This window comes from Aricia agestis, chromosome 17, assembly GCF_905147365.1.
Source record: "Aricia agestis chromosome 17, ilAriAges1.1, whole genome shotgun sequence".
In the NCBI taxonomy this organism is placed as follows: Eukaryota; Metazoa; Arthropoda; class Insecta; order Lepidoptera; family Lycaenidae; genus Aricia; species Aricia agestis.
The window spans coordinates 5,497,515-5,641,693 of NC_056422.1; the positions used below are offsets into that span (position 1 = coordinate 5,497,515).

A 144,179-nucleotide genomic window follows, 5' to 3' on the forward strand; every position below is an offset into this window, starting at 1 on the left:
TTGCCTCTCATTATCAGGGGTCCTTATTCTCGATCGAAATTATTGATGGCGATCAATTCGAGGAAGACGGGCATAAAAATTAAAATACCCTAACTCGCTTTATATTGGCGGATAATTATAAAGGTATAATTAATCAATTATGCCAATTAAGAACTTTGGAGCTGATGGCACTCAGAGGGCCTTTGCGTTAAATAAATGTCGAAAATCGCAGTGGGAATTTTATAATTATAATATTTATAATAATTACACATTATAACAAAAACAAAACTAATTTTTGATAGTCTTTATCGTAGCAACTTTTCACAAAAAAAACAGCAAAAAGTGGAACCGCGGAATAAAAATTAGACCAAGAGTCAAGAGCCAAAAGAGTTATAAATGAAAAATAATTTTTGACAACGCCCTCGCCAATTGCAACATTAGACAAAATCTTTAAACAAACACTTTTGATAGAAAGATGAATATTTAATGTGAATGCAATATATATACGCCTACGCGACTGTGTGCTATTTATTCGTAATAAATTCAAAATTTATGGACATATTTTATTAAAATTGTAAAGGAGTGGCCGAAGCTTGTCTATATATTGATTCTAGAGACAATAAAGAAAAATTGTAAATAATTAATAGTAGTTAAGGCAGCGCGTGGGCCGGAGTTTGGTTATATAATTAAAAGTTATCGTAAACTTGATTTTTTGGTAAATGTTTGATTTAGAATGACGTTAATTGTGTCAATGAACTTCGTTGACACATTTTAGACATTGATGATCAAGTTACGTGTTTAATAACTGTACACAAAAATCGTTATTTTTTATCAAAATATAAAATAAAATATTGCAATAATATTCATGTTGCGAAGTTATGATTTATATTAAAGGAAGGTTAATTTTTTTTTCAAGTTAATTTTAAATTCATTCAAAATAACTTAGATACTTTAAAATCACAATCGATAATAATCATTATTCATTATTAATATTTCAATAGACAATTATATTGTCTGATATTAATTTACTATTTAAAAGTAAATTTTTTTGCTGTTCCATTTTGCTATAATATTCAATTTGAACGGATTTTTTTACAAAAGCTTGTTTTACCATTAACCAAGCAAGACCGAGCAGTTAATATTTATAGCCTATCTCCAGTTACAAAACTAGCCTAACGACATGTGACTATCGGGTTGCTTGTGACAGTGCCACCTTGAAACACTCTGCAATGACTTCATCAAATATACATAGCAATCATTAATTATTTTAGATCAACGAGATAAGCAGGTAGCGGTGTTTTTTTTATTTTATAGATGATATGTTTTTTTTTTTTGTAATTACTTTTTTATTTAATTTTGTATTTACGAATACAAAATAAAAAAGTAATTATTTGGTTGGTAGTTAATACCTTACAAAAGTCGGCGTAGGCTCTTAGTTTATAAACAAAAATATTAGATAGTTTTTAACATTATAATTTTGTAAGCTCTATTTATCTAGTAAGATTAGAAACGTTAAAAAATCACATGGTTTCCTACTTTTTTACATTTTACGGTTACGGTTAAAAAGATTTTTTAATATCTGCATAAAGACGATAACAAAACCTTTACATTTCGCCATTTAATTACGTTATTTACGAACTATTTACGGTTTACTAGAGCCAAACATAAATTTCCATGTTATTAATTGCTCTATGATAGATTTTAAAAATAATTAATTGTTCTTTTTTCTATTATGGTCATTAACTAACGAGGAATATTGCTTTATAATAAAGCCTTGAGCAACATTATACTCACATTTTTCACGAGCAATATAATATGTCATCAAGTCATTAATACTACGAGGGCTGCTATTTATGTATCCGGAACTGGCCACTTACAAGAACAATATTTAAAAAGTAATTACAACATTTGAAAATAGAACTCTTTGGTTGAAGAATACATTTTGTTTCATGTGACTGTCAATTATTTTTCCATTGTGGCGTCATTTTGAAAATTGCGTGTCTTCATTTGCCATGGATTTAACGCGTGAACATTTTCGTGCAATGATTTACTACGATTTTCGGCGTGGGCTAAATCAACAACAGTGCTTTATTCAACTCACCGCAACTTTTGGAGATGAAGCACCATCAAAAACCACTGTTTATCACTGGTACAGTGAGTTTAATCGTGGGCGGTCTATGCTCACGGATGAAAATAAAGAAGGTCGCCCAAAAACAGCTGTTGTCCCACAAAATATAGATGCTGTGCGGGAACTAATAATGCGTGATCGTCATGTTACATATCGCGAGATAGAGGCGTCCTTAGGCATAAGTATGACGAGCATACATAAGATATTACACGAACATTTGGCTGTAAAAAAAATATGTTCGCGTTGGATTCCGCACAACTTGACAATCGATCAAAAACGGGCTCGTGTCGATTGGTGCAAAAAAATGATAAAAAAATACAACCGTGGTACGTCAAAAGCCGTTTATAATATCTACACAGGTGATGAATCTTGGATCTATGCATATGACCCCGAAACTAAACAACAGTCAACGGTGTGGGTGTTCCAAGATGAGCCGAAACCAACAAAAGTTACTCGTGCAAAAAGTACTTTGAAGCAAATGGTCGCCTGTTTTTTTGGAATTAATGGACATGTGGCTACAGTGCCATTAGAGAATCGTAAAACGGTTAATTCTGAATGGTATACGACCATTTGTTTACCAGAAGTCTTTGAAGAAATAAGAAAGGACAACCGACAACGCAGAATCATATTACATCACGACAATGCTAGCTGTCACACCTCAGCTGAAACAACTCAGTTTTTGGAGGGTCAAAAGATCGAATTGACTGGTCATCCGCTGTACAGCCCTGATTTGGCACCTAACGATTTCTTTTTATTTCCATACGCGAAGAACAAATTACGTGGTCAACGTTTTTCGAGCCGCGAAGAGGCTGTTGATGCGTTCAAAATGCACGTTTTGGAGATACCTCAATCAGAATGGAAAAAGTGCTATGAAAATTGGTTCCAGCGTATGCAAAAGTGTGTCGATCATCGCGGCGAATATTTTGAAAAGCAATAAAACCATATTAAATGATATATGTTTGTTTCTTTTTTTAATTCCGGATACATAAATAGCAGCCCTCGTATTATGCTTAGCTAGGCTTAACTTGATACATAGGCACTTTGTTAAATGACTATTTCGGCGGCCGGCGCCGTGCCGCAAAGTTTTTGGTTACACTTTATTCGTTCACAATGATTTTTTTTTCTATTTTCTTTCCCCGGACTCAAGTTGTAACGATTTGATCCAAATCGGTTCAGTGGCTTAGGCGTGAAGAGAATATTTAGGACACAAATTTATATAAGTAGAGGTACTTTTCTTGAAATAAAAAGATTTTCATTATGTTTTTAATGATTAAAATACGATATCATGCTGATCTCTTGTTAAGGTTTGATTTGACTAGCTATGTTGATGTTCAGGCAGATAATTAAAAGCCTTCCTCTTGCTCGTTAACTGAATTAATTTTAATCTGCGCCTATAATATATTCCATCTGTTGACAATCGCCTCAGGCTGCCATTTAATTAAATGACTGGACCGTTAGCTAACTAACCGTTAATGTTTTGTATGCACATTATAATATATTAAACATATATTATAATAAGCCACTCAAATAAAGAATTTATGAAGAATGAATATTTAATGGGACTTGGAAATCATCGTGAAGCAACTGAAAGCATTTTTTCTGGCAGGCTTTAAGTTGTATACGGCGGGGCTAAAAATGGTCGCTTTGGTGAATCATATTATGGATCATAATAATTGCATTTTTAAAAATCGCAAAATGCAAGTCTGCTAGCAATTCATGTAAACAGCTCGACAAGGCTTTAAATGAACGTGGCGAAAAAAGGAACTAACGCTGCCATCATACAAAAACGTCATTTTTGACAGTTCTCCTTCACCAGTAGCACCCCCGTCCACGTTCATATATAAAGCCTTGTCGCACTTTAGTAATTCGTACTAATTTGACATTTGTCAGTTTGACAGTTTTGACAATTCATTTGCTGAATTGATTGAGAGGAATTGCTAGCTGACCATTTTAGCCCTGCTGAAAGTAACATAGATTCTGTCTTCTGACACAAATGTAGATCGATATTCAATCTTGCAATAATACAGTTTTTTTAACGCCTCCGTGGTCTAGTGGTTTAGAGCGTGGCTCTTGACTCGGAAGTCGGAGGTCGTGGGTTCGATTCCCGCGTTGGAAACATGCTATTTCCAAGTTTGGTTAGGACAATGCAGGCTGATCACCTGATTGTCTGACAAGTAAGATGATCCATGCGTCGGATGGGCATGTAAAAAGTTGGTCCTGCGCTTGATCTCTCGCTAGTCGTGTCGGTCTTCCGTCCCACTGGGTTATGAGAGTAAAGGAATAGAGAGTGCTCTTGTGTACTGCGTACACACTTGGGCACTATAAAATTAACCTGCGTAACTGGCCTGGCTTCAATGAAACCGGCCACCGTCACCGAAACCAGTGTGGGAGTTATATATTATAATACAGTTTTGATATGCTTTCGATGCTGAGTTTTCTTACAGAAGCCATTCACTAGCGTTTTAATTAAACTTCAACAGTTAAATCAACCACCAACGCTATTGAAAACATAAACTCCGGTCAAAAAAACTGAAAAACGTAGCAAAATATCTTATACATATATAAAATTCTCGTGTCACAATGTTAGGCCGCGTACTCCTCCGAATCGGCTTTACTGATTTTAACCAAATTTTATATGCATATTCAGTGGGTCTGAGAATCGGCTACTGGGTACTTTTTATATTGATAAGTGCATTTGTTGAATAAATAATAGTAAATTATTACAACTCGAGACTGACGGCGACCATTGTTTGTGCGACGGGGTAGCGATGGACGTTGCCATGGTAACATACTTATTTAGTCACTTCAATAAAATAATACGGCCGAAATACTTTATATGGCAAATAAACGTTGGTCGGGATAGCTAGTTATGTTATATATTTATGCTCGGTGCCCTTATGTTAATTGCGCAGAAGATACACAGAAGATAAGAAGGGATTTTCCTAACTGAAACCTAAAGAGGACAGCGGAAGTGTAATATGTATTTACCAAGTTTTTCTAAGTATCATACCGGATGTAGCTTGGAAAACATGAGCAGAGGAAGTTTGCCGACAAAGCTTAGATGCGTCAGATATGTTTCTTGGAAACAGGTGGAAAACCTGTAATATGATACGCGATAATATTATGTAAATTGTAAGCAATAGAATGTATTTTTGCGTATCAATATTCGCAGAGACCACCGGCACGGTTTTGCGGGCGGTCTATACAAATAAATGTCATATAATAATTAAAAGTTGTATTTTTTATGTCACAACAGTTCATAATGCATGTCCTAACTTTGACTCGACCTCGTTAACGAGATGTAGATCAAAATTAATTAAAAGCTTATAAGATTGTCTTAAGGCCGACAGTGCATATGCAAGGGAAGTTTTATATTTTGTTTTTATCTATAGTTGGTACCTTAATTAATTTTCTCTTCCTATTTAAGAATCTCGAAACCTGTCTATGAAAGAAGAATGTAGAAGAAAGAAATTACAATAAGGCTGATATTCGTGTCACGCAGATCGCTGCTTAATATTCAAAAACGCTGCCTAAAATTATGTCTAGCGACCCGCCCCGGCGTCGCACGGGTATAAAATATATAGCCACTGAAAAAATGATTAAAATCGATAGCCTATGATCCTTCACGAGGTCTACTTCTTATCTGTAGCTCTACCATGAGTTTAAAGCTATAGTATTTTTCGATGCTCGATACCGACTACCGTAAATTTTTAGTATGGAAAATTTTACAGCGCCTCCAGCGGTTGTTTGCGGAACTAAAATCGCCATACTAAATATTCACGTAGTCGGTATCGAGTATCGATAAATACTATAGCTTTAAACTCATGGTAGAGCTACAGTAGTTCGCTTGCTGCGCTCGCTGCGCTCGCTGCGCTCGCTCGGCTCCCTCTGTGTTGTGGTCTAAGTTCTAACCTAACCTAACCAACTTTTGGACTTTCTGGATTATGTTGGTACGGAAAGTTTTTTTCTTTCTTTCCGAAAAACAACCACAAACACCTGCTAGTTGACGCCATATTGTAAATAAAACGCACCGAGCGCCGCAGCGGTGCGTGCTGAACTACTTCAATTAGACGGCGGTTTTTTAATCAGCTGTAATGTTGAACGTTTTGAGCGACTAAAATATTCAATCTAAAAGCTATACGTGTGATTGAATGGCGTTGTTCAGTCAAAGGGCTAGCTGTTTGATTGAACGGCTATTTAAACCAGTCGGCTGCGACATATACGTTACGAAAATCCATACTTCCATACTAATATTATAAATGCGAGCACATTGCGTCTGTCTGTCTATCTGTCGATCTATCTGTCTCTCTGTCTGTACGTCTGTCTGCCTGTCTGTCTGTCACCTCTTCACGCCCAAAACGGTTCAGCGGATTTTGCTGAAATTTGGTATGGAAACACTCCGAGTCCCGGGAACGCACACAGGACTCTCTTCACTCTCTCACTCTTCATCCCAGAAGAATGTAAATTTTCCGCACGATAAGCTAATTTTGGCGCATCAAAGTTGCGGGTGTCATCTATTCAGCCTATAAATTGTTCATATTATTATTGTAGTGTTTATCAAAAGCTACCAAAGTATGATAACAGTTAATTTTCCTGTAGAGTGTAGCCTTAACAATACCACAATAAAACCGCACCTAGCGTAAACTGTAACTTACAAGTACGACTCATAATAAATAGGGCTGTCAACTATATTTATCCACACTAACATAATTTAAGTAAAATGTGAAAGTGCGTCTGTCTGGGATACTCTATGATACTTTTTATCTCGGAAAAATGTACGGTCCCCGAACGATAAACGAATTTTGGGCGCAACAGAGTTCCGGGCGTCATTTTATTATTTTTTTATGAAATTGCAAACGAGCAAACGGGTCACCTGATGGAAAGTAACTTCCGTCGCCCATGGACACTCTCAGCATTAGAAGAGCTGCAGGTGCGTTGCCGACCTTTTAATAGGGAATAGGGTAATAGGGAGGGTAGGGAAGGGAAGGGAATAGGGTAGGGGATTGGGCATCCGGTAAACTCACTCACTCGGCGAAACACAGCGCAAGCGCTGTTTCAGGCCGGTTTTCTGTGAGAACGTGGTATTTCTCCGGTCGAACCGACCCATTCGTGCCGAAGCATGGCTCTCCCACGTACATATGAATGAATTGAATAATATGAATTGAATTATGTTGTAAATATATTAAAGTAGTAGACTACGATAAGCAAAAGAAAATGACAAAAATTATTCTAGCGGCTTATACTAAAATAGCCAAAATGTTAGTAGTAGATAAAGAATTGCCTTTAAAAATGCTTGCATTAAATAATTATTATAACAGTATTCGTATCTCCTTAATTCTCTTCGATCGTTTTAAAATGGAATTTGAATTAATGTAGAAAATTAGACATGTCGCAACCCTAAAACTTGAGGATGGTCTTTTCCTTTACATTGTTTGAACAAGATATACCTAATAGGGGAAGTACTTTTATCTGCCGCCAAATAATGTTAAGATAAGTGTATGTAAGTCAGTGCGCACCTTTTTATGACTGGTATAATAGCCTACATGATTATTATTTACTATTATACTTAATACTACAATCATGATTCACTTAACTTTTAAATTGCGTATTTTGGATTTGTTAGTAGATTTTTTGTTAGTATTAAAACTAGGCCTTTACATCCATTGTGGATGATTTATACAGTATTTTTCAGAGCGAAGTAACCGCTCCTCAAATATTGTAGTGCCTGGGACAAGATTTTTAAATGTCCGTATGGTTGCCCAAGCGCATACGGCATTCTCGCATCATAGTCGGCCTAGTCCAGAGGAAAGAACTAGTCAATACGTCTGGGACCAACTATGTGCGGGTTTTCCTCACGATGTTTTCCTTCGCCGTACGAGCGTCCGTATTATGTAGGTACTTGAGATCAGAAAATGTCTCATAGGTACACGCCTCCACCCGCGTTCGAACCTGCACTCTCTAGGAGTGCGAACCGAAGGTCTATCCATTAGGCCACGGACGCTCAATGTTAGTATTATAATTAGAATAATTAGATTAATTGTTAGTAGGCAGAAGAGAGAAGAAAACAAGAAATGGAACAGCAAGAAATGGAAAGGGCGTGAGCGACAAAATGGTTTTGTCACGTAATTTAAAAACCATAAATATATTTCATATAAGCTATGGGCAAATTATAGTGTATGCTTGAACTAATCTATGTACAAATTTTGGAAGCTTAAATCACTCTCCTCTGTTGGCAAAATTAGAATCCCTGTTTTTATAGAGGTATTTTTGATTAATTATTCTGTGTTATAAAAGTTGACCAATCGGGTTATGCTATGGGTAATTCAAAGATAAAGACATGATGAATACTGACAATGAACTTTAATTTCTTAGCTTTAGTCATTGTTGACAAAAATCAATATCGCTGCAGTCAAATTATCAAGGCGTCACCTTAATATAAGAGTATGTTTGTTTGTATGCGCTAATGCCACGAACTAGACTGATTTTTATGTTATTTGGCATAGATACAGAGTAGACCATGAGAAGGACATTGAAGCTATTTTTTTTTTTTGGGAAAAATGTAAAGTTCCCACTTTCTTACGCGGGCGGCTTGGAACGTCTAGTTCAAACTTAAAAGCAGAGTTATATGTATTGTGCGCATATCACTCTTATTTCCGGCATCTAGAAGGTACAACGCATAATAATATAATAAGTGCATACAAAGTCGTATTATACAGTCGGCGCGCTTTGCTCAGAGAATAATAATATGACGGCGCGCGTGTGAGATATTATCCGTTTTTGAACATATTTATGAATATAAATGGCTATTATTTCAATAATAGTCTTAAAAGAAATAATTATTTATGGTAACAATGGTCCTTATTTAATAAATTAATGATATTTGGACGACAAAATATATAATATTATAACATTTTATCTTTAAACAGACAATATTAATTAAGGGTTCCGGTTATGATACTTTTGTTACAAAAAGTAAATGATTTAATTAAAAATCTAATAATTGAATACTTGATTTATGATGATTTTCAGGATGATTGTAACTACAAATCATTGTGTTTATGATATTAGATGCAAATCCTGGGTAGTCAGACGCGGGGCGGAGTGACACGTCATTGGTATTGTATATAAGGCGGGTTGTCTGATGGAGGGGGCTCACTCTCTCTCTTGCCGTAAGCCTGGTCACTCTGCCTCCTGTCAATGTGAATTGGCTCTGAGTACTTCGAACAAAGATCGTTATAAGTTAAGTATTTAAAGTACTTTAAACGCTTCTAGGCCTTTTGAATAAAATCAAAGTGTTAATATCTGTTCTTTTCAGCTTGATAATTGGTTTTTCAGAAAAGTTGTTTCGATTGCTTATGAAAATGAGGAAAAGCTAAGTGAATTGTACTTGTAAAGTACTAAAGTATTTGTATTGTATTTACTATTGTAATAAATCATGTCTTATTACTGGTGTTTATGATTTATACAATACTTTTATTTTGAAGCCCTAAGCAATTTCTGACACGCGCGCAAGCAAGACATGGCAAGACTGTGTGACGGAAAAATACCGGGTCTTATTATAGTCAGGATGCCTTCGTTTAAACTTTAATTCAATGTGGAAGTTTAAAAATACACGGAGTTCAACATAAATGTGTGAAATGACACGTTACTAGCCAATGTCGAACTCGAATCCAGTACATTTTTGCTTCCCCAACTAAGAATGCAATACATAATTCAAAACAAACTGTTAAGAAATCAACAAAGAGATCTTGGCTAAGGCCTAAGCAAAAATTACAATTTCTGATCTAAATAAGTTAATTAATACGCTTTTTTTATATTGGATCTAAATTCTGTGCAATGACGAAACTCTACATATTTTGTGTTCGTGTTTAAATAATAAGTAGCTATTTGACCGAGCTTTGCTCGGTATTCGATAAAACACGAATAAAATGACATTTTCTAAAAATGATTCCTATCTAGATCGATTTATTGCCCCCGAAATCCCCTATATACTAAATTTCATGAAAATCGTTGGAGCCGATTCCGAGATTCGAAATAATATATAATTGGAATCTCGGAATCGGCTATATACATACAAGAATTGCTCATTTAAAGATATAATATTAACATTAAGGTATTATATTTTTGACGTTGCAAGTATTCGGACTGTATAATGCTTCTATATTATATAAAAATAAAGACCATAACATCGGTAACGTCCGCGTTTTCAGACTGTCTGTCTGTTCGTCCATCGCCCGAGGCGCGGCGTGGGAACTCAGCTCTACCTATAATCTCTTAAGCTCAGGTAATTGCGCATTGATAGTATATTTAAAATACCTATAATATCTACAGTATTGCAAACTGCGAACTTGCGGAAAATAGCTCTATATTTATTATAAATTGTGGCATTTTCTTTGATGGCTCTATTGTGAAACATTGCAACATGAATGGGAAGCAATCTTAATTTTTTTATTTGCTAATTTATGGACTATTTTTTTATGTGGAAACGAATACTGTATCATCAATGCAGTCTCGAATTTTCTTAGTGTGTGTGATAGGTCTTACGAATCGTAAAAAAATATTTTGCAATGTTTCATCATTTATGGTACGAGCATAACTTTTGGGTCTTTAAATCAAAATACGTACACACTATAGTTACATAAAGAAAAATTCAATAACATTAATATTATAACATTGCTACACTCTTTAATCTTCTAAAAGATTTCACAACCAAACCCAAGCACTATCAAAGGGCTCAAACTCAATTATATAGCCCTTTACTTAACTGAGATGGCATGAATCAGGACAATACCCTAATATCGGTGGGCCGGCCCTATCTACATATCTTAATTAGCCCTTAGCCCTCACAGGAAGGCCCTTTTTAGGGTTCCGTACCCAAAAGTTAAAATGGAACCATATTATTGAGACTTCGCTGTCTGTCTGTCCCCAGGCTGTATCTCAAGAACCGCTATACCTAGACTTTTGATTGAAGTGGTCTTTTTTGCTCTAAATCAATAATGGCAATGAAATATTCACAAAATCCTCAATTTGTACTTTAATAACTAACAATGAAATTAAAACAAAACAAATAAGGGTAAAATAGAAAACACGATTTTTGGTGACTTATAATATATTTTTGGTATTCAACGGTACGGAACCCTTCGTGCGCAAGTCCCACTCGCACTTGGCCGATTTTTTATACATCCTGTAACTTGTAAGCGTGACTTATTTGTATAGACGACTAAATACCTTTATATCGAAGTTATTTTTAACGCCATCAGTCAAGATGTTTTGAGGTAATGGTTGGAAATTCTTCGTTAAGTTTTTTTTTTTATTTTAGGTTTTAATGGTTTCGTCTTTATTGTTCCTAATAAATTTTCCGAAAATATAAAGATTCACGTGAACAGTTAATTCGTAATCACGCTAATATTACAAAAGCGAAACTATCTGACCGGCTAGGTCCGCTATCCCCAACCCGCGGCCCGCCGGGATTTTATTTGTGGCCCGCGTGATGTTAAACAATTTTGAAATTTACCCACCGGCAAAATAATGTAAAGTCTACGTGATAGTCGTTAAGTTGTTTCCACTTTTAAATCGTTAATTCTGAAGAATGTTATTTTTTCACCCTAAAAAATATTTGTTGCGGCCTGCGCCACCAAGACCAAAACATGTTTGTGGCCCGCATGAAAAAAAGGTTGGGGACCACTGGTCTAGGTTGACCTTAAAACGTGAGCAGACTACAGCCTGCCACCATTGCGACGACGAACGGAACACGGCACAGCACACCTTGCTGGCCTGTCCCGCATGGACCGAACAAAGAGCGGCTCTGGAAGCCGCCATTGGAGACGATATCTCGCTGCCAGCGGTCGCACGTGCGATCCTGAGCAGCGAAAATTTCTGGAGAGCAGTCGCGACATTTGCCGAGGAGGTGATATCAGCGAAAGAGGAGTCGGAGCGTAGACGCGAGGCGGAGTCACTCGATCCTCCGAGGAGGCCAAGGCTTAGGCAAAGGGTCAGACATGGCCCCGACGTTCCAACTTAGCTGAGGAGCTCGAGGTGCCCAACATCACCATTCACCGAGACCCCGAGTTGGCCGCGATGCGCTAAGTGTTCCGCGCATCGCGTCGTAGTGACAGTGTGGGCCTAGCAGCCATGCACTGAAGCCTTTAGGGGCATCCGCTGGCAGGGTCGCGGTTGTATAAATCCGTGTATCCCGTGGCTCTGCATTAAGCGGAAGAGCAGGAACACCGTTGGGGTTTTAGTGGGTATGACGCGGCCCCCCGCCCCCAGGGGGACTCCCTGGGCGGGGGGCACATACCCCGGTAGCCCTCCCCAGACTGCCGGGGGAAAAAGTTTACCATAAAAACATTAAGCTAAATACTATACTGGATCGATTTAGATGGTGTTTGGTTTTTGATATTGAAGTCTGAAGATCCCGTCAGTCTCGAAAAAATCCAAAACAATAACCGAATCTCAGCGCAAACGAAATTACGAGCAAAATCTAGATCCTAATCAATTTTCCGAAAATGGAAAGTGTCAAGTGACTACTTATTTTAACAATCCGATCTGCTTTTAATGGCGGACATAAAAAATAAAAAACTGATTAAAACTGATGCCTTAAAGGATTCGATGTTGTTTTTACACGTCGGAGTAAACTATAAAAATTCAAGTGGTCGCCAATTAAAAATGGAACCAGCAGCGGCTATAAAACAAGTCAATAAATAAAACACAGCGAGATTTATGTCGGGAATTACATAAACATAAAACTGTCTCAAAACTGACCCCCCACTGGACGCAGAGTTGTTGTCTGCGACTTCACTCGCTTCTGTACAACGTGAAAAAGATACTTTTTGGTGTTTAAACTCTTTGGTTGATTTTAAAAAATAGGGTAAGCCACGAGTCACGACGTATATTTGACCGGAAAAACTACATGCAAGGAAAACTGACGTCACCGCGACGACAATTCCAAATTAAAAATATCAAAATAGCACTACTTTTTTTACGTCCGTGAATAGCACCCGAAATAAACACAAAAACAGGCGTTTCAGACTCTTTGCCTACTACTCTTTACCTCGATATAGGCTTTTACTAACGGATGATAACGTTAAAGTTAGAGGATATCTCACTGTTTAGTTAATATAAAACTAGTAGACACTAAATGCGACACTAGAATAAAACCTAGGTAATGCAAATAAAGGAAAAACCCCAAACATCTAGAATAAAAACCCCTAAATCTTACACATTTGGTCAACTGTTTGATATTTATGTGAAAACAAAAAATATATATTCTATTTGTTATTGTATTTGACTTTATAAATCTCTATAAAACAGATGTTATAAGTAGCCACAGCTTAGGGTTGTCAGCTTTGAATTTATATTAATCTGATTTCGCTTTTATTGTTAAACCGATATTGTAATTTGTTGGTAAATATACTTTATTTTCGTGATAGTACTCAAAAATCCAATAAAATCTAGTATGCAATCACTAAAAAATAACATAGGTACTTGTCTACTTCAAAATTAAAAACTAGGTCTTTACTTAAATACAGACCGAGTTTTTAATTTTAAGAAGGCAAATCATTTCAGATGTGAAATGTTATCTAGTTCCTACACATGGGCGTACCCAGGTAGAAGATAAAATAAACGTCAATTTTCCTGGCAAGTGGGAATTAAATACGTGTTACCTACTCTGCGCAAAATAAAGTGTTGGAAACAAAATATATTTTCAGTCAGATTAATAAAAGCTCATGTTTTTTTGTTTCTGCACCATGTTCCTACACCATACTTGAATTATTATTTTCTGTTGAAGGCCTTAGTCACTGCGATATTAGAATCTAAATCACAAGACTTATTTAAAGTCATAAGCTAGCTTAGCCGTGAACGTTTTTAGTGAAAATTTCATCTCACATTACCAAATAAGAAAATAATCTGGAAAATTAATTCGCGCCAACCCTGCCTCACATCGACGTGTCGCCATATTTAATTGTAAACTTAATTTCATTATGTTAGAGTTTATATTAAAATGTAGATTAATTCAGATCTATCAGCCATAAACTGGCAAGCGTGCGGCGTCCAGCGGCGCTGGTGTAAACTTCTGTGCATATCTTTATCCGCGGCGGTACCCTGTTGTTTTATTGCGGTACACCTTGAATATTAAAGTGCAGAAGTGTGCTAAAACAATTTAGTCGTCGCCTACGGAGTGTTTTGATCGTCGGAATTAATCATCATAATCTCGAGAGAAATCCAATCGAAAATTATGTAACTTAATGAAAACAGAAATAATGATGCAAAATATGTAAAGAAAAAAATACTCAGTAAATAATACCTAAAAATAGTAATTGTAATAATGTTAATAAAGTAACTAATTGTCCCTTCTTCCTGAAGGGGGAACAAGAGGTCCCTGAAGTCTTCTGGAGGTCTTCCTGAAGGGGGAAGAGGAAGAAGTGAGGGGCCATTTAAAAAAAAAACGAAAATGATGAGAATTGGGTCCATTGGACCGTAGCAACGAGAATTTTATGAACATGTTTGGCGGAAAATCTAATTGAAGCTAACTATAGGTCTGCCAGAATATGGTGGCAAATTTAAATGGCAGATTTTCAAAAAATATCCTTGATCATGGATAAATTTTTATTTTTTATTCTTTTTATTTTGCATGTTTCACACACAGAATAAGCCGCTATGAGGAAAAAGGGTCAAAATGTTTTATTCCAATTACCCCGGTATTGCTAGTCAATTTATTTTCTCACTTTTTGCCATCTGATTCTGGTGGACCTATATTATATAAGTAAGGAAAATTCCAATTTCCTCTGCTCAAACTCTTGACGGGCTCCAAAAATAGTATCAAATATCGTATCTAACTTCTCTGCTCGAACTATGTGGGTCTCTAGTTTAAGCTACAGTACAATCCATACTAAGACTAACTAATATTACAAATTGCGAAAGTATGTCTGTCTGTCTGTTACCTCTTCACGTCTAAACCGCTAAACCGATTTGACTGAAATTTGGAAAAGGATACATTTTATCCCGGAAAAAAATACGATTCCCGTATGATAAACGGATTTTGACGCAACGGAGTCGCGGGGGCCATCTTGTTCATTATAGTTATTGAAGGATAGGTACCATCGAGGAAGTTGATTCCTATGCAATCGGCAGACCATAATGAAATAAGGGGGCAAACGAGCAAACGGGTCACCTGATGGAAAGCAACTTCCGTCGCCCATGGACACACGCAATTTCAGAAGAGCTGCAGGTACGTTGCCGGCCTTTTAAGTGGGAATATGATTACAGGGGAGGGGAGGTAAGGAGGGGAATAGGGAAGGGAAGCGCTGTTTCACGCCGGTTTTCTGTGAGCCCGTGGTATTTCTTCGGTCGAGCCGGCCCATTCGTGCCGAAGCATGCGGAACCGGAGGCCCAATCCCCTAACCTATTCCCTTCCTTACCCTCCCCTATTCCCTTCCCTTCCCATCCCTACCCTCCCCTATTACCCTGTTCCCTCTTAAAAGGCGGGCAACGCACCTGCAGCTCTTCTGATGCTGCGAGTGTCCATGGGCGACGGAAGTTGCTTTCCATCAGGTGAGTGGTGACCCGTTTGCTCGTTTGCCCCCTTATTTCATAAAAAAAAAACATGAGGTAACGGGCAACACATTGTAAGATATTAACTCAACTACCTTTAACAGGTCACAATTCACACCGAACAAATTGATTTATAAATGCACTTTATAAGTCACGGCGAAATCCTCGGCCACCCAGCGGTCACAATACACAATAATTCGTACCCACGCACTTCGACACATACAATTAAACTAAATCGCTTTTTTATTTCGACGATACTGCCGTTTTATTCCAAAAAAGTTCGTCAGCTCCGTCTCATGCTCATACAGCCTGATAGTGACAGGGATTAGGGAAGTCTCTTACAACAGGGTCCTATTTTAACTTGGGGTACAGACTCACAGAAGTTTATAAACGATCGACCATAATAATTGTAATAACTTAAAAGTCTACAGTCTACACTCTACACAATAATACGTACTTATTACATGGTAGAAAAATGTCCGTACTTATTACATACTAATAAGTAGGTACAGACATTTTTCTACTGAGATACGAAAGTCGCGGAACCTTAAAAGTGACAAGTAAAATCCATTCTACACGTAATTTAGTACATATTACCTAGATACTCTACAATACCGACAACATAAAAAATACAACTTCAAAGACAAGAAACAGGGATTCATCTTTAGTTATTTCATCGTCTCTACATTTTGGCTTCAAAAGAATTTACCTCCAAATTTTTAAAGAAACCAGAAATGGATCTTCAAAAACCTTTCGCAAGCCACCATGGTAGGTAAGTTAAAACAGATGTTATAAGCCAAACCGAACAGGTGCCTTTAGGATCATTAGAATGTATTCATAGCATTAAGTAGGAAACAAAACGGCTTTCGTGGCTTCTACGGATCATCTTTAACCTTATTTTGATTGCACCATTTGAAGCCCGCTCTTTAATCCTCAAATGCCTTTATTTTAAGGCTTAAGCGTTTAAAGCCAGCAGATGTGTGTAATCTCTAAGACTTGGACATCTGTTCATTGTATTTTGTCGTTTATGTAAGTACCTATGTCATTAAATCAACCGCTTACGTATCAAGTCTTAGGAAAGGGTGCTATTTTGTAGAAGGAATAAGAGTACGACAGGATCTTGATAGTAGAGACTGATCACTGAGGGTAGCAAGAAAGAGTAATTTACGTCTCAACTCTCAAAGATCAATAGGATCTAACCACGAATGTGTATATTCTATATAAGTACCTACTTACCATCAGAGAAATGCATGTATAGGTATTAGAGGGCGGACCTTTGTAATTTGGTTAATAATGGTAGGTAAATGCTAGACGTAGACCTTATGAATCAATTTCTCTGTACCTAATGCCTGGTAATAGAAAGGGTAAAACATTGCGTGTGCGCCTGTGCGGTCCCGAGCCGATAATATCATTCAGTGCACAGGAATGTATCAATAATGTGAACATTGTGATAACATTGGGGCGTCGCGCCATCAGACTACATCGCATTTGCATCCCAAACGACGCGTCGCCGCAGAAACCGACTCAATCGATCGCTAAAAAAATCTCGAAGTATTATGCTCGCCACGTACCAGAACTTTAGAAAAAGAACACGCTGTATATACATTTATCTGTCAAATAATAATAAACCTTGCGTCCTTGATATAAGGTATATTTTAGCTCAATCTAAAATTGAGATACGCCATCTTGGAATTATATAATCCGACAATAATACGTGCGCTGGGCCGGCGCGCGCGCCGCCTGATCTGACCACTACTGTGCATTTCCCACGGGTTGCGTATTCTCCCCTCTCTTTCTCTCCGTATAGCACCGTCCCGCTCGCACCTGACGAGCAGCCGCACTTTCGTTAAACGAAGCACACCCACACACGGTGGTATTTCAGATTGTTCCTAGGTAGACCGACATAGATTACCCATGCCGGACCATAGGTTACCTAGATCGGGTGGGTGGAAGAATAAATGGCGAATACACCTTCATTCTTTGCGATTAAACCCGGTGTAGGGACTAGATGGTGTCTAGATAAAGCGTGGATAGCGCACGCAGTTTGTACAATAATTATTGCCTTGCTGTATTTTAACTGGATATTATAACACTGCTGCTAGTCTGGTAAATCACAGCATACGGTCTTCACATGATCGCTTTCGATTTTTAGGTGGATGTTAGGCACTATTATAGCCACTAGTAGATAGACTATAGAGTAGAAATTAGAATACGTACTAATTACTATGTAGAGTGTTTCTTTAGATCCCTTGCAGTAAATGTACTTACTGATTACTAAACTTACTTAATCAATACTTTTGTAAATCTTAAAAATCAAAAGGCCAAACCGACTTTACTTTTACATTGCAGTGACTCGCATGTGAAATTTATGTTCGTTTGTTATTTTGTGCATCAGGCGTAACGAGGCCAGACTAATTCTTCTGAACCCAACAAAATGTACAATCCCGGTGGGATTGATTGTTGCTATTGCCAAGTTTTCTTAAGACAAATAAATATTGCAGCGCAAACTTAGGTACAGCCTAACAGCCGTATAAAATTGATTGCAAACCATAGCCAAGTTACAGCCATAATATTATTATGGGTTTCCACATTTTGGATGTGGCGGTGAATAGTGATGGCTAAGATATTCGTATGAGCACTTACGATTAGCTGGCGCCGCTCATTTTGTTGCATGTCGTGTAGGCGTTGATGACATCGGCTCATCTCATGTCAAGCGTGCCCGCGGGCTATTGCAGAGCTCGGCAGTTTTCACATCAAACGGCCGTTCCCAATATTTGATCTATATTTTTCCCTACTAGAGATAGGAAAAACTCACATTAGACATTAGAGCATATATTTTATGTCAATTGTGAGCTATTCCTATCTCTAGTAGGGCAAAACCAGAGATAGATCAAATATTGGGAACGGCCGTAAGAGAATTCAGTAGAATCTGAGATGTTAAGAGGATACACCAGGGGCGAGAGAAATTGAAAATAGGTATTTGAAAATGTATTGCTGTCTCACCAATCTCAAGTCTCCTGCCGCAGAGCGCGATACGCGAGACAACACGACAAAAGTTCTAATAAAAAAAAAGAAAATCTCCGATTCGTTGTCCGCTGATTCCTTCTCCAAAACTTAACCGATTTTAGTAATTTTTTCATTAAGAATTAAAGCAAGGCTTGAGCTGTGTTCCTATGTTTTATTTTTTTGTATATTCTAGCCAGTTTTTTTTTCTGGGTGTTTGAACACAGAGGAAAATCTGGCCATTTTTTTGGGTTTTTTGGACGTTCTTATCTTTTTTAATAATTAAATTATGAAAAAAAAGAAAACATAGGGACATGCTAATAGTGGCCATAGATATTCAGGAAAAAAATCATAACTCTACCGGCATTATCCAGGGAGGAAACAGGGGACAGCGTTTGTATGGAAAAACGGCGGTGTGGAATCCTCTTAAAGGCAACTTTAATAAAGCTTCGTTGCTTGTTTGATCCAGTCAGTTTCCTAAGTACTTATTAGTGGTTCTAATTTCTATGCTGTCTACAACAGGTAGGTATGCAAATGGAATTAACGGTAGGTAATATAGGTACTATTAGGTAGCTACTGATTAACGTACGGTCTACTTGTTGGTTAATGGGGTGAATAGATACTTTAGCTAGAATTTAGCCAGTGGCGGTGTTAGCCGTTAGGGAGGGCGACGCTAGGCGACCGCCCAGGGCGCCGGACGAGGGGCGCCGAAGGCAAATAAAAAAAGACGCCCGCGCCGAAGAAATTTCGCCCAAGGCTCTGGTAGTATTAAAACCGGCACTGATTTCAGCTTATGCGCTTAGACTTTTTGCATTTTGACGACAGTATGTTTGGTTAAAGTTGTTTTATGAGGTCTCTCTACGTCGGCCACGATAGACCATTACAAGTGATAACGAGCATGTAGAGATCATTCTTTGATAGTCCAAAATCGACGCTTGCTTTATATTATAGTTATCCATTAAGGCCCAATATAACCATCAAGTAACATATTTTTAAGAGAGAATTTTATCCAAAAGATTAATGTTTAATTTAATGAAACTACGTAGTAAGGCACTTATTGATTTATTTTTTTACTTACATTTTCTCGTAACAGAAGACTAAGTATATAATTATTTGAAAAAAATCAGTAATTTTTTATGATTGACAAATATTATTAAATCGTACTTTTATACACTAACATAGACAGCTAAACTAAAACAAACAAAAGAAACAGATATGTTATCGCAATTTCTTCTTAATTTTTCTAACATAGAAACAGTATTCATTTTTCTTAAGTCAATTCGAAACCAAAAATACTTACTAAATTCTAAACATAAGGGTTGGGTTATAAAAAATACTAGAAGGCAAGAAATGAATACGAAATAGTACCTAATACCTATTACTGGCCCTTGACTGTAAAGCTATGAAACTTTCTTTTTATATAAACTTAATGACTTCGGAAAATTATATTATTGGCATTCCTAGCTGGAACTAAACTCCAAGGTATCCAGGGCCCCCGCTACCATATGTGCAATGTGTGCAATGCACACGGGCGCCATCCTCTAGGGGCGCCATCCTATAGGGGCGCCAAATCGCCATCCTTTATGCGGCGCAAAATCCTTTTTTTGCACACGGGCGCCAGAAGACCTTACGGGTGCCCTGATTAAGGTATCAATACAATATTAGAGTCCTAACGATGCTGTGTGCCCTAAATGTTGAACATAGTGTAATAGTCTTTTAGCTAAGTGTTAACTTATGGTACTATAGTTTTCAGATCTCATTTTATGAGGTAGATTTCATTACAGCAGAAACTAAAGAAACTCGTACATAATATTTATTATTGGAGGTATCAAGTGTTACAATTTTTGGACATAGCTGGTTCACGAAGACGTAAGTGGTATCAGCCAAGCCTGGTGTGCTTGCTAGTCTGGGAAATTTTAGTACCTATATTTTTATTTCTAGCGATATCCCACAATTACCCTCAACAGTTAATTACCAAATACGCAAAATCATGTGTTAAAGCACCTTCTCCTGCTTTCCTACGCTGCCTAACTTTGTGCCAAAAATATACTATTTTATTGACCTCCACAAAGTGGCGCTAGATTCTTTTGACTAATAAAAGTCTGCGGATTCTTCAAAAAGGCAAAACGTTAGTAGGTTTGTAGTAGTTAAGGTGAAGCCAAACGAGCGTAATGCTGGCAGAAATTCTGCCCAGCAGAAATTCTGTTGGACTGCCACACGAGCGTAGTTTTGTGAGTTGTGAGTCGGGGAATTTCAGTCGCAGAAATTTGTTGGGCTGCCAAACGAGTGCATTTTGTTCAGTTGCTGTATAACGTTTATACCAGGTGTTTGTGTCGTGCAACGGAACCGTTGAATTTTGTGCATTTATACGAAGCATATTTAGAAGACACAGAAGATAATGCTAGAAAAAGAAGCTGGGTAAATCCACTTAATAAGGAAAGACTGAATTTATAATAATATGATTATCACAATATAATAATAAAATGGTAATGAAGTAAGAATAATTAGGTAAGTATAAAAGAATAAAAATGATAATAATAGTAATAAAACGAAATAAATATACATATTACATTTACGCTGCAAAAATTTTACCCCCAAAAATATCCCCAAATTACCCCTTAAAAGCCCGCTGCTTTTATTTTTTTCCACTAAATTTAGTAGGAAATCCCCATAGTACTTGGCAACACTGCCCGCGCTCCCCGCGAACTGAATTCGGTCGGTATAACGCCTGTGAGCCAGCAGTCAGCAGACAACTCATTTTGCGTCGCCGTGTGAATCAAACAGGACTTTTGTATGAAACTGAATGCAGCAGAATATCTGCCAGCAGAAATTCTGCGACTTACAACTTACAAATTACCCTCGTTTGACTTCACCCTTAGTAAAGTTCTTATGGACCACTACACAGTGGTGGTATACACCATAGTTTCGACGATCAAAAAGTGTACATTGATATCCGCTGGTATACACTATAGTTCTTTCTGTAGGAGAGTATTAAAAACAAAACGAAAATCAGAAAAATAATGGTAATATTTTACACAGCCTCATTACAAAACCTATTACATATCAGCAGACAACTACGTCTATAACAATCTTATACAAACTACATGAGGCTACATGAGGCCTACCACCGGTTCGGGAACTAACCCGGCGAGAAGAACCGACGTAAGACTCTCGCACCATTTAGCAAAAGTATGGGAAAACATTTGTTTTAAAAAATATGTGTTACTATCTAGCTACTATATTATAACTTAAAATATGTTACAATATATTAAAGTATCTATGTTATTAAAGTAACTCTGAGAACCCATGTACTTGTCTTACGTCATAGTGAAATAGTCAACGATCGACGTATGAGAATCGTAATAGTTTCCTTTGCTTTACTGCTATTAATTCTACAAACGGATTTCGTCATTTCTGATACTATCACCTAAAGAGATTTTGAGCATAGATTGGTGTGGTACCATCTTTATATCCATATAAGTAATGACCCTAAAAGTTTTTAAAAATAATTGCAAATAAAAGTAACAAAACTTAAAACATAAAACAAAATATTAGAGCTTCTTTAATGTCAAAAATATATGTCTATAGTATACAAAATAGTTTCCTTAAAACTATAATTGGCAGTTTAAGAAATATCTTACAATTAAGTACGCTATTAGTTATTACTAATTAAACTTCAACTAAGTGATTTTATTTGACAAGCATTCAAATAAAAATTAAAAAATTAACTGAAGAAACAATCACCAGATTCAAGACTCATCATAATTAAAAGCATCTAGACAAGGACAAAGAAAAAAGGAAAAAAAAATTTTCCATGTTCCGTGTCTTTTTCTGTAAGTAAGTATAAAACGAATTACTCAGCACAAGCTTATTTTAAAAAAATACGGAATACACAATAAATATCTCAAAGTTCTTATCCATAACATCAAAATATTATGTGAACTAATATGATTGTCTCTGTTGTTTTTTGAAATATCTATAGTTGTCTGTTGAAATATCACTGAACATAAGTTTTAGTTGATGGTTGAAGAATTTTGGATGCAAAGAGATTTATATATGCGTAACACATAAAGAGATTTCAAGTCACAAATTAAGTATAGAGAAAAAGAAAATAGTAAAAGAGTGAGAGAAGAATCTACGCTACTTTTTTCACATAACAGGAAAAATACATAATATAGGCTTTAATTTTAAATCGTTGGGACATTCAATAATCATTTACTAACTAACTCGATTAACCGGACTAATGGGCATTGTCCAAAAAAAATCACATGTACTTTTTATATTTTTTTTCGTTAAAATAGGGTATTTTAAGAATATAAATTCAATAATTTTGAAATTCATTGGCTAGTTTTTTCTCAATAATTTTTTAAAGTTTCGCTCTGACGTCATCACCGGCGGCCAATTGACCTCTGTAGTGTTTTAAATTTTCTTTCAATCTTATTTATAATGGCTGGTTCATCAAATGCCAGTTCTCATTATGTGAAAGCTGATACGAGAAGCTTACCAAAAGTTCGAAACGTAATGTTGGTCGAATTTATTGCTTATTTAACGCCATTGAAGGTCAAACTAAGGTTAAACATATTTGTTCAAAAATATAGGTAACCAATGGGTATTTTTTTCTTTTATATACAGAAAAACGATCACTGACCTTATTCCTCGAAATGTTTTTGTAATAAGCAAAATTTAAAAAAAATGGACAATCCCCATTGTCGTTAGGCATCCGAATATTCGAAAATCCGGATAATCAAATATGAAGAAGAGCGGGTGCATAATATTATTTTTTCACTTACTTTTTATCAGTCTTTGATGTAATGAGTAAGCAAACAAAACTATGGTAAAGCACTAAATAAACTAAAATCTAACTATACTAGAACGAAATAAAAACTATATTTAACACTACCATACTATACAATATGAATATAGTTAAGATTATTATACTATAAAGATATTTAATACACATCTATAACCCAGGAATGAAAAAATGTATAAGTCCCCTAGCGGGATTAGGCCCCTGACCTCCACAAATATTGTACACCATAACAGTAATAATTATATGTAGAAACAAACAAAATATATTCTAATATATTTTACAAAATGAATGCAGATAACCTACGAACCCCTTACTATTAAAAATATGCGCGGCTGGGAGGTCTGTCTTTGTAATGTAACTTTACAATTTGACAAAGAAAGCTTGTCTAGTCATTGGCTGTCATATTTTTTTAATGGGAGTGCCTCCGCTGCCGGCGCCGGCTCCCAAAAATATCTTATATCAGTAATGGGAACCGGCGGTAAGTATACTGCCGGCACCGGCAGTCGAGATTTAAAAAAACGGCTGCCGGCGCTGGCACTCAAAATGGGAACCGGTGAAAATGCGTAAAAAAACGCTAGCCGACTTCCAAAGGTGGAGGTTATGTGTTCGGCTGTGGATATTTTAGTTTTTTGTGATGCATTTTCATCTACCTTAGCTTTACTACATTTTTTTCAGCTACCAAAAAGTAAGATTTTGCACCACAGTACCTCGTGGTATACTTCCGAAGGTACTGAACAGAACCTCGGACTCATTATACATGTTAGAGAGTTTCAGAGTTGTTTAAAGAAGCGAAGGTACATATTATATTATGCTACTATGCAGATCACATTTATCATCATCATCATCACTACCATTAAAATATGCATCCTCACATTATGACCTTATTATTTGTATGTATATGTTTCATAGTCCTTTAGCTCAAGATGTTTTTGATCATTATTCTTTCATTTGACAAGCGATGTTTGCCGAATAGGCGCCGGCAGCCATTTCGGCAACCGGCGCCGGCAGCGGAGGCACTCTCTTTTTTAATACATTTTTTGCAGTAATATTTAGCATATTTAAGAATTTAATAAAATTGTAGTTTATATACCGATGCACTTGGAAAACTTCGATAGTGCGATGCAGAATTATGACGCTAGCTGCTCCATCACATAACATGCGCTAGTACACTAGTTACATTGGATAGTAATTATTACGCTACGGTATTATATATATTAAGTAGCATATATCGACGGGTGCAAAGTAAAAAAAGTCATCTGCAATTTTGAGTTTTTCGTTTTTTTGTAGAAACTAGCTTAAAATATCATGTTCTACAACATACCAAAAACAAAAATTCAAATATCACCTTATTTTTGGTACTTTTGTCACGTAAAAGAAGACATCTACTCTTGTTTTGTGAAATTGCACGATGTAGATGCGGATAACTACCGCTGGTCGTCTATACGCGGGACGCGCGGGGGTCATGTTATGCGGCATAAGCTGCTATCTGCCATATAGCTTTTTCTACGTTGCGATTGTGATTTAGATGTCTCAATTTACTTTTGCAAATTAGTATTGTTTATTATGTTTATGAGTACCTATTTATGTTAATTCTTATTGTTAGCTATATTAATTGACTTCTAATTTGTTACTGTTATTTTTTACTGTTTTTTCATGTTCAGAAAGTCCAAAACGACTTTTTAAAGAAGTTGAAAGTTTCCAGAACATAAGTGATAGATTTATAGAGCAAAATACTGTGTTGCCCGATGAAATTATTGAACATCTTATAGAAAACCTTGATGTGTCACCGATGAAGACAAATGAATATAAGTTAACTTTGTAAGATAAGTCCCCATGATCTGAATACTCTAGGCCAGTCACACCAGTTCACTCTCAGTCTGAAATATAAAATGATTTTGAAAATTTGTCGATCTCAGCAAATTAACAAATACGCCAACACCCTCAGAATACAGTTCATCACTTCAAGTCCGCCGCGTCCATTATCAGTATTAGATCAAAATATTATATATTCTTTTTTATTAAACAGATACTTTGATCTCATATAATCTATGACCTGCTTGAGTTTATTAACTCAAACAGGCCATCGAGTATATTGTCCCTCTCAAACTTTAAATCTTCTATAGACAACACCATTGATGCTTCTTCGGCAGTGGAGGCATCAAGTGAATGTTCTACGCCTTCCTCGTTAAACGGTAGAAAAAGACGTCAGTTAAATATTGATCTAAAGAAAAGGCGATTGAGAAATAAAGACACGTGTATTGATACGAGACGTAAATTACGACAAAATTTAGGTAAACAATTACATCAGTCCAGAAATGGTAAATTGCAACCTGCGTAACATCATATCATTTGCAAGTTCTCGCGAAGTTTTTCTATTAACTTATCTTTGACCGGTTTTGGGATCTCTGTGATCACGAGAAGCAATTGAGAAATCGTTGAAATAAAATTTCATTTTGTGTTCTGAAGAATCGTATGCACCCCTCCGATGGTGTAAAACGTCCGGCGATGCTTATGATGTTATAATGAACCCATCATGCTTACAAGTGCCAAGTACAAAGACTTAATAAGCCTCTGCCTAAATTATAATAATTTACAACATAGTTCCTGTACTGATAATGATACTGAATAATTTTTAAATTAGTTTAAAATAATTAAAGTATTGACACAGAATTTCATTTTTGTTGTGAGAAAATACGATTACGAAAGTAAATGAATGATTCCTAAGTATATCCATACTAATATTATAAATGGGAAAGTATGTTTATTTATTTACTTGTTTGTTTGTCCTTCCTTCACGCTTTAACGAAGAAACAAATCGTATTGTTTTTTGGCATAAACTTAATTGAAAGGATGAAAAGTAACATAGGCTACTTTTGGTCTTGGAAAAACATCATGTTTCTAAGGGAGCTTACGGGAATATTTGCAATTTACGCGATTTTCAAATTCCACGCGAGCGAAGCCGCGAGCAAAAGCTAGTATTTCATATTTTAACTTCCTTCTAAATCGTGTACCTTGCACCGAATCGACAACGTAGAAAAAGATATCTACGCAATTATGTTCTGAACTTGGGGTGTTTAAGATGTAAAACGTTTAACTACATATTTTAATAATATAACTTACTTTTAATAATAATTTTAATAATATAAAGTGTTACACTTTACGTAGTTACTGATAATCGTACTAGTAATCGGTAAAAATACTTCAATAAATATAATTTTTAATTCCCACGTAGAAACGACCAAGTGGTAGTTAACTCAGTTGTCATATTTTCAAGCGCAATGTAGATGCAGACAACTACAATATCTCGTAAATTAAACATAATTAGAAGAAATTAAATATACATGTGGATTCATTAATAAATAATGAAACAATGATGAAAATTTCAATAAATTTGATCGGAAATTGACAAAATGGGAGCATTTTTTCCTATTATGCGCTCTCCTGAAAAGTTGCTGTTTTGTAGATGACTCTTTTTACTTTGCACCCGTCGATATGTTCTTCCCCGTTGTTTACTTTATATCTGTGCCAAATAACATAAAAATCGGTCCAGTAGTGTGTGAGATTAGCACGTTCAAACAAACTCCTCAGCTTTATATAGTATATTATTAGGTGGGATAGCCCCCATAACATATTTAATTCCGTGGCGTTGACCAATGAGCGTGCGGCTTGTTTTCGAATACGAACGGAAATTGTGAATTAACCCGCTGGGAGAACTTTATACGTAGGTAAAAATGAATATTATATACCAACCATCTAAATATTATATCTAGTAATTTGCTGTGCACATGCTAACATTCTTGAGTTACTTTTTCGTAACAATTTGAGCACAAGTGACATTTAGATGGCTGGTTTGCTATTACAACATAATATAGTATTATAAACCATACTTATATTAACATAACATGTCAAAGATATTCGCATATATTGCTTTAATATATGCGTAAAAAGAAGAATACTCTTTGTACTCAATTTGACTTAACCTAAAAAATATCCTACAATAATTTCAACATGAAAAATATTTTTAAATTTTATCCTTTAATTTTGTCAAAAATCACCTAATTATTATCTAAGTCTAAAAATATCCAAATACAAAGTTAGCAATCTTACAGCTTATAATATTTTAATACTATGTTTGGGGTTCGTACACACCGAGACGAAACGCGACGCACGATACAAAATCTAATGAGAATATAACACAACGATGCATACTATTATAACAGTTATAATAAAGATGTTTTACTTACGAAAGTAGTTGCTACAATATACAACAGTAAAACATCTTAAGTAATAATGCGCATAGAAATTTTCGTAATTTTTCGGCAACGATCGTATTTCCCGAGCGTCGGAAGACGTCGCTGCAAGGGCTGTTTTAAACTTAACTTTAAGAAAAACAGCGCTTTGCAGCGACGTAGAGGCGTCTGACGTTGCTTGGACGTTACCATGGTAACGCCGTAATGGCTTCCCGGTGAGTTATGGCACTTAGCCCAGGCGCGCACTAGCGGGCAGGCAGCGGCGGCCATCGAAAGTATGGTGTGGCCGCTTGATAGCGTGCGGCCAGGTGCGCGTGGTCTATGGCGGTTTCATACTAAGGTATATATCTCGATGGCCGCCGCGGCTTGTCCACTAGTGCGCGCCCGGGCTTATTGACGGACCAGCCACAGCGGACAGCCACCGGCTATATGATATTTGCTTCTATTTCCTTTGAACAAGGTGCAAAATGCAAGTGCATTGTTTGGGGCTCTTACGTTTCATAGATTCGGGTATTTTCATGATTACGACAATTCATGATACGATTTGCATGCGCATTATTAATTTGGGAGTACTGTACAAACATACAAGTATCAGTTTGAATGTGTACATACCATAAAGTTAATATACCTAGCGGAATAGAGCAACAATCTCGAGCTGTCAGACAAAACCGAAATTGGTTTCATCTGTGTGTAAAAATATGTGTACGTATACACTTACACAAGCATGATTGAACGTGATTTCTATGAGAAATTGTCAACGTACGGCACGTGCCAACTGGACGTCAAAAAAAGAGTGCTGCTGTCATGTATCACACGTCTCTTTTTACCACGCAGTGTTACTGATAGTGACATCTCTCTTGCTCAGGCCTTTGTTTCTCTATTCCGCTAGGTATATTAACTTTATGGTGCATACTGGGGCACACATTTACACATCAATCACACGCATTACTATGAAGATGTTATACTGCTATTACAGCACCTTCAAACATTTATCTCGTCTCAGTATATACTAATCCTTACTAATAATAAAACTTACACAATTATTAAGCTATATAACATTATCTATCGAACAACTTTTCTAATGTATCATACACAAACAAAATATTGTCTAGCATTTCCATTGCTTCTTTTTATTAGAAAGGTAAATAAAATGCCGTCTAACATATTGATTGGCAGATGGCGGAACATTTAGTCGGGTTAAGTCATAAAACTAGTCGTCATCCGTATCCGCTGGGTTTAACGTAACACGACCGAATTACATAGGTCCACCATCTGCGAATGAATCAACTTCTCTGATAGTACTCATTATCCCCCCTACTAATAAAATATAAAATACTATAGTGTCCTTGTTATATAATATAAGACAAAGACAGTTTGAAACAAAATCTTAGACGGCATGTTATCACCCTTAGGGCCTGTTTCACCACTTCCTGATAAGTGCCGAATAGGCTATTCACCACTTAACTTGACAGATAAAGTATTAAGAATCTGTCAAAAAAGTTGTGAATAGCCTATTCGACACTTTATTAACTCCCGACAAAAAAGAGGGGTGTTATTAGAAAGTGGTGAAACAGGCACTTAGTATTAAAAGAAACAATGGATATGCTAGACAATTTTTATTCCTTGTCAGGGAAATTAATTCATAGGCAGATGAAACTTGGTCACGTTATGTCAAACCCAGCCGACAGACCTTACCCAACACTGTAGGCCTACTACGAAACCGTTTTGAGACTCAAACAATCGGACGAGAATGCCGCGTCCTGCTCTAACAACGTCATTTCACGTTTGTTAGAGTAGGACGCGGCATTCTCGTACGATTGTTTGAGTCTCAAAACGGTTTCGTGGTACGGCCTCTGAATTGAACCCGACCAAATTACGTAGGTTCATCATCTGCCTATGAATCAATTCCTTCAATGGTTCTATGTTAAATTGAAAAAGCCTTTTGAAAGACAGACATAATATTGTATAGCTTAGTCATTGTGTAACTTACTGCTCTAGTATTTACAGGAAGAACAGCTTATCCGACAGTATATCAGACGGCTGTTGGTGTATATTCTGTCCTACTAGGTATGCCAACTTATGCGCATATTGGCATGGCGCGGGCACTCGTATGGTACCGGGCCAGTTGTAGTAAAGGTAGCACATCTTGTACGTTAACCGCTGACACTGGTCCGGTGTCATACCGCTGTCGTCATGGACTACCACATAGTGGGTAGGTGTGACCGTACCCTGATTTACCTTCTGCGAGACTAGTAGGAAGTCGTACCTGGAATTTTAGAAAAGTCATATTTTATATTATTTATTATACTATTCTAAGCCTTAGTAATGATGAAAGCGTCTAGCTCTCACTACTTGAAACAATATAGCCTCTAATAAAGAGGAAAAGGATAAAATGACCGGAAAATATCAAGTAATAATTTAGCAAAATGCTTAAGATGAATAAAACATGTAAAATTGCTTTATAATTATAGTAAGTTGGAGTAGCCGCGCCGCACGGACGTTTACATGTTTATTGTGTAAAATAATCTAACCACAAAAGCATGGTAATCAAATAAAAGTTTTCGCATTACTAATAAAAATATTTAAAACGTATGTATTCAAGGTTCGCATCTCATCGTCTTTTTTGTCATAATATTATGTTTACATTTCCAAACATACAGACCTTGTACAGGTATAATAACGCTGGGTAAAGATTTTTATGAGTAAGATATAATATAATATTACTCTAACATTATGATTTGAACTCACCAATCTCGTCTAGTAATGGCATGATCCACTATGGTCCCAGGTGGTGGATTCTCATAGTTCCCTCTGCCCGCCTTCAAGAATATTCTAGAATTGATCCTCTTCTGTACAACCACGTATGTGAGTGTGGGCGAATACTGTTCGTTGACTATCGAGAAACAGACCCTCATTTGTGGGATCTCGTATTGCTGTATGGTCTTCAGCTGACCATCTCCTACGCCGTCCCTGAAAATAATTTAATACAACATAAGCATCAAATTGTGATAAAAGACAACAAGATACACACAATACAACTAAAGGTTCTCTCAATATAATTAAAGGTTATTGATATAGAGGATATTTAATTTTTTTTAATTTTACACATGTTTTACTTCTTGCCAAGTAAAGGTGGGCAAATGGGCTTTCAAGTTATTTTGACTAGAAAGGCTATAATTAAAGTCATAATTTTCATGTTTAACCTAATTTTTCAATACAATCCTAATTTTCGTCTGAAGTTGATTGTAGCTAGTTCATAACACAACTTTGTACCATCGAGGAAATTGATTCCTAAGCAGTTGACAGACCAACGTCATTAGGTCGGATCATGTCAATTTAATGATTGTGATATTATGTCGGCTGGGTTTGACGTAGCGCGCCTAAACTACGTAGGTCCCCCATCAGCCTAGGAATCAACTTCTTAGTACTTTTATTATATTCAAGCTGCATCGATATCTTGTCGAAACTATTACTATAAGATCAAGCTGACTCGATCTTCTGTTACAATCATAAAGTTAATATACCTAGCGGAATAGAGCAACAATCTCGAGCTGTCAAACGAAACCGAAATTGGTTTCATCTGTGTGTAAAAATGTGTACGTATGTACACTTACACAAGCATGATTGAACATGATTTCTATGAGATTAAATTGTCCACGTGCGGCACGTGTCGACTGGACGTCAAAAAAAGAGTGCTGCTGTCATGTATCACACATCTCTGTTTACCATTCACTGTTACTGATAGCTGATCTCTCTTGCTCAGGCCTTTGTTTCTCTATTCCGCTAGGTATATTAACTTTATGGTTACAATACACTCTATACTACTATATTTCCTACCTATACATAATAATTCTGTCCGGCAGTCGTCCGTTAACTCGTAGGTAGTGGTTGAGCGAGTCGACGAGGCAGGTCTTCAGTCCGTCGACGATTTCCTGCCCTTTCTCCTGGAACACAGCCTTCGAGTACCACTGAGTCATGGTATGGTTGTACGACGCTATGAAAGCTGAAAATGGAGGGTAAATTAATAACTTAATACTAATATTATACTCGTAATACTAATATTATATAAAACAGCATCCAAGGATTTCGTCTGACATGCATTCTCCCGCAAAAATGGACGATTACTTATCCTAAAATTAAAAATGTAATCTTGGGCATAAACGATAGACGAAAAGTCTGTCGTTTAAGCCCAATTTCATAAAATTTTGCCAATTAGCAACGTTTGATTTTAAGGTCCATAGATATAGGTATCAAGGTATATATTTTGGTGAGGCGAGGATTTCACCAACTGATATCGCGTGGTCGTGACCGTTTATACGCCTATATGCCAGTCACTTCACTTGAAGTTGCTGGCATATAGGCGAATATACGGTAATGTTTGTGACAAAAATTACCGTATCAAATGACAATGGGCAAATTTGGGCGGCTATCGGCGGCCACTGATGAAATTAGTGTCAAATGAAAGTACTGATATTTAGGAACAACTTTTGCTTTGGATGTGTTATTCCATTTAGTTTAGAAAATAAGTAAATGCGAAATAATGTGATCGCATAGAACAATATTGCTCATAAATTATTTATTATTTATGTTTACCTAAATGCTAATAATGCATCATTCTAAACTTTCAAATCAATCAATACAAGAAAACCAGTTTGTGCTGCTGCGCACACGTTATGTAGTATGTAGTCTGGTATCTCGGTTGGGTTAGGTTAGGTTTAGGTTAGGTTAGGTTACCAGCAGCGGAATTAAGTGATATGATTGAACACAAGTTCTAATAAACACTGGTCCACCTCATAAAAACCTTTCATCTTACCTTCCCGTTTTTGCTCTAAACATAAGCTAAGATACTTATTAAATTATGCATATTAAATCATCTTGAAAAATAAAAATGTATTTTATCCACTTTGGTCTTTGAAGTATAATTCGGCGATGAGATTTCTCCACTGCAATTGGAGGACTGCTAAATATGAATATATGTTAGAATTGTTCTTGGGCGCGGATAGCCCCCGCTCCATACAAAATTGTCCATACTCCTTTCATGCTAATTGATTGACAGACAGGCAAACCAGTAGCTCTACCATGAGTTTAAAGCTATATAGTATTTTTTGATACTCGATACCGACTATCGTAAATTTTTAGTATGTCAAATTTTACAGCACCTCTAGCGGTTAGTTGCTGAACTAAAATCGCCATACTAAATATTTACGTAGTCGGTATCGAGTATCGATAAATACTATAGCTTTAAACTTATGGTAGAGCTACAGAAGACTTGCTGTATAAACTTATGGTAGAGCTACAGGAGACTACTGGTATAAATGATGCCAATAAAATATATTTAACTCACAACAAACGCTTCTCTTCTTCCTGCTTGCGTCGTGGTATGAATCAATACCGATGACCATGGCCGTCTTGAATGGTATACTTATACTCCATAGTGTACCACCGAGCTTAACGTTTATTTGGAGCAGAATCTTCTGTGTAATCGCCCTAATCTTTTGGGGATTCATAATGGTTCGGGCGTTTATAACCTGGAAATGAAAGAGTAGCTTGTTAAAATGCAAAAAATATACAAAGTATTAATAAAAAAATAAAAGTAGGACTGCTTTAACATAGAAAGGACTTTGCAAAACTCAGCGCCACTTCGCACTTTTAAATGCGAGTTGACATAGATTAAGCCAATTAACATTGCAATCATGGTGCAAAACTACTAGACAGTACACAATCAACCGATCAATCACATTCGCCTCAAAGTTTCGTAATCGCCAATATTTGACCATAATGGGTCAATGTGTAGATTCTTGTTACACAGAATGTTAGAAAACAAAGCGATAATACTTTAAGCTGTATATTTTTTCTTTAAATGTATAGAATTCACTGTGAAATTAACAACGCTGAAAGAGTATTTTTTTGTGATCTGTAAGAGCAAACGCCTAAACGTCATGAATTTGCCAATACAAAATAAAAATAGAAGTTACTCTTCAGCACTGCTACATTCACAATGAACTCTATACATATAAAGAAAAAATATACAGCTTAAAGTATTATCGCTTTGTTTTCTAACATTCTGTGTAACAAGAATCTACACATTGACCCATTATGGTCAAATATTGGCGACATATACAACTTAAAGTATTATCATTTTTTTGTGACACACTTATGCAAGACATAAGAATAACTAGCTATTTGACCGAGCTTCGCTCGTTATTCAATGAAACACGAATAAAATGACATTTTCTAAAAATGATTCCAAGCTAGATCGATTTATCGCCTCCGAATCCCCCTATATACCAAATTTCATGAAAATCGTTGGAGCCGAATCCGAGATTCCAATTATATATATACATATATACAAGAATTGCTCGTTTAAAGATGTAAGATTAACAATCAATCAATCTTTCTTCAATAAACAAATAACATACCTGAGAAGGCACAGGATTTTCAGCACAGCATATCTTCTTAATCGCGGCGTATCTATCGTCGCGCGACGTCGAACATATGCACACTACCAATTGCAGTTCCGACACGATACATCGTTTCAATGACGTGACGTACGAGTCGGTTCGATCGTTGGGCAGTCGAATCATGTTCGGTTGGGCCACGTTTATACCCATCGGGCCGCAGCATCTTTTTAATGTATCGACGAAATTCTATAAAGTTAAACTTCAAAATTAACGTCTAAATTGAGGTGCCATTATGGATGAGTATAGGATTTCTTGTATTTTTGAAATTACCAATATCAACCTACAATAATTAAATTAATTATTGTAGGTTGATATTGTAAACTGTAATTTAAAATATACTTAATAGCTAACCACTATAGTGGTTCATTGAGGACCATTGAGGTATAATAGTGGTCCACACTTTTTATAATACACAAAATGTACTAAATTATAACATTCAAACAATACTAGCATACTTACATTTGTAACATTTTTATCTCTATCAGTGTACAGAATCACCCAACGCAAAATATCCACCGCTTGGAGTACAGCATTCCTCGTCACATCAGAGTTCCATTCTGCATTCGGTTTCCCGGGTACTTTGACATTGTTGCCAAAATGTATGGGTTCGGGGGGCAGAGTTCGACCAGTGATGTTTATTGTCTCCGGAGCAATGCTCAAGCCCCAGCCTTTGAGACGATTCCTTGCCGTCTCATTGTTCATAACACTCTCGATGTACTGCAAAAATAATTTATGACAGTAATTATATTACAATTTACAATATGTCAAAGCTGGATGGATGTTTTTACTTTTTTAAACAAAAACTACTGAATATATTTTAATGAAATTGTAAGTACAATGCAATTAAAGCCCTATGTCGCTCAGGATATCATTGAATATATTATTACCTGATGGACTATAAGCGCATCAATAGGTTTGGCGCTGTAAGCTGTTATAAAAAAACTTTATATGCTAAGTACTGAACTACGGTTTTGCTCTTTAGTTTTACTCCAAATCGAGCAATAACCACCGTGTGGACCACAAAACTGACAGTTTGAAGGCTTCGAGCCGGCTCCGATTGAATTAAATATGTCATTTCCTTCGATTCGGAGTAAAACTATCGAGCAAAACCATATGTGAGTACTTAGCATTAAGCACATTTATCAATAGCCAAAGTCGGTCATTTGTTAATTAAAAAGTCTCACCTTTTTAAACGCGTGGTGTCGTTGATTGGGCGTGATACGAGTGTAAGTGGCAACGTCTTTCATAAGATGGAAATTGCTACGCTGGTCATCCGTAAGACCGGTGAGCTGACACAACTCCGGCACGAGGCAGATCATAAAGTCTGTGGGTTTGTCTTCACCCGGCATGGTCTTGGTTTGTCTGGAAAATAATAAATGGCTCATCTTGGCGGGGGCACTCCCGTGCCCCCATATTAACAATAACTTCTGACATTGCCAAGCGGCTAATGAGCTTTATTGTCAAAGTAAGCATGGTCAAAATTAAAGATTGAAATGGGACGTTAAGAGGATTCCACACCGCCCATTTTTCCATACAAACGTTGTACCCCTGTTTCCTCCCTGGATAATGCTAGTAGAGTCATAATTTTTTTCCTGAATATCTACGGCCACTAATACAAAGTTCCTATGTTTTCCTTTTTTTCATAATTTAATTATTAAATTCTTATGTATCGGAAAATCTGGCCATTTTTTTGAGTTTTTGAACGTTCATATCTTTATGAACGTTCAAAAACCCAAAAAAATGACCAGATTTGCTCTGTGTTCAAACATCCAGAAAACAGATTATACAAAAAAAAAACATAGGAACACAGCTCAAGCCTTTCTTTAATCTTTAATAAAAAAAGCACTTAAATCGGTTAAGTTTTGGAGAAGGAATCAGGTTACAACGAATCGTTGATTTTCTGCAGTTGTCTCTATCGCGTTCTGCGGTATAGGCTTGAGGTAAGGGAGACAGCTATGGATATTACACGTACTTTTTTTTCATTTCTCTAACCCCTGGTGTATCCTCTTAAACAACGCGCTGCGCAATGCGCATACACTGTTTTGTGTCAACGCATGTCAACGCAACGAATGGAGCAACAATCTCGAGCTGTCAAACGAAACCGAAATTGGTTTCATCTGTGTGTAAAAACATGTGTACGTATACACTTACACAAGCATGATTGAACATGATTTCTATGAAATTAAATTGTAAACGTGCGGCACGTGCCGACTGGAGGTCAAAAAAAGAGTGCTGCTGTCATGTATCACACGTCTCTTTTTACCACGCAGTGTTACTGATATTGTCATCTCTCTTGCTCAGGCCTTTGTTTCTCTATTCCGCTAGGTATATTATCTTTATGACTCAAACTCATATTTTTATTCAGAATAAATTTTTGCAAATATTTTCTGAAAGTCTACATGATGCCTACCACCGGTTCGGGAACTAACCCGGCGAGAAGAACCGGCATAAGAAACTCGCACGGAGCCAACTTTTTACTTTAGACGACGCAATGAAGCAATGTTGAGTCGCTGTAAAAAATGCGACTTATAAAACCAAGGTTTTTTTTAAATAAGTATACTTATGGAAGAGATTAAAACTAACCTGGAAATTAACAGTGGTTGGTCTGGGTCCATAATATCAATACCATAGTTCTTCTTATAGTAATCAATATAGGTTGTCTTTATCAAGGTACCCTTTTCATTTTTTTCGAATGTAGATCTTGGTGTCAGCGAGTCATCAATACTGTCGACTCTGAAAATTGAAATAAGACATAAAACTTGAAAATGTTATTTAAAAAAGATGCATAGTACATGAGTTTTGTTTTACATAAAAAATCACATCAACGACACAGGTGTCACACTTCTCAACATAAAAAAAAATCCAGTTCAATTTGAAGACTGTGAAATAGTCCAAACTGGCTAGAGGAATTGGCCTTTATTTGTTTAAGCGGAAAACACGAAACGAAAGAAGTCGGAAAGACAATACAAGTTATTATGCTCTAAATCATATTCCTTCCCATCATCCTTTGTCACTTGTATATTCTAGGCTAGCGCTCTTGCCTGCAAGACAATACGAGACACTATTCTATGAATTTCGCTCCTTGTCCTGCCACATAACTTACCGAAACAGTTTCTTATTGTATGTCGTCATAACCGAAGAACCAACTAGTTTGTCATTGATCAGCCTCTTCCAGTTAGCTCCCTGGGCGTCCACTGCCTCCTTGATGAGTGACAGCACCGTCTGAGTCCGGAGTACCCGGTGAGCCGAGTCCAGGGTCAACATGAGTCCACCCTCATACTCGTCCACAGCCGTGACGTAGCTGGAATTGATGTTTGATAATGTTGCTCAAATGTTGACATTGAAAAATTTATAAAATATTGACATAGATTGACTTTCAATATAAATAGAAGGTATTGATTCTGAAACCTGTTATTTGGTTCTAAAAAGCTTATTTCTCATAGGCTTAAATGTTTTTCCTTATAATAAACTACGACATAGAATGGATAAAAAATTAAATTCTGCCCTAAATAATACTTCAATTAATGTTCCTGTGACATGGCTTACACAACATACACACACACGCACGCACGCACGCACACCCACAAGTGTTGAACTGTGAACTATCAGAGAAGTTGATTCATAGGCAAATGGCGGACCTACGTAATTTGATCACATCACATCAAATCCATCAGACAGATCACAACTAACATTTAATCAGTTTAATTCATACATAATCCGATAAAATAACGTAGGTAAAATTTCTTCGATGGTACATACCCGGGCCACACTTCCAACTTATGTTGTGGTATCTGAATAGCCGCGTGTTCGTTGAAATGTGACCGATTGAATCTCACGAGCTGTAGATCCTTCATTATGTGCTTGAAGAGGACGTTGTAAATGTGTATCATCTCACTCAGGCGCCGTGTTCTTCTGAAGACGATCTATAAAATCATTAAATATTTGAAATTCTACTATTTTTTATATAAGCTTTATTGTTTGCTGTTAGCATTATATACCTAAATGGTAAAAACTGGAATTAGTAACTAATACTTTGCAGTTTGTCTGCCTGTCTTATTTTAGTATCAACTTAAATGTACCACTGCACTGAAGTGCCGCGTCGCGTATTTTCGCTATTTTGTCAGAGCCATGCCACACAATGCGGTGCGGCTGCATTGCGGCGCCTGACCGGTGCCGCTCTGGTTTCCTACATATAAAAATGTATGAAAAGGCGCCATCCGGTGCGCTCCGGCGCTGCACCGCACGCGCACCGGAATCGAGACGATGCGGGGAGGGGTGTATGTATTGGTGGAACTCGAGTCCGTCGCTGCTACAGTACTGCAAAACGTTGCGGCGCCGCACTCACCGTGTGGCCGGTTGTCCGGCGAGATGGCTTCCGGTGCGGCGCCGCACCACGTCGTGTGGCATGGCTGTCACTCTGCTCTCGGATAGTGTAGTCACAATAGACATAACTACTTAGGTACCTACTTAGTTCTGTCTACTCTGGTGTAGTCGTACAAAACCTTTTGAACAATCACCGACGACGACCTCTGTGGCTCAGTGGTGAGCGCGTCGGTAGCTCAAGCCGGGGGTCGCGGGTTCGAATCCCGCTGACGGAACAAAATTTTCAATGTTCCCGGGTCTGGATGTGTATTAAATATGTGTATGATATAATAAAAATCTTAAATATATGTATAGTATAATAGTATTAAATATATTTCCGTTGTCTGGTACCTGTAACACAAGTCCTTTAGGTACTTAGCACGGGGCCAGACTGACGTGGTGTGAAGCGTCCATAGATATTATTATTAAGTAGCTTTATAACTCTCAAAAAGGTATTTCTTAATCGTTATTTTTTCTGACGCTCAAACATGAATAGATAAACTACGAAAATCCTGGCTATTGTGTTAACTGTTAAGTCACAACTCACAATAGACATGTTGGTTTTCTTCTTAGCTTTATGTGCACAACAATTCCAAAACTACTCACATTAATTTTCACTTGGGTGTTGTCATAAGGGTTGGTAGACACCAAATTCAGTGCCTCATCGGGAAGCATGTGCGGTACATACAAGGTGGTACCATCGAATGTCTTCTCTTTAAAGAATTTGCTGTGTTCTGAAAAATATTAAAATAATTAGGTCCTTTGAAATGTTCAAAAATGAAAAATGAATGATATTATAGCAATCCAACTTAAGAATACATTTATTTTGCACATCACACAACACAATATTAACAAAATATAAGCGAAAAAAAAACAAAAAGACAATACAATTAACTTAACATTATATTGTGTGATGCCAAAAATAATACGCCGGTTCTTCTCGCCGGGATAGTTCCCGAACCGGTGGTAGGCACCAGTAGTATCAACGTTCTGAAAGCATTTGTTACAAATCTATTCGGAAATAAAATTTTATTTTTATTTTAATAGACCAAAGCTCAGCATGAGCAGCAAGTCTGCTGCACTAATATTATGACTTGTTAGGTATAAATATTTTAACTTTCGCATGACCGCGCCCTAATATGAAGAGATAATCACAAAAAATATTCTCTATTCATTAATATACACGATATTTTTGTGGTCTCATTAGACAAAACGCCCCCATATAACAGGGAGGCCGATTAATTCAGTTAGCCCGAATACAGGCCAATCTGTTGTTTTGTGCATTCCTATGCACATGCGTGCGTGCGTGCGTGTTGGTGACTGATGTGTGAACGAGTCGGAAGACCGGCCTCTCCTATACATATAGGGGCCTTAAACAAGAATGCATCGAAACCGTATCAAAAATCTAAATACATATATATACTTGGCGTTCATTGAGAGAGGCCTATGTCCAGCAGTGGACAACTATAGGCTGATATGGGTCGTTCTATTTTTTCGGTCCCATTTGGCCATTATTGTAGAATCATTTTTTTTTAAGATATTACGACAAAATTTTGTATTTAGGCTTGTATACGTATACTTACTCTGATCCCTGAATTGCCTTAGTCTGCTATTTACATTTACGATATAAATAGATGGATGGTAATGATGCAACAGACGGAAATGAAAATCAATAAGATGGAAATTTAAAGGATTGGATGGAAATGAAAAATAGTTATATGGAAGCGAAAAAAATTAAGGAATTTCATGTTAGTTATAAACAGAATACTTATCATTGTTTTATTTTTATGAGTAATAAGATCAGTGTTTTTATTTAAGTCTCCTCTACTAAAAAAAATAACTAAAATTTAAGAATTTTGTTAAAAAGTAAGAAACAAGTCATACATTACTATTTTATTAACTTACTAGATTTTTTAAGAAAACAATGTTTTAAGAAATAGTTTCACAAATCGCAGTTATATGCAATTTTGCGCCCACTAGTTTAGCAAACTTTAGTAAACTCTTGAAAATAATATCTCAATTTGTTACATACCACTTTAAATACATTAACAAGCATTATATATAGTGATGCTTAGCAACAATAATATGTATTATGTTCCTGTAACGAATAAAATCTTAAATTCTTAAAAAAACAGTTTTAAATCTTAAATATTATGTTTAATCACTTAATTATGAAGTACTAGCTAGATTAGTACTACATGGATAGATACTTATTAAAAGGAAAATATACAGGGTTATCCGTATGTTACTAAAAATACTAGTTATTTCAAAATAATCACATATTTAGTTTCATTATGAGATTAACATGAATAATACTATTCGAAGATATATTTTCCATGAAAATGTGTGCTCGTCGGTTCATTGAAGGCTTCAGAAGCATATCTTTGACAGGGCATAAATCTACAATATCTATATAGAGTTCCACAATCCACAAGCTAGGTAAAAATCTTTGTTTTGAACGTCAGTGACTTCTCCTAAGTAAATATTGTCTCAGAGGTAATTAAGCACCCCTTTTCTATCTAATGGCAGATAACAGTGATGAGACAGACAACGAACCCCCAAAATAGAACCATTCAAGTGAACCAACTGATGATGAAGCAATGCATTCTCTGTTTTTGAGATTAGCGGTAATTTGGTACATAATGACTCGCAGCAAGAAATATTAAAATTGAATGTAATATATAGATAAGATTTGGACAAAATCTGTTATAAAATACTAAATAATAGCAAAAAAATCGGAATATTGGTTTAAAAATCGGAAGTAATGGATGGGAATGAAGTGGATGGAAATGAAGTTTTGGCATTTAATTAACATTTTTGTTGCATTCTTATATTTTTCAAAAGCCCTGCAACATATCTTTAGAAGGTATTTCAATAGCCTTTATCATAATGTATTATAAAAATCACTAGCAACAAAAGTCATTTAAATAGGCAATGGATGGTAATGAAGGCTTACCCGTGACAAGACGAGAATTTGCAACTAAAAAATTAATTTTCTCCGAGAAACATATACGTGGGAGAGCCATGCTTCGGCACGAATGGGCCGGCTCGACCGGAGAAATACCACGTTCTCACAGAAAACCGGCGTGAAACAGCGCTTGCGCTGTGTTTCGCCGAGTGAGTGAGTTTACCGGAGGCCCAATCCGCTACCCTATTCCCTTTCCTACCCTCCCCTATTCCCTTCCCTTCCCATCCCTATCCTCCCCTTTTACCCTATTCCCTCTTCAAAGGCCGGCAACGCACCTGCAGCTCTTCTGATGCTGCGAGTGTCCATGGGCGACGGAAGTTGCTTTCCATCAGGTGACCCGTTTGCTCGTTTGCCCCCTTATTTCATAAAAAAAAAAAAAAAAAACAATGCGCACATCTTATCTCGCCTATGATGTATGGCAGACATGGGTGTGGGCCGTGGGTGTCCCGAAACATGTTTGCACGTTGATCTACAGATGCAGATTTGGTCAAAAACATAAAAACCATTTGCTCAGAATGATATGAAAAATTTCACGTGACAAAATTAATACCTACGTTCTCTCAATGTTGCACATGCACGAGTTCATTCTTATGTTTAAAATGGTTAATATGAGTATTTAAACTAATGTTCCAGTACAAAACATGATAAGATTAATTAAGTAAACTCTAAGAAAATTGTGTCTAAGCTTAGCAATCTGGGAACGTATGAGCGTTAGAAATGAAATTTTGGCTATTTGATGTTAAATATATTTTTAATTAATTATCTTATGGTAATACACAATACGTGGCAAAGTAGAACACTATAGACTTAACATTTTAAAAGTATTTGATCGAAAAAATTCATTTCGTAAATATCAAATTATGACCCCGAAAGCAAATGGGACCGAAAAAATAGAACCACCCATATGATGATGATATAAACTTAACTCAAATGTGATTGACTGACTGACTGAAATAGTGATCTATCAACGCCGAGCCCAAACCACTGGACAGATCGGGCTGAAATTTGGCATGCAGGTAGATGTCATGATTCATGATGTAGGCATCCGCTAAGAAAGGATTTTGATCAATTCCACCTCCGAGGAGTTAAAATAGGGGATTTAAGTTTGTAGGAAACTTTTTCAATTTTAAACTGATTGGGCTGAGACTTGGCATGCATAAAGCTACTATGACATAGGCATTCTCTAAGGAAGGATTTTGATAAATTCCACCCCTAAGAGGATAAAATAGGATAACATTTTAAACTTTCGCGTTGCATTATAATGAAACTTTTTAATCGGGACTTTAATGTACTCGTAGTAGCATTACTACTTAAATAAGTCGCGTTAAGTCCCGATTAAAAAGTTTCATGATAAAATAGGAGATGAAATTTTTTATAATAAAATAATACTTCTTATTTTGTAAAATATAATAAAAGCCGCGGGAAAAAGCTAGTTGTTTAATAATAATTACTAATTTGTGGCAAGGTGTATAGTTTGTTCAACTCACCATTAAGCAGCTTGAAGCGCATCGACTTAAAATCTTGATCAGGTTCATATCTAACTTCATATTCAAACACATTGTTCTCTTCGAAGTTGAGGTATATGAAGTTTGCTGTTACCTCCACTGGTTGACCGGTCTCACCCTTCCTAACCACAGGCGGGGTTTCCTTTACCTCTCTCTAGAATGTGATTAAATTAAATTTGATTAGGAAAACTAACAATTAAATAATTATTAGAGCATACATATCTAAGACAGTGCGACGGTGTTCGAGAGAGAGAAATGTATTGTATACTTATAAGAAAACTTACAAAATACTTATTTTTCGCCACAGAAGTAGTAGTGGAGACTGTGCTTTGCGCCATCATCTGTGTGATTTCAGATGCACTGTCGTCTACGGGAGGTGCGGGTGTGGAGCCAGGCTGCTGCCCTGTTGTCATTTTTCTAAAAAAAATAATTTCCATTTAATTTTTTTTACTACTTCCTCAATAATGCAAATGCGAAAATAGCTCTAAGGCCGGCTATAGACGAACCGCATCTTGCAGTCGAAACCGACTGCAATATGCGGTGCCGCACGACTAGACTGCAACTTGCGGTCCGTCTATGGCCAGTCTCAGGGCGCTTTTCCTGTTATGCGTGTCATATAAAATGATAGGATGCGCCCATGAAAATTGCCCGCATCCTATCATTTCATAGATGTTTTTCCTATCATGCTGGCAACACACGCGCGCGGTAGCATGTTGTCACCCGCATGCGGACCAGATCCGAGCGCGGGTGAAAACACGCATGATAGGAAAAGCACCTTGACTATAATCTAATTATTACTATGAATAATAAAAACTAAGCAAGAGTAACTGTGTCAAAAAATTTGTTCCGATTCTACAAAATGTGACCTGAATACAACTTTCCGAATCTGGCATTGTGGCTGGTATAAATAGTACTTAAGATGCAACCCGGTCTCAAGACTCGGTTCGCTTCTGTGATTGGTCCAAATTTTGACAGTCAAAGAATCACAGAACCTGAACCATGTCTTGAGACCGAGATGCATCTTGAGTACTGACTATTTATACCAGCCTAAGCAACGAAAAGAAAAGCAACTTACAGACTTTGTAGCAACTTCATACCACGTCCTGCCCCCCGAGGTGGTGGCACGACCGGAGGCAGCACATCTGAAGCAGGACTCATAACCGGAACTGTTGATAAACATACAACACCTTACTTATTACGACATCTGTGGCTCAGTTTAAATCCCGCCGACGGAACAAAAAGTTTTCAATGTTCCTATGTCTTGGATGTAATGTTTAATATAATAAAAATCTTAAATAAAATGCAAATCTATATATATAAAAATGGATTTTCAAATGTGTTAGTAACGCTAAAACTCGAAAACGGCTGAACGGATTGGGCTGATTTTAAGCTTAAAATATTCATAGAAGTCCAGGGAAGGTTTTAAAGTGACACAATGTTCTCCGGGACAGCTAGTCAAAAATAAATTGCATTGTTTGTTCATAATAACAGTAAACATTTCATTTCATACCTCCAGGTTTCTGTTGCAATTTAGCAAGCAGCGTGGCTGCCATTTTCCCCCGACCTCCTGCAGCACCACTGCCGCTGCTGACCTATGAGTGAATGGGATAATTTAGTAGAAACTTTTTGCATCAATTTGCCATTACAGTATAACCTCACTAATCCGGAACTATTAAAAATTAGAGTGTGCCAAATTAACCCATCAAGCCCCAAGCAGCCACATGCGGTCGCGAAAAAATTGAATATCTATTGTGTCTCTTTTGCTACGATCGAGGAATTAAAGTTATTGGATGGTTAAACTACTGGACTATAGTGGAAATGTTATAGGTAGTTAACAAAGTATTTCATAGAGGTAATTATTGGAAAATCATAGAGGGACACATGGAGGGTGCCAGATTATTGGATGTGTCAATTTATCAAATGCCAGATTGATGATATTATACTTCACCTACTACCTAGCATTCTGTATTGTAATCCATACTAATATCATAAATGCGAAAGTATCTCTGTCTGTCTGTCTGTCTGTCTGTCTGTCTTGCTTTCACGCCAAAACTACTGAACCGATTGCAATGAAATTTTGTACACAGTTATTCTAGAGTCTGAGAAAGGACATAGGCTACATTTTGATGTGGGAAAATATCTTATTTCCATGAAAATATCGATGAAAATGAATTCGCATTGCGCGTGGCCAGCGCTCATCCCGGGGGTCCTGGGTTCGAGTCCCGCAGGCGGAACAAAAAGTTTTCAATGTTCCTGGGTCTTGGATGTGTATTAAAATAAAATTTCAAAAATCTTAAACATATTTTATGTATAATATTACTAGCTGTTGCCCGCGACTTCGTCCGCGTGGACTTCAGTTTATAGCGCGCGATGTCAACAAAATTGGTGTCAAAAGCTTTTATAAAAAAACCCTGGTACCCCTTAAATCAATAGAGCTGTGCAGTGTGCACACAATAAGTATTTCATTTTTTTATATTAAACTTTATATTTTATGCCAAATTTGAAAGCTTATTTAGCCCTCCAATTACACAACTTTACCCATAAACTATTTATCATTGATAGATTTAAGGTTACGTCACACACAGATAAAGTACTGAGTTATTTAATACCGTAGAATAGATATAACAATCGAAAAAAATCGAAACTTAAATGTAAGATGATACCACGTCTTATAGAAAGACTTTTGAGCAAGCGTCAGCGCGATGTAGAAGACTCACGGCGCCATCTATTATGAATTGTTGGAACTAACTTAATTTGAACAAATTTACGCATTTTCACCCCCTTACAACCCTTTTTTCCAGTAAAAAAAGTAGCCTATGTCCCTTCTCAGGCTTTAGACTATCTGTATACAAAATTTCATTACAATCGGTTCGGAAGTTTTGGCGTTTGGCGTGAAAGCGAGACTGACAGACAGACAGACAGACAGACAGACAGACAGAGATACTTTTGGCGTTTGGCGTGAAAGCGAGACTGACAGACAGACAGACAGACAGAGATACGTTCGCATTTATAATATTAGTATAGATTATGTGCACACTGCACAGCTGTTTTTGGGTATTTTGATTAATTAAGGGCCGCGCTACACCGGAATAGCAGCGGCGAGGCGAGCACTTTCAGCGCTGCCATTCCGGTGTAGCGCGGCCCTAAGAAGGGTACCACTTGCCAGGGTTTTAAAAAGTTTTTAAATTTGACAAATTTTGTTGACACCGCGCGCTATAAACTAAAGTCCACGCAGACGAAGTCGCGGGCAACAGCTAGTAAAAACTAAGGAAGAGTAACTGTGTCAAAAAATTTGTTCTCATTCTACAAAATATGACGCGAATACTTGCATACTTTATGCAAAAAGAGACCCGAATACATTACAATTATAATTTTGTGTAATTAGAAGTGGCAATCATTGTCAACGGCTTCATTTTATCAATTTGAATGTAGTGTTTCGTAGCTACTGTCATATTATTTTAGTGTACGAAAAGAACCTTGAGAACCAAATTCAAAACATTTGAAGTATGGGTGTTACGTTTCCGTAGTTTTTATTATTCATAGGGTTATATCCAAGTTTTAGATATTTTCAGGAGATTCTTTGGTGCCTCCTAGGTTAGGCTTATCGGCAGAAATAAATATAATAACCTTATCAAACAAACTGAATCAGTTTCTTGATGAAGATGCTCTTCAGCATCTATCCTTATTGTTAACCAACAAATGGTTTCTTTTCCAACCTTACAACCAAATATTCTTACAATCCAACTACACATAACATCAACAAATATTTTAATGTTTGGAAGAAACTGATTTAAAATCGAATTTTTCTTCTTTCTTTTCTTCATACTTTACTAATACTTAGAGCGACCGCAGACTTACAATTGTAAAGACTACAAAGTTGACAGACTAAATCATATAGTGTACTTAAACATTGCTAGTGGCGGCCGAAAAAGAAGATCTTCCGACCAAGAGAGATAGCATGCTCGGTCAGGCTGAAGCCCACTGACGTCATTTCAGACGTTGTATATATCTTGCCAGTCTCCGAAACTTCGATAGCGCGATGCAGGAATGTTAGGCGAATTATGGGTACCGCCACATCACTCCCCCTCGAAGACCTGTGGTATTCTTCGATGCGCTTGTGTTGTCAGATGTGGGCCGAAGCTACGCGTGCAATGACTAGGAGAGGGACCCCATGCTCTGCTTGCTAACCGGTCGTTGTAGCCTATGGCTGCCCCGTTCAAGCCAGACATGGGTTCGACCGGCACGGACCTCCAACGCGGCTTATGGTCAAGGCAACCCAGTTATGCTTAATGTCTGCTGACGTGGTGCGGAGGGGCGGGGAGTGTTGATGATGATTAATGTCCAGAAGGATACATGTTCTTGTCGGTGGTCACCAATTTAACGTTGCTAGTGGCGGCCGAAAAGGAAGATCTTCCGACCGAGAGAGATAGCATGCTCGGTTAGGCCGAAGCCCGCTGACGCAATCGTAAATACGTTTGAGGTGTCCAGGGAAATAACCACTTTTCGGACAAATGTCCATGACCAAGTATTTTTGTCGTGCTTAAGGTGATGGCAGCCCTACTAATACTCAACATTATTAAAAAATAATGAAATCATGGCTTACTGTAGAAGGGGCATTGGAAGGAACTTCACTTGGCGTTGGACTTGGTTTTGGTGATTCTGCCTGCGCCGCTTGTTTTTGCGCTTGCAGAGCCTGCAAAAGCGCTAACCCACGACCTCGACCCTTCCCAGGATCTGCCATTGCAATCTGAAACAATATTCTGCTGATGAAGGATTTTGTTATAACTTACCTACATAACTTCGAAAGTTTTTAAGTACCCTTTTACAATAAATGTTGATCCAAACTTCGTAGCATTCACGTTATTGAAAGATACTTACAGTCTTTTAGAAAATACCGAACGTATAAACTTTTAACACCGTAAAGACAAGTTTCGAAGAAACTAAAATCAAAGAGAATGTCATATACTACGTAAAACTAAAATTTTAACGACGCACACAGCCTTCACAGAGAAATCCTAGAGAAAAACACTACGAACAATGAACATGCTTGAAACAGTTTTATAATATGTCTATGCACCACAGACTACTTAGGGATCTATGCACAGATTACTAGTACCTTAGTCACAGATTACTAGTATATATATTTGTAGACTGTAGAGTCTATGCTTGAAACGTCTTGAACTGTGAACAACATTTTTCGGAGAAATCAGTGTTGCCAACTCTTTTTTAAGAAATAATACCAAATTTCAGCTTTTGCTACTAAAAATTAAAATAAGCTTGTGTGTGTAGCTTGTTTGTAGTCAAAATATATGAGAATTGTTGTTCTTTATGACGTATTATTTTTCGATGGATAGGACTTCAATCTTTATCATACCCAACCAACGTCCACTCTATACAATATTATATTATAGGGTCAATGAGGGTTTTGGATAACATTCTATCATTTGATATCAGAGGGACGATAGGGATTGATTTTTGTGTTAAATGTCGTGTCAGACAAACATTTCGTGACATAATATGTCAGCTGTTTGACACGGCAATTGACGTGTCGTAGCCAAGAAGCGTCGTAGCTGTACTACGGTTGTATAGCGCCATTTATCCCTCATTCAGCCCGCAACGCGACGTGTAGATGCATTTCTAAGGTATGAATATACAGACTTCTGTCAATTCAATACAAATTTAGAAATGCATCTACCCACCGCGTTGCGGTCTGAAATCTGAATTGACCCTATGGCTTTTTTTATACCTGCGCTTACACGTCTACCGTTTAGTTAAAAGCTGATGAAGCCGTGGTGGGAAGGACCTTCCCGTAAGTATGTGGGTGATGGCCTGATGGGTCTCTGCAGTGCCCGTAAGATCATACTGGAGTCTGGACACACCCTAGCTACTACAAACTCGGTGCGACGGTACGACCTAGCGGGGGCTGAAACGTGACACGTCTTGACAGCAACTGGCAACGCAACGGGCGTGGGGTGAAGAGTTGAAGTGACGACGTGTTAATAGGGAGTAAGTTCTTGGTTTGGTGAAGTGGCACCTTATAATTTATAAATGGCTGGAGAGTCGAGGCGATACGATTTAAATATGTTTCCAAGTTGATATGCGTGCTGAGATCTTAATAGAGTCTGGCTAACGAAAGATGAGACTGGAAAAAGGCGGCAAATTAAAAAAATCTATGTATGGCAACCTTGTTTATAGTCGGAATTATAGTTTTGATACTTGGTTATTTATGACAATAATATGTTTAGTTTGGATAACTCATTTCTAGAAAAATAAGTTTATTGTTATTATCTTAAATTTTATTTTATAATAAGTACATTTCATGATGTTTTGTTTTTGACGAAAAGTCTTGTATGTTTTTGTTGGAGTTTTAAAACTTCTTCTTTAATACTTATCGTACATCATGAAATATATTACAAAATATAATTTAATCAAACAATTATCTTCATTTTCTTAAACTAAATAATTATTGTCCCTACTGTTTGTAAGTTTAAATATAATTTAATTTAATTGTTAAATAATTTCCTATATTATATTATTATGCAATTAAAAGTGTATTAGCACAAATTCTCGCAAGCATCATAGATTGTATTGATTATACTCAAATATGTTTATTTAATACATACTTGTACACACGGACGTAAAAAAAATACGGACGGATCGCCATTAAGAAATGAGTGAAGCACCCTTAATAAGCCCAGGCGATCATATGTACACATCTTGCACAAACACTAGCACTGTAATAAGCCGATCGTACCGCCATTACGCAATTAGACTGCATCGCGGTGACACATCTTTGTCATTCATAAATAAAAATAAATATGCCATCTTGTGTTGTAAAATGGTGCAAGAACAATACAACTTTACACAAAAAACATCAAGGAATAATATTTCATAGGTAAGATAACATATTTTTAAAGTATTTTGATAAAATAATGTAAATATTAATTCAACTTCAACAGGTCAGTAATGTCCATAACAAAGTGGGGAAATTTTCCCCAAACCGGGGAAAATTTTAAATTATTTTTAAATAATCAAATAATTAATTTTATTGTCTTTTATTAGTGTCATGTAAGTATTTAGCATACTATTGACCAGTAATTAGGCAGGAATACAATAATAGGGGTGTAGACAGTAAACGAAATCTAATACAAATTATTGTTTTTTTGAGAGTTTGTATTATAGAATTACCGAAAATGGACATATTTTACTTAATAACTTTATAATATTTTTTATATTTAATAAGTGATTTTTTTTATTGAAGTAAGAGTGTATTTATTTTTATACATATTTTTAGGTGTAACAAAATACTTATGTACTATCAGAGAAGTTGATTCCTATGCAAATCGGGGACCTAAGTAGTTTGGTTGCGTTACGTTAAACCCAGCCGACAGATCACAATTAACATTGAATTGACATAAGTATTCGACCAAATAACGTTGGTCTGTCAGTTGCATAGGAATCAACTTCCTTGATGGTACATCTGTAAAATAAATATATTTCCTAAAAATAGTCTACACCCCTATTAATTTCTTAATTTACAAAAGTGGATATAACTGTTGTTTGACGACCTCTGTGGCTCAGTGGGTGGGCTGTCGGTGTTTCAAGCCGGGGGTCGCGGGTTCGAATCCTGCCGACGGAACAAAAAGTTTTCAAAGTTCCTGGGTCATGGGTGTGTATTAAATATGTGTATCATATAATAAAAATCTTAAATATATGTATAGTATAACAGTATTAAATATATTTCCGTTGTCTGGTACCCGTAACACAAGTCCTTCAGGTACTTAGCACGGGGTCAGACTGACGTGGTGTGAAGCGTCCATAGATAAAATTGTTGTCTTAGATTTCCTTCAGTAGTAGGGGAGGGAAGGTGCTATTGGTGTAGTCACTCGAGCGTCATTGAGACCTAGTAGGAATGAAAATATTGAATGGACCTCTAGACCAGGAATAAATTTAACACCATGTTATGTGATTTGATTTGACGTTAGCGCATGGTAGAACTCTCGATAGCTCTAACAGGCCGTTAACTGATTTAACAAGCCATTATTTATTTAAAATTACTTGATTGTTTGATGAAACGGGTTATGGGACTTAAGTATCTTATATCTTTTCGTATACAGGTTTCTTATATAGGTTTCGGGGGCGATAAATCTGTCTAGCTAGGAATTATTTTTAGAAAATGTCATTTTATTCGTGTTTTATCGAATACCGAGCAAAGCTCGGTCAAATAGCTAGTAATAATTTTATTATTGTAAATGTTTGTACATAATCATTACTACTAATAATGTTATGTAAATAATATACTTCTCTGTACGTAACATGTGTTTTTTTTCTATCTATAGTGTCATAAAAATAATATTTTCATTATGACATCTTTAACAACCGCTTACATTTCTGAAGCAAAAAAAACATAAAAATATGTTTAAGTATAAAAAATACATTTAACTTGTCTGAGTTTACAAAATTTAAAAGTAGGGAAATTTATGATTTATATGGCAACCCTCATATCACGCACACGTCCTACACGGGCGGCCATAACTAGGCTTCACTCGTGATTAGAGAAGGTTACGTCCGTACTTTTTTTACGTCTGTGCTTGTACAATATACATGCCTGAAACTAATAACCCCCCGTTGCAAGTTGATTAAAAATCAAATATTAAGGGGAGATGAAAAAACAACACAAAAAATCAAAGGTTGCGGATTTTTTTTTCGCAATTTATATATAAACATTCGAAAGGTTTTTTTTTATAAAGCAACTTTTTGCCATCTTGTTGGTAGTTAGGGACACGATGCCGTTGCTATAAAAATTTTGGGGCTTCTGATGAAAAAACTGCGACAAGTCGTTTTGGCAGTCCTCTTGTGATGTGAACCTGACACTGCCTAAGGAATCCTGCAGCAATCGAAACAGGTGGAAATCTGAAGGTTGCGGATGCATTAATAACACCTCCCAGCCAAACTCCCGTAACCACACGCCTTCATTTATTTGGCCTTCTTTTTTAATCCTTTTTAGGGTAGTTCATAAATAAAGTTAGGATTCAATAACAAGGTTGCTTTCAGGTATTTTTTTTTGTAACGTTAGGGTCTTACCGGGCAAAGAAGAAATCTCATCAAGGAATTGATTTTGTCTTTAAACACTCTTCTTGAAACATATCTCTTAATTTATTTTTGCTTGATATTATAACTTGCTGATATCACGTAAACCATAGAAATATTTTTCACTTTGACACATAAACAACAGATGCTATAGGTGACAATGACGTCAGTGACAATGTTACCATAATCATTTTTGGAATAAAAAGCCAGTCTCATCTTTCGCTAGCCAGACTCTAGTAATAAGGCTGTAAGACTTAGACATGCATCAAAATTCAAAAGTCTATAATTATCATGATTGTTACATTACTTACTTAAATTTTTGTTTTGCAGTTATAATTTAGTTCTTGTTTTAAAAAATAATGTGCCAAATTTACCCTCTGCATAAATCAAATGCGACCTTTGGAGAAAAAAACTTTTAAATAATATGTTTGTAATATGTTTGTAATAAAAAAATAAATATGTTTGTAATAATAAAATATTATCTAATAAGCTACGAATAATAAAAACTAAGGAAAAGTAACTCCGTCAAAAAACATGCTTCACAATACTTGTCAAAAAAGTGTACCTTAGGTACACATTTCAATACATTTGCAATATTTAGGTGATCTTGAGCGGTACTATGCTGACGTTACATCACATGACAGATCAAAAGGAACCAAATTTAAAACGGTAATAGTATGGGAGTTACGATTCCTTTGTTTTTATTATTTGTAGCTAATAAAGATAAAATAAAATCGGCCAAGTGCGTGTTGGACTCGCGCACGAAGGGTTCCGTACCATTATTGAGCAAAAGTGTTTTTTTGTATGGGATTATTACTAATTACTTATTTATTTTATTTAAATTTTATTATTATTTATTAAATAATAAATACAACTGAGTATTTTGTGAACATTTCAAGTGCCTACCAATTGCCATTATTAATATCGAGCAAAAAATAGCAAAAAAAAAACGTTTGTTGTATGGGAGCCCCCCTTAAATATGTAATTTTTTTTGTACTTGTTGTTATAGCGGCAACAGATACACATAATCTGTGAAAAATTCAGAAATCTTACTATAGCGGTTTTTGAGATACAGCCTGCTGACTGACAGACGGACGGACAGACAGACAGACAGACGGATGGACAGACAGACGGATAGACAGACAGACGGACAGACAGACAGACGGACAGACGGATGGACAGACAGACATCGGAGTCTTAGTAATAGGGTCCCGTTTTTTACCCTTTGGGTACGGAACCCTAAAAACTACTGTTTCTAGTTGTAAAATTACAAGGCTTGCAACACTGACACGTGAAACCGCCAATAGAGGTCGCCTGTCAAGAATTTTCCACCAACCAAAAAAAAAAACACAGACTATAAATTGTTTCCAAAGGCATCCAACCAACATCCAACTTCGAAGTTGGATGTTGGTGGGATGCCCTTGAAAAAAAAAGGGTTTTATTTTCACATGGAGAAATGCTTTACGCATCCCCGGCAAATTGGGGATGTTGGCCATCGGGTTTTAGTGCGTAGTCTACCCACTAAAACCCCATGGTGCTCCACTCCTCGCTATAGCACTTATTCCACCTTACTAAAAGACGTCTAAATGATTCAGTAACTAAATTTAGTCAAGTGGAATAGCATTTAAGTACTTAGTACTTTCTCAACTTTCTATAAATTTAGTTACTCAATCATTTAGACGTTTAAATTAAGTAAGGTGGAATAAGTGCTTTAAAGGCGGTAGAGTTGTGGGTACGATACGCGTCGCCAGGGCCGCCCGGCTTGGCGCCAACGACCGCCGCGCCTCCGGGATTCCTTTGCCAATTGCCTTAATCCAACTAGATTCTAGAAGGTGCATAACATCAACCCACATAAGCATCAACCTATACTTAATTAAGTACCTTTTATATTCCTTACAATAATTATTACTAGCTGCTAACCTACCGCAACAAGGCAGGGAACTCACGGAGCGCGGCAAGATCACAATATTAATAAGTAATTATTATTATTATAATGTAGGTACTAAACCGTAAATTTTTTCAAAACACCAGTCTAAAATACCACAGAAATAAATCTTGATTTATTTCTGTGTAAAACACGCTAAAGCGTGGAAGAGATATTATTATGATAGATGAAGATACTATTTATCTTTCCAACGCAGTAGTTGAACCCACAACCAACCAAGACTCAAGAGCTACTACTAGACTGGACTTTACCATGGAGTCGAAAGAAAATACTTTCCTAACTAAAATATAATAAAATTATAAAACAATGATCATAAATAAGAAATAAATCTACTTATATTTTATTTTAACAAACTATTAAGTATAATTATATTATTTTTATTCCGTCTTTTCATTTTTCTTAAGGTTTTCAAACTCCTTGAATACTTTCTCACTAAGTTTTTCGCCTTCATCATCAATTTGTTCGACTGCTAGCACCTCAGGGATGTAAAACTGCATCATATTCTGCACCTAAAATATAAAATCCATATTAAGGTCATAAAAATAAAAATAAAAAAATCTTTGAGAAAATAAATATTTGCTTTAGTTGTGTAGTTTATGTTCTTTAATTTAAACTTCAACTGTTTCTGTATCCTGTCGGTCTACCCTGCCCTGGGGCAGTTCAGATGCCGAAATCGATATAAACTACAGAATGTAGTGACAAAATGGCAGTCTGTTTTATCAGTCCGTTGCTTTCTTTGAAAGAATCCCATTTCTTTTTAGAGAAAATTGATGTGTTGACGATAAAAAAAAATTGTCAATTTTTTTTCTTACCCCGTTCTTAAGGGTGACTATTGAACTAGGACATGATGAGCAAGACCCTTGCATCTTGAGCCTCAGTACTCCATCCTTGAAGTCAACAAACAACACGTCTCCACCATCCTCTTGGACTGTTGGCCGTATGCGTGTGTCCAGAAGCTCTTTGATCATTTGAACTATCTCATCGTCATCCTCATTTATTTCTGTGGAATATGTATACTAAGTTTAGTGTCAAATTTAAATTCTATTTAGTTGACAAGCAGTGCTTCGCAACAGCTTTGTTACTGGTTTTTTACATTATAATATTATATCAGTCACTTGAAAAATTTCCTCCTGATATTAATTAAATCTGATAAAGTCATAAACTATTATTAAGGTCATACAACAGAAATAAATAATATTATAATCAAGTGGAGTAACTTGGAGTGGAGTGGCTAGAGACAGACAAGAATGGAAGAGGCTAGAGGAGGCCTTTCCCAAATGGCAATCAGAAATTGATAAACTTAGATAACTAACTTAGTATTTATAAACATTGCTGTAATTCTGAAATAAAGGCTATATATATTATTATTAGTGGAGATGGGCAGGGCACAAGTAAATGGAGCCAGAGAGTCATTATGTGGTATCTAAGAGATGGTAAAAGGATAAGAGGTCGACCCGCCATGAGATGGGAAGACAAAATTACACTAACTGCTGGACCCACTGGACAAGCGTAGCACAGAATAGAAAATACTGAAAAGAGCTGGAGGAGGCCTTTGCCAACAGGCACACCAAATTAAGAGACTATATACATCTATACTAATATTATAAAGCTGAAGAGTTTGTTGGAAGGCACTAATCTCAGGAACTACTGTTCCGATTTGAAAAATTATTTCAGTGTTAGATAGCCCATTTATCAAGAAAGGCCTTAGGTTATAAATTATCACTTTAAGACCAATTGGAGAGAAGAAATATAAGGAATATGGAAAAAACGGGGAAAAAATATATGAAATTGCTTATTATCTTAAGAACTACTTGAGCAATTTTTATGGTATTTGGTACACAATACACATGAAGAATAGATGATGTGAAGGGACATAATCTATTTTTTTTCGGAAAATGTATGGTTTCCATGTATGTTTCGACACCTTGTACAAATTTCTATACTCTTTTCTTATTTTTTATAATTTACAACTTACGGGTGTCACCAGATGGTTTAGCATCAGTCACTACAGGGAGTCCGCTGGCGAAGAAGTCCATTATTGTTGCAAATATTTCTGGTTTCAGTATTTTCCATTCAACATCATCATCTTGCTTAGTGACTGTTATAAATTCAGATCCAAAGAAAACTGCTTTAACACCCTCAATGCGGAATAACATTTTTGCTGAAATAAAATTTATTTGATGATCTTAAAAACTTTTTAGATATTGTAACTAATGTGTGATATACTTAATGACAATAATTTTTACAATATTTTATTATATATCTTTTTTATTACCTAGAGGACTGCATTGTGCTGCACCAATATTAGGAAAATCTAGAGTCTGTCCAGGTTCCAAAACTTTAGTGCCAGGCAGAAATTTTAAACTGTTTGGGTTTGGCGTTTCTTGTGTTTGTACAAACATAGTGCGGCAATCATTCTTGTTAAGCAGTGGTCTTGTTTTATCATTACATTTGTGCGTTACTGCACTGTTGCAAAGGACACTAAAGTTTTTTACATGAGGCCTGCTGAAAACAAAGGAAAATTAAATGAAAGTAACTTAGCAACAAAGTAGGTAATGTGTTTTTCAGAATGGAAGAATTCATATTATGGTATTGTTATTTAACCAGAAAGAGAGCAGCAATTAATTAAGTAAATATTATTTTTACATGCTTTACTTTTTAGTACAAATTACCTACGACGAAAACAAACCTCATTGTTGCTAAGCTATTTACAGCAGGCACACATCTTTTTCCTGATTTTATAAGACGTATAGAGCTTCGAAACATTGTTAATTATATTATCAGTCCTAAATATTACTTAAATATTTAAGATAAGGGACAATTTTAAAACAACGCAAAACGTTTGTACGATCATTCCTATTTTTCGGCTTTCAAAGGGAATTTGACATTGACATTTGACGTAAGTCAAAACATCAGCTGTTTTTTTTTCTTAATATGGCGCTCGGCTTTTTCACCATAGCCAGTGTCAAGTGAAATATGGCGGGAAAAACTTTTCGTGAAAAGTTTATAAAATTTAAAGTCTTTTTTCCAGATTATCGTCAAGTCGAAAGTCAAGTCAGTTGTTTTAGTTAAGTGGTAGACCTTTTACTAAAACTTTCAATGGAGTTTTGGAGGGAACACAAAATGGCACGTTTCTTGAAGTTGTAATCACTTGCCCACACTTGTGCACGACATCGAATATTTAATGGTTATTCTACCAATATTACACATTAAAATCGAAATAACACAATAATTTTAGGAAAATAATACAAAAACACAACGTCACTCTTTCGTATTCCCGGCAAAACTCAACATATTCAGCTGTGCAGGTGACAGTTTTTTTTCTTATAATGGCACTGGCCATGGTTATAATAATAATATTATAACCATGGCCAGCGGGGCTAAAATGGTCACATTTAGCAATTCCTCTCAATCAATTCAACAAATGAATTGTCAAAACTGTCAAACTGACAAATGTCAAATCAGTACAAAAATACAGAAATGAATTGCAAGCAGAGTTGTATTTTGCGATTTTAGAAAAATGTATCATATTATGATTCATATCATGATTCTTCAAAGCGACCATTTTAGCCCCGCAGTGTTGAGTACCTAATAATATTATGGTGGGAAAACAATATTCTTTATTACAATTTTTTCTTTATCGTCGGATCAGTCAGGTCTAAAGTCTAGTACTCTAGTCAATGTCGAAGTACCTATAAAGTCAATACAGTCAAGAAGTCAAGTCGGTCGACTGAAATGACCGACTTGACTTCTTGACTGTAATATGTGGTACTTGGTAGACGCTTTACTGAAACTTTCAATGGAGTTTTGGAGGGAACACAAAAGAGCACGTTTCTGAATATTACATCACTTTCCTACACTTGTGCATGATAACGAACATCTAATGGTTAATACCCTACCAATATTACATATTAAAAACCCAGTTAACACAATTTTAGGAAAATACGTCTTAGATAAATGATTGGTCTCGCGCCACCAATCATTTATCTAAGGGAAAATAATACAAAAAAGCAACATCACTCTTTCACATTCCCGGAAAAACTCCGACAGTTTTTTAATGACACATTTAAATACTTATTTTGTTTAGCAAAGATAACAATTCAGGAAAACTAGCTATTTGACCGAGCTTTGCTCGGTAGGTATTCGATAAAACACGAATAAAATGACATTTTCTAAAAAATATGATTCCTAGCTTGATCGATTTAACGCCCCCGAAACCCATAGTTTATATATGTTACGCTCAAAGACCGAAATCGCTCAATGAGCGGAAAAATGGCTCACAACGCGTTGTGGTCACAGTGAAACAGCCACGACGCGTTGGGGCAATCACAAAAAGACCATAACGCGAAATTCGTGTCATGGCTGATATGCTACTCGTTTTTCTTGATTAGTTCTTGATTGATTAATCGTCCATAGGTATGGAAGATTATATTTGAATTACCACGCGTACCTACTACAAAATATTTTTTCTTTTACTAAATCACTGCATTACGTGTTAATCATTATTATTTATAAAATATCCATAATTCCATACTATACGTACTAATATTATTACTGTATGTCTGGTGCAACTCAATTTAATGTTAATTAATGTGATCTATCAGCTGGGTTTGACGTAACGCGACAAAACTACGTAGGTCCCCGATTTGCATATGAATCAACTTCTCTGATAGTACAAAGTAATAGCTTCTAAGTTTTAATTTAATTTACTTAGATAAGTATTACTTATAGGATTGGAAAAATAAAAAAAGCCCACGGTCGTATTTCTATCATTTATTTCCTTTGTAAACAAGTTATAAAAATGGCAGTGTAATTATTATAAAAGCCATTAATTATTATTACGTTTGTCAATTATCGCTTAAAATGTACAGAAGTATTTGGAATCTTATGAAATATTTAAAAAATAATATTTACAACTTAAGCCTCGATACTGAACAGCCAAAATTAAACCAACTCTATGCTCTACTAGGAAAAATATTTTGCTTACGTACTTACAAAACATTGATTATAATTGGACGGTATTTATAGCTAATAGACATATTAATGATTAGCAATTAGCACTAATGCTTGCCACAAATTGAATTATGTTGACTCGATTCCTGACTTCGACGATTCCTTGCTCACTACGGGCTACATACAGCAGACAGCAGCTGCTCCACTCTATGATAGTTTTTGAACCTACAAAATTACACTAAGATAAAGCCAAATATAAAATAAGGCGACGTTTAAAAGTCGATATTTTAATAATATAACGTTACATAGTCTTTGTATTCGATAAACTAGTTTATTTTCATACTCACTACAGGCACAAAAAATTGTTCCATTTTATTGTTCTGGTATTTACATAAAGTACTTATCTTAAAATATGACTTATATTTAAATGTAGGTAATTTATTTTATATTAATATTATTTTAAACTACTTTATGATAAGTAGTAAACATAAAAATAAAGCAGGTATGAATAGTCAAAGAAATTTTGTCCACTTTTTTGTCCTTAGTTTTGCATAATAAATTGATAAAAAATAATAAACATGATTTATCTTCGATGTACCTGTTTTTATAAATCACCTTATTTCCTCGTTTAGTGTTTCCCTAAAAATATTTAGGTAACAACCAAATATTATTTAAGTTTAGGGTCAATAAGATTTTTTACAGTAGGTATCTAGTTTTTCCGCCCATATCGCAGATACTGCGATCGATATGGGATAGATAGCTACAGGATAAAAAACTGTACATTTTATTTAGTAAAGCTTACACCCAATATCATTACATATAATATTATAAGATTCAGAAACTAGTTCTTATAAAGATAATGGGTAAGAAGTTAGAGCAACATTTACGGCGAAACTCAATTTAATAGTTATATCTTTTTAGTTTTTAGCCTTCTAGCTAAAGATACTCTAGTTCAGCTCTAGCTTCTCAAGATTCCATTGCAAGAATGTAGCGGAGCGAGGTAGTAAACAATTATAATTTATATTATGTTGCGTCTCGTTTCTTGACTGTTCTTATATTAAGGTACTTCTACACGTCTTCAATATGTGTTCGTGGCATTTGACAAATGTTTGACACGAAAAAGCTCCGCCTGGTGGCAGGTGAAAGTTCGTAATAACAGTTTTAGAAACCACGAGGCCATTAGGCAGCGTTTTATATGACGGGTCTGCCCCCTGCAAATGAAATGCCAAATCTATCCTTATTAGCAATATTTATTGTTTACAAAAATCTTGCTTGTTGTTCCATTCTACTTGGCAATTGCCTCAATATTGCCTGTTCAAGCTAAGGTTTACATCGACAGACGCAGCATGAGGGGAAGAGGAACCAGTCCATGAAGATGCCGGCGCAGTCATCGTTGGGATCGTACGCCAGGAGTCTATGCCATTTGTACTTCTGCTCGCACCCGCAGTCCCCGGAGCACCGCGATGTTGACTCTTTGCTGGAAAGTCATGAAATGAAAATTATAATTTTTTGTTACGGTAGAAATGTGATGCTTTCTAAAAATTGTATTGTCTTGAAATCAAATACCTATTTATTTGTTGCTGTATAACTTTACTTGTTGCTGTATAACTTTATTTTTATGCTGCCTATCTACGTTGCCCATCTTGTTGGTCTATGATGAATGATCGCCTATTATTATTGACGTCGATTATGCTTATTGTAGATAGGACTGGAGATACTGACACAAAATTCTTGGTCATTTGTACCAGTATGGCGGTTTTACAGGGGTATAATTACGTAAAGGCAAAAAGGAAAATGATGGTCATAGCGCTCGCACTGGCAGCCCAAACGCGTGGGCGTTAATCGAACGTGTCGGATAAATAACGAGTGTCGAACGATTTGATCCACAAAAATGCTTGTATTTTCAGATACCGTAGTTGTTTTTTTTAGAATCTTATAAGTGAAAACATGTAAATGGTCTATTGTTATATTCCTAGAAGTTTTTTATATGTAATTATTGTACTGTTTGTTTTTCCTAAATAAATAAAGTAAAAATAAAATAAAATAAAATAAAATAGTCGAAAAAAATAAGTAGGCGAAAGCGTAATGCCATACTTGTCGGGTGCGGCTTACAGCCCGCCATACCGACGCGAATACGTTAATTTTAATAAAAAAATTGAACCATTTGTACCAGGCTAATTTTTGCATAGCTAATCATCGTCGAGTAGCCATTCACGAAAATCACCTTGCCATACTTTTCCGACAGGGCCCAATGGCCGCCATACCACTGCAAAGGTGTAATTTTTTTTAGTGACAGCCACAAAGGGCCCTTTGAATAGGTACTAATACTTCATAATATTTTGTATTTTTTTGTAAATTTTAATTGAAAGGTTGTGGAAACCTTTGAATTGTTTTTGAATTCGACTTTACCTGCAGACCTCTTGATGTATGGCTTGTTCAAAGTGCATGGTGTTGACGATGGCTCGCAACTTTCTCGCAGAGTTAAGGGCCCAGTACGGCGTCATTATTTCCGTCTTGCTCTCGCAGGAATCAATCCTGGAATAAAGGTTTGAATAATTAGATTTGAGAAGGAACCTATTTTAATTCATAAATTAGGAAGGTAACTGAGTATAGTGGCAAATTACTATGTTCTGATTCTGTTTTCAATTTTTTACCTTTGGTACCTACTTGGCTCGACTAAGGCGCAGGCCGCGCCTGCCGTGCTAGAATGAGTCGAGTCGAACCTCTAAAAAGCATGATAATTGATAATAGACCCCTGAATACTAACTGTCCAGTGTTATTAACGGACTGCGCGTCAGGTAGCGACTTGGAGGCCAGCCTCGCCTACCTAAGAAGGAGTCGCTGGTGTGCAGGTCCGGCACGCCTGGGGCCTGGGGCCTGGGGTGTCGCCAAAAGGATGATGCCGAGTAGAGCCTCAATAGGCATGTGGATATGGCATTCTGAAGGTCAGCAAAATCGGCCACTGACGCTGTTATGGAAGGTGAGGGGATCGGGATACTTACCGTCCTGTGTTATTAACGGACTCGGGACTGCGCATCAGGTAGCGACTTGGAGGCCTGTCGCGCCTGCCTCACTTGCAGGATGAAGTTGTGAAAAGGATGAAGTCGAGGAGAGCTTCAATAGGCATGAGGATATGACATTCTGATGTCAGCAATATTGGCTACTGATGCTGTTATGGGAGGTGAGGGGATCGGGGTACTTACCGTCCAGTGTTATTGACGGACTGCGCATCAGGCAATGACTTCGAAGCCTGTCGTGCCTGCCTCACGTGCCGGAAGAAGGAGTCGCCGGTGTGCAGGTCCGGCACTCCTGGAGCCCTGCGCACGCGACTGCCGCCCGGCGTCGTGAACGACCCGTACATCCGCTTGATCAGCGCCTTGTTCTCGTCTATAAAGTTCTCTATCTTGTCCCTGAAAAGAAACGGGTCTAATTAAAAATACATGTGGCACTCAGGGTCTGCCGCGGTAAAGTATTGCATAGCATTTTTATCAACTTATGCAACTATAATTAATATGATTATTATAGTGTCAAGTCACACGCACACAAACACCGTGCCAAAGTCTGGCAACGCCGCCGGTCGGAGTGGGGGGTGTTAGATTTTGTCTATGTTAGGTTAGGAATTTCTTGATTCGGTCGCCGCGCTCAAAACCCGCGATGAAACTATGCAATAGCTTAAAAAAAAGACGTATCGTTATTTTTTACACTTCACGGACGTTGTTCGTAGAGTCTATGGAGTGTAGATGGAGGAGAACTAACTCTGTATGTAAAAAGTGTCCGCTGAAATGCGTTAAATTAGGGTGGCGCTACAGTAGCAACAGGGTAAATTTTAAATCATTTAGCAGCTTTTATTTAAGCTATTTTAGGTTATATTTTTCAAAATATATTGGTATAATTAACCTAGTAATTCTGTGACTCGGCTATTCGGCTAACTTCAATTTATATTTTGTCACCAACGGCTACATTCATTCCATACCCTTTGCTGCAGCTAGCGCCACTCTTGGAGGATTTTTCAACTGTTAGTTACTGTGTACAGCTGGACACTTTTTCAAATATCTCCCATATAAGATAGTTCTCCTCCATCTACCCTCCATAGTTGAGTCAACATCCAGAGCAGGGGTCACCAAATGGCGGACCGCGGTCCGCATCCGGACCACCGACCCATTGTGTGCGGACCAAGCATGTTCGAAGATGATATTTCTTCGTTCATCTTAGGACTTCAACATCTCCAGGATTTAATGTCAATATCAGCTATAGCTTGCACCAATATTTCACTACAAACTTCAGAGAGATAATTAGCTATAAAAATGGTTACTTTTCTCATTGATATTTATAAATACCTTTGTTATTTCCGTAATTACCTACCTTTGTTTATTAATTTTTTCTTTTATAAAATGCGTGGACCGCGAATGTCATTTCATGTCTTAAAACGGACCCCGAGCGAAACTAATTGATGACCGGTAATCCAGAGGATGCTCCGGTGTTGGGGCGAAACGCGCGTCGAGGTTTTCAACCTGCATGGTGGTGAGGGGCCTTGCACGGATTTGCCAACATTAATGCTTGTGTGGTGGTGGTGTTTGCAGGTTCTAGCATGCGAGCGATGGTATCGAACTGTAAGTACTCCTTTAAGAGGATTCCACACCGCCGTTTTTCCATACAAACGCTGTCCCCTGTTTCCTCCCTGGATAATGCCGGTAGAGTTATGATTTTTTTTCTGAATATCTATGGCCACTATTAGCATGTCCCTATGTTTTCTTTTTTTTCATAATTTAATTATTAAAAAAGATAAGAACGTCCAAAAACCCAAAAAAAATGGCCAGATTTTCCTCTGTGTTCAAACACCCAGAAAACAAAACTGGCTAGAATATACAAAAAAAATAAAACATAGGAACACAGCTCAAGCCTTGCTTTAATTCTTAATGAAAAAATTACTTAAATCGGTTACGTTTTGGAGAAGGAATCAGCGGACAACGAATCGAAGATTTCCTGTTCTTTTATTAGAACTTTTGTCGTGTTGTCTTTATCGCGCTCTGCGGTGGGAGACTTGAGATTGGTGAGACAGCAATACATTTTCAAATACCTATTTTCAATTTCTCTCGCCCCTGGTGTATCCTCTTAAAGGGGCAGATCACAAGGGACTCACAAGCGAGCGGTGACGCGCGCGCAAGATTTTTTCGTCGCATAGGTATATCTACGTACTGATTTAATCGCTGTGACATAATCGTTATTAATCTGATAAATATGAACAATTGAAAAAAGTCAAAGAAATATTTCAATAAAGTAATTTAAAACTTTGAAATACAAAAAAGATTTAAAAAAAATACACAAACATAGCAAATAAATTAATTTGTTACAAACAAACCCCATACTAGATACACATAGATAAACACAAGTTACTATGTTTAAGTTGTAAAAAATTCCTGACCAGCTCCTACACTATAATCGAATATAAAACTATTATAAACTATACGTTGGGTTACTATTTGATTATTACTATAAAAAAGTTTGCTATTAGTAGCTATAGTAATTAAAAGAAGATTATTTTATTTTCTCAAAGGTGACAATCTTGATTTCGTCAGAAAGGGTGCCTCTTACGCGATAGAAAGAGAGCGCACATGTAGGCAAATATAATTGTAGGCACCTAGTACTGCGCGGTCGGAATTTGAACTTTATAGTATCGTAGCATGAGTTGTTATTTTTTTAAACGGGTTGCAAGAGTGGGATATCTGTTGGTACTACTAATATATATTCTGTGGCTATAGCCACAATATCCTTGTAGGTATGAAAGTGAAACAAGCCTACTTGTACTTACGACCTTAATTTGCGCACGGTATAAGCACAGATTAACGGTTTCAACATTGTTTAAGCTACAGACAATAATTTAACACATCTTACACAATAATAATATTGTCGATTACACTGTAAGGCTACGTTTACAGCGCTAGCCTAACCTAATTGATTATCAGCACATGATATCAGCTCGTACGTGAGAGCTAAGATCAATTTGACTAAAGGCACAGATTACTAAATAGTTTTGATAACGAAGATAATAATTATGTAATGTGAAAAAAGGACCAATATATTTTCGAAATTAGCTATCGAAAATTTAAAGCAATTTGAATTATTCTGTAAGTATTTCCATAAATGTTCACTTTTTCCTCTGTTAACAAGCTAGTTGAGTTTACGTTTAGTGTGATTCACTTTTTCGTTTACTCCTTTTACGGACAGTACCTCTGTACCTTATTACTTTGTTATTGAGTTATTAAGTTGAGTTGAGTTTGTTGTGAACGCATCCTAACTGGCAGGCAATTAACAACACATTAACTCGCCATTATGGCCAGAGGCTATAATTTACATTAGAAGTTCGAAGATGAAAGTCTGTGAGTAATAATTATTCTTTGCCGTATTGGCCTTAGAAGACGTTATAGAACTTAAGAAAGTCCGAATGACAATAAAAAATTAGCGGTTTTTTTTACTCTTCGTCAAGTAGGATTGCGTACATTTACCCACAAGTTGAGGTAAAAGTACGCAGAAGTAAAAAAAATGAAATACTAATATTATGGATTAATGGGAACCAAAATGGTCCCAAACTCTACATTTACATACGGTGAAATACGTGTGCTTTATCATGGAATTGAAGGCGTATGCAGTATTACACCTTTTTTTTTTTTACCTGGGGAAATGCTTTACGCATCCCCGGCAATTGGGGATATCGCGGCCGGGGTATGTGGGACTCCTGCTACCCACTAAAACCCCATGGTGCTCCACTCATCACTTAAGACAGAGCTGCGGGTACGATAGAACCTACCGCAACATGCAGTATTACACCTATATCAATTTTATAAGCTATGGAAAAAAAATGCGTGCGTTTAACCCGAATACAGAGACACTATAATATAAGTTAAGTTACAAGTATCACGCAAAAATGTACCATCGAGGAAGTTGATTTCTGTGCAATTGACAGACCAACGTTATTTGGTCGAATATGTCAATTCAATGTTAATTGTGATCTGTCAGCTGAGTTTGACGTAACGCGACCAAACTACTTAGGTCCCCGATTTGCATAGGCATTAACTTCTCTGATAGTACTATGCATTTTAATCTAAGGAACTATGAAAAGAGGAGGCGAGATGCAAAGTTAATTTTTGCGTGTTGTGTCGAAAAAGTATTTTTTTATTTTCCTAAGGGTGGGTTGCAACTTCCACCAGAGGCGTTGTTATATTTAAGGGACTAAGTTAACTTTAACCGGGGATTTAACAGTTAATTTGCCATTTTGTTATAGTCAAAGTTATAAGTAAGTTGGTGCAACTCACCCTAAAACATTGAAAGTTTGATGTGGAAATTGTAATAGAAAATAAATAATAATTATCAAAAGATAAGAAGTTGTACTAATACAAAAAAATATATATTCACAGCCGAACATATTATAACCTCCTCCTTTTTGGAAGTCGGTTAAAATATGATTTGGGGCCGCTTTTATGTAAAGTTTTGTGAATGTAATAAAAGTAGTTAATAAGAAGTTATCTTCGGTACTAAATGCATAATTAAACTAAAGGTAGAAATATATTTTACTCACAGCGGATAGGTATTCCCGGCAGTCGGACAGTAGAGCTGAAAATTTCTTTTCACACACGGTACACCTCTGATGATCTGTCCTTGGAGCTCGTAGCCTAGAGCCAGGGACAATGCAGTCCATAAAATCTGTAAAGAAATACAAAAAAAAATGTAAAAAAATCAGGAGTTTGCACCAACATTATTGACCAATGCCCGTTTGCACCAAACCAGCCGGCGGCACGGTCGGCGGCCCGGCCGCCGGCTAAGCACACATGCCGCCGGCTTCGGTGGCAAGGTAATCTGAAAGTAAGTTTTGACGTGGGAGAGCCATGCTTCGGCACGAATGGGCCGGCTCGACCGGAGAAATACCACGTCCTCACAGAAAACCGGCGTGAAACAGCGTTTCCACTGTGTTTCGCCGAGTAAGTGAGTTTACCGGAGGCCCAATCCCCTATCCTTTTCCTTTCCCTACCCTCCCCTATTTCCTTCCGTACCCTCCCCTATTCTCTTCCGTACCCTCCCCTATTCCCTTCCCTACCCTCCCCTATTACCCCTTAGAAGGCCGGCAACGCACCTGCAGCTCTTCTGATGCTGCGAGTGTCCATGGGCGACGAAAGTTGCTTTCCATCAGGTGACCCGTTTGCTCGTTTGCTCCCTTATTTCATAAAAAAAAAGCCGGCGGCAAACCCGGCGGTATAAGCCCGCGGCATTTGCGGATGCGCCATTAGGTGTAGTATCTGCCCCCATTTCACCAATGACTGTTAAAGTTAATGCTTGAATTAGTATCACGTTACCTCTTTCGTTTTTCTTATGAATAAAAGAGAAGACATTACATTTTAATAAGCTGTTAACACTAACACACGTTGGTGAAACATACTAATCCGCTGTTAAATTTTTACTGTGGGACATAAGTATTTTAACAGTCTGTTTAATTTTCTAAGCTCCGTTAAGTAGCCTCGTTAGGATTTAACAAACATAGGTTAGTGAAATTGGGTCTTAGATTTCTCCAATGTATAAATTCACTTGGCTCTTAAGGCATAATAACTTAGGTGAAATTTGGGCATTGGTGAAAACTGAAAACGCTCTTGTTTTGAAAGATGTTTGGGTTTTGGAGGCGGATGCCCTTTTTCACCAATCTCCAACCTAGCGACAGAGGTTGGTAAAAATGGGCATGGCCAAAACGGCAAAACGGCAACAATTGAAATATTATTAAGCTAGTCTTACATAATATTTAGCCATGTTGTCAGCACGTCTTCTTTCGCTACTGACTGTCAATTAATTGAGCTAATTCGAAACAAAATGGCCGAGCAAAAAACATCGGAACAATACAGACAATGTTCAAACTTCCGCTGAAGTTCACACCGTGACACTGATTAGATCTGTTTTTTCTCATGTTTATATTCATCATTGTAACGTAGGTACAGTAAATCTAATTTGATAATGGTTCTTGACAATCTTTTTTTAACCGACACGACGGCGGGGTTTCCCAAAAGAAAGGGATTGAAATGGCTGAACCGATTTTGATGAAACTTGTTATGGAAATATCCACTTTGAGAGATAGGATATAGATTTGTTTCGAAAGAATGTACAGTTCCAGCGCGATAACTAAATTTGGGTGCAACGGAGTTGCGGGCTCACCTAGGCTAGTATCTATCTGTATAAAATAATAATGAACCTATGTACTACTAGTGTTTTACATTAATTTTTATCTAAGAGTCCTAGCAAAGGACGTTTAACGATGATGATCATTCAACATAGCATTACAGCTGTTTATGAGTCATTATTTGATCATGCAATATTTATTTTCACGTGTTAGCCTGGGAATAGACGCTTAGCACGTAGAGTCGTGCTTAGAATACGAATCTTCATTTAAAAGCAGAATTCACTGGAATTCCCTTTTCCTTTATAATAAATAACTTCAGTTTAGTACAGGGAAAAGGTGGTAATGTGGCCCCTGCATATATAGCAGTTTAACAATGCTATCCAGTATAATTTTGGTGGAACGGGATGCTCGCGGCATACTACTAATTTAGCACCATACAAATCCAACAGAGGCTGTCAAGTTCGATTGTCATTTGATCGAGTTTAAACTTGCGACCGGTGAAACTTTTAATTGTGTGTGATTTTATTTCGATAGTTGTAGAGCCACGGGTACAGTCTCAAATTTTTGACTAATGGGCTATGTAGACTGTGGAGGCTCCAAAGGTGACTATTAAATTTGTGATATTGGCCGTTGAGTTTCACTTGTGCAATACATTTAATGTGACATCCCCGGGGGGTCACATTACCATCACTTGATCTCAAAATACCAAATGTGATTGATTAAGAATGATTAAAACTTTCGATTATCCTGCACGAGTTTTATTTATTCCCTAATAAGACATGTTTAAACAAATTAATAAGAAGTCATGTATTTTTAGGTTTCTGACTCCCATATTTTTTTAAACAATGCTTGATAAACAAAGTGGGGGGGCCACATTGCTACCTTCTCCTATACACATAACATTTATTTTGTGTACTGTAGTCATATAAATGTCTATGTTTTTAACAGTGAAAAAAGGACCCTCGCTCTTCGCTTGGGTTTTGACTTTAGAGACATAATTTTCATAATACTGATTACTGAATTATAATTCGAAATTTTTAATACGAAATATCTTGGGCTAACGCTAAGTGTCCTTAAGCATTTTTAGGGTCATATCTCCAAAGAATGAACATCTTTCACCACTTATAATATTATGTCACCTAAAGATTTAAGTAACATATTGTAACTTGAGCGTTAACAACGTTGGGGGTGTTTGGTGAAAACGGGCATTAGATTATTTTTCTGTTCATGGTAAGTATTTGCATTGCTCTTTTTTATAATATTATAATATTGTTATTATAATAGCTAAGTATAAGCTATTATTATCGGAAAAAGTTTATTCATATAACTTATATATTTCACTTTATTTTTATACAAACGAGTATAATATGTCATTGACCTTGTAAACTGTGTACGGACAAAAACTTTCGGGCTTGGCGCCATTGCGAATATAGATCAAGTTTAGTTATTTATAGATATAAGAAATACAAGGCATAACGAATAATATTGCTTCATTGGAAGTAATCAGTAATAACAAATATAATTAAACAAAATATACAAATATAAAATATTTGTATATTTTGTTTAATGTTTATTATGTTTATTACGTTAGTGCCTACGTTTAAAAAGTCTACGCATTAACGCAGTTGTAAGTCGTAACTAAATTATTAAAAACATTTTTTTTATTATTTTGAAATAAGGGGGCAAACGAGCAAACGGGTCACCTGATGGAAAGCAACTTCTGTCGCCCATGGACACTCACAGCATCAGAAGAGCTGCAAGTGCGTTGCCGGCCTTTTAAGAGGGAATAGGGTAATAGAGGAGGGTAGGGAAGGGAAGGGAAGGGAATAGTTGAGGGTAGGGACGGGAATAGGGTAGGGGTTAGGGGATTGGGCCTCCGGTAAACTCACTCACTCGGCGAAACACAGCGCAAGCGCTGTTTCACGCCGGTTTTCTGTGAGAACGTGGTATTTATCCGGTCGAGCCGGCCCATTCGTGCCGAAGCATGGCTCTCCCACGTATAAAAATTACCTCACTATTCTTAATTGTAAACGTAAAGTGTAGTCATTAATGATTATCAGTATTATGTTTATATTATATATTATGTATTTCGTACTCGATTAACTTTAGCAGAATTACTTTGCTGCTTTTACGCCACTATGCGAAAACGATGCGCGTCCTTACTCCTTAGTCCTTAGTGCGCAGAGTGAATGGGAATACCAACAGCATACTTGCTGCACTATGATAGCCAGTCAACTTGACTGTCCTTATGTGCGTCACTGCTGCGCCATATCTAACGGCATGGAGCAGAGACGATGCACAATGTAGCTATTATATTACATTACATAATTTTTAAGCCTCTACTAACAAGTGAGTCATTGTTACTTAACTAAATATAATATTTCATTTCATTTCATTCATAAATAACTAGGCTAGCCTACGGGGTACCCAAAGTGACTTTCTAAAATAAATAAAGACCAGATTTTAGAAAAAAAATCATCTGAAGCCTAGGAACATAAGGTAGATAATAAAAAACAAAACGGTTTTTAATCGTAAAATATACCATTTGTTTTAATAATGAGATAATTTAATGACAGTCTCTATTATTGTGATTTACGATGAAGCTGACTCATTTATAGTTTTTTTAGATACCTCCCACTCATAATGTTTGACAACGCCTTTGTTGCTAGCCATTTCTCAATGAAGAAAATATATAATATCTATCGCAGACACAATAGATTTTGAATTGTTATGCGGCAGCCGGCTGCCGCTTGGGGAATCGATCTAAGTCTGGTCGAAAATATCTAAGTCTGGCATAAAAGTGAAGAAATTAAGAAGTGGCAACATCGTATTGTCATCCCTTTCAAATCAATCTCTGAAAAAAGGGATGACACTACCATGTTGCCACTTTTTAACCAATTTCCAAAAAAACGAGGAGGTTATATGTTCGGCTGTGGATATATATATTTTTTTAATTTCTTTGGAACCTCTGTTTTTATGATAGTCGACACATCTCGACAGAGTGGAGAAAAAGTAGAAACTGTTCAACCCATCAATCCCCTAGCGGCAACCGGCTGCCGCATAACAATAGAAAATCTTGTGTGTTTGGATTTTTTTTACTTTAGATTTTCTGAAAGAATAATTTTAGAACGTGCGACATTACCATATTATGTAAATAACCGTCAAGTAATTTAAAATTGACTCTTAGTCAAGAGTCAATTTTAAATTGACTCTTGACTAAGATACCCTAAAATATTAAAATATATTTTTATTGCACGTTATAAATATTACAAGTTTATGATATAACGAAGAGCACTCTGAATTGCTATTTAATCCTTAAATGGCTTTAAAATATGAAATAAAAATATAATGGCTTTACAAAATAAAATAAAATGTATGGTTTTCCCACAAGAACCATCTCTATTTATAAACATTTGAGTCATCCAGATTGTGTACAATATACATGTCTTGCATATTATATACGATTAAGATATTTATGTATATATTTGAGCTATTTATTATGTCATTATCTCTGCTTTACATTTTTGTAAGATTGGTCATATAATCATACTAGCTGTTGCCCGCGACTTCGTCCGCGTTAGCATAGTATATCACATCCCAAGTATTATTTATTGTACAAAAATATTCAATATACAGAATTGACTTTCCTACGATTTTATTATATACAGATTTTTCGCGCGGCTTTGCTTGCGTAATTTAGGAATTTCACGAAACCGTACATTTTTCCGCAAAAAATAGCCTTTGTTCCTTAACGTGGTCTATTCTTCTTGTTTGCCAAATAACATAAAAATTGCTCCAGTAATAATTTTCCTCCGTTTTTTTCCACATTTTTCTCTATTTATTTGCTCCTATTAGTCTTAGCGAGATAAAATATAGCCTATAGCCTTTCTCAATAAATGAGCTATCTAACACTGAAAGAATTTTTCAAAACAACCAGTAGTTCCCGAGATTAGCGCGTTCAAATAAGCCATTTCAAATAATTTATCCCGTTTATTCGACATTTTCCTCTATTTCTTCGCTCCTATTAGTCTTAGCATGATAAAATGTAGCCTATAGCCTTCCTCAATCAATGGGCTATCTAACAGTAAAAGATTTTTTCAAATCGGACCAGTAGTTCCTAAGATTAGCGCGTTCAAATAAGCCCTTTCATATAATTTCCCCCGTTTTTTCCACATTTCCCTCTATTTATTCGCTACTATTAGTCTTAGCGTAATAAAATATAGCTTGTAGCCTTTCTCAATCAATGGGCTATCTAACACTGAAAGAATTTTTCAAATCGGACCAGTAGTTCCTGAGATTAGCGCGTTCAAATAAACCCTTTCATAAATTTCCCCCGTTTTTTCGACATTTTCCTCTATTTCTTCGCTCCTATTAGTCTTAGCGTGATAAAATGTAGCCTATAGCCTTTCTCAATTAATGAGCTATCCAACAGTAAAAGAATTTTTCAAATCGGACCAGTAGTTCCTGAGATTAGCGCGTTCAAATAAACCCTTTCATACAATTTCCCCCGTTTTTTCGACATTTTCCTCTATTTCTTCGCTCCTATTAGTCTTAGCGTGATAAAATGTAGCTTATAGCCTTCCTCAATCAATGGGCTATCCAACAATAAAATAATTTTTCAAATCCGACCAGTAGTTCCTGAGATTAGCGCGTTCAAACAAACAAACAAACATATCAACAAAAAAAAATTGTACATTACGACAACAAAATCTACTTCCTTACAAAAATTTCGAATCCAAAGACCAAGAAATACAAATCGCAGGACGTAGATTAAAGCAGGCCAAAAACTCTACATTTTTCACTGAGCTGTGCAGTAGTATACCTACGTAGTCGTCATAGTTAGAAACATAGTTATAACTCAAAGTTTAATCATATAGAACCTCAGAAAATCATAACTTTATTTACTGATTAAGAGATAAGCCATAACCATAAAACTATAACTTTAACCTGTTACCTTAACAAGAGGTCAAGAATCAAGATATTGTACAAGGTGAATGATCATACAAATATGGATATTGGGTTTAGACATGGGAATGTATCGTGTAAGGCGCTCACGTATGTCTTATCAGAGCTAAGCCTACGCCTGTGACTAATAAAGCTGTTTAGACGTTACGATACGACCGCGATATCTGCGCACGACATTGTCGCATCGTCGATCGTTGTTAACATATTGAAATGTTTGAATCTAGATATAGTAGACTGTTTCATAATGGTGTCATGTACATTAGGTTAGATTTTAGAAGATTAAGATCCAATTTTAGCAATACCAACATAAAAAAGTAAACCCATGACTTTCCTTGCATAAATCCTCCTCGTGGAGGATTAAGCGATAACTAGATATTTAATTGAGCATTTACTTCTTAGCTAATAAGTTCATGGTCCATTAAATATGTTTCCATCAGTTGCAGGCTTTAGTTTAATGAAACTTAACGTGGATCAATACTTTGAAATAAATTAGTTTGAACCGACTTAAGCTAAAGTATTGTTTTATAAACGAGTTACTCATATAATACTAGATGATAAATAGTGGTGGTTTGGCAGATCCGAAGAAAATTCAAACAGCTCAGGCTAACAACAATAATATCGTATCTTATCCACATAATTATATCGTATCTTACTTATACCTTAATTATATCGTATCTTATCCACATCGTATGGCTTAAATGTCTTAGCGTGGTCGTGGAATGGTCATTTCCTGCGGTCCTACGCTGTCGCAATTTTAATAAGTCTGGCTCTGTAGCTTGTTTCCCTTACCGCCCACCTGTTTGGTCAAGGTCTGCGTCCAAATATCAACTAGATCAATTAGATTAGCTTATATTTGTTTGTATTTACCATTCAGAGATAATTTACCTTTTAGCGGACTTTAAAACCTACGATATAAGGACTAATCTTATACTTAGTGGAAGTTTTAAACGGACTTGAAGCCTGCGCAGTTTTTGATAAGAGAATTATTAGAGCAGAGTGCAATATTTTCAAACTGTAAATAGCTGCTTTAAACGTGATTTTGTCCTTCTTTGATAAAGATTTCGGAAGTTAGATTATATTAGTAGGGGCTTATAATAATAAAACTATGCCCCATCAGATGAATTGATTTATATGGAGATAGCGGACTTACGTTGTTTGGTTGGGTTATGTTAAGACGATGTTGTGTACGTAACATCGAATGGGCTTGACATCACCCGACCAAATAACCAAGTCAACATTTGGCTCGGGGCAAAATAAATGCATCGTACCTCAAACATGTTGCTTAATGTGTACCAAATAATTAACATTTCTCAAGGGCAAACACTAAAATTATCATCATCATCACAATCATTACTATCATAGTAGGCCCTACAGCACTAGCTTACTGCTAGTAGGGACTGTCTCCAATGTGAAGAAGATTTGGCTAATAAAGAACTCGTTAATCATGAAATTGTACGTATGGTTTTCTCTTTTCTGTTAGCCAAATAGAGATCTTATAATGAAGGTATAAACCAAAACGATATTTGGCTTTTCTCAGAATATAAAATCTTACGTTCTTATTATATCTTATATCTTTAAACGAGCAATTCTTGAATATATATATAATTGGAATCTCGGAATCGGCTCCAACGATTTTCATGAAATTTCGTATGTAGGGAGGGGGTTTCGGGGACGATAAATCGATCTAGCTAGGAATCATTTTTAGAAAATGTCATTTTATTCGTGTTTTATCGAATACCGAGCAAAGGTCGGTCAAATAGCTAGTGTATTTTAAACGAGACAGTTTTGTATATACCTACAATTGGTTTCTCGACAAGAACATTTTCACGATGAAAACTATCTACCTTATTATTGTCACTGAGAAGTCGTAAATGGGAACGCTTATTTTTTTAATAACAAGAATTTTATGTTGTTTTTTTATTATTTAATTGACAAAGATACAAATTATTTTAATCTTAAGGTGCGGTTGGTGAAAACGGGCATTCAAAGATCTTTACAATCAATGCGACCTATTAGTCCTTTGGCCATACGGATTTAGGTGACACGTAAATTGGTGAAATCCTAAAGAGGAGGAGCGAGGTACCCTTTAATGACCGCCCGAGGACACGTAGCATAAGGTTTCCACTATGTTTTTCAACTTACAGGTATTTGGTAAAATGATCCATTGTTGACTGTAGGGTAGGATGTTAACGGCACCACAGGCACCGAACCGTTCCTCACGAATATTGGGCCTTGTAGTGGAGTAACTGCTGGCCCTCCGGAATCTGGAATGTTACAATTGGTCTTTAAGTTGAGCATAAGGTTGCTGTTGTTTTTAGTTAAAATGTCAGGCCTTCTTTTACATTTATAAGTAAAACGAAAGATATATTATTGTTAACTTTAACATGCGTTGGTGAAATTGGCACTAATGTTGATTTTAACAAAATATCATGAAAACTGCGAAAATAATGCATAATTTATCAAATGGGAGACAGTCAAAATAAGAACGTATCTTCGAATAGGAATTACCGAAATTCTTGGATAGTTTTCTAGGTAGAGTCATAAAGATTAAAATTATTACAACTTTTTTATTATTATTGTTACTAATCTAAAAATTATATTTTAGATTAGTAACAATAATAATATAAAATCATATCTAATCTTGCACATTTTTAACAATGTTTAATAACCACATAGATTAAATAGGGCAATAATATTGAGTTTTTTTGCTACTATTACTAAATTTCTACTCAGTAAAGAAAGTTATTATCTAAGATACTTAAAAAATTACTACACACAGTCTAAAAGCCTTTTCTGACCTTACCTTAAATTATGTAATGGAATTCATTTAAGACTGAAGGCATTTATTTAAATGTCCACATCTGGCGTCATCTATTTCACTAAATGTCAGCTGATTTTTAATGCGTCGACCTACATACTTACTTAGGACCCACTCTGACCTTACTTTGTTACTGATTTTGTTAAACTTGTACTACCTTTTGTTTAGTTACCTTTTTCCTTTTATCGTTAAACTTGTTATACCTTTTTGCTCCTAAGTCCTAAGTACTTCATAATACATATTCTATACTGTCACGGCGTCAAAATCGTGGCAATCATGTTAATTCGTGGGCCATTCGCCCATTAAAAAAACTTAAATACTTGAAAGTGAGCTATCATCACAATGAACAATCTGAGGTCTCGTATAGAACCAAAATAGTGCTAGCAATGTGAGGTGGATTTTAGAGTTAAAGAGGTTTAAAGAACTTTACTCTAAGTGAACACTTTAACGAAGTGATTAACTAGATTGCTGAAGTGATGAAATAAATATAAAGTTTTAACTATTAGCTCTCCATTTATTTTGTACCGACTAACAAGTCGGTGTAATTGCAAAAAATCTTATAACATTACTTTAAGAATGTTAACATCTCAATTAATGCCTGATTATGGTGTCGATTAAAATATCAATCTAGGTTTCATTATCCTAGGTGTGGTAATCAGCAAGCATATCAATGATGCCATACATGGGGTTTGCCATGGGTTTGCCGTACAATGTACTATCAGAGAAGTTGACAGATGGCGGACTTACGTGTTTTTTTAAAGATATTATGTCAATCCCAGCCGACAGATCACGAATTACATTGAATTGACATAATTCAAACAAATTACGAAGGCCGTCAACTGTCTATGAGTCAATTACTTCGATGGTTACATACAAAATTAGCAATAGAACATTGTTAAAAGTAGGTACATTGAAAACAAACAATCACAACTAGAGAAAAAAAGAGGGAAACAGAAAGTGAGAGAAGTAGAGAGATAAGAAGAGAGTAAGAACTAAAAAGAGTTAAAGGAGCATGGAGATTTCGACAGAATATATTATTAATAATGAAATGCAGATGCAGATACCCATATTAGTACTACACTATAACCAAGCTAGAATTTCCAAAAAATAATAAACTAGTGACATCTCAACTTTATAAAGCACGGAGTGGGCGTACAGTTCTTGTAGACCAAGATATGATAAAGATCAAGGTTATGCAAACTGTTAATAAAAATACTTGCATTTTCAACAAAAATGTGAGTATGTGCCTATGTGGTCACTATACGTGTGTTACATTTGATATACAAACTACCAAATAATAATAAGTAAGAAGCTACTAAATAATAATTATAAGTAATTAGCTGAAGCCAAAACTCAGTCGAGCTAAAGAGGAAATAGAAGACGGAACTTTTATAAACATGAAGCAGACACGATTTTCTGTCACAAAAGACAATCACAAAGATTAAAGACTGACAGAAAGCAAATAATGTAGATAGATTCTGGCATACACGCTAACACAGAATCCTCAAATTGTTATTTTTAAAGGTGCCCGTTGCAGGTAGAGAGGAGGAAGAAGAAGCCCGCCGCCCGTAACCATCGCGGCACCGCGCCCTATGTACTATCAGAGAAGTTGATTCCTAGCCAGATGGGGGACCTACGTAGTTTGGTCGCGTTACGTCAAACCCAGCCGACAGATCAGTCGGTCGGATCATGTCAATTCAATTAATATTGAATGATCATGATCCGACCAAATGACGTTGGTCCGTCAACTGCCTAGGAATCAATTTCCTCGATGGTACCTGAGCTGCGTCTGCGGAGCGAGGTCCCCGCGACGCCCCTGTACATATCTCGCCTGCACTGGTCCATGGAGGTCGAGGACGTCGTAGACTACATCAGTAAGAAGACATCCCTCCACTTGAGGGTCGAACGTCTGCAGTCTCGCCACAAGGTCAACTTCAGTTCCTTTGTGGTGAGAGTACCGACGCATCTTCTGTCGACCTTTGAGGCGGAGGAATTCTGGCTGACTGATGTGGTCTACCGAAGGTTCCGGGGGAGACTCCGGAATGAAGCGCGCGTCCGATAACTCGTGATAAAGTGTAGTTATTGTGTATACATATAATTTATATGTATGTTAGTCATTAAGGTATATTATATATTGTAGGGGCCTACGTAGCCTGATATAAATAATTATAAATAAATAAAAAAGTTTACTTCAGAATCCATACTAATATTATTATAAATGCGTAAGTGTGTCTGTCTGTCTATCTGTGGCCTCTTCCGCTGATTTTGCTAAAATTTGGTACCCGGAAAAGGACATAGGATACTTTTATCCCGGAAAAATGTACGGTTCTCGTGCGATAAACGAATTTTGGCGCAAGCGAGCCCTAGGATATTCCACAACTTGTACATTTTGTGGTACACTTTACGAAAAACTATCACGCCTATTGATTTGTGCTTTAACATAGTAATTTTTATTTATATTATGTAGATGTGCTATCATCGGTCAGTCAAGGTGTGACGACGCGAGCGCTCAGAAAGCTCGGCTTTTGGCTAGTAATATATTCCCAATTTTTTATTTACTTTCACCTGTCCCTTACGGCCGTTCCCAATATTTGATCTATCTCTGGTTTTGCCCTACTAGAGATGGGAATAGCTCACATTAGACATTAGAGACATATATTTTATGTCAATTATGAGCTATTCCTATTCTAGTAGGGCAAAACCAGAGATAAATCAAATGTTGGGAACGGCCGTTAGTTTTCTCCAACACTTGCAAGATAATTAAAAAAAATCTTGAGATAGTAAAATATGTAACGAATTATTCTGACCGTATATATTATACCGAGCAGGTCATGGACTACATCAGGAGCAAGACCCACTTCGCCTTGAGGGTTGAGCTCTTGGACTCTCGCCACAAAGTGAATTTTAGCTCCTTTGTGGTGTGAGTATCCAACGCATCATCTACCGACCTTCGAGAAGGAGGAGTTCTGGCCGATTGGAGTCGTCTACAGGAGGTTCCGAGGACGACTTCCGAACACGTCGCGCCCCACGTCGCAGACAATACGTGTTTAGTGTTAGTATCAGTTTTAGTATAATTGTATGTATGTTAGTCTATAAGCTATTTATAATATGGGCCAAGATGCCTGAATTAAATAAATAAATAAATAAAATAAATAGGTGGTTGCCCCTGACTTTGTCTGGTAACCACCGGTGTCGTACTACTATTAGTAACTGGAAGGACAACAAAGGAATCAAGTCGCCTAAACTAAGGTCGGTATTTGAAAGGGCCAGCTTATCATTCGCTTTTCGTGATCTAAATTTATTGTTATTCATTGTCAATGCTATACTTGGAATTATATCTAGTGGACTGACACTTCTAGGTACATTAGCTCTACTTTGATTGATTAGAAATTATTCATAAATCCCTGTGATAGAAAACAGCTAAACAAGTAAAATACAATGTTTAATGATGATAATAAATGAAGAGTATAAAACAATGCCTGTAATGTATAGGACAAGTAATTGAAAAATTATGAACATGGAAGTGCAATGAACCTTATTTATTTGAAAGACAATGTTTAAAAGAACCGACGAATTATTGCATGATTTAATCAAAAAGAAAAATCTTATATGAGAGAGTCTTTGAAAGAATACCACCGAAATTAATCTAGCATATTAGTTAAGGCGATCTGCTGCCTTGCTCCCGACAGGATCAGAATCGATAGGAGAATCGAATCAACTCGATCTCAAAGCTTTTGCTACTTCCGACATATATACTAGCGTAAAATCCTGCTGGGAATAATCAGACTCGAAAATCAAAATCGTATCAATTTCGGGGGTAAGACTGGAGTATTGTCTACATAAAGATCCAAATCAATATTCAATTTCAAAACCAAATGAATAATTAAGAAGAAAATAGTGTTTGACGTAACGCCCCAGATTCATCGAGACAGGTTCGAAAGTGAAACCAAGGTCGTCTAACGCAGATGCAACATCACCTCACATGTGTTAATGTCTTTGAACGGCCTTCGGTTGAGCAACCGACGATGTCTCGCTAAACGTATCACGTCTCGAGGCTCGACATTTTCGGTTGAATATTTTAACCAGCATGCTTTGCTTCTTGACCCAGTCCGTTCTTATAAGAATGAACTATAGTTCTATCAAATGGGCAAAAAGCATACAAAAGAACGTCCAAGACCAATCAGAAATTATGACGTTGGTTTTACATTTTAATTTTTAAGGGAAGGAAATTATGACGTTGGTTTTACATTTTAATTTTTAAAATACAGAGTTCCAAAAAGTATAATCGGGGTACCTGCTAATGCTTTAAATATTGTTGAAATATTTCATTTTGGGGGCATTTTGAAATGCTTGTTGTGTTCTGAATATTAAGAGCTCTTACTTTTACTGTGGATATTTCTTATTGCATATCGTTAAATACAAAATAAACATGGAAAAAAATTGGCAAATTTAGATTTGTTGTATTGATACGCGGCTTATAAGGGCAGTATAATTGTTAGACTCAATTGATAATTTTAGCATACTTTTAGTACTTAATTAGACGATGGATATTTCCTTCAAGGATGAAAGTACACATCTTTGAATAAGCTCAAAACTATGCCTAAGTGAGGATACCATCGATCATTCTAGAAATCGTTGCTCGATTGATTTTAATTTAATAATGAGATTTATGTCTAGATTAAGATTAATAGAACCGTGTATTACCAAGAAAACTAAAATATCTTACTCAATTAGTGCTTTAACAAGATGGTTGAGCGATTGATGTATGAACTTGTTAGCAACCAATTTTAGATAATAATTAAGGTTTAAACAACGTAATCACAAAAATGTCAACTTAAAAGTGAAGATGGATTGAAGAAGACTATAATTGAGAATTGAGGACATGAGTAGATTAATTGAGTAACTAACAATTTAGAAGCTGTCGTTTTTTGCGTAAATGAAGGCTTTAGGTACGGAAAATAATTTGAAATCATAAATGTGTGGATTGTTTAGCTAGGTAATAGCTATATTATGAATTTTATGATGAAGTAGTTAAGTTACAAGGTTTGTTCAAAATATCATAAAGGAGGAATAGTTCATCCACTCGTGTCTTCAATTATTAGTCACCGTTATCGCCTCCGTGGTTTAGTGGTTTAGAGCAGGGATTTTGACACGGAGGTCGTGGGTTCGAATCCCGCGTTGGAAACATGTTATATCGAAGTTTGGTCAGGACAATGCAGGCTGATCTCCTGATTGTCTGACAAGTGAGATGATCCATGCGTCGGATGGGCTTGTAAAAAGTCGGTCCTGCGCCTGATCTCCCGCCAGTCGACAGTCGTGTCGGTCTTCCGTCCCACTGGGTAATGACTTAATGGGAGTAAAAGGAATAGAGAGTGCTCTTGTGTACTGCGCACACACTTGGACACTATAAAAATACTCCTGCGTAACTGGCCTGGTTTCAATAAACCGGCCACTGTCACCGAAACCGGTGCGGGAGTATTATAATTGTTAGCCACCGACATTACGATATAACGACCAGGATATGTTCATGCTAACAATTTTGAAGATATAACAGTTTATCAACTGACAGCGAATTTACATTGTTTTATATCCATGCAAATAGTGGAATTTTGTGTAATTTCCTAGGACGTTGATTGTTGATTTGACATTGGGCTTTCAGTCTCAAGCAATCGAAGGCCTCTCACATACAGGCGTAAGCGATCAGCGGCAACCTTGGATCAAATTGATTTAATCATTGACATAATTCTATTTAATTTCAACGACTTGCTATGAATGAGTAAGCTCAATAATTTCAATATTGCCACATTGTTGACTTAACAGGTTCGAATGCCCTATTAAAATTTGTATTGCCGAGCCTTATATGCGCTGTTGTATAAAATCAGCAATCATCTTTTTAGGGTTCCGTAGCCAAATGGCAAAAAACGGAACCCTTATAGATTCTTCATGTCTGTCTGTCTGTCCGTCCGTATGTCACAGCCACTTTTCTCCGAAACTATAAGAGCTATACTATTCAAACTTGGTAAGTAGATGTAGTCTGTGAACCGATTTAAGATTTTGATACAAAATTGGAAAAATTATTGAAAATTTTAGTGGTCCCCATAGATACAACTGAAACAAAAAAAAAATTTTTCGTCTAACCTATGCGTGTGCGTGTGGGGTATATATGGATAGGTCTTCAAAAATCATATTAAGGTTTCTAATATCATTTTTTTATAACCTGAATAGTTTGTGTGAGAGACTCTTCCAAAGTGGAAAAATGTGTGTCCTCCCCCCCCTCTAACTTCTAAAGTAGGGGCATGATAAGTCTAAAAAATATATATGATGTACATTACTATAAAACTACCAACGAAAATTGGTGTCGTGTCGTGTCGTGTCGTGTCGTGTCGTGTCGTGTCGTGTCGTGTCGTGTCGTGTCGTGTCGTGTCGTCTCGTGTGATGTCGTGTCGTGTAGTGTCGTGCCGTGCCATGTCGTGTCATGTCGTGTCGTGTCTTGTTATGTCAAGTGAAAACCATTTTTTAGTCGTAAAATTAAAGTAATTGTTAACTTAAAATGTTATGTAATGTAAGAGTAGTCATAAAATAATATCAAATAGGTACTAAAGTAGTTTAAAAAATTTAAGTAATTGTTAACTTAAAATGTTATGTAATGTAAGAGTAGTCATAAAATAATATTAAATAGGTACTAAAGTAGTTTAAGAATAGTATATAAACAGAACGTCTCTCCCAAACCGATAAACCTTTTAGGTTTTTGTATGGGACACTATGTCATGTTTTTCTGTAAGTTTATTGTAATACTTTGAATAAAGGAGTAAAAAAAAAAAAGTACCATTTCTTGAAGACTTAAATTAAGTTAATCAAATTTTAACAAATTCTACAAACAAAACAAACTTACAATCAAGCAGACTTAAGAGATTTAGTCAGACATTTAACTAAAAAACAAAAAATAAATTATAAACAAAAAACGTTTTGAAAAAAAGCTTTTATGTAAATACTCTGAAAAGAAAAATTAATTTCCCCTTAAAAATTCTAACTATTAAGTTATAACCTCAATATAATTATTATACAATTTGCATTATAATAAATGCTTGTCGCGAGACTTAACAATCTGTCAATATTTAATTAAGTACTTTAATTAAATATAAAATCAGTTTACTCAGTAAAATTGGCACTTACCTACTAGTTTATTATAATTTACAAATCACGCGACAATCTTTTATTATCATGCAAATTGTATAATATATTGAGGTTATAACTTAATAGTTAAAATTTTTAAAAGGAAATTAATTTTTTATTTTTAGAGTGTTTACATAAAAGCTTTTTTTCAAAACGTTTTTTGCTTATAATTTATTTATTTCATGTTTTCCGAAACAGATAAGACCAATAAGGAACGGAAGTTTGCTTTTTGGCGTGAAGTATGCTTTAAAGTGTGTGATTTTGCTAGCAATCCAAAAGTAGTCTGCTAGTAATAAGTAGATTACGAGTTTGACCTTTGTCAACCGAGTATGAATGTTAGAATTTGACCTTGCGAAAGGTTGAAGTACTTAGGTGGTCAAAGTTTTTTCAACCATATAGAGACGTAATTTTCAAATGGACTGATAATACCTTAAATAGATTCATATCATTGTGAGCGTTCAAAATACCTTCACCATGAATCTCAAAATGAATATTACCTGATTCATTGTCGTCTTCGTAGTAATCATCATCATAATCTAAGATGGCGTGTAGCTGTGTCTTCCCGCCAGGACTGTTCGCTTCCACCTTCGTGAACCCTCGCGGTCTATCCGGCGGCGTCTGAGGGTTAGCCGGCTTCGGACTAGGCGTCGAAGTCGGTGGTGCGATAGGGTTATAATTGTAATTAAAATTTTGGTTTGGGTTATCAAATTTTCGACTAGATGTTGGGCCGGGTGTCGTGGCTGGCGGGTAGGGCTCCGCGTACCCCGGGTTAAGCGTTGGGGGACCCTTTTTATTCCTCTGCCCGTAATCGTAGTCCCCGGCTGGATCGTGGACGTATTGGCCCGCGTTGTCGTAGTGTGAATTTATTTCTTGCACCCTCTGGTTGCCTAGCGTGATATCGAGTCTTGTGTTCTGGTATACCTGTGTGTGTAATTGACTATTGAAGGGGTTCCGGGGGACGTCCTGTCTGGGGTACTGGGTGTACTGATTCGGTGGGGGGAGGTAGGTGGGCCCGGCTCGTTTTCTGACCTTCGGCCTTCGCGCTTGACCTTGGGGAGGCTCGAAGGGTTCATTGCCGGAGTAGCTGGGTGCGTACTCGGCCTGGTGTTCCTCTGGTGAGTACAGAAGGTCGTCAAGGTCAACTCGTAGAGGAGTGGACGTGGTCGCCGCAACCACAGGAGCCGCCGCTCCGAGATCTAAGCTGAAGTTTGTCAGAGCCATATCTAGCACATATCTACTAAACCGTGGTTAACTTCGTCTTTGTTTTCATAATAAAAAGAACATTGCACTAACACTTTACACTATGTCACTGTATATCCACCTGGAACAAAAGAAAAATACAAATTAATGACAATATCTTTTACATCAGTAAAAAATAATAGGAGGCTACCTAGGCAGACAATTACCAAGGCAGACTTTTTCAATCGGTACCATATTCCAGTAATTAGCAGCTACCGGTTTTTATAAGACACCAAGAATTCATTTTGATTCATTGTTAAAAAAAAACTAGGCCTTTACATCCATTGTGGATGATTTATACGGTATTTTTCAGGGCGAAGTAACCACTCCTCAAATACTGTAGTGCCTGGGACAAGATTTTTAAATGTCCGTATGGTTGCCCAAGCGCATACGGCATTCTCGCATCATAGTCGGCCTAGTCCAGCAGAGGAAAGAACTAGTCAATACATCTGGGACCAACTATGTGCGGGTTTCCTCACAATGTTTTCCTTCACCGTACGAGCGTCCGTATTATGTACTTGTGATCAGAAAATGTCTCATAGGTACACGCCTCCACCCGGGTTCGAACCTGCACCCTCTAGGAGTGCGAAACGAAGGTCTACCCATTAGGCCACGGACGCTCCTTGTTAAATACTTTGGATAACTCTTAATATATCCATAATGTAGAGTTCAAAACTAGATTTTCTTAACGAAATTGTCATATTATAGAATATCATTTCCTATTATAATAGTAAATATTGGCAAGACGGAGGCCTTGATGTTAAGAGATAAGTGCAAATATTACACACGAGTACACAAATCATTGAAATTTACAACCATAACCGTGCGTTAACTCAAACAAGTCACTTCTAGTATTCATTGTCACTTATTGTAAACAGTCGCATGGCTATATGGTGGTTATATGAATTATACTTTTAATTAATTGACTTCTAAACATGGAGAGGGTTTTATTTTCGATTGTATTTTTTAATTTTTATATTGGAATAGTCCCAAGCTATCTCCAGCTCTTATTATATTGTTCATAATGCAAACCTTCCTCTCTATATTATCAAGTCATTGTTTTTATAGAGCAGGTTCATGAAAATCTTTTTATTTCTTTTCTACTGTACAAATTTGACTTTAGCTCTTTTATTGATTGTTTTCCTTGGTTCTGCAATAAAACATGTACAATTTCTACCATTGCAACCCTAAACTCGAAACTGACATAGAGATGTGAAATCACCAACTGAAAATATCGATAATATTTATATTTTAAGAAACTATCGATATATGACAGTTCACATATTAATAATATAACGTCATAATGTGTCACCTGTATCTTGTAAGTTGTAACTCTTGTTTTAAAACCCTCGTGACACAGTCATAGCAATAATTTAAATTTAATAGAGTCAAATTGTTGTGCAATTGAGCGTATTTAGGATAGGATTTTCCCCCGATTTCGTGATGCCGTGTAACAAATGGCATGTAGTTGTAAAGGCACAGTTCGTGATCGGCGAATGTCAGTAGATAAGGTTTTTGGAATCGACGCATTTGGGTTTACCAGTGCTCTTTTGTCGTATACAATGGTTAGTACTTATGACTACGAGTACTTTAAGTTCTATGTATGTTTTTTGTACAAATTTATATCGTTCATGGATGCTTATTATAATTTAGAGTGTTATGCTTAAAATATATCAAAAACAAGAAAAACTCAAACTTTTCCGGACATAAGTTCTGTTTCTATACTTACTAGTTACTACAGAATTTTAAGTCAAAATACGACGGCTGTAAGGCAAATAGCGATCTATATTTTGTCAACTTTTTATGGCCAACTTGCAGGTGTCTTGCAGTTGTTAAAACTTAATTTAAAAAGATTTAAAATAACTTCGTTTTTATTAAATTATCGACTATAGGTACATAATCTAAAACGTTTGAAAGCAAAATAAGATCTCTGATAAACTACCTGTTACAACTAAATCAAGGTCTAACGTAACTGGAGCCTAATTTAATTAAGCCTAGATTATTTCGCTGTTACATAGTCTATTACACTTGAGTTTCGGCAAATCGTGTGTCCTCGCACGTTTGACAGCGATACTATCTACTCACGATGCTCGTGAGAAGTGCACATGACACCAAAAATCTCTCGTAGGTACACAAAGTCAAATTAACGTCCATATCCATAAAGTGCCATATTTTTAATGATTATGACTGTTAATAAATTAAATTAATGATTATGACTGTTAATAAATAAAATTTTGACGTGGGAGAGCCATGCTTCGGCACGAATGGGCTGGCTCGACCGGAGAAATACCACGTCCTCACAGAAAACCGGCGTGAAACAGCGCTTGCGCTGTGTTTCGCCGAGTGAGTGAGTTTACCGGAGGCCCAATCCCCTACCCTATTCCCTTCCCTTCCCTCCCTTATTCCGTTCCCTTTCCATCCCTACCTTCCCCTATTACCCTATTCCCTCTTAATAGGCCGGCAACGCACCTGCAGCTCTTCTGATGCTGCGAGTGTCCATGGGCGACGGAAGTTGCTTTCCATCAGGTGACCCGTTTGCTCGTTTGCCCCCTTATTGCATTAAAAAAAAATCGTTGAAATAACAATTATCATAATATTATCAGTAAAACTTTCGCTCATGCTCTTAAGGAAGACCTTTAAAATATAGAAAAGGTTTAATTTTATTCTGTTTGAAGAATATTTATTCCTCAATGTATCTCATAAAGATTATAATACATTCGACTTAAGGACGTAATAAAATAACAGAACGTAAAAAATGTTTTACAAAATGTAGAAATCTATCACACTCACGGTATAATCACTTCACCTGTCATGGTATACTCGTCGTAATAATACGTAATTTTATTGTATAATATTATGTTACAGAACAATGCTTATTGAATCGCTTCCAGTCCCATCGTTTGTACGATAAAATTCTTGTCGATAAAAACGAGTGACAACACTATTTCCCATACTTAAAAAAATGCGGATGTTGTCGATTATCCGTATGTACTAAGTGCTTTACATTGTAAACGAATAAAACTATAATATTTCCACTTCCAACGAAAAAAATACTTAAATAAAAGAAAATAAATCGGTAAAAAAACTGAAATAAAAGAATTTTAAATCAAACCTGTATGCAGTGGTCTCAATTTTCATAGCACTATAATAAAATTAAAAATACATTGTGTAACATAATTATATCATATATAAGTGCTAGGGTTCGAGGATTTGGAGAGAAAGACCTGGTGACTCTCTTGAAGACTTTATTAACACTGCACTAAACACTAGGTCACAACACTTAGCACTAAGTCCAAACACTAATCACTAGGTCCAATCACTAAGCACTATCACTGTCCTAGGTCTTAGCCAAGGCGCAGGTTTCACTGGTTCACTCACTATTGATCACTTGTTGTCGCCACGAAGATCGCTCAGATCGAACCGAACTCGCCGGGCCTGCCTGCGGCTTTTTATATGGCGAGACGAATTCCAGAAAGTTCCCGATTCACGTAAACAAGTAAACAACCGTGGGAACTTTCTAGGAGGCTCGGGCATGTACCACAATAAAACTGCCGTCCTTACGATAAGTGCAGTAAGTTGAATTTAATTTAGACCTTATGGACTCAGTCATAAGGTCTAAATTAAAACACGTAAACACGCAAACAAATAAACGGTAAACACGTAAACAAACATTGGACCTTTCTAGAAGGTTCGAGTATGTACTTGCGCACCTCATGCCATCTAGTATTAAGTAGGGGATTTATGTTACCTGTGCTCCCTCGGTAAGCTTCGCTGGTTTGTCGCTAGATGGCATCATGTGTCCGTATACCATGTACCGTAACAATAATATGACGTCATGTCACAACTCTCATGATAATATTGTTATGTATCCTGTAAGATCTAATTACGTATAATTTAATACTCGGAATGAAATCTCGCCCTTAAAATAATACTTCCGACCTATTTTTCTAATTTTTAGATTTTTTTCTGTACTTACATAAAAAGTAGAAAAAATATAACCATCGATAACACACCTTCATGCATGAAATAATCATCAAATATTTTGACAAGATTCCGCCCTCACAAATGTCAAGGACTTATTAAATCATGCAGTTGTGAAACTTATCAATATGTATCTGTAGCGATGTGTCATCATTAAATCTATCATTGATTAATTTTAATGACATCGTCGGTGTCACGTTACGGAATCATTAATGGATGACAATCTTTGATATTTTATTATTTATCAGTAAAAAACATCAGTGTGATTTTAAGTTGACTTCTTTCTTTAAAATTCTGTGAAATCTAAAACTCTAAAGTAGCAAGAATGTTTCTTGATGATTTCATTATATATTTCTTTTTTATGCAAAAAACGGGCATTAAGCACAATTTTAATGAGTTGCATCGTTAATTTATGACCATTAAATATTTCATAATCGATAATTAATTGGAAATGAATATGTAAATCTATCGATAAAATGTGCCAAACAAGATAAGCACATACCTATTACCTAAACCGAAATCATAGAGCCCATTATATAAGTTGGTAATTCGCATTAGTTCACAAGTCTTCGGTAGTATAGTGGTCAGTATCCCCGCCTGTCACGCGGGAGACCGGGGTTCGATTCCCCGCCGGAGAGACCTTTTTTTTTTTCTTTTTTAAACATTTTGTGTTTTTTATTCCTCAAAATATTGTGTAACTTACTTTATACCGTCACGTAGACTGTGCGCATGTATACGGTCACGTAGAACAATCTGCTTGTCATTTGATGATTCTTAGCTGATGGCGTTTAAGGCAATTCAAATTCCGTTTGGATACTAATTTACGATCTTATTCCGTACACACCGGTTACTGGTTGTACTAACCACATTACAAGCAGTAAGCACTTTGCAGAATATATTTCGATGTTGACATGTTCTTGAGTCGAGTGGACTTGACTCAGCCAAGAATTTAACATTCTTGGAATATGTGACCACAGTGACCTTACTCGGAAAATAATTGCGAATAATAATTATTAGGAAATAACATATTATTTGATTTGCTACTATTTTATTTAAGTATTATTTTGTGGTTACAGCATTCGTACAATCGCATTTGTATCGTAAAATTGCCTACAAAATATTTAATTCGGTACCGCTTGATACATTCATCCGATTTATACTTTTTCGTAAGATGTCAGAACTTCTCAGAATCAGGTATCCAATGATTATGATTTATGATTACTTAGGGTGGGTTGCACCAGAGGCGTGGTTAAAGTTATGGTCAAAGTTATGGTTATAGTTAAGGCTAACTTTAACCTTAACTTTGACCACAGAATTTGACAGATGACAGCTGGTCCGATAAGGCTTGAAATGAACATGGGCGGGGGCGTTGCTGGTAAAGAACTGTTAAAAATGACGTTGCCAAGTTCATTTAAAGCAGTGTTATGGTTAAATACATATAGCGTCCATTTTTAGGGTTCCGTACCCAAATGGCAAAAAACGGAACCCTTATAGATTCGTCATGTCTGTCTGTCTGTCTGTCCGTCCGTATGTCACAGCCACTTTTCTCCGAAACTATAAGAGTTATACTATTGAAACTTGGTAAGTAGATGTAGTCTGTGAACCGCATTAAGATTTTGATACAAAAATGGAAAAATTATCAAACATTTATGGGTCCCCATAGGTACAACTGAAACAAAAAAAAAATTCTTTTCATCTAAGCTATACGTGTGGGATACCTATGGATAGGTCTTAAAAAATCATATTGAGGTTTCTAATATTATTTTTTTCTAACCTGAATAGTTTGCGAGAGAGACTCTTCCAAAGTGGTAAAATGTGTGTCCTCCCCCCTCTAACTTCTAAAGTAGGGGCATGATAATTCTAAAAAAATATATACTATAAAAACTACTAACGAAAATTAGTTTGAACGAGATCTAGCTAGTAGTTTTTTTATACGTCATAAATGGTAAACCTTAAATTAACTTTCATTAAATCAACTGAAACATAAAAATAAATCAAAAACCTTTTAATTTCATAAAAAATAAACCTTATTGTTGCTGCGGAACCCTTCATGGGCGAGTCCAACTCGCACTTGGCCGGTTTTATTTACTTTAACCAAAGAATTGACATTTTGCATTGAAGTTATAGTTAAAGTTACAGTTATAGTTAAAGTAAGTTGGTGCAACCCACCCTTAAGAGTTAAGACATTTTAAAGCTATTTTCTTTCATAGAGATAAAAACTATCTGTTATAAATTTCATTCTGGTGCCTTACTCCCGAAACTGATATCGATTTCGATTTTCGATTTCAACGGTTTTTTTGACATTTTTTAGACATATTTTAGATGTCTAAAGTGTCAAAAAACCGTTGAAATCACAAATCGAAATCGATATCAGTTTCGGGAGTAAGGCACCTGCGGGGCTAAAATGGTCGCTTTGAAGAATCATGACATGAATCATAACATGATTCATTTTTCTAAAATCGCAAAATGCAACTCTGCTTGCAATTCATTTCTGTATTTTTGTACTGATTTGTCAGTTTGACAGTTTTGACAATTCATTTGCTGAATTGATTGAGAGGAATTGCTAAATGTGACCATTTTAGCCCCGCAGATCAGTTTAGCGGCTAGAACGTGTGTAGAGGAAACAGAAGACGGACACAGAGACAAATAGACACAATTTCGGATTTTGTTGGAAACTCATCAATAGAATTAGTAAAGAGTCAACGGATGGTGTGGCATTGAATGTTTTTGTTTGCTATGGTTGTTAGTACGTCGCCGCCAGCTATAGGTGTCATTGAACATTCATTGCGTACAACAATTTCCCCCAAACATACTACGAGATGTTTCTCTAACATTTACGGTACTGCTGGCTTGTACCATCGAAAATATCTACCTCATTTGATTGGATTATGTCAATTTAATGTTAGCTATGAAGCTGTGATCTGTCGACTGGGTTTTAGATAACGCGACCAAATTAGGTAGGTCTATCGAGGGAATTGATTCTTAGGCAGTTGACGGACCTACGTCATGTAGTCGGCTTATGTCAATTCAATTATATATGTAATCTGGCGACTGTGTTTGACATAACTCGACCAAATTACGTATATCATCATCTGCCTATGAATCAACTTCTCTGATAGTACATAATAAGTTGTTCTTTATAATACAACCCTTGAGGGGTTTAAGAGGAGTCCACACCGCCCTTTTTTCCATACAAACGTTGTCCCCTGTTTCCTCCCTGGATAATGCTAGTAGAGTTATAATTTTTTTCCTGAATATCTACGGCCACTAATACAATGTCCCTATGTTTTCTTTTTTTTCATAATTTAATTATTAAATAAGATATGAACGTTCAAAAACTCAAAAAAATGGCCAGATTTTCCGCTGTGTTCAAACGTCCAGAAAACAGATTTGGCTAGATTCTCTCTCTCTCTCAAATAAAGCAAAACATAGGAACTCAGCTCAAGCCTTTTTTTAATCTTTAATGAAAAAAGTACTTAAATCGGTTAAGTTTTGGAGAAGGAATTAGGGGACAACGAATCGTTGATTTTCTGGATTTTCTGCAGTTATTGTCTCTATCGCGTTCTGCGGTATAGGCTTGAGGTAAGGGAGACAGCTATAGATATTACACGTACTTTTTTTTTAAATTCTCTAGCCCCTGGTGTATCCTCTTAAGAGTCTTTTCTGGTTTTCACCAAACGCACCCCAAGCAACGCAAGGTTAAGTGTTAGGGTGCACTTATATTATGTCTTTTAGCATAAAAACCTTCTTACTAACGCTCATATATTTTGAACTGGATCCAAAGGACCGAAGTACTTAGGTGACTTTAAAAAAACATTGGTAAACGTTGAAGAGATAAGGCTCCCAAGCAGTGACGGATTAAGACTACTTGATGCCCTAAGCAATCCATGCCTGTGGGCCTCCCTATCTGTACGTCAACTAAAATCGGTCTTAAGCCTTTACCGCCCAAAACATTAGTTTTTTTCCAAGAAACTTTTTTTGGTGTGGTTTTTGGTGACGTGAGAGTGAGATGTGAACGCGCCCTAAGGACGGATTTTTTTGTGCTTCTTCTGGTGTCCCCTCAGACGTGATGCCCTAGGCAATTGCTTAATTTGATTAAGGGTTAATCCGCCACTGGTCCCAAGGGACACCCAACGTTGTGGTGCAAGCACAGAAATCAACTGTTCACGCTGACCACGCTTAGAAATTACGTCTATAACTTCTTAGAGCTAAAAACATTAGGTCGTAGTTTGTATAATTTGCAATCTAAAGTCTGTTTTAACCAACTTAAAAAAGGAGGTTATCAATTCGACGCGTATGTATGTAATATATCCAGAACTGTCCAGTTTTTGTATATGTTAATCTATAGCAGCTTCTGAACAAATGTGCCAAATTTCAAAAGTGTATGTATGTATGTTTTTATGTTTGCACAAACATAATATCCCGGAACTACAAGTCCGATTTAAGTGATTCTTTTTTTGTTGTACTAGGTATTGTTCAACTTAGGGAATACTGCAAGTTTCATCAAAATCGGTTCATTAGTTCTTGAGATAGGGAATTTTAATTCTTAATTACGTACAACTTGAAGTCGATTTTATTATCTTTTTAAAATACTATTATTGTAAGTTTTATTGAACCTCCTGATAATATCACAAATTCGGCATTTAACTACCAAATCGCCCGAGACTAGGTGTTTGATGAAATGACAAAGTTCTTTGTCATTTCATCAAACACCTAGTAAACGTAATCAAAAGGTCTAGATCCGCGTAAGATATTAGCAAAAATTGTTATGTACTTTTTACTACCGTCTTGTGCGACCTTGCTTTACTTCCAGTGGCGTTGGAATGTACCGACGGCCGTGACTATAATTGTTCGCTATATTTTTTATATACCATTGTAGTATTAACGTAATTATTAAGACTATGACATGGTTGATTGTTATGTTTTGTACACATGTTTGTATAAAGAGAAAGTAAGGTATAATCATACTACGGTAAAAAAAAACTAGGCACAGAGTATGATGCAAATGTTGATATTTTATATTATTTTGAATTTTGTGCCTCGATTCGCTTTTTGGCCATTTTCATCTTATCGTTTATCGTGCTAAAATATAGTAGCACCACAGAAATGGATATAGTTAGAATTGCCATGTGTATGTAGGTACTTCGCGTGCCATCGCGTTCTCAAACTTTGTACAATGTCAAAACTTCGCAAGTCTGTTCTTTAGTCTGCGCTCCACCGTTACCGGAATCGGACGTCAATCGGAATTCTAAAAATGTCTAATTGTGCCGTATTGGGCTGTGGAAATTCGACTAGAAACGTTGGTCTAAATAGTGGATACATTTCTTTTGATCGGTAAGTAATTTTATTGTTATATCATGTGTCCTTTATTTTAAAATCAATTATTTAATGTTAATCGTGGGTGGTAATAGTTTTTACCATGAAATCTACGTAACTGCGTGTGTACCGCATGATTCATAATACATTGCCGCTTTAGTTAGAAAATTGTAGAGCCCGTTCTGTTTGTCCGCTATTGAGCGCGCAATGGAAATAAAACAATCGATACTTTCACTCATCGCTTAGTTTCGAGGTACAGTCAATATTCTCATTTTTCTGTCAAATGAAGCAAATAGTGTTGTACATATTCTCGATTCTAATTAATCGATTTTCGAAACAGACATGAAACAGAGGAATGATAATGTTCGCTTTGAGATATTTTGTGACTCGATAATTATATTTTATGTAACACTAGCTGTTGCCCGTGACTTCGTCCGCGTCAGCAAAATGCGATAAAAAAAGAAAATGCAATATCTACCTTAAAATTGAGTTCCAAAATTCCACCGTAACATACATACTTACATACATACAGAGCAAGTTAAATAAAAGCTTTAAAAAGAAACAAATTGTCCCTTTCCTTACCGAAATAGTAAAAACCGGCCAAGTGCGAGTTGGACTCGCCCATGAAGGGTTTCGCAGCAGCTATAAGGTTTATTTCTATGAAATTAAAAGTTTTTTGATTTATTTTTATATTTCAGTTGATTTAATGAAAGAAAAGTTAAGGTTTACCATTTACCATTTATATTGACGTATAAAAAACTACCTGCTAGATCAAGTTCAAACCAATTTTTCAGGTTAGAAAAAAATGATATTAAAAACCTCAATATTATGATTTTTTAAGACCTATCCATAGACTCTTATAGTTTCGGAGAAAAGTGGCTGTGAAATACGGACGGACAGACAGACAAACAGACATGACGAATCTATAAGGGTTTCGTTTTTTGCCATTTGGCTACGGAACCCTAAAAATCAGTCAACAAACGGTGGAACAATAATATAATCAAAGGCAAAATTTTTGATAATAATGTGATGATTCATGGCATAATTATAGTGATGATGATGATTAGTATTATTGACACATTGACATAATAATATGCTTTTAGTTGCTGAAACAACGCCAAAATTGCCGAACATTTAAATATAAGGATTCAAGAGTTCTGTACAGCATCTTCGGAACCAGGGTGTACTTCAGCGCAAATTCTTATTTTTTGGTAGTATAAGCTTAGAATCCTTCAGAAAAACGTAAAATCACTATATGTTTCCATATAAATTTGAAGGAGTCCTGTCGATTTCCTATGGATTGCATCATCAGATCATCACTTTTGTGATCATTTCACTAAATTCGGGCTACATCTCATACAACAACAAAATAATTTTGGAAATCGGTCTACATCGGAAGTCGTTTAAAAAGTAGCCTAAGTTATGCCTTACTACATCAGCTATGTGTCAAAAAAAGTCCCGTCAAAATCGCTCCAGCCATTTCAGAGATTAGCCGGAACAAACTGACAGACAGACAGACAGACATACAGACAAAAATTGTAAAAAATGTATGTAATAATAATAGCTCCCACACCGGTTTCGGTGACGGTGGCTGGTTTCATTGAAACCAGGCCAGCTACGCAGGAGTAATTTTATAGTGCCCAAGTGTGTGCGCAGTACCCAAGAGCACTCTCTATTCCTTTACTCTCATAACCCAGTGGGACGGAAGACCGACACGACTGACGAGAGATCAGGCGCAGGACCGACTTTTTACATGCCCATCCGACGCATGGATCATCTTACTTGTCAGACAATCAGGTGATCAGCCTGCATTGTCCTAACCAAACTTGGAAATAACATTCATATGCATCTGGTAAAAACGGTTCTTTCAATATTACAAACAGACACTCCAATTTTATTTATATGTATAGATGTATAGATGTATTTATGTTCCTGTTTAGTGATTTAGTTTAGAATAATATAATATATTACTAGCTGTCCTGGCAAGCACGTATCTTTAGATTTATCATTCCTCTGTATATTAACTCGAATAATAATCGATTAAAAAATGGGTATACCTATTAAAGTGGCCAAAGAGACGGGACGCGGCGATGCCTTCGAATCGATTCCGCGCGTACGGGTATTCCCATCACTAAAGCGCTCTTGTGACGTCACAGTAGGTATGGAAAAAGTGACACGCTCGTGTTCATACAAATTGGAGCGACATGGCGGTTCTAACTAGATCCATGTTCTGTGAGTAGCACCATACAATATCTGTGTTTCTATTAGAGTGCCTAATACTTATTATGTCGTCTACATAATTAAGATTCCTCACAAACCTTGCGTATCGAAGACTTGTCACAAAATAGATACATAGTGATATCTTATTCTACTCTCAGTAGGGCTTCATCTCGATATCTTTTAACTTCTTCCTTCTCAATATCTTAAGAATAGAAGATTCTAGAACAAAACTTTAACATAGCGTCGTTGGATAATGCCCTTTCTACAATCAAGTTTATATTCTGATTGGTCTGTCTACAAAGACCCGGAAATGGAGCCAACTTCAGTCAACAGTATAGTGCAATGTATTATGTCCTCCATTGTATTTAATTCCTTGTACTGTTATTCTTACGTTACGTATGAACTTTCCTTGCTCGCTTTCGACAAACTGTTTATTAACGAATTGTAAAAGGCCATCCAAAGTCTCGAATATTCCCAAAACATTCATGTGTCTTTACTCTTTTAATTATTTTTTTCGCTTTCGTGCAAATCATTATTTTTATTCCTGACAACTTTCATGCCTACAATACAGTATGTACACAGATTTACTTTTAATGAAAACGATTATCCATTTATTTTTAAAACGAACCACTTTTAAAGCGAATACATCCCTCCTTTCGCCTTTGAGTTTAGAATGATAATATTCTATTCATTACTTACGTATACACAGTGACAAGGTTTTTTTGTCAGGAGTGACGCTTGTAGTCCTGTATTTAGGAATTACGTAACGACTCTTGCGTTAATTTTTTCTCTACCTTTATTCCCTAATTGCACTTTAAGTAATTGTCTTTGTCATTATTTTTTATCACTTGTATACTAACAATGATATGGTCACGTATAACACGTACAACTTTGTTTGATATTTTATTGATACATAATAATAGCTTAGCGTTCGAATTAATTAAACATCTATTGTTATCTATTATAACATCTATTTGATATGGCGTGGCGTTTGTTTGTTTTACTTGCTTTATAATTGTCTGTAGGTACTATATTATTATTGTCTATTGTCACAGAATACAAATTAGTACATATACTATTGTATAATAAGTATTTAGAGATAACAGCGATGATAGATTTAAATAGTTTACAGCAATGAGTATACTCGACGAGTATTGTATCGTCTGAACGCCTCCGTGGTCTAGTGGTACAGGGCGCGGCTCTTGACTCGGAGGTCGTGGGTTCGATTGCCGCGTTGGAAACATGTTATTTCCAAGTTTGGTTAGGACAATGCAGGCTGATCACCTGATTGTCTGACAAGTAAGATGATCCATGCGTCGGATGGGCATGTTAAAAGTCGGTCCTGCGCCTGATCTCTCGCCAGTCGTGTCGGTCTTCCGTCCCACTGGGTTATGAGAGTAAAGGAATAGAGAGTGCTCTTGTGAACTGCGCACACACTTGGGCACTATAAAATTACTCCTGCGTAGCTGGCCTGGATTCAATGAAACCGGCCACCGTCACCGAAGTCGGTGTGGGAGCTATTATTATTATATTATTGTCTGAACGGGTAGAATTGTTTTAATACGAAAATTTTACGAGTAACCTTACCCTATTTTAAATAATTACGAGAGTACCATCTTGCAGATTTATTATACTTACCAATATTACAACGAAACGACACTGAAGTATTGTGAGATTGTTTAGCAGAATCGACCTTCCTAGTTGAGTACTAACAGTTTACTAACAGCTTTGCTTTTCATAAGGACAAGATATATAGGCATATAGAACTGAAGTCTGTACTTTGTCCTAATACTATACTAGCATGCCTACATAGCCTTATCTATCTTAATTATACTATTATACAGTCTGTTTTCATCAGCTCAATCTCTCAATTTTTATTTTTACCCTTCTATAATAAGCTGAAATATTTAAATTACACCCAAAATTTATTTCGCTGATTTGTATCGGCCGTTTTCAACATGAACTTTACAGTTTTATTGAACTTTATAGTTGAGTTTATTTGTTTTTACCAAATACGTGATCTTTATTTCCCGTCTGACCCATTATGTAAATCTTTCTCTTGAAATGGTAGCACGACGATATAAGGTAGCTTTTATCGTTAAATACATAATTTATTTTCAATTGTCTACCTACTCTTAACACCTTCGCAAATTTATATCAGTCAGGTGTGGAATTTTATAGCATGTTGGGAAGTATTTTCAGAAGAGCATTATTTAAAGTTGTTAAAATGAGTTTTTTTTTTATGAAATAAGGGGGCAAACGAGCAAACGGGTCACCTGATGGAAAGCAACTTCCGTCGCCCATGGACACTCGCAGCATCAGAAGAGCTGCAAGTGCGTTGCCGGCCTTTTAAGAGGGAATAGGGTAATAGGGGATGGTAGGGAAGAGAAGGGAAGGGAATAGTCGAGGGTAGGGAAGGGAATAGGGTAGGGGTTAGGGGATTGGGCCTCCGGTAAACTCACTCACTGGGCGAAACACAGCGCAAGCGCTGTTTCACGCCGGTTTTCTGTGAGAACGTGGTATTTATCCGTTCGTGCCGGCCCATTCGTGCCGAAGCATGGCTCTCTCACGTATATTTTGTCCCCATAAAATTTTATAACAAATAATTTAGTTTTTAAATTCTTCCCTTTATTGATATTATTATACTTAGTGAATAATATATTACTATATTCACTATGAATATAATACATTTGTTGGTAAATTGAAAAGATTTTATGAATATAGAGAAAAACTACGAAGCCCAGCATCCGATTTGCGGTTCGCGCTTAGCCTGTTTTCACTGTAGTATTGTCTCTTTAATGTCAGCTTTTGGCGCCTCGGGCAAGACCGGTGTGGACTGATTGTGTTATGTAACGTTTTTGTCCGCCGAATAAAATATCGAAATTTAATTATCAGGTTCAGGAAATGGCAGTCTCAACAATAGGATAATTGACAGTTAACGCCTCCGTGGTCTAGTGGTATTATAGAGCGCGGGTCTTGACTCGGAGGTCGTGGGTTCGATTCCCGCGTTGGAAACTTGAATGTTATTTCCAAGTTTGGTTAGGACATTGCAGGCTGATCACCTGATTGTCTGACAAGTAAGATGATCCATGCGTCGGATGGGCATGTAAAAAGTCGGTCCTGCGCCTGATCTCTCGCCAGTCGTGTCGGTCTTCCGTCCCACTGGGTTATGAGAGTGAAGGAATAGAGAGTGCTCTAGTGTACTGCGCACACACTTGGGCACTATAAATTACTCCTGCGTAGCTGGCCTGGTTCAATGAAACCGGCCACCGTCACCGAAACCGGTGTGGGAGCTATTATTATTAATTGACAGTTGTTGTGGAAATTATGACCCCAATGTGCTGGTTAAAACTTAAAATAAGTGAAAATTCAGCTTTTATAGACTTAAGTAGTTCTTCCTAGTTCTAATATTATAAGCTGTGCACTTTCTCTTTATTTTAGGTTAATATCGCTCGCTCCATTAAAAAAAAACATTCGATTTTATTTTTATAAAGGATATACTATCCTTTGTATTTCTTTAACAATTCATACTACTTAAGTACCATCAAGAAAATTGATTCCTAGGCAGTTGACAGACCAACGTCATTTGATCGGATCATGCCAATTTAATGTTTTAATTATGGTTTTAATTGTGTCTGTCGGCTGGGTTTGACGTAACGCGACCAAACTACGTAGGTCCCCCATCTTCCTAGGAATCAACTTCTCTGATAGTACATTTTTTTTTTTATGAAATAAGGGGGCAAACGAGCAAACGGGTCACCTGATGGAAAGCAACTTCCATCGCCCATGGACACTCGCAGCATCAGAAGAGCTGCAAGTGCGTTGCCGACCTTTTAAGAGGGAATAGGGTAATAGGGGAGGGTAGGGAAGGGAAGGGAAGGGAATAGTTGAGGGTAGGGAAGGGAATAGGGTAGGGGTTAGGGGATTGGGCCTCCGGTAAACTCACTCACTCGGCGAAACACAGCGCAAGCGCTGTTTCACGCCGGTTTTCTGTGAGAACGTGGTATTTATCCGGTCGAGCCGGCCCATTCGTGCCGAAGGATGGCTCTCCCACGTAAAACACGAACCAATAATAATATAATTTATCCGTTTGGTCACAGATACACTCTAAAGCTTTACGAAATTATCATTAGAAAATCAAACAAACTACTTGACATTTGCAATATGACAGGTTGCGACATCTTCCATTTTTGCTACCATTGAGGGTAGCATTGAGGCAATGCCAAATTACCATGCAAATTAGGCCTTCCTAACTATAAAATTGTTTTATTATTAGTTAAACTCTAAGTAATAAGTTTATAACTTGTAATAATTAAGTTAGAGTGTAGGCTAGATCATATAGGAGCTAGGCCCTAGAGATTGGGAACATCACTTTGCTTTTGACTATCACAAAATCTGAAGGGGTGGGTAAGCAGAAAGGTGGTGATAAAAGGTGAGCAAATGGGACGTAGACATAAAAATATAAAGTGGACAACTAGCAAACTGTATAGGTCTACCAGAATCTCATGGCAAATTGGATGGGAGATTTAAAAAAAATTCATTAATCATTGGATATTTTTTTACATTTGCATGTATCACACAGATAATCAGCCGCTATAGGGAAAAAAAAGTATCAAACGTTTTGCTCCAATTTCCCCAGTAGCGTCAATTTATTTTTTCCATTTTTTTGCCATCAGATTGACCTTTAGCAACGTTTGGGCTTGTATATCCCGAACAAGTTACGTAGCCGATGTGCCTATGAAAACATTCTCTGATTGAATGAATCAGAATGAATGAAGCAACATTTAGTGAATGCATTTGGTAAAAAGTAAACTTGAGAATTGAGATCTAGTTAAGATTTTACCCCTATTTTTGAAGTTTTGAGTTATTGCTGCTGACTAATAAAAATACTAACGTTTTACTATTATTTTACAATTACGTGCTTGCTTATAAGCAAGTCAGTAATTATTTTACAAGTGTTTTAATACTTGAAACTGGGACCTAACACAGATTCAGTTATCTGTTATTTTGTACATAAAACTCAATAATTTTAAAGACTTTATGTAAGCTACGCCTTAAAGCCTCTGCGTTACATGTTGTGAAATTTTAAATTAATTCCCATTAAAAAGCATGTCGTAAGCTTTACTTTGTATTACTAATGGAAATTACCATAGTATTTAAGCAATCATACCTACATAGTTGAAAATTGCTACGGCAGTTTAAAACTTTTTTATATTAAGAGCCTAATAATCGTAATTACTCTATATTTTTTTCGACCTAATCTACAACCACCATTTTCAATGCAATTGCATTTAACATGATTTTTATATAATATAATTTATCATTAAGGGATGTAGCAGAAACTATTGTGGATAGAAGAAAAGGAGTCCCTAGATTATAAAGAACGGAAGAACTTTCGAGAGTTTTTCATCTATAACAGAGGTTCCTAAACTTATTTTGTGTACTGCCCACTTTAAGAAAAAAATATGTTATAGCGCCCCCTTTGTTTCATTTTATAAATCACTCCCCCAAGCCTCTACACAACGCACCCATTTTTTTCTGGGTCCCACACCTTCCTTTAGACCTTCAGCGCCCACAAGGGGGCGTTATCGCCCACTTTGGGAAAGGCTGATCTATAAGAATCATGTGACTGCCGAATAGATGCAACATTTAAAATGCTAATTGATACCAATCACTCATCTGTTGTGTAAGTTGCAACCGTTTTGAAATTCATTTAAAATCGTTGCGTCAAATATTTACGAGTCAAAGGCAGATACTACCAGTGTCATAGTAAAAGGAGGGGAAGTAAGTCAAAATCTCGGCGGAGTTTTAGAGGCTGGTACCGCCGAGATTTTGTTGTGTGCCGTACGTGGCGACGCATTGATACTATGGCGCACACATACAAGCCGCGCGCGGTGCCTTTGTATGAAGATAACTTACTTCCCCTCCTTTTACTATGCCAGTGTCCTAAACGAAGTAGTAGCATGCTATTAAGCTACTACATAATATTTTGTTTAGAAACTATTTATTATTTTTAACCTTTGAGATTTATTATTTTTATCCTTTGAGAAAACACAATTGAGTTTTCTCAAAGGATAATCGCTCCACATAGCCAAGTAGTCAGCTTGGCAAACTTGAAAGCTTATTAGCGATCAAAAGCTTTGTTTGTGCTTTGCAAAGTTTGAAAATTAAGACAAAAATTACTATTAGAGGTGTCAATGAGTATTATAATATTAAAATAGAGAAATTATAGTAATTACAGACTCGAGGAAAGGCCAAGAATAAACGGAGTTTAAGAGGCAAAAAGTTTTGGTGATAGTTGAAATTTTGGGCACAAGAATGCATTTATCTCCGAGGTTTTTATAATAATATGCGTCGTTTAAGCCCAAATTAATTTAATTTATAAAGAAAATTATTAGATAGCGCTAGTATGCCAAGCTTGCTTAGCAGGTAGAGTAGAGCATGGATCCCGGAATTCCGAGATTTCGTAAAGTCCGGAATTTCGGAATGTTTTTTTCGATATTACAATTCCGGATTTGAAGATAATATCGCAATCCGATATTCATTTAATTATTCATTATTACTTACTAAGAAAAATACCAAACGGAAACAGAATTTGCTTATATTTGACAAAATGTTAGATGCCATGATAATTCTGAGAACACATTATTAAGAAGAGCGATCCTTTTATAAAAAAAGTGATTGTTGTCTCATGATGTTTCTGTTTAGTTTTGTAAGTGTGATTTAAATTATCTCTAATTCCAAAAAAATACTATAATGCAAGTTTTGTGCTATTTAATTTAATAAGAGTCTTTATATTTTTTTGTGTCAGTCATGATCTCAAAGGGGATAACTGGTTTAGTTTATTGAGACTTGTAGTTATTGAATAAGGTAGATATATCTTAGATAGAAAAGACATTGTCATGTTGATTTTACTAAAATACTATTGAAAATAATATAATAATAATAATAATATCTATGGACGCTTCACACCACGTCAGTCTGGTCCCGTGCTAAGTACCTAAAGGACTTGTGTTACAGGTACCAGACAACGGAAATATATATTTAATACTTTTATATATGATTTTTATTATATCATACACATATTTAATACACATCCAGACCCGGGAACATTGAAAACTGTTTGTTCCGTCGGCGGGATTCGAACCCGCGACCCCCGGCTTGAGCTACCAACGCGCTCACCACTGAGCTACAGAGGTCGTCGTCGGAAAAGTTGATTATTTTTTATAAAAAGACTGTTTAATTGATCTGTCAGGTCAGATTTTTGTTGATCTCTCGTTTCTCATTAAGATTTGATTAAATAAAATATTTTGAATTCTGATTTACTGTTTTTTTGTAGTATTCTCTAATTCCGGAACTGATTCCGGAATTTCTGAATTGAACCTGTAGTATCGTAACTTAATTCCATCGAATCGAAAGAAAATCGAATCGAACATCAGCCGATATTACATGCCCTAAGGTAGAGTAAGTACTAAAATTATTATTTTAATGTGTATAAAACAATACCTGACTACAAAAATAATATATAAAGTTACTTAAATAATACTTGTTTACTACTTTTTCCGTCTTAGAGCTCTAATAGCTTTGTCCACACTGTGCCTTTTTCTGTTCGTCAAGGGCATGAGTTATAGCGCAGTAAACAGCGAACGTGAGGCATGCCCGGGACGCAAGCCATGTATCCAAAAAGCAAAAATGACAATGTTGGCTTTGCGTTCGTTGACGCATTCAATTATTGAATGCGCCAAAACGAAAGTTGAATAAAAGAAGATGACGAAAATTGAAGACGAAAGCGCATAGTGTGGACATAGCTTATAGTAGATACTTTAAAGCAAAGCGCAATAGTTTTGACCATAAAGTTAATGTACCTAGCGGAATAGAGAAACAAAGGCCTGAGCAAGAGAGATGTCACTATCAGTAACACTGCGTGGTAAAAAGAGACGTGTGATACATGACAGCAGCACTCTTTTTGACGTCCAGTCGGCACGTGCCGCACGTAGACAATTTAATCTCATAGAAATCATGTTCAATTATGCTTGTGTAAGTGTATACGTACACATATTTTTCACACAGATGAAACCAATTTCGGTTACGTTTGACAGCTCGAGATTGTTGCTCTATTCCGCTAGGTATATTAACTTTATGGTTTTGACAATCTCCGTCCTTGCCACTTGGTACCTCACGTAACAACTACTGTATCCAGATACCAGCTGCTACCAACTACTATAATTACAGCATGTTTACTCAGCTGTTAAACACCTAATCAATCATTGATTTACAGACAATATTGACCTGTTATTATCTGTGGTCTAATTACCTGGCAATTTAGTTTGAAACTTGTCCGCCAAAAATGTCGACGGTATACAGTGAGAGCTCACCAGTCTTCTTACTTTTGTACTTAGCTTTTATCCTTTTTTTTTTTAATGAAATAATGGGGCAAACGAGCAAACGGGTCACCTGATGGCAAGCAACTTCCGTCGCCCATTGACACTCGCAACATCAGAAGAGCTGCAGGTGCGTTGCCGGCCTTTTAAGAGGGAATAGGGTAATAGGGGAGGGTAGGGATGGGAATAGGGTAGGGGATTGGGCCTCCGGTAGACTCACTCACTCGGCGAAACACAGCACAAGCGCTGTTTTACGCCGGTTTTCTGTGAGAACGTGGTATTTCTCCGGTCGAGCCGGCCCATTCGTGCCGAAGCATGGCTCTTCCACGTATAAATATACTGAATATTACTAATTCGAAAGTTTGGCTGTCTGTTACCTCTTCAGGCCTAGGCCGCTAAACTGATTTGAATGAAGCCCTTTAAGTCCCGGTAAAGGACAAAATACACAGGATAATTATGTTTGGGATGATATTTTGGGATTAATTTTTCTGATATTTTATTATAGTAAAACCTACTTCGAAACATAGCGAAATTCGTCGGGTAGTTTGAGCTATCCCCGAAATACCTGTATATTATAAAGAAATCAGGTAAATTGGAGACAAAGTCGTGAGGTCAGCGAACCGAAACAAAAGGTCATCAATAAATCAGGTATATTGTTATTTACCGAATTACAAAAAGGAGGTTATGAAATCGCTTAATTTAAGTAGATGATTCGCTTTTTTAGTGTTTAAATTGTTGTTATCTATTATAATTAATATTTAAGCGATCTATTTTGTTTATAATAGAATAAAAACCCATTTAGATCTTACAAAATATATGAAAGTCTGACTTCGACTGAAAAAAATACTGTATTTGTGACTGGAAAAATTTGATACAAAAGTTTACATCATATATTTTGAAATAGGATGTAAACTTTACGATTTTTTTTAATCGCCTTTTCGATTAACAGGTTCAATGCGGCGCACATTTTTTCAAACTTTCAGTAGTGGCCGCATATAATTTTCTCGTGACACGTTAGCCGCGTCATACGCCATAGAAGTAGATGACACGGCTACCGTGTCACCCGCCATGTTCAAAAAGCTTTATTGTTTTTCTTGGTTTTTATACAACAAGCTATTCGAATATAGGTAAGCGATTACCGTCGCTTAAAGAAACTCGCCTCCCGAGGAATCGCAAGCCTTTTGGATAAAGTGAATTTGCAAGTTGGTGTTGCTATTTTTTTTATAATAGTATCTATGGAATGGACGCTTCACACCACGTCAGTCTGGCACCGTGCTAAGCACCTGAAGGACTTGTGTTACGGGTACCAGGCAACGGAAACATATTTTATACTTTTTGTATCATACGAGTACATATTATATTTAATACACATCCCAGACCCAAGGAAATTGAAAACATTTTGTTCCGTCGGCGCGATTTGAACCCGCGACCCCCGGCTTGCGCTACCAACGCGCCAACAACTGAGCCACTGAGGTCGTCGATATTGTATTAGGCGATTGCGATAGGCCATAATATTAATTATTATTTTATTTTATTATTATTTTACTTCAACATTGGTACCTACTGCTCCAAAATTGTTTGGATGCAGCCAAAAAAGTGTTGATTAGTCAAAACTCCAAAAATCGTTTGACGTTTATGTGAATACTTGTACGCGATTCCGCGATTTAGGATAACCATACACGGTTATTCCCTTTTTAACGGGCAAAACACACAAGCAATCCAGCCTACGTCAAGACGTCTTCCGGTCGTGTTATCTAGCAACACAGAAAGGCTTGCAACACCGGTTCTTCAACTTGACACTTCTTTTATGAACCCACCCCGACCGGGGTGCAACAGTTCTTTTATTCAACGTAATAACCTTTTTTATGTATCATATATTTTACATCTTAACTTCTAATACAGTCCACAAGAAATTTATATAGTCTTTAGATCCGGACGGGATCGAAGCACTATCTAGCCGTTTACTGGCCCATTAGTGATGTTTTTTGGGTGTTTGGTGTTACAAATCGTACATCCGGTTGATGAGCGAAACAATTAGCACAGTTCCTTAACTCCACATGTCACATGATGTCACCGAGTTATAGTGGACTTGAGTTTTTACGATTACGATTGCATGTGCCCACAGAAATAAATCAAGATAGAACGGTGACGCGCGTGCGTTGCTAAGGAATCGATCGTGTCAATTTTTGCTTTGCTTTTAGTAACGCAAAGACAGACAAATAACTTATCCGTGGCAAGAAATGCCCCCTTTTGACCAATTCACTTTCGTACTTCTGTTTTTACAATTAGACACTGCACAATGAGGCATTTTTGCACAACTATTCCGGTGTATTCAAGTCGAGACGTGCGCACTGACTGAATGAACGTTCAACCAATCTTGCACGACAGAGCAAGATTGAAACACGCGTACTACACCCGCTTAGCCGTTCTATCTTGATTTATTTCTGTGCATGTGCCTGTTGCAGTTTAAGAAATAGCGACCGATATATCCATCATGATTATGATATAAACATAATAGATTTTATATCGGTCGCATTTTTAAAGAGTTTCCATTTTACAACTTCTAAATCAATTATCAAAATCAAAAATCGAAAATAATACCTGTTAAGTGGGTAAAACTAGTAAGTCCCCCGGGCATGCAAAACACATTTTGAAAAGATATTTAAGTTAAATTTAAAAAATGTTAACAAAAATTGTAAAAATTGTAAAGACCGAATACGAACTTCGGCCGAACATTCGGTAAAAATGAAAAATTTGTTCGGTTCAAGTTGCCGAAGTTCGGTTAAACTGAATGTAAAACTAATTTCGACCCACTTTAGCTATTTAAAATAATATCAATTACCGTTATCAATTAGAATTTATACTTACTCATCTAACATGAATTTTTTTAATGTTTTATAGTCGTGCGATTTAGAAGATAGATTATAATTACAATAAATTGGTTTCAAATGTAAATTATAACTTATAACAAAATATATTATAAAAAAGTATTTCGTTATCATTGTTTGTAATTATCATCACATTAAAATTCCGCGGTCTGCCTAAGGAAAAATGTTATAAAATTATCCTCATACACCTAAATGTAAACAAATCAATCAAAATAAATTATTACTCCGGAGTATCGACATAACCGCAAAGACATAATAAGTGGGTAACTACTAGATAAAACGTTTGAAAATTGTTTTTTGCATAAGTGGAGGCTCAGGCCTGGAAATTAAAAAAAGGATTTTATGTATACAGCAGCATAACATTCATATAATTTGATTGCATAATATCTTTTCCAGGTCTCAAAGCCTCCATTTAAATGCAAAGAAAGCGAACATTTAAAAATGTTAGTTATCCACTTCTTCCACTTACTTTTTCAGCTATAACAGTTAATCACAAATTACAATCATAATATCGCGAGTGAAAGGTTTATCGTCGATTGTTTCGATGACGACTCTTGTAATTCTGAGCTTTGATGTACGCAAACGTTACATACGATTCGCTATTGACATAACTATACATTAGTATTTGTTTATACGTCTCGATGACATAATAATAGACAAAAAAGTTGTAAACCATCATTCTAATTTTTACTCGTAAATCAAAGTTTTGCGTAATCACATGAGAGATTAAAAAATGTATGTCCTCATTAATACGAAATTATGCTACTAATAAAAAAGTATTTACCTCAATGTCCTTTGTCCTCGGATGACACGAAAAAAAATATAAATGTCAAAAACGAAAGTGCACAGAACAAAAAATTTATTCGAATTTCGAATGCGCGGGCGCGTTCCGTTATACGCGTGCGTGCGGACAGCCGGTCGCGCTAAAACTGAGCGCCATTCGACTCTGGTTTTTCGATCCTGATCTACATTAGTTCCGAGGATTTATACCGGATGGTCGGACGGAAGGCGGGCCGGATCGAATCGAATTCCGATTCGGTTTTCCGAAGGACTCAAAGGTTTCCGCATACGAAAACCTATTGTGCGAATTGAAGCATGCAATAAACACGAGTCACGGTGGTTTCCCAAAATACATAACATAAATATACCCTCTTTAAAGCTGGTTAAAGAGATTCACGCTTTTTATATACAGGCGTCACAGTTATACTATGTCTTGTCCTTGACTGATACGAAGTGATATTTTTATTAGTAAGAGGGACAGTAGACCACTGAGTTTTAAGAGGCTATAGACATAATCTGAAAATGTATTATGAATTGGTTTCCTCGGCAAAATTATTTAACATAATTTTACTAACACCAACTTACACCAAGCTTTATCAAAATGAATCCTACTTACTCAACTAAATATCTTGTAACAGTTTTTTTTTATGAAATAAGGGGGCAAACGAGCAAACGGGTCACCTGATGGAAAGCAACTTCCGTCGCCCATGGACACTCGCAGCATCAGAAGAGCTGCAGGTGCGTTGCCGACCTTTTAAGAGGGAATAGGGTAATAGGGGAGGGTAGGGATGGGAAGGGAATAGGGGAGGGTAGGGAAGGGAATAGGGTAGGGATTGGGCCTCCGGTAAACTCACTCACTCGGCGAAAAACGGCTCTCCCACGTAAAGGCTTCTCATATTTTTTCGTATGAATGAAAATAAGACATTATGCTTATACACATAATTATTTATGTGTATATTTATCAAATATTTAATAGTTTATAATACATAGGTATTTTGTGTGGGCTAAAACTTATTGAAATTAAGTCATTAAATTCCTAATCAATCGTGACTAATGGTTGCTACCGCATTTCAGCTTTACTATGTGAATGACAGATACGGTATGCTTAAGTATGTCTATAGACGTATATTATATACTAGCTGTCCTGGTGAACTTCGTGTCACATTAAAACCTTCCCTGGACTTCTACGAATATTTTTAGACTAAAATTAGCCCAATCCGCTCAACCGTTTTCGAGTTTTAGCGCGACTAACAAATTTGAAAATCCATTTTTATATGTATAGACTAGCTGTCCCGGTGAACTTCGTGTCACATTAAAACCTTCCCTGGACTTCTACGAATATTTTAAGACTAAAATTAGCCCAATCTGTTCAGCCGTTTTCGAGTTTTAGCGTTACTAACACAATTGAAAATCCATTTTTATATATTATAATAGTATAGATATCTTGTAAATCTGAAAGTGGGGCCTTTGCGGTACCTTTGGGACCATTTAGATACAATGTTTTAGGGTGCCTTCACAAATAGGCATGATGACTAATTTTTTTTCTTATTGGTAATTGAAAGACCCTTAAAAAATAGAAACATCGCTGAAAGAATTTCTCTGATAGCTTAAAAATTCACGAATATATGACAATTCAAACATCTCATAAAATAGACCTGCCCGAAACGCTCCATACAAAGTGCTACGAAAGTATGACGTCAGTCTTTCGTAGTTTGTACGCATAGGGAGACAACTTTGTTCGACAGGTATATTAAATATTGCGTTTATGAAAGTGGTTTCTTAACAAAAGTAGCTTTTAATTGCATAAGTTATCGAATGGTATCCAAATATTAAGAAATTTAATTGAAAAAAAATTCGACTTGATCATCCAACTTTGAAGGCGCATAACAAAAAAAAAATACAAATGCTATCGAACTGAAATTTTGGGAGCACTTATTTTTTACCGTGATTTCTTTATTTTATTAACAAAATTCGCTAATCTTTGACCTTGTCATCATCCCTATTGACATCAACAAAGTTTATTTTACTTGAAAGCTTATTAGATTCTTAATAAAAGCCACGAAACTAATATCTATGTGCTATAAAGAACATTTGAACATATTTCCACAAAATACTTAATTAAAATTAATTTAAAAAAACATGTGCCATTTAAAAAGAATAAACAGAGAATAAAAATAAATTATGACTTTAATAGAGCAGTAGGCGCGTTGATGTCCTTTTACTAGGCGTTGAAAATTTAGATTTTTAAGCGCAAAATCTTTCTTTATTTATTAATAATAATTATTATTATTGTTTTCAATGTGCTATTAACTAAATTAATAAAATAATTGTTAATAGTTGGCAATTCTACCCTGCCTAAAGAAAGTATTCCTCGTGAGGCCGAACCTGCACCTCCTCAACCTCGAAGAGATGTAGGCGTTAGATCGGACTGCAGTTCCTCACTCTGCTCATCATAGTGTACTTTTAAAAGTAGCAGAACAGGTACCCTTGGCAGTGGCGGATAAACCAATTCCTATACCACAATAGACAGAACAAACCAGTAGGCCGACTTTAAACAAACTGACTAATCGGTGTGGTTTTAGTCGCTGTAAGCATGCTATGAACGCAGAGTTACGTTGCGCGCCGATATTTTATGTGACACGAAGAAGAAAAGTTGTCTTTTAAATACGTCAAACGTATAATGGAGAACACTTCTAATGCTAAGTACTCATATACGGTTTTATATATATATATATATATATATATATATATATATATATATATATATATATATACTCATATACGGTTTTGCTCAATCGAGCAATAACGTCGAACAAAACCCGCGGTCGGGATTTCGTCCACACATTCAGCATTTCTCGATAGTTTTATTCTAAATCGATTTTAATTCGGGCCTTCGAGCTGTGAGTTTTGCGGTCTACTCAGTACATAATTATTACTCGATTTGGAGTAAAACTATCGAGCGAACTGTGAGTACTTAGCATAAGTCGGTCTATTGATTCGTTCTGTCTATTGTGCCTATTCGAAGCGTGCGAAGTGGCTGGAGGGGGTAAAGAAAGCGATTGCCACGCTTGCCGCGGCAAAAATATGCAACAAAAGGGGCTCAGTTAGTAGTCAAATAAACTTGTCAGTCTTGTTTTGAAATTTTTAGAAATTGGTCTTAATGGTTTTTGTATCGTACACTGAAACAACGTAACGGCTATAAATAAACAAGTTGTTGCTATTTGCAAACGAGCAAACGGGTCACCTGATGGAAAGCAACTTCCGTCGCCCATGGACACTCGCAGCATCAGAAGAGCTGCAAGTGCATTGCCGGCCTTTTAAGAGGGAATAGGGTAATAGGGGAGGGTAGGGAAGGAAAGGGAAGGGAATAGTTGAGGGTAGGGAAGGGGATAGGGTAGGGGTTAGGGGATTGGGCCTCCGGTAAACTCACTCACTCGGCGAAACACAGCGCAAGCGCTGTTTCACGCCGGTTTTCTGTGAGAACGTGGTATTTATCCGGTCGAGTCGGCCCATTCGTGCCGAAGCATGGCTTTCCCACGTATATATGTGTTGGTAATATGAACCCAGTAAGTTGGTAAAATTCAGTATCGAAGGTTAGTTGTTACTAATCTATCCTCTCAGTAAACTTAGCAAACCTTTTAACTATAGTGAGTCGAGTTACTTTGTTAACAATACCCAAGCTCCTTAGTATTACAAATCAATTCAATCGGTTACAGCAACAACCAACGTAGTAGAAGAACTGTCGCCACAGCCAAGGTGCTTTGTTGTGTTTAGCATAACAATTTAGTAGGCTCAACTATTTTACTTCGTAAAACTAACTAAGTAACTTGATAATGTTAATCATGTTTATTGGCTAGGGACAGCCAATCTACTTTGTTACTTCTACCCAATTCAAATTGGTATACATATCCAAGTTACTTGGTACTGTCAATCGTGTTCATTGGGTAAATGCAACTACTAACAATAAAGATTAGTATTTTTAGCCAAGTTGCTCTGTATTCTTAAGGGAGTGTATTGGGTAACCATAACTTAAATAGTTTGTTGCCAGTACCAATACAAACGACACAATATATGAAGGCGAGTGGTGCCGCGAAACTAGCGCCACTTCACGAAAAAAATCTTATCTCTTCATGCATATATTAGAATATCCTAAACCCACATTTTTAGTAGTATGTTTAAGTTTAATTACAACCTGCAAGTTCAATGAAATACTCACTGCAATTAAAGCTATGGGTAAAAGTGCTAAAAACGGCCAATTTGGTAATAATTGCCATAACTTTAATTACAACGAATATTTCAATGAACTTGCAAGTTCTAATTTAACTTAAAGATACTATCAAAAATGTAAGTTTTGGATATTTTGATATATTCTTTGCATGGAGAGATAAGATTTTTTTCGTGAAGTGAACCAAATTTGAGGGAAACTGAAAGAAAATATGTAATTAATGAAATTAGATTTAGTGAGTAGGACACAAAACAATCATTTCAAGTAACATTAAACTCTTAAGGTCTTAATATATGCATAGCTAGAGCCGCCATCACAAAAATATTAATTTTCAGAGCAGCGTATTCATCGAAGTATTGAGCTATAGATAATTCTTTTGAAGCTATAAGCCTTGTTTCTGTGGTTTCTTTCCACTTTTGTTCTACATCAGTCCAAGGTTCAGTAGAATTTTTAAGCCATAAAATTTTGTCTTCTGCGTCTTTCTCATCAGTTAGTCCGTCTGGTAAACGTAAGCTCGGGGATTGAGGTGAGGACCCTGACCTTGAAATTCGCCGGCGCTTCTCCACTACGCCAGTATCCCTGTATTTTCGTTTCAGGTTATGAATTTGGTCTGGTAATTTACCAGCCAATCTTGTTATGATGCCCCGTGTGGATTCCACAATTTTGGTATGAAAATATACCGACGATTTTTCTTGTGGAAATACCGTAGTAATCGCACGCGCCCAATTCGCATATACAGAAGATCTGACAATTAGTTTAGGATTTTGTCGCAATATACAGGTTCCGATAATTCTCACTAAAGATAAACGTGCATATATATATATATATATATATATATATATATATATATATATATATATATATATATATATATATATATATATATATATATATATATATATATATATATATATATATATATATATATATTGTACATGGATTTTTTACGTAGGTAATTCATGCAAGCATGTAAAAAAATACAAACACATATTTCAAGGGACTTCGGATCTTCAGGTAAGTTAATAATGACTGGTGAACTAGGCAAAGGAATAGTGGCCGATGTACTTGGAGTAGGCGTGCTGGAGGTTAATGTTTTGGAACTCGAAGGTTCGTCGTCAAGCGGAAATGTTAGTAGGTCGCCTATAGAAAAATCAGCACCAATCTGCAAGCAAATCATTCATAAAATAAAATAAAAAGTACCAGCTTGTAAAGTACCAACACCGGCGTTTTCCCACGAGCCACGACACGGCACGATTTCAGAAATACACGATACACGGCACACGACCTGTCGTTCTGTCGAGACGATTTCAGCAGCGATTTTCCATTTTAAAAACACACCACCACACCGCTCTTCGTTCAAGAAAAGAAATAAACTGCCCCCCCTGGACAAGTGGCATTCGATTTAAAGCGTTTCGCAATTGATGAACGATAACGAGCTAGGGCCGTGCACAGTGCTTCGCGGAGCGTCCGCGTGCGGAGAGCGAGGCGGCTGCGCGACGCGGCCCTAGCTCATTATCGTTTATCGCAAGCGAAACGCTTGAAATCGAATGCCACTTGTCTAGGGGGGCTGAACTGTCGTGTCGTGCGGTCTGTCGCGCCGTGTGCAAGTTTAAACAGGTTCTACATAGTCGCTAAATCGTCACGACAAAAAAACGTAACAACATAGCGAATTGTGGTTGCAAAAATGTGTGTCGTGCTGTGCGTATCATTGCGTGAGTAAACGGTCCATAGAAATGTATGGCTCTCGGAACCGTCACCGCATTTTGTCGTGCGGTGTCGTGGCTCGTGGGAAAACGCCCTCACTTACACTTTCATTATTTGCATTAGGGTGCATACTAGATTTATAAACCTCTAAATTTTTTGAAAATATTGCTCTGGGTCCGATTAATGGAATCATCTCCTTAATCATACTTTCAGTAAGCATGGGAAGGGATAAAGATGTTACTGAATTTTCTGTAATTTAAGAAATATATCATTAAACATGGCAACAGGTAGTTACGTTCCCTCCTACTTTTATATAAGTTAAGGAAGGAGTTGCTGTGCAGGTACCTGTACCTGTACCTGCACCTGTACCTGTACCTGTACCTGTACCTGTACCTGTACCTGTACCTGTACCTGTACCTGTACCTGTACCTGTACCTGTACCTGTACCTGTACCTGTACCTGTACCTGTACCTGTACCTGTACCTGTACCTGTACCTGTACCTGTACCTGTACCTGTACCTGTACCTGTACCTGTACCTGTACCTGTACCTGTACCTGTACCTGTACCTTTAAAAACTTCTATATATTCTTCCAAGTTCCACGCTGTAAGAAGATTTTCAACCTCTTCATCCATCTTTCCACATAGGTACCTACTTGTCACGTCACTATAAACCACCGCGGTTAAGTATAGCACTAGGTACTATTAATTGTATTCAAAACTCCTGAAAAATGCAATGGATAGGTATAGCAAACGCCGCCCCACATCCAGAAACAAGAATAGTTTGGTAACACTTCAAAATGATGAAAAAATTTATAAGTTTAACCTGTCTTCTAGATGTGAGGCGTCGGCCCTTCAATAGACACTATAGACACGTCCGTCACGCTGCAGTGATTTGACACAAATGGCCGAATTTGGCGGCTTCACATGGGCCCACAGCCTAATCCTTGTTTATTTATCATCATTTATCAAGTTACTCGGTTAAAAATAGTATTCGCTTACTTTGTTGTTAATTTCCGAGTTGTGCTTATTTACCAATAGATGAGTACCTTCTTTCCCTTTACTAAGCAACACGGTTGTGTGCATCATAGCCAGTTACTTAATATTAGCCATGTAAACTTGTGTTTAAAATTAAGTAACGTACTTAACATAATACAGCAATGTAACCTTGTGTGTTTTTAACCGAACTCGTTGTAAATATTAGACAACTGTGATTATGTCTAAAATTAAACAACTTACTTATTATTTAATACCAATGTAACGTTGTCTGTTTATAACCGAACTCGTTATAACTTTTAGCCTACTGTGATTATGTTTAAAATTAAATAATTTAATTATCATGAAATAATAACGTAAGCTTGTCTGTTTTGAACCAAATTCGGTAAGGGTACTATTTACCGAGTTGGCCATTTAGAAATTGATAAGTACTTATTAATAATAGCCAAGAATATTAAACAATATTTGCTTGTATAATCCTAGCAAAGCTTTATTGGACATTTTAGATATGACTTGATTGAACGCAGCCGAATAATTTTTTGCCGAGCTAAATTGGTACTTTGCTAAAGCAAATTTATTTCAGTGTAGACTGCAAAAATAGGTAGTCAGTATACAAATTTAATGTTTTTCCTAAATCCGCTAGGAAATTAGATCAGATAGCTGCTGTAAAAATGAAAAAGTATGTGATTCGATATAACCTAAAATTGCATTATCAGTCAAGTCAATTTTATTTGAGTTGCATTTTATTATATTAATTGAGTACCTAACTATTGTTTTAGTGTTGATGAATGATGGATCACCATGTTCTCCAAAACCTGACGACAAAACTTGCAGTGATAGTTTCATAGAATACCTATTTCATTCAAATCCAAAGTATCAGGTGGAAGAAACAGTGACTCACAAATGACGATAAACCAGATACTACATCTAGTTTAACTGATCTTTTAGAAGCTGGAGATAGAGTTTGAATGAAAAAGGTTTTTCAAGTAAGCAAGCCTTAGATGAAAGGGGTAAAAAAGTTAAAATTATTATGCCCCCATTTTGAGCAAAACAAAACGAGTACTCTCAAGGGGAAACCGAAAGGACTTGCTCGCTGATATTGCTCAAGTAAGAATCAATATTGAAGTGATTGAAATTTGAAAGCAATGTTTTTTTATGTTACTATTTTAGAAACTCATTGCAAAGACTCAGAAACATGAAGAATGTTTGCAGTGTTTTAGTAAATTTATAGACTCCGATTTTCTTCCAGAGTATTAATGTTGTAAAAAATAAACAAAAACAAGATTTTTAAAAACATTACATTTTTTTTTTTAAGTATAAAGTATTGCTTGTATTTTTGTTACTGATTAAAGTAGCAATATGTTTGCACTTGCCGCTCTGGTTATAAACGCTGCTGCATTTAACCCGATCATTATTATCTATCTGTAAGAATGAAAAAAAAAATGTTTAGACTTGCTTTATCTAAATGCTTAGTTACGTTTTTGGTTGTTTCATTATTTACGTTTGAACTTGTTTTATAGGGTGGTAAAGTCACCGATGTTCAATGAATTATATTGACTTGTATTAAATAACATTGCCATTAGTTCTTAGCTCTTCTACATCCCTTACATGTTCTGCTAACACCAATTTATTTCCTTTTAGCATATATTGGGCGCTTGTCCATACAAATGTCAAAAAATATTTGCGCTTTCAGCGTTACTACTTTCACAGTAAATTCTATTTATAAGGGATACATACACAACCTAAAGTATTATCATTTATCACATGTTTCGTTACAAACCTCAAGTTCTCAAGTCATTCAAATTAAAAAGCACTTTTGCCAGCCCTATCTTACATTAGTACAATCTGTATCAGCGTGTCCAAATATATTAAGTGGCCGCTTCTAATTTTGTCATTGTCTATGCAAATCATATTAGCAGCATTATATACTAGATATAAAAACTATGGAGTTTTTTTAAATCAGTGCATTTATTAATTCAGAACAGTAAAAAACTTTTCTGAAGAGAAATTAACCAATTAAGAAATTTTATCGTAGGTGGTATTCCCGTTTTAACCTAGCAAGTAGCAAGTAAGGTTGAGGATTTTTATTAAGGTTCCGTACCCTAAGGGTAAAAACGGGACCCTATTACTAAGACTTCGTTGTCTGTCCGTCGTTATAGCGGCGGACGGACGGACGGACGTCTGTCTGTATGTCTCCAGGCTATAACTCAAGAACGGTAATAGCTAGAGAGTTGAAAATTTCACAGATTGTGTATATCTGTTGATGCTATAAAAAAAAATACTAAAAAAATATAAAATTAATACTTATTTAATGGGGGCTCCCAATTCCCAAACAACAAACGTGATTTTTTTTCCCTTTTTTGCTCTATATCAATAATAGCAATAGGTACGTACTTGAATTTTTCACACAATCCTTAGTTTTATGTGTTCTTTAATATTTAATAATAATATTAAATAAAAAATTAAGAGGGGCTCCCCATACAAAAAACAAAAATTTTGGCCTAATTTTGCTCTATAATGGTACGGAACCCTTCGTGCGCGAGTCTGACTCGCACTTGGCCGATCCTAATATAAATCTTCCCTGGACCTCCACGAATATTTCAAGACTAAAATCAGCCAAATCGGTTCAGCCGTTCTCGAGTTTTAACCCACTTTTTTTTATGAAATAAGGGGGCAAACGAGCAAACGGGTCACCTGATGGAAAGCAACTTCCGTCGCCCAAGGACACTCGCAGCATCAGAAGAGCTGCAGGTGCGTTGCCGGCCTTTTAAGAGGGAATAGGGTAATAGGGGAGGGTAGATAAGGGAATAGGGTAGGAGATTGGGCCTCCGGTAAACTCACTCACTCGGCGAAACACAGCGCAAGCGCTGTTTAACGCCGGTTTTCTGTGAGAACGTGGTATTTATCCGGTCGAGCCGGCCCATTCGTGCCGAAGCATGGCTCTCCCACGTAAGAACTTCCAAAAAGGAGGGGTTTATATGATTTAAATTTATTTTTATTTGTATATGGATTATACTACCGGCCTTTTATATTTACTAAAATGTTACCTACACGAACTGTTTCATTACCCTGTTTACTTAAGAGTAGCAAATGAAAAAATAATTTATGACTTCCTATCGTTCCAGTAGAGTTGTTTTATGTTATTCAATGGAATTTAAATATTATTTTTATTAAGTAACTAGCTTTTGCCCGCGACTTTGCTCGCGTGGAATTCGAAAGTCGTGTACAATACGAATATTCTTGCAAATCTCCTTCAGAAACATGATGTTTTTCCAAGACCAAAAGTAGCCTATGTTACTCTCCATCTTTTCAACTAAGTCGATGCCAAAAATTAGGCTGCGAAGAAAGGACAAACAAACAAACAAACAAATACACTTTCGCATTTATAATATAAGTATGGATAGCTGTTTCCCGCGACTTCCTAGGCGTTAGCATATTTTTTTTTTTAATATGAAATAAGGGGGCAAAAGAGCAAACGGGTCACCTGATGGAAAGCAACCTCCGTCGCCCATGGACACTCGCAGCATCAGAAGAGCTGCGGGTGCGTTGCCGGCCTTTTAAGAGGGAATTGGGTAATAGGGGAGGATAGGGAAGGGAACAGGGTAGGGGATTAGGCCTCCGGTAAACTCACTCACTCGGCGAAACACAGCGCGAGCGCTGTTTCACGCCGGTTTTCTGTGAGAATGTGGTATTTCTCCGGTCGAGCCGGCCCATTCGTGCCGAAGCATGGCTCTCCCACGTTGAAAAAAGTATAATAACGGAAATAGATAATTCTCTCCTTTTTATGGTCCCTTACTCAAATGATAAAAAACGGAACCCGATTACAAAGATATAATACCAGCCTGTCCATCTGTCCATATCCAGGCAAAGCCTCCTTCATATTAATCAAATGACACTCGAAATCTGTATGTTTCAGATGTTTCACTATTAATTAATAACTTAGTTTGTTCCTAAGGAAAAGAATTAAAACTCAACACTAACGACCCAACATGTTTTTGCTTGGCAACATTACCAGGAGGGGGGAGGGGGTAGGGGGGGGGGGGGCGCAGCCCCCCCAAGTAAGGGCAGGGGCAAAGCATATTAATCAAACGACACGTAAAATCTGCATGTTTAATTTTGGTTAGATTAATTTCCTACCTACATATTTATATGTGTATTATATTAATGTTGGTATATGTATGTATTTGTGTATGTATCATTAAAAAGAATGTCATCTTATCTACTATAATATTGCACATTCATAATAATAATTCAATAATAGTCCTTTACCTGTGGTTGCCTGGAAGAAATTACTAATTACTAATTAGTAATAAGGCCGCCATTGTAGTACACTGTATTAGTTAATAAATGTAATTTTCTTCTTAACGTCTGCACAATAAAGTATATTTATTATCTTATATCTTTAAACGAGCAATTCTTGTATATAGGGGGTTTCGGGGGCGATAAATCGATCGAGCTAGGAATCATTTTTAGAAAATGTCATTTTCATCGAATACCGAGCAAAGCTCGGTCAAATAGCTAGTTATTATTAAATCCGGCACGGATTTCTATCCTACTAATATTATAAAGGCGAAAGTTTGTTTGGATGTATGGATGTGTGGATGTATGGATGTTTGCTACTCTTTCACGCAAAAACTGCTGAACGGATTTTAATGAAACTTTACAGTAATATAGCTTACACATCAGAATAACACATAGGCTACAATTTTAACCGACTTTCAAAATGGGTGAGGTGTTATGTTCGTTTTCTTATGTTCAACGATTACTCCGCCGTTTGTTAACCGATTTTCAAAATTTTTCTTTTGATATATAGGGTATCATCCCAATTTGGTATTATATTCACAAATGTGGTGATCTGATGAAGGATGCATAAGTAATCGAGGGAACTCCTCAAAATTTATATGGAAACATGGTGACTTCGGTTTCGTGAGAAGTATTCTAAGCATATGCTACCAACAAGTAGGATTTTGCACCGAGGTATACCTAGTATACCGTGGTTCGGAAGGTGCTGAGAGAACTCCTGATTCTTTATAGATACAAGTTTGGGAGTTTCGGCGTTGTTTTAAGAACGGAAAGCATATGCTACTATGCAAATTACATTCTCTGACACGCACTGCGGGACATCTAGTTTTTAATAAGTGTAGGCCACTTTATGTCCCCATGTACGAAATCTCTGCAATCTGCAACCCTAGGCTATGCCCTGGATTAATCCAAGACTGATAACACGTACATTTTATTGGCAGACATGCTTGATGCTACCTAAGGCGTTGGACTGCCTTGCCTACACCAATTTCGAATTGCTCATTAGAAACACGTCGCATTGCCTCGTTTCTGCATGCAATGTGATCTGACTAGTTTCTTAGCAGACAGAAGCATAAAGGTCGTAGTTGACGGCGAATGCTCGGAAACTCAGTCTGTTAATGCTGGTGTCCCTCAGGGCTGTGTGCTATCGCCTACTCTATTCATACTGCATATCAATGACATGTTACAAACCAACGGCATTCATTGCTATGCGGATGATAGTACAGGTGATGCTGTATATACCGGCTCCCCTAATATTTCTCGGCAAAATGTCACTGAGAGTCGAAACGAACCTGTGTCGAAGGTGGAGAATTCATTGGAGAAGGTCTCTGAATGGGGTAGACGTAACTTAGTCCAATTCAACCCCGCCAAGACACAAGTCTGCGCGTTCACCACTAAAAAGTCACCAATGGTCGTTTATCCTCGTTTCGAGGGCACATCTTTAACCATCTCCCCTAGCATTGAGATACTTGGCGTCAACATATCGAGCGAAGTCCAGTTCCGATATCATCTTGAGGATAAGGCCAAATTAGCCTCGAAGAAGCTTGGTGTTCTTAACAGAGCGAGACAGTACTTCAGTCCGGACCAACGCCTACAACTCTACAAGGCGCAGGTTCGGCCTCATATGGAATATTGTTCTCATCTCTCCGAATCAGGGGCTCCCCTGTTCGTATCCAACGAAGGGCTGCTCGAATTGGTGACTGCCATAGTGTTTCAAACAGCTTGGACCCCCTGGAATTACGCCGAGATGTAGCTTCACTCTGCATCCTCTATCGGTTGTATCACGGGAAGTGCTCTGAGGAATTGTTTGGAATCATACCACCTGCAACTTTTCGCTATCGGAATGAACTGTCACCAGCAGTATTTGCGGACCGATACGACCTGCAAACCTTCAAGAAAAGAGCGTATTCCCTCTTAAAAGGCCGGCAACGCACCTGCAGCTCTTCTGATGTTGCGAGTGTCCATGGGCGACGGTAGTTGCTTACCATCAGGTGACCCGTTTGCTCGTTTGCCCCCTTATTTAATAAAAAAAAAAACCCTAAGGACAATAAAAATTAAACACTAGGTTCAAACTAAACTGGTGAATGTGCCCCGCCTAGAGACAATCTATAACTGCAGTATAAAATTATACAGTACACTACATTTAGAGTACAAGACTTAAGTACAGAACTGGGCGCTCGCATATAATATTTATTGTGGATAACCTTAAAGCAGAGCAATGCAGAGGAATCGCCATTTTAATTCTATAATACAGTCAAATAAACATTAATTATATTTTAAGACTTTTGGGGGCTTAAGAGAACAGATTTCTGCCATAAATAAAAGAATATAATTCGTGTGTATACTGTATAGGCTTGTCAATCAAAATCTCCTAGTGTGTGTGTTGTAGTGTGTGTAATGTTTTATTTGTTAAAAAATGTATAATAAAATAATAATTTCAAAATAGTATTAGCACTGCACTGCGCACTGCATTGCACTCCTACCCCATATAAGCTATAACTGTGCAACATTTCAATCACCTACGTTTCCGCATTTTTTGTCAAAAGGGATCCAAAGTTTTCGCTCGCGTATTAATATATAGATAATAAAGTTTATGGATGTTTCTCACATTTCGTGATTAAGACATTGCACGATGAATACATAGAAGGTGCATTATTGTACTTAGGATTCAATAAGTCGAACTTGGTCTCATGAGTTTTCAAGAAAATGGCCGAGTTAAACTATTGTATTGTGGTATAACTATACAGGGTGCGGCCGTTTTGAATATTTACACCGCATTACACCGCGGTCGTGTCGCAGGTGTTCCGGCGCTATTCGCAGCTGGACCGTCGCCTGCTTCATTGCAAACGCACTTGAGACTACGAGGGTGTTGCTGAGGTGTATTGACTATTGTACTTACCCAAGCGCGAGAGAAACGAATTTCTGTGCAAATGAAGAAAATTCGCGCAACATCTAGACGTTTTGTGGTGGGCGGTGTTGTGCACTTTTTGGGTAGGGGAATTTTTTAAAACTTTTGTCGACACATATAACATGATCGTAAATCCGTTAGACGGACGTAGAATAGATCGCCGCGTAGGTGCAACTTAGGAGAGGAAGTGATGTCCCCATCTTTTTCTACCGCACATTGAAAATGTATGCCAGATTCCCCTGTTTTGTTTATCTGTTTCTAAGAAGGATAAGGTACCTAATATCTTTTTCAAAATAAAAATTAAGACCTTTATAAGTCGTACTCACTTCTGCGCTTATACCTATTATGTGCCGGCTTGTACTGGCTATATTAAGTGGTCATAAAAGTGAGATATTAAATAACATAACATAATACCTGACAAATCAATGCCGGGTAGACCACGTCTCGAGCATTCATTAGGCTTTGAAGAAAGGATTAAGGCTGGATTCCGCATTGCTGGCGCCTAGATTTAGTCTTTGTTCTCTATTCTAATATATAAAATCTAGGGTGGGTAGCGTCTAAAAATACTCCAAAGATGTTAAAACTTTGAATATATACTTAACTAAATGACGCCAAAATTCATTTATTACTCTGGAACCGTACATTTTTCCGGGATCAAAAGTATCCTATGTCCTTTCCCGGGACTCAAAGTATCTCCATACCAAATTCCAGCAAAATCGGTTCAGCGATTTGGGCGTGAAGAGGTAACAGACAGACAGACAGACGAACACACTTCCGCATTTATAATGATACTTTTCTGTAAAGTGAGTGAGGTAAAGTTTTTATATATTCATTTGTCTTTGAAGAGTCCAAACTTTCACCCTTAAGATATTATACATTTATAACAGAAGATCAAAGTTTGTATTATTAACATCGGAAAAGGCACATTACTACATTTCGACGTCGCATCTTAAAACCTATATTGCTCTGCAATAGTTGATTTTGGTAAGCGACCTCACAATGCAATGTTTTGACTTGAACCTATACCAAGCGAAGCCGCGGTCAAAAATTAGTATGCCTAATTAAAATAATTGACATCAATGACTTCGAAAAGTAAACAACATAATTGGTCGACATTACAGTTTTACAAGTCCGGCTTGAACCGGAACACGATGAAAAAATGTCGCTTGAAAATCCCCATACTCGATTGCGGAAGCGAGAAAACCCCAGTCATTGTTGTCATAGTCCACAAATATCCGCCACAAATCGCTAACATACTGATCCTTGATTTGTATGGCACGTTTCTGCTCTGTGACACGATCATGACATAGCCTACGAAAAACCGCCAGAAATCGCTGGCATACTGCTCCTTATGTACTAGTATTGTATGGAACGTTTCTGCTCTGCGATGCGATAATTTATGTGCTACATGACAAAGGTATGTCAGTCACGTGCCGGCTGTGTTACAAATTACAATCGATGTTAATTATTAATTAGTTGGTTAAGTATGATATATATTGTCATGATACGTTGAGATCGAATGATTAGAGCATAGAGTGATAATAAGCTGATAAGTGCCTATACATAATATAGAGGTATGGTTAGCGTAGTAACTATCTAATTATCTGTGGTAGTATAATTCGAAATCAATAATTAAAAATATAGTATAATCAATTATAGTGTAATTAAAAATCATCAAACGCCATTTGTACATTGTGTGATGGGTGGTGGTGATGGGAACCAAGTATATTATGGAGACAAAGTAAAAGTTGTCCTGCGATATTTTGACCCCCTATTTAACCCCCCTGGAGGGTGCAATATTAAATTTTAAGTTTCTAGCTGTTAATACTCAATAAGCATTTTAAATTTTGTTAGTCTCGTTAAAACTCGGAAACGGCTGAACCGACTTTACTAATTATGGTATTGAAATATTTGTGAAAGAGGAGGGCGAGCCAAAATATTTTCGTTTTCGCTTCGTTATAGAATCGCCGATCAAAATGTATGGAATAGACATAAGACGAGTCGAACGTCAACGTCATATTAACGAACGCTTATGTCAATTCCATACATTTTCATCGGCGATTCTATAACGAAACGAAAACGAAAAGATTTTGGCTCATCCCGCAGGATAGATGTATAAGGTAGAAAATGTATAAGTTGAGCGATACGATGTTCACCAGTCATCTAGTAATAGATAATTTTAAAGTATTACCACACGAACAATTCTTATGAAGTATGAAGGCGCTCTAAGTCTCTAAGAGGAATAAATCAGCAATTTGGGGCGGTTTAGTAATCGGACATCGAACTCCGTAAATGTCAGAGGTTCATCATAATCCGAGGATTAGACCGTGTCATAACTCGTTGGTTAAGCCTTTTTTTTCGTCTTTTTATATTCATAAAAGAAGCTCAAGGCACTTAGTAACATTGCATTCGATTACGATATACAAGTAAGAAAGATGAATGGATACCATACTAAATACTTTATATTATAATGAATGCGAAAGTGTGTCTGTCTGTCTGTCTATTACCTCTTCACTCCCAAACCGCTGAATCGATTTTGATGAAATTTGGTATGGAGATAACTTGAGTCCAGGGAAAGGCACAAGTTAGAAAGATGAATCGATACCATACCATACGTCTTAATATTATAAGTAACGCGAAAGTTACTGTCTGTCTGTTACTTCTTCACGCCCAAACCGCTGAATCGATTTTGATGAAATTTGGTATGGAGATAACTTGAGTCCTGGGAAAAGGCGTATATTACTTTACATCCTGAAAAAAGGTACGGTTCCCGCGCGATAAACGAACTTTAGTACAATGGAGTTGCGGGCTTCATCTAGTTTGATATTTATAACACGAGTGCCAATCGGCCATGTCATATAGCGGCGCGTTAAGTCAAATCCCATACAATTTTTATTTCTAACTTCGTTATCGAATCTATTAAATGACTAGCCTTCCGCCCGCGGCTCCGCCCGCGTGGATATCGGTTATATCGCGCTTCAAAATGAAACATACTTATTTTCGTGAGGGATACTCACACACCACGTACTGGTGCCGTTGTAGTACATGCTATGTATCAGAGATGGCGCTGTATGTGAAAAATGATTTTCCCTGTTCTCCTGTTTTTCTCTTCAAGTTTTTTCTGTTTTTTTTTTTCTATAGACCTCACGGAGCCTGAGACCTTTTTTCATTTTTTTCGTGTTCGTGCGTTCTGGAGTTATAGCGTCAGGAAGGAAAACCCGACTTATTTTTATATATTAGACATTCGACATTGGGGCTTGATCAAATACCTCTAATTTCAATTCGAACTGCCTTACTTGCGTGTAGGAATTGTCCTACATTTCAGTTCCGTTCGAGCTATGAGAATCGAAATTCGAACCCCTGGTACAATTATTAATACAGGACCCGTATCACCAAACCGTTTTGAGACTCAAACAATCGAACGAGAATGCTGCGTCCTGCTCTAACAAACGTGAAACGACGTAGTTAGAGCAGGACGCATTCTCGTTCGATTGTTTGAGTCTCAAAACGGTTTCATGGTAGGCCTCCAGGCTACAATACAGACTACCTAAGGATCAAGTCAGACCACAAAGCGACGGGGTAGATGTATGTATTTCTAAATTTGTACCGAATGGACACTGGACAGATTTCAATTACTTGAGACGCCTTGCAAATATTTATACGTGGAAGAGCCATGCTTCGGCACGAATGGGCCGACTCGATCGGAGAAATACCACGCTCTCACAGAAAGCCGGCGTGAAACAGCGCTTGCGCTGTGTTTCGCCGAGTGAGTGAGTTTACCGGAGGCCCAATCCCTAGGCCCTATTCCTTTCCCTACCCTCCCCTGTTCCCTTCCCTTCCCTACTCTCTCCTATTAGCCTATTCCCTCTTAAAAGACCGGCAACGCACTTGCAACTCTTCTGATGCTGCGAGTGTCCATGGGCGACGGAAGTTGCTTTCCATCAGGTGACCCGTTTGCTCGTTTGTCCCCTCATTTCATAAAAAAAAATATGTCAAATTCATACTACAAATGCATCTACGCATCGCGTTGCGGTCTGATTTGACCCTAAGGCGTTTCTGCAAAAGCTAAAGTAATTGTTCGCTTGTTAGTTAACAATAAAAACTCGACTTGAAACATCATTATGAATCAAAACCTGTCCCCTGACCCGGCGGGTTATGTAAATAAACGCACATGCAACCACCAGGTAAAACGCAGAAAACGAAACCATACCGTGAATAACCGGTCCGCCTGATCTTATTCAGTTCCTACTTTTCCAGGGTTCCGCAGCAAAGAATAAAACGAGAACTTAAGAAACCTTCAAAAAATTAGTCTTTCAGTGCTGCTAGTTTCTCAGTTAACTCTACTGCGTGAAATTTTAATGGTTGTTTTCCCGCAGTAAAATGATTATATCTTAGTAGGACAAATTACAATAGATTTGTGAAGTTTTTTAAAATTCAAATCATAAATAAAATTCGGCTGGGTCATAGCCGCTCGCGCCTATCGGCATAAAGTTGCCATAGTACGTCATACTGCATACAAAATATTTTTTATTTTAAAAAAATAACATGCATGATACGATAGTACTTAGGTAAAACCCATTGGTAAAACCACTAAAATGTGACATTGTTTTTTTTTAAATAACGGGGCAAACAAGCAAATGGGTCACCTAATGGAAAACAACTTCCATCGCCCATGGACACACGCAACATTAGAAGAGCTGCAGGTGCGTTGCCAGCCTTTTAAGAGGGAATAGGGTTACAGGGTAGGGGAGGTAAGGAAGAGAATAGGGAGGGGAAAGGCATGGGAATCGGTCCTCGGGTAAACTCACTCACTCGGCGAAACACAGCGAGGCGCTATTTCACGCCGGTTTTCTGTGAGCCCGTGGTATTTCTCCGGTCCAGCCGGCACATTCATGCCGAAGCATGGCCACGCCAGCCACGTAAAAAATGTATATGAAGGACCAATATACAAACCCTAAAGTATTATCATTTAGTTTTATTACACCCTGTATAATATGCTCTTGATAATAACCAAAATGTATGGTCCTTTTCTCTTATACTAGTATATAGAGGGAAAACCTCCGTTTAAAGTCCAATAGTTACGGGCTTTTACCCTTTGGCCTTTTAGTATTTTAAAATTTGGATATCCGGCCACTGGTAGGGCAGGGCATGATTTTTTTCTTCAATCGTGAAAAAAACTTAGTAAATTAAAAAATAACTTGTTATATTATTAGGTCCCCTATAATATAAACACATATTTTGTTAATTTTGGATATAATAAAATAATTGTCAGTGAGTTTCTTATTTCGAATAATAAATATTACAAAAATCGCCTTTTTTTAACAATATTGTGGGAGACAATAATATATCGTTGAAAATAGACTAGAAAATAATATACATCTTATTTAACGCCAGCAATTATTTGCTTAACTAATTAATAATTGTGTACAGAACCCTGTAACGTTTCGTACAATAATTAGTGTTTCGCTTTCACTTGTCCACCGCGACCTCTGACAAGCTGATGTCTTACCTTATTTTGTTTTCCAATTGTAAATATCTTGAATTTGCATATCCGCAGGCTACTGATTCATTAAAAAAACTTTTATTGTTTTTTTTTATAAACAGCGAGGTGCCAACATTATAATATTTAGTTCTCTTTTTAAACTTTCAGTGTTAATATGTCAAATTCAAATTTCGAACAGAACTGTTCTCTTCACCTTACGAAACCTTTAAAAATATTTCTGATTTTAAAGTCAGTTGTAGTTCAGAGTCAAGACGTGTAGTTCAGAGAATATTTGAAAAAAATATTCTAAATAAAAAAATTTAAGTTTGAATATAAGTATTTACCCAAATGAGTCAAAATAAAGTCACGCGCTCATGTGAGATGTGGCACAATTTCTCATGACATTTATAAATTGGAGCATTCTTAATTTGTGCATTACTTAACTTAATGGCCACATATTCATGGAAAAATTTCAATTTATGTTTCTCGGTCATGTTACATTTCCTGTAAATTTTTTGACAAGATGGCGTAGACAAATGCATAATTTAATTTAAATAATAATAGTATTATGCATGCATAGTATAATACCGTCCGTGGCCTAATGGGTAGACCTTTGTATCGCACTCTTAGAGGGTGCAGGTTCGAACCCGGGTGGAGGCGTGTACCTATGAGACATTTTCTGATCTCAAGTATATAATATGGATGCTCGTACGGTGAAGGAAAACATCGTGAGGAAACCCGCACATAGTTGGTCCCAGACGTATTGACTAGTTCTTTCCTCTGGACGAGGCCGACTATGATGCGAGAATGCCGTATGCGCTTGGGCAACCATACGGACATTTAAAAATCTTGTCCCAGGCACTACAGTATTTGAGGAGTGGTTACTTCGCTCTGAAAAATACTGTATAAATCATCCATAACGGATGTAAAGGCCTAGTTTTATGCATTAATATTATTATGCATACCTAATTTCGTTAAAGAATACTTTAAAAAGAGGAGACCTCGTCATAAGACGCCATGATCACTTAAAGGCCGCACTCGCTTGCTATCTTAGTTTTTCCCAAAAAAATTGCAGATAATGGAATATCTTCATTATAACAATTAGAGTACTGAGGAAATTTCTAAGAACGGAAAAGAAGTCAGACCGGTCGCCGCACGTAACACCATTACTCACCTGTCATTAATTATTAATAATAATTAGCATTATTAATTTGTTAATAGGATTTCCCCAGATTTGGTGTTATGTAATAGTTAATCAATCATTATAATATTGTAGTCGTGCCTGAGGTCGTGCCTTACTGACTTGTAATATATTGTAGTTTGCTTCCGGCCTTAGTTTTGTCACCATGGTGATGTATAAATTATTAAACAATAATCGGCCAAGTGCGAGTCGGACTCGCGCACGAAGGGTTCCGTAACATAGAGCAAGATTAGACAAGAAAATGGGGTTTTTGTATGGGAGCCACCTTAATTTTTTATTTTATTTTAGTGTTAAAATTAAATATTAAAGTACACATATAACTAAGGACTTTGAGAAAAATTCAAGTACCTACCTGTTGCCATTTTTGATATAGAGCAAAAAAGGCCAAAAAAATCACGCTGTAACTGTTTAAGGGGAGCTCCCATACAATAGTATGGGAGCTCCCCTTAAACAGTTACAGCCTGGAGACAGACAGACAGATAGACAGACAGACGGACAGACAACGAAGTCTTAGTAATAGGGTCCCGTTTTTACCCTTTGGGGTTCGGAACCCTAAAAATCATGGACTTTGCATCCACTGTGGATGATTTATACAGTGTTTTAAGAGCGAGTAACCACTCTTCAGATTCTGCTACTTGGCTACGGACGCTGTATTTATAAAGGCTCCTATATTCGGTAAGACCGATCGCTAGGTCGAACAGAGGCCTTAGTCAAAGTCCCTTTCGTTAAAAACGATGAGGAAATTCGTTATCAAAATGTATGGGATTTGACATTATATAGTATTCGCAAGCGAAATGTTATTTAGCGATGACTTATTTCAAACCGCATACATTTTGATAACGAATTTCTTCATCGTTTTTAACGAAAGATACTCTGTCTAAGGGGGCCGATCTCAAGTACACTATACGGACGCTGTACGATGAAGGAAAACATCGCGAGGAAACTTGGAGGAAACCTGCAAATGGATTGTCCCAGACATAAATTGAGCTGTTGATTCCTCACGAACATTTAAAAGAAGTTACGTCCCAGGAACTACAGTATTTGAAGAGTGGTTACTTACTTACTGTATAAACCATCCACGACGGAATGTATAGTCTGTCAAGAAAGTAAAGAAATTAAAAAGTGGCAACATCGTAGTGTCATCCCTTTTTTCTTAGATTGATTTGAAAGGGATGACACTACGATGTTGCCACTTTTTAATTTCTTCGCTTTCTTGACAGACTATAAATACCTGAGTTTTGTGTATGCGCGAGTAAGGTCTTAGGGAAACAGTGATAGAATAAAAATTAAAAGATAATAATGATGAATAATATTTTATCTTCAACTTGTAGACTCTGGTTTTAAAACTCATGTAACATTACTCAAATTTAATAATAAGCAATTACATTATTAAGCCCTATGTAGGTACTTATTATAAGTAATTACTACACTTCATGTCTGATCAAATAACTGACAGTTATTAAATAATACAACTTGTCAAGAGCTGTCCACGATTATTAACAGTTAGCGCTTTGTTCCGCCTTCATTTTATTATTATTTTTATTATAATAAAAGCAAGTAGCTGGTATTTAATATTATATTTTCAGTTAAAAAAAACTCCTCCCCAGATAATATTAAGAAATAGTGAGCTTACAGACTAAGGTTTGGTTCACATTGAAACGTGACTAGACGATGCGATGTTTTTAAATGAGTAATTCAATACTGAACTTAATTTTATAGTATTTGTGCTAAAGAACACACACACACACACACATTTACTGCACATTGAATTGATAGACTTGCCGCGTAGTCTGCCTGTTCCCACTTTAAATTGCTAATTTAAAAATGAACTAACCTTATATTTTATTTTTCTATTTATTTGTTTATTTCAGGCATCTTGGCCCATATTATAAATACCTTAAAGACTAACATACATACAATTATACTAAAAACTAACACTAACACTAAACACTAAACACGTATTGTCTGCGACGTGGGGCGCGACGTGTTCGGAAGTCGTCCTCGGAACCTCCTGTAGACGACTCCAATCGGCCAGAACTCCTCCTTCTCGAAGGTCGGTAGGTAATGCGTCGGGACCCTCACCACAAAGGAGCTAATATTGACTTTGTGGTGGGACTCCAAGCGCTCGACCCTCAAGACGAAGTGGGTCTTGCTTCCGATGTAGTCCACGACCTGCTCGACCGTCGTGGACCAGTGCAGCCTGGACACGTACAGCGGCGTCACGGGAGTCTCACGCCGCAACAGCTGCGCGGGTCCTTCGGGTGCGGTGCCGCGATGGTTGCGGACGACGGGTTTCTTCTTCTTCCTCTCCACTCTTATATAATAACCTCATATAAATAAAAATATCTTATACTAGCTGTTGCCCGCGACTTCGTCCGCGTTAGCATAGTAGATCACATCCCAAGTATTATTTATTGTACAAAAATATTCAACATACAGAATTGACTTTCCTACGATTTAATTATATATAGATGTTCCGCGCGGCTTCGCTTGCGTAATTTAGGAATTTCACGCAACCGTACATATTGCAGCAAAAAATAGTCTATGTCCCTTCACGTAGTCTATTCTTCATGTTTGCCAAATGAAATAAAAATTGCTCCAGTAGTTCATAAGATAATAAGCAATTTCATATAATTTCCCCCGTTTTTTCGACATTTTCATCTATTTCTTCGCTCTTATTAGTCTTAGCGTGATAAAATATAGCCTATAGCCTTTAGCCTTCCTCGACAAATGGGCTATGTAACACTGAAATAATTTTTTAAATCGGACCAGTAGTTCCTGAGATTAGCGCGTTCAAATAAGCCCTTTCATATAATTTCCCACGTTTTTCCACATTTTCCTCTTTTTCTTAGATTCTATTAGTTTTATCATGATAAAATATAGCTTATAACCTACCTCGATGAATGGGCTATCTAAAATTGAAAGAATTTTTCAAATCGGATAAGTAGTTCCTGAGATTAGCGCGTTCAAATAAGCCCTTTCATATAATTTCCTCCATTTTTTCCACATTTTCCTCTATTTCTTCGCTCTTATTAGTCCTAGCGTGATAAAATATAGCCTATAGCCTATCTCAATAAATGGGCTATCTAACACTGGAAGAATCTTTCAAATCGGACCAGTAATTCCTGAGATTAGCGCGTTCAAATAAGCCCTTTCAAATAATTTCCCCCGTTTTTTCTACACTTTCCTCTATTTCTTCGCTCCTATTAGTCTTAGCGTAATAAAATATAGCCTATAGCCTTCCTGGGTAAATGGGTTATCTAAAACTGAAAGAATTTTTCAAATCGGACCAGTAGTTCCTGAGATTAGCGCGTTCAAACAAACAAACAAACAAAGAAACTAACAAACTCTTCCGCTTTATAATATTATTAGTATTATTAGTATAGTATATTAGTATTAGTATATTAGTATAGATAATAACCTCTTTGTGGTAGGATTTTGTAAAACTTCACCTCTAAAGGCGTTACAAAGAAATAAAAAATTTGTATGCTAGTATTTTAAGCGGGAAATCCCCGGGGTAAAGCCAATTTATTTTAATAACTTATTAGTAACTTAACGAAGGATTCATACGAACGGAAAATCGTATTGTCTTCGGGCCATAAAAGGTGTTTCACATCAGAATGTGGGGAGTATCATCAACGGGATTAACCGATCACAGGGCCTGTAGACAAGTGGCAAAGCGCTAACGCTAACGCTAACGCTAGCGCTACAAAATGTATGCGATTTGACATAAGTCATCGCTTCGCTAGCGAATACTAATGTCAAATCCATACATTTTGTAGCGCTAGCGTTAACGTTAGCGTAAGCGTTTTGCCACTTGTCTACGGGGGCAGTTCCGTCAATTGAGGAGTTAATTACAATGGAAGCCGTTTCTAACTGGCCTTGTGAATTGTGATAAAAATTTAATGATATAGCCCGTTTAAATTATTCCAATCCTGCAGTCTTCTTCCAATGTAGCGCTTTTTTTTGCAAAATTACATTCCAGAGCATTCCAATTTCCAGTACCCGTTTACATTATGACAATAGTCCAGCGCTGGATTGCAGTACTGGATTGGAATAATATAAACCAGTAATTACAAAAGAAAAGAGAATATAACTTACAAGCAATTAAATAGTGGATAGTGTAACCTGCAGACTGCACGTCTTATAGAGACTATAGAGTTAATACACTTTTTTCCAGCGCCTTTAAGTATTATATTTTTTGATAGGATTAATTTGTCGATGTGAAAAATTAAACAACGTTATTGGTTGGATTATTTTTTTATATTAAAGCCAAATTAAAGCTAATTATTGTAAAGCGCTAGTGAGAAGGCACACAATCAAAAAATTTCACAAACTCCTGAAACCGGGAATTATTCGGTTAAGTGGCTTAAGTCGTGCAAAGTGGTAATACTAATAATATAATATAGGCCCAGACAGACCGACAGACACTTTTGCATCATAATTCATAAAATTTAAAAACTATCAGCAATTTGTGGAAATTGCTGATAGTGGTGCCAAAATCTTCATTTTTGTCACCTTCATAAATCTGTGGTATTATAGCTGCTACCTATTAAGTAGCGTAATAAATGTGACGCTACTGTATTACAATTTAATATTTATTATATTATATACGAGGGAGAGCCATGCTTCAGCACGAATGGGCAAACAGGACAGAAGACAAAATACCACGTTCTCACAGAAAACCGGCGTGAAACAGCGCTTGCGCTGTGTTTCGCCGAGTGAGTGAGTTTACCGGAGGCCCAATCCCTTACCCTATTCCCTTCCCTACCCTTCCCTATTCCCTTCCCTTCCCATCCCTACCCTCCCCTCTTACCCTATTCCCTCTTAAAAGGCCGGCAACGCACCTGCAGCTCTTCTGATGCTGCGAGTGTCCATGGGCGACGGAAGTTGCTTTCCATCAGGTGACCCGTTTGCTCGTTTGCCCCCTTATTTCATTGAAAAAATAAAATATTAAAAGTTCACCACAACTATGCCCTTTGTATCCCACTGCAGGTGTCCAAGCCGTAATTACTCTTATCTCTTATCAATAAAATACCTTTAATTATTTACGCCCTAAGACATTTATTATGCTATTGTTAGTTTAATTTAAATGCGTTTAGTGTGATTGTAAATATCAATTAAGGGACACTTGGTAAGTTCAGCCGATTGTAATCAAAATTAAAAATTATAGCGCAAATGTGAGCAACGAGAATTTTGTGCATTTAACTTTTAATTGTAAAATGTTGGGGCATTTCTAATAAGATTGACACATAAGTCAAAGCAATCCTTTCAGCGATGCCACAGTGAAGTTCTATTTCTCCTTACTTATCTATTTTATAAATATTCTCCAGACTTATAATAATAGCTCCCACACCGGTTTCGGTGACGGTGGCCGGTTTCATTGAAACCAGGCCAGCTACGCAGGAGTAATTTTATAGTGCCCAAGTGTGTGCGCAGTACACAAGAGCACTCTCTATTCCTTTACTCTCGTAACCCAGTGGGACGGAAGACCGACACGACTGGCGAGAGATCAGGCGCAGGACCGACTTTTTACATGCCCATCCGACGCATGGATCATCTTACTTGTCAGACAATCAGGTGATCAGCCTGCATTGTCCTAACCAAACTTGGAAATAACACGTTTCCAACGCGGGAATCGAACCCACGACCTCCGAGTCAAGAGCCGCGCTCTATACCACTAGACCACGGAGGCGTCCACTCCAGACTTAGTTGCAATATTAACTACTAGATGACGCCCGCAACTCCGTTGCGACTTGCGCCAAAATTCACTTATCGCGCGTAAATTGTAGGTACCTACATAACACCGGGATAAAAAGTATCCTATGTCCTTTCCCGGGACTTCAAGTATCTCCATGCCAAATTTCAGCAAGATCGGTTCAGCGGTTTGAGCGTGAAGAGTTAACAGACATACAGACACACTATCGCATTTAATATAATATTAGTATGGATAGTATGTTTCTAAATAAGATGCAATAAAATCCTTTGCTTATTTTTATCCTTGAGGATTAGGACAAGTGTGGTTACAATTTAGACAATTCTAAGAACAGTTGCATGTCGTGAAGTGAACGGGTTCAGAGGAATGTCGGTCATAAAATAATTGTCTGTCTTATCCTTAGGTTTACATTTCATTGAACTAAATTAAACTAAGAGTACCCAAAATTACAACTAAGGGTACACTAGTTGATTTAATTCACCGTGAGAGTAGCAGTACTTAAGAGCTCACCTGACTCTAAAAATCAAACATCGTCCTTCTCTCTTCACACTCACGCCCGTCATTCATATGCCAGGTGACAAAGGACGACGCGGAATCATCGCCGAGTTAGTTTTACTTGAATAAAAGACGAACTATAATGATTATGAAAAAAGTGTTTTGAGCAAATTTAGGTTTTATCAATACCTTTTTAGATATTAAAAAATATTAAAGAAAAGACAGCAAACTTCGGAGATCCAAGCAAAAATGTGTCTAAAACAAGGTTTTTTGTAAAAAAGAAACTATCGAGCATTTTTTGAGTAATCGTGTTTTCGTCTTGAGCATTTAATCTTTATGAACTGAAGTTACTTGTGTCAAAAAATCAGTTTTCTAGTACGTACAGATTTTGAGATCTAGGTTAAAGTATGTAGTCAAGTTAGGGTCATATGGGCTCTTAAAGGGTAACGCTTAAAACTTTTGTAATGAGAAATTCATAACGCGGCGCTCATAATATTTTTGCTCTTTTTTCAGCGCTGATACTTTCACAGTAAACTCTATATAAGAAACACATACACATACTAAAGTATTATAACTTTGTTTTGTAATACCCTGTATAATATTTACATAGTACTATCAGGGACCCACGTAGTTTTGTCGCGTTATGTCAAACCCAGTCGACAGATCACAATAAAGCTTAGGCCAAACCTACGCGACTAGGCGACTGCGAAGCGGAGCGTCAAGTTGTCAAAATATGTGTTTTTTGTACACAAAACACACATTTGACAACTTGACGCTCCGCTTCGCAGTCGCCTGGTCGCGTAGGTTTGGCCTAAGCTTAAACATTGTAGTATCGACACAATCAGACCAAATGACGTTGGTCTGTCAACTACATAGGTTCACACAACACATCATACCATAAAAAGGTATACGCAAAACAACGGTTTCGGGTCAGCTAAGATGTACCTACTCGGGGAATCGAGACAGTAGTGGTCATTGACTCTCTGTCAAAAATCATGTCATCTAATATATAAAAATAAGGGTTTTCCTTCCTGACGCTATAACTCCAGAACGCAAGACCCGTTTTCCACGGTTTTGCATTCGTTGGAAAGATCTCGGGCTCCGTGAGGTCTATAGAAAAAAAAATCTGAAAAAACTTCAAGAGAAAAACAGGGAAATTAATTTTATGGCAAAACAACATTTGCCGGGACAGCTAGTTTTCTATATAAACCGCGATTGACAATGAAGTGACAGATGTTCCTAGTCTAAGGGCTATATCGTATTTTGCATACTCTATGTGAACTGAATATGAAGCGTATCACTTCGAACTCATAAAAAGTTGGAGATTATCATTCTAAGAGTTACTAAGAGGTTTTCCGATGAATCTGTAATAATCTGTGTCTTTATAAGAGATCAATTTTATTCTTAAATATTCTAAATACAGTGCGAGCATTTTTCATTTAGCGCCTAGACTAAAAAGGTCAATGACCGCTACCGCCTCGTTTCGCCGAGTACAGTATAGTTATTAGTTTTATTTACTTACAGTAAATTCAGTATCTACTTAGCTTTAAGCCTACAAGAAGAATTTAATGTTTGTTTTGTGTCATATTGCACACAAAAAGTACAGATTACTTAAAACTTAGTACTTTGTACTGAATCAGGTTATTTTTATCAGTTTTCACTGTTATGTTGGATTTACACGGGTGACTAAAGCCGCACGATTTACACCGCACGGCGAAAATCGACCGCCTAATTGGCAATTCGACTACGCCCGCATGCGGCTAAAGCCGCAAGCCCCAAAATCGTGTGGCCAATGGCCGCATGCGGCTGGTGACTAAAATCGACCGTGCAAACGCTCAGTCGCAAGCGATCGCTTACTGCAAATACAAAGTTTGTCGGCACTGTAGCGAGCGCAGACCTCGGGCGGCACTGGCGATTTTTGTAGAATGTGTAAATGGGGTGGCGGTTCGGCTTGGACAGGCGATTCGACTGGTGACTTGCCGCGCCACTAAAATCGACCCGTGTAAATCCAGCATAAGTGTATAAATCTCTTTCTTACCTATGTCAAAGTGATTTGACAGCTGTGATCTACGAATAATAAAAATGTGATAAATAGACTATACTAGATACTAGCTATCTTTCAATCTGTTCTTTGTTTGATAAGAGGATAGACAGACAGTAATGTAGATCTGTCTTTTCTCTGGTCACGACTCACGACACGGCTAGCCAGAGACATTTGACTAATAATGTCAATGTCTAATGCCCTATGAGTAATGTTTCTCGGAACAACGCGACTTGTAAGGGCGATTCGGTAAAATGTATAACCTCGCTCCGACAATAATTACATTCTAATACAATGAATCAGTTCATAACCTAGAAAATAGCTTCTTACGAAATTGTCATGAAAAGTACACGCTTTGAATCAAGCTTAACCTAAGATTGGACGCAATTGTTGTGCTTATCTGTTTCGTCACTACATTTAAAAGTTTTTTAAATGTTACACACTTTTTGCTCTATAATTTCAATGCAAAGGCGTGTAGGTATGTCTATTACGCATAACGCATAAGAACTGTTAAACTGATTTGGAAGATATTTCGTATATTTTTACGTTCTGAAAAAAAGCATTTTCCGTTTGGGCAGTATCGATCCAGTATCCACTTTATTTTATATTTTAACGTGTTTGTCAGGTGTCCAGCCTCCACGGAGATTACAATATTAATTGTATATTCAACTGTAAAAATTTTTTTGATTTTTCCTACCGGAGTATTTACATCTCTTGTATTAAAGTAATTGTGGACTGTGGTAATTTAATGGTAAAATGAGTGCGACATTTATATTGCTGAGAAGTCATGACTAAACTACAAGCGAATGGTCAGTGACTTTTTTATATCCATCGAAACAGTATAATATTATAATAATATCTAATATAATATAAAATTCTCGTGTCACAATGTTAGATAGCGTATTCCTCCAAAACGGCTTTACTGATTTTATATATGCATATTCAGTGGGTCTGAAAATTGGCTACTGGGTACTTTTTATATTGATAAGAGCATTTGTTGAATAAATAATAGTAAATTATTACAACTCGAGACTGACGGCGATCATTGTTTGTGCGACGGGATAGCGATGGACGTTGCCATGGTGACATATACCTATACTTTATATGCCAAAGAAACGTTTGCCGGGACAGCTAGTATTTATAAGTGGTTGGGTTCCGGCCTTTTTACAAAATATGAGCACTCGTTTTAAGAAGATGATAATAATAGGCAAGGACAGATCCAGATCCTATTTGGAATTTACTCCCGAATACTCTCTAGCAACGCTGTTCCTTTTCCACTTCATCTGAAGTCTTCCGATTCACGACGAAAATGAACTACGCCTAAGCTCAGTTTTTTTAAGAGAACCTCTTTTCATTATTACCCACTATTACACCACTATTTAGTCCTCATTGGCCAACGTCGACCGGTCCATTTGATGTTACTTTTTCTTATTTATGAGTTTACGAAACAGTTAGACTATTAATGTCTTGGATGTCTCGTGTCTTAGTCACACAGTATATTTCGTGTCGAAACACTCAAAGGTCAGAACATTGGAGCCGTGATCTTTGCTTTTGATTTACTTGTCTTTGTTCGTGTTTCTGAGGAAGCTAAATTGTTTTGTAAATGGAGTAAATGGACTACAAGTTTCAATCAATTATGTTTTAAAATTATAAATTCAGGAGGTCAGTCTGAGAACTCTCTCTGTTATATTATTACCTTTCCCTGCTCCTGCAGCAGGAACTATTGGTGGTAGCACATCTCAACTAAAGGTCACAGCACACATATCAACTCGGAAAGGGATCGTCACCGTATCGCCTCGAGCCGTTCATATTGTTTGTATGAAACTCCCTACTACAAGTTGCAACGCACACTAAGCGGAATCGTAACGTAATCATATCGCCTCGCCTCGGAACAGCCTCCGAACCGGGATGCAAAGCTACTAGCTTACGGCTCGTCGTCCCCCGCTTACGGTTCGTCGTCCCCCCGCTTACGGCTCGTCGTCCCCGTGTTTACGTCTCTCCGTACTCAAGCTTACGTTTCTTCGTCGACCCCTGCCCCTTACCCTTCCCCGAGCCGTAAGTGAGGCGTCGCCTAGCCGTAGCCGAGTTGACGTACAGGCGCTGATACGCTTTGGTTACGTGCATACGTTACGAGTAGGTTGACGGCTAGGCGAAAGGCGATACGGTGACAATCCCTTTCCGAGTATTGTGTGCTGTGAGTTTTAATATCAAATAATTATACAAGATGTTAGTGTAAACACCGTTATCCTTGAAACCATCAAATGAGCCCGTCAAAATAAACAACTTTTTCTATGAGATTAATGCTGGGAACTCAAAAAAATCTGTCTTCATACCCATACAAATTTCCGATCCAGGCATCCGTATATCGTTACGCGCATGGAACTATGCTATACACTATAAACAAAATGCTTAAGAACAATCGTGAGTAATTTTTAAATTCTTAATTTAAGAATAACATTTTACTATGCTTCCGGAAACATTAAATCAAACTTGGCTAAAGGCTCTTAAAACCAAATGGCAGTCGACTACGTCGTTCCTTTGTTTAATTAGAGCTTTCGTCTTTCGTCATAGCCGTCGGCCTCGACGGTCAGGAACCGCCTGACGGTGAAATGATCATTGATCAATCAACCTGTCCTCGCGCGTGTTTCCGATACTTTTATCTGCCAATGTCCAACGTCCATTGTGTTGAGTTTTAACAGTAAAAAAATATATATATCCACAGCCGAACATATAACCTCCTCGTTTTTTGGGAAGTCGGTTAACAAAAAAAAGGATTTCGTACTTCGACGGGGAACCGAGATAAGATGAAAAAAACTGAATTTAACCCTTTTTTCAAGATGGCGGAAAACCCACAAGGTTATTTTGGTCGATAATTTGAACTTAAGCTTCTCTAGCCATCCCCCACGTAATATCCAAAATTTGGCTTTCTCGGTTCATTTGCATTTCTAACCCGATTTTTCCGACGTAATGACTGGAATATAATATTATGTAGTTGGGTCGCGTTGTGTCAAACCCAGCTGACAATTACTCACGATCATCGTAGGTCCGTCAACTACCTATGAATCAAATTCTCTGTGTGTCTGTCTGCCTGTCTGTCTTTCTGTCGCTGAACCGATTTTGATGAAATTTGGTATGGGGATACAGGATACTTTGAGACCCGAGAAAGAACATAGGACACTTTCCCGGAAAAAATTACGGTTCCGCCGCGATAAACGAAGTTTGGCGCAACGGAGTACCGTACATTTTTCAGGGATAAAAAGTATCCTATGTCCTTTCCAGGGACTCAAAGTATCTCCATACCAAATTTCAGACAAATCGGTTCAGCGGTTCGGGCGTGAAGAGGTAACGGACAGACAGACAGACAGATAGACACACTTTCGCATTTATAATATTAGTATGGTTATTTGATTGCCTACATTTCATCTCCAATAGTTGATGTTCGCAGCTTCCTAGCGCAGAAATTGGTTTATCGCGCAGAAACCGTAAAAAGTATCCTATGTCCTGTCCTGGGACACAAAGTATCTACATACCAAATTTCATGAAAATCGATTCAGATGTTTAAGCGTGAAGAGGTAACAGACAGACGAACACAATTGAAGACATGAGTGGAAGAACACAATAACTAATAGTAAAAAATTGCAGTTTTTTTTCATAAATGAAGGCTTTAGGAAGCCTGAGAAATGATGAGAAATAAAAAAAAACTGCATGTTTTGTGTAGTTAGATATAATATTAGACAGGTGATGATGATGAAGTAGATAAGTTACAAGGTTTGTTAAAATTATAAGGGAAAAAATGAGTAAGGGTTGGTTTCACCAGAGGCGTGGTTAAAGTTAAAGTTATGGTCAAAGTTATGGTTATAGTTAAGGCTAATTTTAACTTTAACCTTAACTTTGACCACAGAATTTGACAGAAGACGTTGCTGGTCCGACAAGGCTTTTTATGAACGTGGACGGGGGCGCTGCTGGTAAAGGAGAACTGTCAAAAATGGCGATTTTGTATGATGACAGCGTTAGTTCCTTTTTTCGCTACGTGCATTTAAAGCCTTGTCGAGCTCTATGGTTAAGGTGTCAATTTTTAACTTTAACCAAAGATTTGACATTTTGCATTGTAGTTCAAGTTAAAATTACAGTTATAGTTAAAGTAAGTTGGCGCAACCCATCCATTGTATGGTATGTTACAAAATCGTGTCTTCATCGCACGTCTTCAATTTCTCGTTTTGTTGTTAATTTATAATGTTTATTATTTAGTTTTTAATGACTCCTTTAAAATGCATCGCATCGTCTAGTTAGGTTGCAATGTGAAATGACCCTCAGAGGCCTTAGACATTAATAAAAGCTATCTTTTACATACTGTATGAAATTACATTAACTTGTATGTAAATGTAGTGACCTGGTATCAACATAATATTATGCCATTTCGATTTCGGTGTCACATCTATCTTACTTAACGAACTGCCTACGCATGTCAGCTGTACCTAAAGGAAACAATAAGGTCTAGCGGCTAGACGTTATGTTAATTTTATTTAGGAATTGCCTAATTTAAGACGATCCCAAAAACGCAGGCGAAGTTTTAAATACGATACAAATAGTTTATTTTCCGGAAAATAAAGTATGTTTTGTATAAAAATACTTTTAAAAATATTAAAAAAAAGCTAGAGATATTTACGACTTCCGTTATTTTTGGGATAAAATACTATCGGGACTAACGACCAGCAGATGGCGTTATTAAGTAACACGAAGTCAATGAGTGTTTGCTATACCGAGCAAAGCTCGGTCATCCAGGTACTTGTTCCACTCTGAGAGCGTGAAGAGGTAAGAGAGATACAGATAATAATTAACCTAGTCCAGAGCTTAAATATTATAATAATATTACAAAAAAAAAATACTAAACTAGAAACGTATAAACATTTAACGCCATCTACGTGGCGCTTATTGAAACTCACACATGTTATCACTCAAGAGAACTTCTTAATTCTCGCACAGATGGCACTGCAGAGGCTCTTTTATAAAACTAGCGCAAAATTCAGGCAATGTAAAACAGTTTCAAAGTATTTTCAGTATATTGTTGCTGTAAAGATTTATCTAATATTGCTTTTTTGCAATGGATCTCTGAAAGAGACGAGGGCAATTTATAGTTAAAAATTCAGTGGTATTTAATTTAACAGTTTAAGCGCCATCTGTAAAAATATTCAGTAACTTGTGACCTACGTATGTTAAAACGATCTATACCATTAGTGAATAGATGGCGCTGTGCAATTCATATTTTGTAAGTTCAGCGGAGCTAAAAATATGGTCGCTTTGGAGAATCATAATATTCTATACTCACTATAATCTATGTCTTTACTAATATTATTATAAAGCGGAAGAGTTTGTTTGTTTGAACGCGCTAATCTCAGGAACTACTGGTGCGACTTGAAAAATTCTTTCAGTGCTAGATAGTCCATTTATCGAGGAAAACTATACCTAGGCTATATTTTATTACGCTAAGACTAATGGGAGCGAAGAAATAGAGGAAAATTGAAAGGGCTTATATTCTCAAGAACTACTGGAGCAATTTTTCTGTTATTTCATATTTGGCAAAGATAAGAAATAGACCACGTGAAGGATCGTAGGGCTTTTTTTGTAGACTAATTTGTCTCTGAAATATCTAATTTACGCGGGCGAAGCCGCGCGGAACGTCTAGTAATAAATACATACGATAATTTCATAGTAACTCTGAAAGGACATCTACTTAACACTCAATGTAAAACACAGTGTGACTCAGTTGTTATTACTGTAGTTACAATAAGTAGTTATAACAATACAATGAATAAGAAAACATGTACCTACCTATTAAACAAGTCATACGATAGCGATTAGTGAGACTGTGATAATTTTCACAGTATAGAAACAAGTACTTACGGCCGCACTTTAGGCACAATAATTCACACCGGAATGGCAGAGGCGAGGCGAGCTTTTTCACTTTTCAGTGTCATATGTTTTTAAACTTTATCTTCATTATTGTAATACGTAGTATCGCTTGAGAAATCTACGGCCGCCCGTGGACGCTCGTGGCCGCTCGTGGCCTCTTGCGGCCGCCGGCGGCGGCGATTTTTCAAGCGATATAGGTATTACATAGTACCTCAATGGGTATTACAATAATGAAGATAAAGTTTAAAATCATATGACACTGAAACTGCTCGCCTCGCCTCTGCCATTCCGGTGTGAATTGAGCCTAAGATATTTTTAATGATAACTTAACTTTAATATAATGAAAAGTTTGACAGAAAAAGTATATTAAAGCGACGCAGATGGCCATCGTGGATTCGATGGCGAAGTTAGAAATTATAAAAACTCTTCGGGATCAACTATAATAATTTATGTTCATAAACAAGGTGTAACAAACCTAAGTGATAAATGATACTTTAGGGTGTATAATGGGTCCCCTATGTGAAAGTAGCAGCGCTGAATACTTAGTTACTTTTTTCACCTTTGTATGGAAAAATTCATAACGCGAGGGTGGTTTCCCATGCAAATCACAAAAAATGTTTACTCTTACAGCGTACTTATTAAGGGCGAAGCCAAACGAGCGTAATTTGTGAGTCGTGAGTCGCAGAATTTCTGCCGGGCAGAATTTTTGTCATACAAATCACGTCTCACAAAATTACGCTCGTGTGAATCAAACAGGACTTTTGTATGAAACTGAACGCAGCAAAATTCTGCCCGGCAGAAATTCTGCGACTCACAACTCACAAAAATACGCTCGTTTGGCTTCGCCCTCACAGTCAAAGAGAATATAATCACTACGTGCTAACAGTGATATAAACTCTATTATAAAGCATCTCCCAGACAGACGCGGCCTGCGGTGGCGGTGGCGGTCAGTTGGATGACTTGGCCGCGTGGCCGCGTGTGTCTGTGTCGTTCCTAGAACTCTCAAGTCATCCAACTGACCGCCACCGCCACCGCAGGCCGCGTCTGTCTGGGAGACGCGGGACACATAAACCGCGATTGAAAATGAAGTGTCAGATGTTATCAATCGCGGTTTAAACTTTTAAATAGAAAATGACAAGTTTTTTGACAGGTAGTCAATGACCGCTACCGCCATGTTTCGCCGAGTACAGTAATTTTGTAGTTGTTGGTTATTTAAACACGAAAGTCTCTGTTACCTCTGCACGCTAAAATAGTAAAGATTTTGGAGGTAAGTATAGGAAT

General features: G+C 36.8%; 3 protein-coding genes, 1 long non-coding RNA gene and 1 other non-coding gene across 7 annotated transcripts; 1 reads left to right on the plus strand and 4 right to left on the minus strand.

The window, feature by feature from the left end:
- Positions 1-29,580: 29,580 nt before the first annotated feature.
- On the minus strand, positions 29,581-48,065 carry LOC121735443 (piwi-like protein Ago3). The gene is made up of 17 exons (XM_042126276.1): positions 47,896-48,065; positions 47,621-47,764; positions 44,528-44,609; positions 44,093-44,183; positions 43,302-43,434; positions 43,000-43,171; positions 39,151-39,278; positions 37,942-38,105; positions 37,286-37,483; positions 36,766-36,915; positions 35,367-35,544; positions 34,642-34,899; positions 34,141-34,368; positions 33,066-33,249; positions 31,559-31,724; positions 30,470-30,691; positions 29,581-29,987 (listed from the first exon to the last, which is right to left on the minus strand). Exons 2-17 carry the CDS (start codon positions 47,756-47,758, stop codon positions 29,723-29,725), a joined length of 2,757 nt encoding a protein of 918 aa, XP_041982210.1. The 5' UTR covers positions 47,759-47,764; positions 47,896-48,065; the 3' UTR covers positions 29,581-29,722.
- A 6,277-nt stretch (positions 48,066-54,342) lies between these two features.
- LOC121735208 (NFU1 iron-sulfur cluster scaffold homolog, mitochondrial-like) lies at positions 54,343-56,916 on the minus strand. 2 transcript variants are annotated; one of them, XM_042125940.1, is made up of 5 exons: positions 56,742-56,916; positions 56,328-56,554; positions 56,028-56,213; positions 54,865-55,052; positions 54,343-54,561 (listed from the first exon to the last, which is right to left on the minus strand). In XM_042125940.1, the coding sequence occupies exons 1-5, from the start codon at positions 56,816-56,818 to the stop codon at positions 54,430-54,432; spliced, it is 810 nt and encodes a 269-aa protein (XP_041981874.1). In that variant the 5' UTR covers positions 56,819-56,916; the 3' UTR covers positions 54,343-54,429. The 2 variants fall into 2 exon arrangements, with proteins under 2 accessions (XP_041981874.1, XP_041981873.1); XM_042125939.1 differs by having other exon boundaries at positions 56,328-56,557.
- A 2,597-nt stretch (positions 56,917-59,513) lies between these two features.
- On the minus strand, positions 59,514-108,053 carry LOC121735477 (protein spaetzle 3). 2 transcript variants are annotated; one of them, XM_042126310.1, is made up of 7 exons: positions 107,925-108,053; positions 83,613-84,436; positions 75,267-75,388; positions 66,579-66,703; positions 62,209-62,415; positions 61,415-61,540; positions 59,514-60,482 (listed from the first exon to the last, which is right to left on the minus strand). In XM_042126310.1, the coding sequence occupies exons 2-7, from the start codon at positions 84,334-84,336 to the stop codon at positions 60,326-60,328; spliced, it is 1,461 nt and encodes a 486-aa protein (XP_041982244.1). In that variant the 5' UTR covers positions 84,337-84,436; positions 107,925-108,053; the 3' UTR covers positions 59,514-60,325. The 2 variants fall into 2 exon arrangements, with proteins under 2 accessions (XP_041982244.1, XP_041982245.1); XM_042126311.1 differs by lacking the exons at positions 59,514-60,482; positions 61,415-61,540 and adding an exon at positions 62,014-62,074 and having other exon boundaries at positions 62,269-62,415.
- Trnad-guc lies at positions 88,902-88,973 on the plus strand. Its single transcript has one exon. It is a non-coding gene; the product is annotated as a tRNA-Asp (tRNA).
- A 5,963-nt stretch (positions 108,054-114,016) lies between the features above and the next one.
- Positions 114,017-114,711, minus strand: LOC121735712. Its single transcript, XR_006036896.1, has 3 exons — positions 114,674-114,711; positions 114,417-114,571; positions 114,017-114,098 (listed from the first exon to the last, which is right to left on the minus strand). It is a non-coding gene; the product is annotated as an uncharacterized LOC121735712 (long non-coding RNA).
- Between the last annotated feature and the right edge of the window lie 29,468 nt (positions 114,712-144,179).

Excerpts from the sequence above, each read along its gene's own strand:
- LOC121735477 (XM_042126310.1), bottom strand. The coding sequence starts at position 84,336 with ATGGCTCTGACAAACTTCAGCTTAGATCTCGGAGCGGCGGCTCCTGTG. Across the intron at positions 66,704-75,266 it reads GATCATTTTACCAAATACCT|ATTTTATGGACTGCATTGTC; the intron begins GTAAGTTGAAAA and ends ATTTCTTTACAG. Across the intron at positions 61,541-62,208 it reads TCCGTCAATAACACTGGACG|GATTGATTCCTGCGAGAGCA; the intron begins GTAAGTACCCCG and ends CCTTTATTCCAG.
- LOC121735443 (XM_042126276.1), bottom strand. The coding sequence starts at position 47,758 with ATGGCAGATCCTGGGAAGGGTCGAGGTCGTGGGTTAGCGCTTTTGCAG. Across the intron at positions 44,184-44,527 it reads ATTGCAACAGAAACCTGGAG|TTCCGGTTATGAGTCCTGCT; the intron begins GTATGAAATGAA and ends GTTTATCAACAG. Across the intron at positions 34,900-35,366 it reads GACACCACGCGTTTAAAAAG|TACATCGAGAGTGTTATGAA; the intron begins GTGAGACTTTTT and ends TTATTTTTGCAG.
- LOC121735208 (XM_042125939.1), bottom strand. The coding sequence starts at position 56,818 with ATGTTTCGAAGCTCTATACGTCTTATAAAATCAGGAAAAAGATGTGTG. Across the intron at positions 56,558-56,741 it reads AATAGCTTAGCAACAATGAG|CAGGCCTCATGTAAAAAACT; the intron begins GTTTGTTTTCGT and ends CTTTGTTTTCAG. Across the intron at positions 56,214-56,327 it reads AGCACAATGCAGTCCTCTAG|CAAAAATGTTATTCCGCATT; the intron begins GTAATAAAAAAG and ends ATTTTATTTCAG.